The sequence below is a fragment of the Daktulosphaira vitifoliae genome, unplaced genomic scaffold (genome assembly GCF_025091365.1).
Source record: "Daktulosphaira vitifoliae isolate Bord-2020 unplaced genomic scaffold, ASM2509136v1 Scaffold_1, whole genome shotgun sequence".
Taxonomy (NCBI): domain Eukaryota; kingdom Metazoa; phylum Arthropoda; class Insecta; order Hemiptera; family Phylloxeridae; genus Daktulosphaira; species Daktulosphaira vitifoliae.
The window spans coordinates 67,867,971-67,983,273 of NW_026099572.1; the positions used below are offsets into that span (position 1 = coordinate 67,867,971).

Consider the following 115,303-nt stretch of genomic DNA (forward strand, 5'->3'; position numbering starts at 1 on the left):
AAAAAAAAAAAAAAAAAAAAAAAAAAAAAAAAAAAAAAAAAAAACACATCATAGTAAAATAATACCTTCTCAGCTTCGCATCGAAGCTAAAAGATGATGGTTGTGTCATATTTTTTTCAATTAACACATTTTTCTCCATCTCTCTAATATAAATTCACAAAAGTAACAATATGAACTTCATAATGAATTAAATGGAAATATTAATGAACTATGTTTGAGGGAACAGCGAACAAATACGCACGAATATCAACTATATTTGAACTCCTAATCAAGAAACCGATCGCATCACCGATACGACTGAATTAAGGTCAGAAATTAAACTACTACTAATTATACGCAACTCGTACATATACTATATAGCACATAAAAATGAATATTTTAATTTTTTTATATATGAATATTTGTAAAATAAAAACAAAAATCCAGCACAGGGGGTTGCGGCACAGTGGTGACGTGGCATAGTTGGGTCAAGTATAATGCAGATATCATTATAGTGATTAAAATCACCATCATAAAAAACGCTTGGATGCAAATCTTTAGATAGTGTTTGGTTTTAAAAAATTGGTGGATTATTCCAAAAGCTACATGATCTGCTATTTTCCTATTTATATCCTGATTGAGATAAAGTATATCGAATAAAAGAATTATATAAATATTTATTAATTCTAATAAAAAAATTGTATTGGTGTAAAATATAAAAAATAAAATCAAGTTTTTCACATAAAAATAACATTCGGTAGCCATTTACACCATGAAAACAAAATAAAGTACGACATTTTTTTTTTTCCATAATATAGTATATTATATTAGCTTTAATTTAAGATATATATTAAAGTGTCAGAACACTTTCAAATATAAATTTGAAAAAGTTAATTTTTTGTGAAAAAGTCGTCATTTTAAATCCCCCCCCTGTGGGCAGGTAAAGGGTCATATTTATAAGAAAAATATACCCAATTAAAGGCTGAGACATCATAGTAAAACCAATACCTTCTCAGCTTCGCATCAAAGCTAAAAAATTCCATTTTAGTATTTATAATTTATTCAATTAAAATTAACACATTTATATTATAATTATGGTTGATTTATTTATAACTTAATAATGTTACAATACTATTAACATAGCGGCTTACATTTTTTACTATATTTACTAGAATAATTCACATATTTTACAAAACTAAATAGGTTATAATGCTGCAAAGATGTTTGACATTCGTATTAGGTTTTTCTTAAGGCTTTAATATGACTTTTAGGATTATATACAGTTTATTTTCTTGTAAAAATATAGTTATATAGTATATAATTGATATTAGAACAAATTAAAAAAAAATTATACTTCTTTTACAAATGATCAGCGTTTAATTATTTTAATTATATAAGGATGTCAAAGTTATTTCAATGTCTTACCATAATTCATTTGTTCAAAACCATTTATGTTTAAATTAGCAATGCAATTATGGAATGCAAATTGTGCTTGTGATAAATTTTTGGATGACAAATAATTAATAAATTTATTAAGTTTAATACCTGCTGCTGTTGGTAATATTAGTCCCTAAAAAAATAACATATTCAATCTTCAGAGTGTTATAGTAATTTTGAATTGCTAAACGAATAAAAAAGTGCTGTTTTCAACAATTGTAATTACTTGATATATATTTTAAAATTATATTTCATTAAAAAAAAAAGGTGTATAATAATATATTTTATTGGTTAATTTTTACTTACAGAAAACATGGAATCATCTAAAACCAAATACGTGTAACAAGCAGCACAACAATACTCTGCAAAAGGGATTTCTTCAGATCCAAAAATGAAGAATTTTATACTACAAACAACTCCATCTAGAGGAATTTTACCAGAAATAATTTTAATTATATTTCTGACTATACATTTTCGTACTTCGTTTCGGTCGTCTTCGTTTAAATCTCCTTCGTGCACATCTAAAGCATTGCAAAACTATTAGCCCATTTATTTTTATTGTATAGACAGTGTATAAGGTTCAATTACTCATTTCTGACGTATCGTGTCCATCAAGAGAATACATTTTTATGCAAGCTCGCAGAATTTTATACGCTCGATAAAAACGCAAATTTAATCGTTTTTTATATGTTTTCAATTCGCCCGTTATCTTAAAATAAAGATGTTTTTATAATTAAAAAGAGATATTACGAAAACCTGTATAATGTAAATATTAACATCATAGTTTACTGAACGTTTAGTTATATGACGGGAAAGCCTGTTATTATTCAAATTCTACACGAGGGAGCAAGATTGTATAGTTGCTAACTAGATGTATGTCACATGGACACATTCGAGATGGGCTTGCTGCTCGCTCATAAGCGGCGCCTGCGATACCAAACCGGCAAGTCACCGCGTATATCGCTTTATATTGTAATTGATAATTATCAATAAAAATACTATGATCTGTACTTTATATTAATACTAATTAAATAAAATTAGTTGTCATAATAATCACACTGTTCAATACTATAATTTAACCATTGTCAACAATACTATCAAATTGTATTAATTATGTAACATTTAATCTGTAAAATAAATTGACATTCCTTAAAAACGCTGACAACAATATCCCTGGTTGGGGGGGTACCATATTACACTATATAAAGCACAAAAATCCTTTCAGAGCGACATTCGATTTTATCGTATTGACGCGACTTTCGTCGCAAAAATGTAGTCGACACTGGTTTTGAGGGTAGAGACCCGTGGGCCGTTTATTAATGAGCAACAACGGGTTAACTTTAAAGAAAGACAAATAAACCGAAGAGACGATTACAGTAATAATAATCTTCGCTTAATATCTCGACACTTTCGCTGGCGTCCACCAATCGGTGTCCGGCATTATCCTCGTGCGTCAAAACGTTAGCAGCGTTAATGGCGACGGTGCGCGGGTGCTGATCGGTTTGTCTTGTCCGGTCGTGCGGCACGTCCGAAGCCGGGGCGAACATCCTCGACGTTGTCACCATGACAAACTAGATAGGTATGTCAGCAACAAACGAGTTTTGGACCGTTTGACGCATCCCGCCCTTCTCACCCATAGTAGTGGTTCGCCTCATATCATTGGCCGTAGGTTTGCCCGCCAAAATACAATTCTTTAAATTAAATACTTGACAGCAACTTTAATATTTTATATTGCTTTTTTTTATGATACCTTTACCTTTTACTGTTATTGATTGATATCAATCTATTGTGATATCTATTTATACTACAATATAAACAAATATGATCAATTTGCAAATAATTTGATATGAAATGATTATGCCGGGTATTTTAAACAAAATGAACAGTGTTTATTTTAAGTGTCTTAAAATATTTTGAAAACTTGATATACTTACATACTTTTACTTAAATTTATATTTTTGATGACATAATGCCTGTTTGTGAGTTTTTTGGTTGTACTAGTGGTAGTAAAAAAAAATCATTAGTAAAAAATAAAAAAATAACCTTGCATCGATTTCCAAAAGATCCAGTCTTAAGAAAATTCTGGGAAAAACAAATAAGATTAGGCCAAATAACTAAAAAACCAATAAATTTTGATTCTGGTAAAAACAAGTAACTGTTAATTAACATTGTCATATTTTTTTCAGAATCCTAAATAAATTACACTATTATTTCATCGTTATATTTATATTTAGCTGTTGTTTGTTCATTGCATTTTACAAATGATAACTATACAATTCATTCTAAAAATAAGGATAGGAAAGTTTTAAAACGAAATGCTATTCCTTTACCTTTAAAGTAAGTTTAAAAAAATAGTATATTCATGAAATATTATTTTTAAATTACACAAATACAGCATGTATTTTACCTACTCAATTATAAATTAAATTATTCTAAATAATAAATTATAATAATAAGTTCACATAGCAAGAAAAAAAAAGTAACATTAATGTGAAGCAAATTATATTTCATTTAATGCAATGAAAGCACTTCTAAATATTAAGTATATTACATACAGAATTTTTCATTGTTCCTCTATACGCTACAAATTATTTTTGCACAATAATAAATATTAACGCATAAATTATAATAATATCACTACATTTAAGGAAAATGACCATACAAATATTCGGCCAATGAAATGAGGCGAACCAGCTATAGATGGGGTGAGGAGTGGGTTGCGTATCACAAAGTTGCTGACATTCCTATCTATTTTGTCATGGTTGTCACGCTGACAACGGGAAGAAGACTCTCGTATCATTTGCACCGTGGCGTATGGCACGCGGTGTTGGTCAGTCAAGTACTCATAAAATAGGGCGACGGCTGATAAAAGTGGCACGAGTCGCGGGGCATCGCGTATAACGAAGCGACGCGGAGCCGTGTCTGTATATACTAAATGAACAATTGTCAGCCACAAACCTGTGTTGTTGTCGGCTACCTTTTTTACGCGTGTGATTTATATACGAAAAGAATTTGTTTTAATTATTTATCTTGTGACGAAATGCAAATCCAATATCTCTAATTATATAAACATAATGAAATATTTATCAAATAATCTCACAGCAATTTGCAAAACAAAAAAAGAAGCAAGTAAATTCATGTTATCCCAATTATTTGGAGTTGATAATTTTTAGTTAAAGATGACAAAGCTATAGATAGTTTATTAAATCAATATCTTTAAGTGTTAACTTTGACTGGTTGGTTAAAATATTATACATAATCACGTTATATGGTATTCGTGAACTGGCTCCGCCGTCTCGTTGCCTCTTAGTTAGGACATTAGAAAGACAAAAGTTTATTACACCTCAATTTCTAATGTACTGCTTTTATTATTTTTATATCTACTTGTCTTTGTCGTTCTAAACCCTCGAACCATACGACTCCCATAGAACCACAACCTGATGTTCTCACCATATAAAGAACGTATATCTGTATAGGCTGTAGTTTATTTTTTTTGTCCTCCGTTTTTTTTTTTAAATAAAACGTTGAGATGCCAATGATGATGATGATGATGTGAGGCACAACTATGGCCGGTGGTGGGCCATCACTCCTCAAAACAACAACGACAAGTATCAACATGAAACCCCCTTTTTAATTTTGTGTAACTGGCACCTCTCTTGTTCTTTTTATTTATTTTTTTTCTTTATGAATAACGATATTTATAAATTTTTAATAATTAAATCATTAAAAAAATGTTATTATATTATACATGGCCTCTTTTTTTTTCTCTCTATACTTTTCCCTCGTTTTTATTAATATTTGTTTTGTTTTTTTTTAATCAAAACCTAGAAGCTCCGTCAACAAGTACTATCTGCTTGGCGCGGCTACTAGGTCACTGTCCAGTGTTCCCCTGGGCAGTGGGTAATTAGTAGGCCCTCTGTTTTGGCTGAAACCTTACAATGTTTAAAAACATTTTGTAGAATTGTTGTATTATTAACTTTGTATTAGACTAAAAAAAAAAACAAAACGTTTTAGTATATACGATGGAATGAATTGAATTGTCGGGGAGAGTACCCCGGGAGCACTGTGGATAATCTCATTTTGATGTAGTAAGATTTTGTTGAAATAATTCTGACAATAAGTCTTTATCGACGTGTATTACTTTATTGTACTTTTAGTGTGTTCAAGTTTTATATGATTTATCTCGTTTTGATTATTATTCTAAGTAAAGGTTTGCGGATCGTGTGTCGTGCGCCCGATTTCCAACAAGCGGTTGTACGTTTCTTAGTGCCTAAGTGTATTGTTCCTGTTGAGTAGTCCCAGGCGACTTTCTGATCAGTCAGAAAATCATGGCCGAGTAATACGTCGCAATACAGGTTGTTGCCGCCTGGACTGTTCTAAAAAAAAAATCCCAAATATAAATGGGAAATAGAACTTGGTCGTACGGATTAATATAGGGGCAACTATTAATCAACAAAAATTTCCTATACAATTTAGAATTTGTTAAATACAAAATATTTTTTGTTTATCTAAAATAGGATTGGTTAACTTAATAAATATAAAGAAATAATTTAAATAACAACCCTAATTTTTATTATTGATGAATTAAATAATTAATAAATATAAACACCCATATTACGTACATTCAGTTTTTAATTTTGTTTGAATAACTTGAATAAAATGAACTACCATTTATAAAGGTGATATGCCACCTATAGCTTTATTGTAATATTTTTCTAACCAATAAAAAAAATAAAACAGAATACAACTATATGAAATTACAATAATAATATGAACAATATATTTAAAACGAAAAGTTGAGCAAAGTTTTTACTGATTAATACCAAAACAACAATTACTTCAAAAGAAAAACCAATGTAACTTAAAAACTAAACTGTATAATAATAACAACCGGTACACGCTTACATTTTGAATAAAAAACCGACCGAACAACACGGTAATAAGCTGATAAGGCGTCTTAACAGGTGATAGCGCACAAGCACTGCCAGCTGACTACACCCAATCAGTGCAGTTCTCACACTTGGCGCGAACACAGGTCGTCTAAAATAACCGCTGAAAAACGCACTTCTAAATCCGCGATTTTGGCGGTACCATTCATCGTGGCGGTGTGTCCGTCCGCTAGTCTAACCACGTCGGTGTGTCCTTTTTAAACAGTTCCGTATTTATAAGCAATTATCGGTTTTACATACGATTTATGCGCTTGTGAGTCGAGTAAAGCTGTGACGAAGCCATTTTGGAATTCTAACTCGACTGCTGGAGTAGTAATTCTACGCGGGCATTTTCATTACTCGGGTGGTTTACGGTTCGAACGAGGGGCAGCCGGTTCTTAACCGCGACGCCGGTTTGCCCAATGACAGTGTTAACTGCCATTAGTGGACTAGCCGGGTCGACTGCCACCCCCTACCCCACTGTGCCCGAACACCTGACTCGCGCTATGTTCGGTCGTGTCGGCAGTGTCTTCGAATTCCGATACCCTGATTACATCCGAATTTACCGCGGCGTACCCTCCATCACGATAAGAGGGGTGCGGTGCCGAAAAAGTGCCAAGATCGTTGGCGGTATGTAACTCGTAAGGGCCGTTAGATTCGGTGTTTTGCGCGACGGTCGTGATGCGTGGTATGTTGTTACCGGATAAAAATTGCGTAGGGCGCGTTTTAACTGAAACGTCGTTTAAAACGCTGCGCCCTGTTTGGATCTGTTGTAGGCTGGGGGGGCGGACTAATTCCCTCCTAGCCGATTGCCGTTCCCCGATACCGACGGTCTAAATATAATAAATAAAATAAACTCGGTTAACGCTTGTCGGGGGCGGCCCTGTCGCGTCGTTTTTAAGTCCGTCTCGAGCGCAGTCCGGATATCGATATTGTCGAACTCCTCGAGTAATTCGGACCTAAATTCCGTCCATGGCATATTGTTTAATTTGATCGCTCGCCACCAATCACCTGCCCTGTCGTTCAGAAACGGGACGACGATGTTCACCCACGCGGTTGGATGTATACCGCCCTGACAGAGTAGATCCTCCGCTCTGTCTAGAAACTCCCGTGGGTCCTCTTCGTTTCTCCCGTAATACTCGGGTAAACAGGCGCGTACGGTGCGTAGGTCGTGGTAGGGTACCAATACCGACCGCGAGCTGCGGGTAGGCGACAAATCATTAAAGGACCGACGATCGTCGGTTGTGTTGAATTGCCCCTCCCGTGGTTGGCGCGTAAACGAAAAATCGGTCGGCTCGTTCTCATATGTATGAGTGCGCTGATAATGTTCGTCTTGCTAATTCGAGGTAGCGACGCTTGTACGTACGACCGTCTCATGTTGCGGGCTTGTTGTGCTTCGATGTCCGCGAGGCGCTCGTGTAGTGTTGCTCCCGATGGACCGAATGTAACGCGATGCGCTTCCGATCGTCGACTATCATTTCGGTCAACGTTAACTTGTCGAATATTCGGTTGTACAGCAACATGTGGGGACGGCGGCATACTTTGACTGATTCGCTCAAGCATGTTGGAATTCTGTCGCTGTTCCATTGACATACGCGACAGCGACCTTTCTAGTTCAGTCATCCGTGCCTCAATCCGCGCGTTATTCGAAATATCGCGAATATTCTGTCGGATCGCCCCAACTTGTTCTGCCGCGTGCGCTATCGAGCGAGCAGCGTATACGTCCTCAACGTACGGCGTGCCTAGTAGTCCGCTTGCGCGCGTCATATCCCCCGGTTGGTCGACATCAGATTCGTCGTGTGATGTGTGTAGCACGAGGTTCACCGGATGTTCCTCCGGTAAAGGCGCTACGACGGGCCGCTGATTGCTCGCGTCGATTTCTTCTTCGCTGACACCGTCCGTGGTGTTGTCGAAAACCCCCACTTCGGGTTCGCGGACCGGAATTTCGCTATCGAGCGGCGTACGGAGTAGTGAAAACTCGGTAGCTGGGTTCCCCTCTTCGCTACGTAGGTTTTCTTCTAGCATAATTAGCATGTTGGGTTTCGTCGCGTAGCGTGGTAGTTGTCGGAAAGCGCATAATAATCAAAAGTAGCTACGTTAATAGCGGAGATAAACAATATTTCCGTGAACGGTCAAATTTGCTACTGCTGTAGAAAACAAGTGTTATTATTATTGCTATTATTGATGTCGTAAAGTACCCGCGATAAGATGGTACGGGGCTGCCGTTTATGATATGGCACCGAGTGAACAATAATAATAACGGTTACCTGGGAATCGGCCGCTTTGACAAGGTCAGACTTAAATATACTATTTTTATCTACCAATAGACTGTAACAATCGACCGGAAATTAACTTTCTGTCGATATCAATAAGGTCTTCATAATAAACTGTAACCAAAACTTTTCAACGACAATAGTTACAGCGGACTGTATTAGATAAACTACTCTAACTTTATTTTTATAAAAAATTTTCCAGAGACCTAATCCCGTTAACACGTAACTGTGAATAACCCAGGTAAAAATTCACTGCTGCCATCAGTGAAATTCGTTCAAATAACTATATGAACAATAAAAAATTTGTAAGGGAGACTTCACCGTTCCAAGTTAAAACTAAAATCTAGTGTACAGTAGAACCTCATTAATCCGGACAGCTGTCTAGTATTACGAAAAATACGAGGTTTATGCCGTAGACTAAAATAAACATAAAAGCAAGTTCCTCGAATTTCCCATAAGTACATACATTTTTATCTACCGTCATTAAAGTTATCATAAACTAATATCATGTTGCGATACATATATATTGTATATCATGCATAGTAATTAGTATAATATAATATTCTTAAATCTATAATACGAACATGTTTTTTGGTTATTTTGTTTAATCCGGACTTTCATTAAATCAGACAACCTAGAGCCCTTATTAGTTCGGATTAATGAGGTTCTACTGTAATTAGAAATAAAACTGAATCGGCTCAAAGCCTCTTACCTTAACTTCTCTCGGCCGGTTTAGATTTCGTACTAGGTCTAGTTTTCTTNAAGCCTCTTACCTTAACTTCTCTCGGCCGGTTTAGATTCCGTTCGGGGAGCCAGTTATCACTTAATAAAATATAGTATAAGTAAAATATCAATAAGTTTCTTTTACCTCCATTGGATTCATTTTTAGGAGATCGTTTACCTAACTGATCTTCAGTATAATTTTTTAATAGTTGTTTAGTAAAAATGTTAACAGCTCCTCTAATATGACCACCTTCAAATTCATAAGAGTATCTAGAATTTTTAATTAAAAATATGAAAATCAGTTGTAAGTTTGAAATTGAAGGCAAAAAATATATGTTATTATATACCTGCAATCAATTATAAGATAAGAATCAATAAAGTCATCATAAGCTCCATTCAGTAACTCAGTTAATGTTTCTAGGGATATACTACAGAGATCAGCATGGCGACCAAATGGCATTAAAGGTAAAACAAATGATTTGCTAAAGTCACTAATTAGTTTCTCTCCAGTATCCTCTAAACATCATAACAATACAAAATGTTCTATTAAAATTATAAAAAATATCATAAAGATAATTTATAATGAAATAATAAAGTTATTAATTACAAACAATTTTAGAGGAAAACATTTTTTATAATAATTATATCGGTTAATAGATAAAGTAGTAAATTTCCTAAAATTAAATTTTAATTTTTGTTATGACTTTAGATAGGAATAAATATTTTGTGCCCAATGATTTAATTGATTTTTTTGTTAAATATTTATTCAACTGTTTATTATTAATTCTATCATAACTCTAATTTGAAAAAAGTGATGTTTACATTACTTGACCTTTTAACTAACAATATATTTTAGATATAGAAACAGTTAAAATATTATCACTTTTAAAGCATTATTTATAATAAACATGATCGCTTATTAACTATATTTATTTATAATGAGTATTAAAAATGAATAAATAATTTAAAAAAGTAATCTTCTTTATTTTCTACCTTTTTCAAAAGCAGCTTTAATAGAAGCTTCACTAGTAGAAAATGAACGTCGAAAAACTGGTTTTTCTTTTTTACAAAATCCATAATCAAATAAAGTACACTTTCCCTGAGATACAGGGGCAGTTAAAGGACTGTTTATATAATCATTTATATAAGTCATGGAGAATCAAATGACATAGAAAGACTTGTACTCGGTCTAGTTTTCTTTAATAATACAATAGTTTCAGGATTTGATTCTAAATCACGTGTCAACTTTCTTTTTCTCACAACTGCTTCATTATTTTTAATACCGCCAAATAATAAATCCTATAAGTTATACATGTATTAAATCTATGATTATTGAAATAATAAATTGTTTTATAATAATTACAGTCTTGCGAGGAGTATCTGAAGAATATTTTGTAATTTTTCTTTTAACAATAATTGATGACTGGCTAATAATATGTCCTTCTATTAATGTACTGAATCCAAGTAGAAGTGAATCTGGAGACTAGAAATAAAATAAAATTATGAAAAAAACTGTTAACCTTTTTAAAAGGTAAAATAATTACCGATCCTGTTGGGGATACAGCAATGTCTAAGAATTCATCATCTGAATCATCTGTATATGATGTATTGCTCTCAGATAATGTTGACACTGATCTAGAATCATCTGAATGAGCAGTAAGAGAACCACTGTCCTGTGAATTAGGATCATGATCTTCAAGTGGATATCGTCGTCTAATACGGCGTTTGTATTTTGCAAACTAAAAACCATAAATTACAATATTTATTTTCATTAATATTGAATTTCTAGAAAATTATTAAATTTAATAGTAAATTTGATATTTAACATTGATCGTTCTTTTTAACTACAGCTATTTAACAATACATAATTAACAGTTTAGAGATGAATAAAAAATTTAATTAAATTTACTGTATAAAATAAACAGACTAAGATTAATGATTTAATTTATGCTGGGATTAATTAATGTTAATATATTATTAATACAAACTTCACAGTTTAAGAATTCACAACAGTATGGAATCTTGCTTGACATAATTATTGTACAAATAATATAAAATATATAACTATTACAAATTTGTATAATTATATTATTTAAAATATCTTTTTAAGTTTTGTGTTTACATAAAATAATATATTTTTAAGGATTTAAAAAATTATTTTATGATTTAGTTTAAATAAATATTTGTTTATTTAAAGTATTAATAATAAAAATATCTATACAATTTAATTGTTATTGATATATTAGCCAAGATTAAATTAAAATAATTACATGCGTTTATTGTATATCTTACTGTAGGACTAGAACGAGATGCGGATAAAGCTTTAGACATCACTACAACCATACATTTTGATGAATTTTCTTTTTCGATTAGACTGTTCATAATTTTTATAACACATTTCAATGGGCTATCGTTTATAGTTTTTGAGTTTCCCTTGATTAATCTATAAATAAAAAATAATTTGTCTCTCTCTAACTCCCTCTATATCCTATTTTCGTAAACCCCTCAAAATATGAGTCACCTGGAAGAATTTTCCGTTTTCTGCGCTTTAAAATTCGCGTTCTTCGACTGCAGTCTCGAAACTGGTACTGTTCAACAGACATTATTGTTTCACATGTTTTGCGACCTCGATGAGGATTTTTCGGCACCCTAATTTTTTTTTAATTTTTAATATTGTAAATATTCATTAAATAATATATTGAAATAGAATATAAACACATATAATGATCAGTATTAAATTTTAATTTGAAAACAACAATAATTTATGAATAATTAACCCAACCCGTATTACTGTAGTATTAATGTTAGTACGATTTAGTNCAGTGGTGTAGTCCTAAAAATGTTTATGGGTATACGCCTATATTATGAATAGATAATAACGTGGGGGCTTCGCCCCCCACACACCCATTGCAGTTTATATTTTCTACATACAATATTTCACAATTATTTTGTTGAACTTTTAATTTTATACATTATCAACAGTGATATAGTCGTAATTTGATCAATAGATAAGTTAAAAACCGAAATGAGGAAACGTGGGGAATTTCACTTCACACTACTTTTCAAAGGCCTTAACTATAACATAGTTTTGGGTGACGGAATACAAATATTGTGATGTTTTAACTGTGTTAAAAATATGTATTTTCTAATTATTACATAATGCAACTAAAACTCCTAACCCTCCCAGTTGCTCCTTCCAACTTCCAAACTATTACTCGAATATTTTTACTGACACTTCTAAGTTCTTACATAAATTAAATTTCATAGTCATACAATCGATAAGTGTATTATTAGATACTGTTATATTTTTTATAAATAAACAATAAACTTTATGCAGTAATAAAATAATCTTACAATCATTGTTTTCAAATCGTTAAAACATAAATGAAATAAACGTGAATAGGTACATGTTAGTACTATCTTAATTCATTATAGGTAATATATTAAATACTAGATTGGTTGGTAAACGGTTTATTACGGAAAAATACAAATTACCAATTTCAACAGCTATAGGTTAACCCAATAACTTTCAGTTTCAACTTAGTATGTGCTATATCGTTAATTTCTGGTCGATGTTTTAAATTTTGTCAAATGTCAATAAAATTGTCGTGAAATGATAAACATTATCCTATTTATTTTATTGATATTTATTTATACACTTTGACAGTGTTTTGTTTTACATTTATATTCTATTTTTAAAATGATAATAGTCTCGAGCCATATTTGTGTGTTTATAACTTCAGATATATGTTTATATGTGGTATGACTGTAGAGATTAAACAAACTGATAAGAATTATTCAAAATTTGTGTTTTATGACAAACGTACCTATATTCGATACCCACGTATTACTTTTTATTTTATTCTTTAGTCTATACTCTTTAACTATTTTATAAATACGTATATGCACTAATAAGAAAACTAACAGTGGGTATACGCTGTATACCCGCGTATCACTCATGATTTTATAAGTATACGCAATAACAGAAAAACAAAGAAGTGGGTATACGCCGTATACGCTCCACGACACCTCTGCCCAACCCGTATTACTATAGTATTAATGTTGGTACGATTTAGTTAGTTAATTAGTAAGTGTACAACTAATAGTCTGGGTAAGCAATTTTCAATAATGTTCGATCTGATGTTGTATTAAGTGTCACATAAATATAAAATTGTGAATGATTACTATAACATCATTCATTTAATAATGACTGTAAATTCTAGAACTTAAATTATATTATTGTAGTTATTCGTAAAAGTTAAGTGTACATTCCACTCCAACACGTCACCGTGTCTCATCCTAAGTAGGAACCCAATACAAATACAGGTTATAAATGTTACAAAGATTTTAATATTTGTATTAAAAAAGCCATTGAAAATGGCTTTGAAATGAATATTAAGATTATTTTTTACTTCTTTTTCTTGTAAAAATTTATTAACTTTATTAATATTGTAGTAAATTACAAAAAAAATAAGCTTGTTTTACCATTTTAACAATCAACGTTTTTTTAATTATTTTAAATATATAAGGATTTAAAAGTTATTTAATTGTCTTACCTTTTTTAATTTCCATTGTTGGATTTAAGTTTGATTTAGCAATACAAATATGAATTAAATCGAGTGATCTTGGTAAATTCTTTAATGACAAAGTGTTAAACATATGACTTAATTTGATTATTCCTGATGTTGGATCTATTATTCCCTATTAATAAAAATGTACTATTTGGATTATGCATAATTTAAATCATTTTGTTTAAAATATATATTAAACAATTTTTTTTTCACACACCCCGGCCAGGACAGCAGTTTTTTTAAATAACGTTAATGGTGATCATTTACTCAACAGGTTATTCGTATCTAATCAAACCAAAAGTCAAATCAGAAGATTGTTTTAAATTTGTTTTTGTTAAATGTTTTAGCTTCGATGCGAAGCTGAGAAGGTATTTCAAATCTATTATTTTTAGGTATATTTGTTTTTTTAATATTTTGCCTCTTACTTAGAGGCGAATGTGCTTTAAGATTACTGGTAATTTTGTTTTAGAGTATATTTTTGAAGTTGAGCCCTAAATACGTCTGTTACCACTTATTAAAAAAATTGCAATTACACACTTTTAGATGGATGACTTACTTCGATTATTTCTATTTATGAAAATATAATTCCCTGTTAAAAAAAGGTACTGTTTAGATTATGCATAGTTTATTCATGAAAATCAAATAGTGATTTATCTCACTATCGTAAATTTTGGAGATAATAGAATTAGAGATAATGGAGTTGAAGGCCCTCTATACGTCTGTTGCTACTTAGAAAAAAAATTGTACCCAAACATTTTTTATTGTTTTAAAATACAATGAAAACGAAATGGTTGCTTTTGCACTTATTATTACCTACCTTATTATTACTAAGTGTCTAATTATTAATTAGTAATTGAAATCTTGTAAGCTTTTAATAAATAAGGCTTAAAGGAATTTTTAAGTAATGTTTTGTATATTTATTATTTAATGTGTTTAAATTATTTTATATCCTATTAATAATTATTTCTAATATTTAATATGACATATATAAAAAATATTTATAAGGTACGAATGTTTTCTTTATAATTATTGTTTTTTTTGTAAGTATTAAAATAATTTAAGAAATTTCTTATTCATGTTAATATTATTTTACTATGTGGTTTTTTTGTGGCATATTTATTTTGCCAACTCTCACTTGACCTACTTTTTTGAACGATACGTCAAATGATTACAATTCGTATTTAATTGAAGATATTACCCTTAAAAATTGAAAAAAATATTTCTTATGTAAATAAAAAGTAGCTTAACAAGCTTTTTCCATACAAACAATTGAAAACATTCATTTATAATATTTTTAAAGTATTTATTGTCGAATTAGATTTGATATGATAAAAGTGTTCAACAACAAAAGTAAATAATTTTACTATGTAATTTATTAATTTTTTAACTCTATTTGTGTGTGCTACTACCAGTCTATGATATTCCAAATTTTTTTGTAACATTTGGCTGTATAAATCATAAATTAAAAAAAAAAAAAATTATTTTTAGTTTTACCTGAATTTAACGATTTTTACAATTATAATCAAATTTCATAATACACTCAAATGAGTAAATCTTTTTAACAACTTTTTTTTTATTGGTTCATTTAGTTAATGTAAATCATTAAAATTAATTCAGTTCTGTATATTTCAATTGGAGAATCTTTTTAACACCAAAAGTTAATTATTACATTAGTGTATTAATCACAATAGTGATTTCTATGCTATATATTTAAGTGATCTATTACCATAAAAATGCAAAAAAAATAGAGCTTTTCTGATAAATTTACTGTAAATAGTAATTATAAAATTTCCTGATTGCATATTAATCTTAACAATACCATTTTTTCTACTTAATGATGTCAATTTCAAACTTGCAAATTGAGCTAAAAGTTATGGTAATCAATTTTTTTTTTACTTATTATAAACATTCACTTTAAAGGACAAAAAAAAGTAGGTTAAAAATTATTACTTTCAACATATTAAAAATCAATAATAATTTGAAAACTATTAATTATAAAAATTATATAATATATAAGTAAAAGAATTACTAATCTGGATATAATTAAGGAAATAGAAGTTGATGTAGCTTTTGTATTATTCACCAATTTCTTAAAATTAAACACTATCTATAGATTTGTATGGAAGCGTTTCTAATGATAGTGATTTTAATCACTGACAGATTAAATCTATACTAGACCCAACTATGCCACGTTCCCACTGTTCCGCGACTCCACTGTGCTGGGTTTTTTTTTATGTTAAAATACACATTATATTGATATGTCTGACTGCATTGTTTTTTTTATATTAATTTGAAATCTGAATTGAGAATTCAGTGTTATTAATAAGATATACTTAAGAAATATATTGATGATTAATTATTGAATAATAATAACTATTAAATTATAGATTTAATTTTTTTGTAAATTAATATGATTGAATAATTTAAGTAAAATTAAAACTATATTAAAAATATTATTAATTTAAAAAAAAACTAAAAAATATTAAAAATATTAAACTCAAAAGCCACAAAAAAATTAATGAAAAGTCGCGGATACGTATTTCGGAAACAATGTTACCATTATCAACGCTAAACACATACTGACACCCCGACTAGAAAAAACTCCCTTATATACCCCTAGTGACCTTATCACCTAGTGACGTTATCACTAAGTAATATTATCACATTTTGCCAGTTTACACAAGTTTAATAATGAATTTTTCAGTGGGCCAAGATCCCAATTAATTAAATTGTTTTTATTTTTAAACATTTCTATTGCTTCTCTGATATTAAGTTCTTTGTAATTATTTACGTTTTTAATTAGTTTTATGGTTTTAATAGAGTGATTATGTGTCAATAAATGTTCAGCCACTGGAGATTTCTCAATTTCTTGATTTTTAATATTTCTTAAGTGCTCTTTAAACCTGACCCCTATATTTCTTTTTGTTTGTCCTACGTAACATTTATTACAACTTTCACATTGTATTTTATAAATGCCTATTAATATTTTATAAAGGACAAACAAAAAGAAATATAGGGGTCAGGTTTAAAGAGCACTTAAGAAATATAAAAAATCAAGAAATTGAGAAATCTCCAGTGGCTGAACATTTATTGACACATAATCACTCTATTAAAACCATAAAACTAATTAAAAACGTAAATAATTACAAAGAACTTAATATCAGAGAANTATTTTTATTATATTGAATAATTTTTCGAAAAAAATGTAATTACATTTTTTAAAAAGTCAATTCATTGATATTTTGTTACATAGTAGATTAAAAAACTGTCATTATTGGGTGGAGGTAATGTAAGAAAAAAATTATAACGAATAATGACTAAAATATTCAGTGATAAAGTATTGCTGCATTACTCATATGTTGGTTGAGGTATAAAAGGGAAAACAGTTTTAGCCAGTTACCAATTTGTAAGGTTGTATTTGGTAAGCAATATCATGTCTGACTTTTTATTACAAATATTTAAACGGTTTTCTTTATTCTAGAATAATGATCAAAATTGTAATTAATGTTATTATTTATTAAGAAATTATTCTAAGTAAAATAAAAATTTGTTTTTGAACTAGTATGCTAATTTTATTCTAGTCTCTATTGTCAACATTTCAAACTATGAAAATTGTCCACAAGAGGTTGAAGACAAAATAAAATATATTTAACTCAAGCGCCTTTAATGTTGAAGAGGTCATATAAAAAATATTATCAAATCGAATACCGATAAAAACGGAAACATACGTCTTTTAAAAATAAGTACGCGTTTTATTTATACCCCACAACTTTAAGCAGCTAAAATACGTCAAACATAAATGTCCAAGTATTTTCAGTAAAATAAATTTGATCATATAAAAAAATTGAGGTTGCCATTTAAAAATCAAAAGTTGATACGAATTTAAGATATAGGGTTCATAGCAGAAATTTTAATTTTTCATGTAAAGTAGCTCCACAAAGAATGATTATTGTAAAAAAAATAAATAAATAATTTATAGTTCTAAAATTTTCGAAGATATTTCATGAGGCGTAGAAAAGGAATCTTGAAAATAATTCGTTGTTATAATTCTATTGTAGATAAGTAGGTGAAGATATTTTTACTACTAGTAATTTCTCAGCCATACTTTTCTTCCTGTCTGGGTATTAAAATGAGAATAACTTCCGAAATAATGGTACCAAAAATTATTATTGACCAGTCATTTTCTAAAATAAGGAAGTTATTTTATCTATAGAAATTTCATAAAAACTAGCTAAAAAAGCCGAATTTCCCTATTAATTTTTTATTCACAAATCCTTCCTACTACTCTCTTAAATGGAATAAGAAATAAAATTTAAAATACTTATTATTTTTGATAATTTTCTTTAGTTATTGCATTAAAAAAGTATTCGTAATATAATATATTAAGTAATAACTGCATTATTTGGAATTTAAATTTAATTTTTCAAAATGATTTATTATAAAAAAAGTATTGAATTTACACAAGTTTTGACATCAAAATTATAAATTCATTAATGTCATTAGCTTCGATGCGAAGTGAAAATGTATTAATTTTACTATGATGTGTATTTTATTTTAATTTTAAAATTGGTGAACAATATTCACCGAATGTACAAGAGTATACTAATTGTTTAAATTAATTTAAAAAGAATATTATAAGTTGATAGTAAAATATCTATGTTTAATAAGTGTTTCACTTAAGCACCAATTGTTTACTTTATTATTTCGCATTAAAAAAATCACCGCCTAACAAGAAATATATACTTTTAATTAATGTGATTTTTTTATGTATTCCGATAAAATATAGAGTTGGTTCAAATTTTAATAATAATACATCGCAAAGTATGTTATTAATAAGTAACATACATTTACTACAACATTTTTTTTTCTCGGTCAATTTTTAATTTAAAATTATCTTCACTTTAAATAGAAAATCAAAGGAATATAAAATATTCATTTTATAATTAATAAATTGAAACATGTTTTGGTAACCTTTGATAAAATTACAAAATATTACAATAACAGAAGTTAATTGTTCAAAAGAGTGAATATTATTTAAAATTTTAACTACATTGAATTTCATAATTAATAACATTAAATGGTAAAATATACTTATTTTTGTATGTTCTATAAGCTGTAATTTTCGAAACTTTTGTTCTTAGTTATAAATACATCAAACGGTCTCTTGTAATGATTATTATTGGTATTTTTTTTATTAAATTTATCCTTAGGTTGGTGCCATTCACCCACTCTCCACTACTTTAAGAACACAACTTATCAACAACGTAAAATCATACTTATGATTTTTTTTTTATTTTCATGAATCAGTTATAGATTACATTTATAGGTATACGACACGACAATATTATCATATCGAATACCGATAAAAACGGAAACATTCGTCTTTTAAAAATAAGTACGCGTTTTATTTATACCCCTCAACTTTATGCAGCTAAAACACGTCAAACATAAATGTCCAAGTATTTTCAATAGAATAAATTAAGGTTGCCATTTAAAAATCAAAAGTAGATACGAATTTAAGGTATAAGAAGATTAAATTTTTTGTGTAAAGTAGCTCAACAAAGAACGATTATTGTCAAAAAAAAAAATAAATAATGTTTAGTTCCAAATTTTTCAAAGATATTTCATGAGGCGTAGAAAAGGAATCTTGAAAATAATTACATATATATGTGTGTGTGTGTATTTTTAATTATTAAGTAAACTCTGAAAGTACACTCAAAATATTTTTATATAATAATAACAAAATTACTAACAATGAAAAGAAAAATATAAATTACATAATATTATGTTATATTTTTTCCTTAAATTGTTTATGAATCAATAGTTATTAGTTAATTACGGGTAAGAGAAAAATTGTATGTAACCCACATCCGGTTTTTCTTCAGGTCACAAAAATATGTGTAATCTGTGCTCCAATTTTTCTATGGGTAAAAATAGATGTACGAAATCTACGAATAAATAATTTTTTTTGCTAGTTCTGTGAATAGTGCAGAATGTTATTACCCGATATATAGAAAAACTGTAACGCACATTTTTTACCATACAGAAAAATCGGAAAGCAGTTGACAAATAAAAAAGTAAATTATTAAAATTATAATTTTCAATATTTAAGATTAATAGTACGATGAATATTAGAATAAATAATCAATTTCTGGATATTTTAGTTATAATATGTTTACATTCTATTTATATTTAAATCATATTCATTTAACATAAATAATTGTAGACCCGAAAAAACAATCCACAATTGAGTAATTGGATGATTTGCTTCAGGAGGATACATCAATGAATTTTTCATATGTTCTGAATTTCCCACAGTTTTGTATAATGGCCAATTATAAGCACTACTCAGATTAACAACCGTTATAGTAGTGTTATTATTAGTAGGATTATCTGCGAACCAATCTTTAACTATATTGGCCATAATATTAAAAAAATGTATGCAAAAGAGAAATGATCTATGATTTTGAGAATATAATTGTAATATTGGAATGTTCAAACAATCTATATCTGAATAGTTCTTGTTCATGAAGTTCATAACCTTATTTGTAACGATAACTAACACGTCACGTATTTTCTGATATCCCTCTAGATCTTCTGTTTTAAAACAAATCAACATTCCATAATAAGAAATTAAAAATAAATACTTTAAAGCTCTACTCATCACCAAAATATAATAATATCGAATGTCAAAACTTAAATAATGCGCTTCAACTAATTTGATCTTGCCATTATTTTGTCTAATAACACACAGATCATTTTTGACATATTCCCAGTATTCATCGAATGCAATGACTTCTTGTGACGTATACACTATAACTGTAAAAACAACGCACCATAAAATTCTCATTTTAAATTGTATTCTTGTACTTATTTGAATAATTTAAAAATTCTAAACTTATTGTAATAATGAAATAAATTAAAATTGACCTATTTTATAGTTTTATAGAACGCTTTCAATGATTTACAAAAAGATTCACTTATTAACCATTTAATCAAAAAATAAAAATTAATGTGTTTTTTTATTTGAACAACTCTCTTATGCAAATAATAATAAATAACTCGGTAAAAGTCAAGCAATATTAATTTTCGCATAAAATTATGAATATTACACTTAATATTAAGCCTCGATGCAAATCTTTGAAGGTATTAATTTTACTATAGTTTATTGATTTATTTTATTTTTTAACTTCGATGCGATGATGAGAAGGTATTAATTTTACTGTGAAGTGTATTTTTTGTGTCTGTTATCACTTTTTCTCAGCTCTCCTTGAATCAGATTTCTATAAATGGTCCAAGACATAACCGTCAAAAATTAAAAAAAATTTTCCTCGTTCCCCGTCGATGAGGAAATCTCCAAAAAAATTACAAATTTAAAAATATCGCTAATTTTCCACATTTTTTTCATTTTTTTTACTTAAAACTGTCATAACTTTTTCAAAAAAGTATGGATAAATGTAAATGTATTTGTATTGGTATTTTTGGTATTTACCCCTATCACTTGGTGTAAATTTTTTTTAATTTGACCACGGAAAGGGATTTAAAATGACAACTTTTTCAGCTTAATTTTTGAAAGAGTTCCAGAAATATAGACACTTTTGTTTTAAATTAAAGCTTAAAAAATATAAATTAATATAAAAAAAAATATGATTTTAATAAAAAAATTCTATTTTATATTTTTAACTTTATAATGCTATAACTTTTTGAAAAATTTATGGTACAATTCAATTTTTTTATGATAAATACTATGTATATACCGTTTTCATTCGATTTAATTTTTTTTTAAATAGGACCATTTTCCATTAGACAGGGAGGGATTCAAAACTTAAAATTTCATATAAAAAAAAGAACTTCTTCCACTTATTTTTTGAAAATGTTTCGGAAATATAACACTTTTATATATATCTTAAATTAAAGCTTTTGTAATATACTTTAATATGAAAAAAAATGTCGAATATTTCATGAAAAGTTTTAGTAAAATATTTCAATTTATTTTATTTTTCGAAATTTTAAATCACTAATTCACACCATAATATTAAAATTTTATTTTTTCTCGCCTGAAAAATTTGTAGAATTGCTTAACAATTTTCGAAAAACAGAAATATTTTATCCTACACAATCAAATAAAAAATTGAATAGCTTATTATAAATTATACAGTATATAATTATAAAATAAAGTAATAGTCAAATATAAAAATAAAATTGTATAAATAATTTGCTTATACGAGAAATACTCAAACTTTAATATGTCTTTTATCTGTAATTATTCATAATACAATAACGTCCTTAAAAAAATTACAAAATTTAACGTAATTATTTAATTGTAATATAGTAGTTAAATATGTAAAGATGATTTGAATACGATTCAATTGGAGTAAAAATGTAATAAATTCGATAATAAAATCTGTTATAGTTAAATTCAATCATAAAAAATAGTTTAGATGACATCTGAAATGCCAGTAAGTTGTAGTAATTTTTTGCTAATTGTAATGGCGTTGCGGTCTTTGAATCTTGACTGCATGTTACTTGTCATTTTCCATCTGTTCAACCTAGCATCGTACATTTCTGTTGTAAGCAATGCCTCTTTGACCTTAGTAAATCCTCCGAACACGTATAAGGTTTTGTTAATAACCACTACATCTGAAACAAAATATTTTGGCCATATCATACGTGCAAAACAAGGTAAGATCAATGACGCATGTTTCGTACGACATAGTTAGACCGTAGGGCGACTACTCGTGTACCGCAATTTATTGTCGTCTTGCATGTTTTATTATTGAAACGCAAGAGAAAGGGTCACCTGGGTAGATGCCGGTTAACCGCACATCCAATTAATAACCCAAAAATAATAATTAAATAATTAATATATTTAAGTTCTGTAATGAGGATCTTAAGTTTGGAACGGTATCGCAGGCCCTTAAATAGTAATGCCGGCATAAAACAAAACAGTTAAGATTAAAATGAATAAATTACATATATCGAAAAATCATTAATTAACTAAACCATTAGTCTTCGATGATGTGGCGATAGTGATGAGTAGTGGACTGTATGAGAATGTTAATGATGGCGTGACCACTGACTAGGTTTAAGTATTATACGACGTTGTGAATGGCCGCGTATAATCACAGTTCTTCATTGATGATTAGGACCCATCACCGGAAGTGTGGAAGGGCACAAGAGCTTTAAGAGCTTGAGCACAAGGGCGCAACAAAACTAATAAATGAGTGAGCGAGAGGGTAGGTAAGTCAAAAATGCCAAAGATCAGCTGTCAACCATATAAAATACTCGACGGCGTTACATTAGGTCCACTAGGTCTTTGTTAAAGGTGCTCTCTACCAAACAATGTATGAAGAATAATTTTGAAAACTACCTACTTGCTTGGCTTCGAGGACGATATAAATTAGGTAACAGTATCCACTCGTGTGTTGTTAAATTGAAAGCATGCACACTACTATAGTAAGTTCGGTTTCCATTGATAAGACTCACACCGCCAATCACATATAGAAGATCATCAATTTTAGCAACACATGTGTTGTACTTGGGAAGAGGCATAATGGACGTTAATAATACACAATCTTCAGTTTCTATTTCGTACCGCTCTACTGAAGAAAGCGTTTCGTCATTGTTGGTTATTCCTCCAATCTAATAATCATTCAATAATACAATCGTTAAATAAATAAAAATAAAATTATGATAACTCACAACATAAATAAATCCGTCATGATAAGCAGCACTACAAAATTCTCGTGGTATATTCATAGTTGATGAAATTAAATTCCATCTGTTCAGATTAATATCGTAGATCTCAATGGAATCCAACGAATACCCGTCGATACCAGCTCCACCAACCTTTAAAATATCGTACGCTTTATGACTACTACATTAATTAATCTAACGAATATTTAAACAAATAATTAACTAAATCTTTGCTTAACCGCCTCACTAAGGCTATTTAAATTCTGTTAGTTAACATTCATTAAGGTTTTGCGTTAAAAAGGACTACTCGTATTTTATCAAATTATTTATGATACTTAATGTGTTGAAGTCTCCATTTTTGTCTTGAGATTTTATTTATATTTATTGAGAAACTATAAATTTTAATTCATTTAATTAGGATAAAGTACACTTACAACAAATATGTTGTTTTTGTGTATACACACAGCAAAACATTTACGTGGTATATGCATTGGTGCTACAGGTGTCCATCTATGACACACACTTGTAAGATCTAATAAATCAACATGAGTGGTAGGAATATTATCTTTTGTTACACCACCAATCGCATATAATGTTCCTCGTTCAGTAGATACTATTTGTGACCAGTTCCGTTGAGGGCTTAATAAAGAAACTCCAATCTTCCACTTGGGACTGTTACTAGTAGTGTCTAAATATTCAATAAAATTACTATCATTCTCTGGTATATTACGAATGGCAAAAATCACCTAAATAGAATAAAAATTACAGTTTTAATTTTATATATGCCTTTTTAACATAGAATTAACGTTCTTCAAGGTAATACACATTTAATGTAATATTTATAACCTTCAAAAATATTAGTTATTTACTAACAACTCAAATTAAATTTTTTCCAATGATAAAATATTAATTCAAAAGTTATATATGCATAATCAACACTAAAAGAAATATTTTACTAAAACAAAGTTTTAACTTGTATATGAATTATAATGTAAATTAAACAATGAAAAGTTGTAAACGAATGTTTAATTGTTAAAATTGTATAATTTCATGATTGAAAACGTTTCTTTTATACTTCAGGTGTTCCTAGGTTAAGTGGTGTTCGTCTTCTTCCTTTGAAAGACGACCCTATGTAGTTCTCCAATTTTTTCGGTGAACTTGTATACGTCTTAGCGATTTCCATTAAAATATTATTTAGACCTGTTGTATGTATAATTTTATAAGTGAATGCCAAATCAAATAGTTAAATTATTTATTTTATCTAAAATGTATGACTAAAAAAAGGTAACTTACAGTCCTTTTGAGCAACCAATAATGGTTCGCTGTATATATCTTCCAAATCTTCCTTGGGCACTTGAGGCAATCGAATATAATTCATTAGTTCAGGCAATATTTGTTGTCGGTTATCCTCATCATATTTTATCCAATTTATTACTAAATTAAAAACCTATAATAAATAAATACTACTATTCAAGAAATTAATTATGCAAAAAATTCTATTCAAGTATTTGATAACAATTTTTTTAAAACGCTTTTGCAATCCATTAAAGTTTATAGTAAAAACCTTGAAGAAAATGTTTCTTAACAGGAAGGAAACTTCGGGACGAGTGGTTAGTTCGTCACTGGGGAGAGAGAGGGCAACACCAATTACTGAACCGATCTCTCGAGTCTCGAGTTCGAGACAGTGTGTATTTGGCACCGTCTCCCTATTTAACAATAATAGGATAAAAAACTCTGAATAAATTAAATAATCTGTTATAATAGAAGTATATTGAATTGTTAAACTAACCTGCATTTCCGATTTTACTTCTAAATGATTATTTGAAATAAACTTAATGATATCTTCACTCGATAACTCATACAAGCTCACCACATCTTGTTCCATTACTTCACTAATAAGTTACAAACATAATTACTATAAGCTTGTATACAAATTTGATCATACAAGAGCAAATCATTTTTAATCATTCGCTTTACAGACAGGGATGGACAAATTATTTAAAATGAGTTATTAATTACAAATTAAAAAGTACGCTTTAAATTTAATGAAACGCCCAAACTAACATTGATATTGCCAACTCTATATACAGGACCTAAATACAGAATAAATGTACAGGATAATTTTAATTCGAAAAAATACTTCCGAAAGAGATTTTCATCACTGAATACTTTTGACTATTTAGTATTTAATATTCCTTAGTCTTTATTCGAATGAAAACTACCGTATATTAAATATTGATTGTCAAAAGTATCCACTCATGAAAATTTTCATTTAAATAGGATATTTATTGTTTCATTTAGTTGTTTTCATCCGCATAATTTGCTGAATGGTTAGCAATCATATCAATCATAGTAACTGTTCGACAGTCGGCAGTTCAATATTATCGAAAAAACACTAGTTTTTATCTATAGTTAAGAAAACCGATTAAATTTTAGACTATCAAAGGTTTGATAATATTCATTGGAAATTTTGAGGCAGGCACAGGAGCACATGCCCCCGTATTCAAAAGTTGGTTGATTAAATTTATTAAATGTATCAAATGTTAGTTGATATAGTTATCACGTGGAGCAAAAAAATTGTCGTCTTGTAGGTTGTTACAGAAACGTTATCATTTACTACTTTACTAAGAATTTTATCTTTCTGAAGTGTTTAATACGATAAGAAATACATTAATAATTAATACGTTAATTATTATATGCCGGTTTTTATTTTAAAAAATGAACCCAAAAAGATAAAAACAAAAAATTATCGATATTTTTAACCACAAATTTCATGAATTAATTATGTTTTATTATATTGATTTTATTTATGCTACTTTATGACTATTTGTTACTTTTTTAAATTTTGTTCTATTGAATAAAAAGACTTTTCCTCATATTTTAAGAGAGACGAAAAAATACTTTTTCTATAATTGATGGTTTATGTATATTTTTAAACTATATTATAAACAGGAATACGATTAAAAAAAGCCATTTTTACCAAAAATAATATTTTTATATAATAAAGTTAATAATATAACATAAAACTTGTTAAGTAAAAAATATGTCATAGGTCGCTAATTTAACTAGTTTATAAAATAAAGTTCCACCTTTATAAGACATAAGAAAAGAATTCAAAAAATAATTAATAATGGAGAAATATATGACACTAAAAAATAACTGGCTTAACATAATTATTATTTTATGAGAAATCGAGTGATTAGTCTAAAATAATCATCTTATGTATATTTATACTATACAGATTGATTGATTAACTATGCCTCACAAATTATCTCTGAAAATATAAGTAACCTTTTTTTTTTAAATATTATATTTCTATCTTGGTCTGCTCAGTGAGTAAAATTACATTTTTATGATCCTTCATTTTTAAATCAGTATCAACATTCAATTTTAAAATGGTAACACTATTTTAGTTTCGATGCGAAGCAGAGAAGGTATTAATTTCACTATAAAATCACAAATCGTATCAACTCTAATGAAGGGAGCGAAGCGCGGTAAAAAATCAACATAACAATAAAACATACATATTCATAGAATGAAATACTATCATAATATTTGTTAAGCTAATGATATCTTAAATGTGAGCAAACGATTTTTCGCGATCTTACATGAACCATAATCTATTATGATGCACTATTTCATAACACATGATGTTAAGCGCGAAATCATAGTTAATGAAAACAGCAATCGTACAAGTTTTTCACATTGCGGTACAACATACCAATAGTTCTTATCGGTACACTAAATACTAATGTTACTGTATTTGTCTGACTACTGTTTTATTTGTTAAATCCCCTAAACTTAAAATAGTGATATCTCGTTTAAAATTTATTTATTTTTAAGATAGAATCTTTATTTTTCTTGACAAGTAGCTCAACAAAGATTTATAACAAATAAAATAATTACATATATTATATATATAACAACACTAATATTTTTAAAGAAAAATCGTTAGACATAGTTAGTCAATTACCTGTGTGGTATAGTCTGACCAAAAAAAATTTTTTTTTGCTTTTCTATAAATCAGTAATACACACCAAAAGAACGTACCCTTTCCAATTTGAGCTTTTCTGATTAACCTTAAAACGTCATTTAAATGCACTTTTCTCCTCATTTAAACAATATAAGAAAGTGTGATTTTTCAAAAAAAGATATATTTATTTATTTATTTGTGTACAATCTTACAGATTAATATTTTGCAATAAAATAGATACCTAAAACATTTAATATCTCATTTATTTAAATTTTTCAAACATTGAAGCATTTTACTGACAGTAAAAATATGAAAAAGCCGAAAAAATAGATAATAATTATTAAATAAATGTTTTAGGTGTGTATTTGTAGCAAAAAAGTCAGCTTTTATGATATGCAAAAAAAATGTAAAAAAATATATACATTAGTCAGTCTAATATGTTTACTTGAAAAAGAAGCTTAAAAATGGTTATATATATAGTATTTTTTGTGCTTTTTTTTACATTTTTATGTACCACTAATAACAAAACAGTTTGCCCAAAAAAGTCCTAAATTTTTTGATATGTACCTTATCCTTATCCTAATATACCTTAAATTTTTTATTGCCCACTCCCATTATAAATATTTAAATATACCTAAAATAGTGTCCATTTAGTATTGCTCATCACTGTTAATTACTCACCTAATATTTTTTATAGTGTACAAAAAACAATAATCATAAAGCTTAGTATTGGAAATCATTTCGGTCGTTTTCATAAAATTTATACAATTGGTTGGACTTATATTTTCTTCGATATATCGATAGCACACGTTTTTGGCATGATTTAAATCTAAGTAATCAACTGCTTTTAAAATTCTCTAAAAAAATACATTATTAGTTACAGCAAATGATTGCATTATAAAAGTACACACATATTAAGTTTGAAATTTACCTCAACATTACTTTGATTTACTTCTAAGTGATAAGTGTACAAATAAGACATTATAATTTTTAACACATCTGAATCAATTCCTCTTATTGGAATATAATCCTCTTTGCTTTCTTTGAAGTCATTATTGAACATAGATAAAAATACTGGACTTGCTGCTGCTAAAATCACTTTGTGTGCAGGAATTTTTAGATCGTCGTTGGTCACGAGAGTAACATCACATAGTGTTCTAGATCTAAAATATAATATTAAAGCAAAAAATGGTATTATTGATTTGGAAACGAAGTTTCTTAAATCTTTTATCTGTTTTCTCAATTCATCATGAAATATTTTTCATGTTCATCACTTATAACTTAATTTTTTCAAACAGCACATGCATATTTAACTAGCTTATAAGATAGAAAATGATCTAATTAAGGAAATGGCTAGTCGATAACAATTGTTGGATCGATACTTTAAAAGATGTTAATATTTTTATACCTTAACGGAACTAGAAATACGGTCGAAAAATGTCTTATGATAAAAAGTCATACCAGCACTTGACATCCAGTCTACAATAAAATGCTAAAACAACTTACTTCTAAACTTATTTATTTATAAAGAGTTTATAATTTATACTTAAATACAATTAATTATAATAAAATTATACTTACTGACGAAAAGATTCCAAAACATCCAGAAAACCATATATAGTTTTGAGTTTTTCTTCATTTTGATATGAATATATTTCAATTGTCTGTGATTGTTCATAATCTGTCATTTTGATATTTGAAATGATTAACTTGACCTAAAGTTCAAACAATTAATTATTTTTAATAATTTTGATTTTAAAATTATTCTTACTTTTGATCGTTGGCATAAAGACTAGAAATAATGTTGTTATATTTTGATCAAGAAACAGATTTTATTATCTAAAATTATAATTTTTATTTATTAAAAGTTTCAATGAAAATATTGATCTCCTAGTAATTTAGTCGATTAATTGTTCTTTATATTCATTACAGTCAAAGAAAATTGCGCCACTACGTATTTGTATTTTAAATAAATTTAAGTTATAATTTTACAGAAAACGAAACTAATGACTTATTTTGTAACATCAGTTAATTTGTTTTATAGTTTATCTATAAAATGTATCAAAACAGGAAAAAATGTCTCATTATTTTTAACTCCGTTGTTACAAATCAATTTTTACTACTAAGGTAAATTTGAGAATTAAATAAGTTGTAAAAATGATATAATGTTATACAAATTAAACATTTTTATTCTAGAGATTCCATGACTTAGATAAAGCTTCTAGGATAAATGAATCTATACACACGCATTTCCATGCAAATTATAATATAGAATATTAAACTAGATGAAATATATGATGAACATACATAACATTATCCTCAAAAATTAAAAAAATTTTCCTCGATACCCGTAACCTTTACTTGCCCACAGGAGGGGATTCAAAATAGCAACTTTTCAATTTAAGTTTTGAAAATGTTCCGAAAGTACTGCATTCTTTGAACATATTTCAAATTAAAATTTATGTTACGTACTATAAATTATAAAAAAAAAATTGCACCCACGACCTATTTTCTTTATACAAATGGATGCCGTATTTAAAATACCTGCTATTTTTGTGTTCAAATTTTATTTTTGTTTTGTTTATTTTAAAATACTTTATCCTAATTTGCTATAGTAATGAGTCCATCAAGTTTTATAAAATTTACATGAATCTGACTTATATTAATTATAAATTTATACTTATTTTGATTATTTCGCCTCCTCAAAGTTAATAAAGCGACTTTGAATTTTTGAACTATCATAAATTGTCATTTTCAGCTAAAACAGTGTAATTTACAGTGGCTGTGTATAATATAATAGAGTTTTATACGCATAGGGTACGAAGTTCGAATCCCCTCCGACAATCTAATATTGTTTGCATTTCATCTTAATTTTTTTTTTAAAGTACAAAAAAAATTTAATGTTTGTTTGATTTTTATCTCATTTAAATTGAATAACTACAATAAATGTCAAGAATCCCATCACTGTAATTTTTTTAAGAAAAAAATTTTTAAATAATCCGTCCAAAATTTCAATTCAAAATTGACATTTTTAACTTATTATTTGATCTTTTAATGTTAATTTTTATGAATTTTATAATTTAAAAATGTTAAACTTTTAATCACATTGTAGCTCAACTTGCAAGTTAAGAATTTATATAATTAAATAGAAAAATTTATGAGATATAAAAAATGTATTTTTTAGATTGATATGTGATCAGAAACTTATAAAATTACTATTAACAGTAAATTTAAAAAGAAAACTCAAATTTCGTTAAAATCACTATTTTTTTTTTGTATTTTTATTGTAATAAATCATTTAAATATAAGTCTTAGTAATCATTAGTCTTAGTCTAATAATTCTTGGTGTTTAAATAGATGCTACAATTGAAATATTAAAAATTATATTCCGTATAATTATATTCAGGAATCGGAATTTAAAGCATTCGCTCATATTTTTGCATTAACATAATAAGTAGCAGAGTTCTATACAAATTTATGGCATGTGACAACGAAATCGTATATCAAATTTAAATGTGCTTCTTTTTGCTTATTTTGATGCTTTTTTTAAAAATTATGTTTTTATAGTGTTTTTTGCATATATTGCTTATTTTATACATTTAAATACAATTTATAACAATGACACAATAAATTCTGATTTTTTTTATTATATTATTATTGGACATTTGCGAAAGAACAAAATAAAAATATTTTCATCACATACGTATTTTTTTAGCTTCGATGCGAAGCTGAGAAGGTATTATTTTACTATGATGTGTTGTTCTTTTTAAATTTTTTTTGTATCTGTGAACGCTCAATCTCAGCTCTCACCGAACGGATGTCTTTCAACGATACGTCAAAAGATCACAATTCGTATCTAATCGAAGACATTACCCTCAATAATTGAAAAAATTTCCCTCGTTCCCCGTAAATGTGGGAAACTCCAAAAAAATTACAAATTTAAAAATCGCTAATTTTCGTAATTTTTCAATTTTTTTTACTTAAAACTGCCATAAGTTTTTCAAAAATGAATAAATCAATATAATCATTTTTTTTTATAGATGCATGATATCATTACCTTTAATTTGGTATATTTTTTTATAAATTTAACCCTTTACCTGCCCACAGGGAAGATTCAAAACGACAACTTTTTCATAAAAAATTAACTTTTTCAACTTAACTTTTGAAAGTATTCCGTAAATACTGACACTTTTATATATATCTTTATAAATTAAAACTTATGTAATATACCTTAATATTAAAAAAAAAATTTCGGACTTTATTTTGTTTTCATGGTGAAAATAGCTACCGTATTCAAATATATGTTATTTTTGTGTTAAAATTCTTGGTTTTGTATTTTATTTTATTATAAAGGGATTAAACTGATTTTTTTTTGTTTCTTTGAAGTCGAGAAATTTTTATTAACTTTGATGATCAAAGTTAATAAAAAATGAAAACAAAATAAAGTCCGAATTTTTTTTTTAATATTTAAGTATACTACATAAGCTTTAATTTAAGATATATATAAAAGTGTCAGTAATTCCGGAAAACTTTCAAAAATTAAGTTGAAAATATTCTACTTTCTATATGCATTTTAAAGATTTTAACCCCCCTGTATTAAGGGAAATAGTCCGACTAAAAAAAAAAGTATGTCGAATGAAAGAAGTATATAAATATTATTTCTTATAAAAAAATTGTATTGATCCATACATTTTTCAAAAAGTTATAACATTATAAAGTTAAAAATGTAAAATATGAAATCGAGAATTTTCACACAAAAATAGCATTCGGTAGTCATTTTCACCGTAAAGACAAAATAAAGTCCGAAATTTTTTTTTTTGCATAATAAAGTACATTACATTAGCTTTAATTTAAGATATATATAAAAGTGCCAAATTTCCGGAACACTTTCAAAAGTTATGTTAAAAAGTTAATTTTTTGTGAAAAAGTTGTCATTTTGAATCCCCCCCTGTGGGCTGGTAAAGGATTAATTTTACAAAAAAAAATATACCAAATGATAGGTATGTTCATTTTTGAAAAAGTTATGGCAGTTTTAAGTAAAAAAAATTGAAAAAATTTCGAAAACTAACGATTTTTAAATTTGTAATTTTTTTGGAGGTTTCCCCCATTTACGGAGAACGAGGGAATTTTTTTCAATTTTAGAGGGTAATGTCTTCGACTAGATACGATTTGTGATATTTTGACGTATCGTTGAAAGAAATCCGTTCGGTGAGAGCTGAGAAAAAATGGTAACAGACACACACAAAAAAAAAACACATCATAGTAAAATTAATACCTTCTCAGCTTCGCATCGAAGCTAAAAATACGTTTTAGAATTCGGGTCTGATATTTTGTCCACAGACGAGCATGTTTTATATTGTAAAATGTGTAAAATAAGTTTAAGTGTGGAAAGAAGTATAATATATCTCAACACTTAAGAACTGATAAACACATTAAAAATGTTGAGCGTTACGAAAAATATACGCAGAATAAAGCTCAATCACTTTTAATCAATCAAAATTCAACGAAATCAAATTTCAATATGGATTTATGCCAAGCTGTGGTTTCTGCCAATATTCCGTTAAATAAACTTTCAATTATATATTTAGAAAATTTTTAGTGAAGTATACCGGTAATAGTATTTCAACGGAATCGACATTACGAAAAGGTTATATTGACGACATTTTTAATACTACTATGGATAAAATGAAAATGGAAATCGAACAAAACAAAATTTGGGGGGTGTCAATTGATGACACATGTGATGTTGAAGGACAATTTATAGCCAATGTTATTGTTGGAATTTTTAGACCAGATTGTCCAGGCCGTATATTTTTATTACACTCAGAAGAATCAGAAAAGGCCAATCATTCAACTATTTGTAAACTATTTGAAAAAGCAATGGGGCTTATTATATAGCCTGGTGATATAAAGTACAATCACGTCTTATTATTTTTATCAGATGCTGCTCCCTGTATGGTAAAATCAGGTAGTGTTCTTAAAGATTTTATACAAAAATAATTTACGTTACTTGTTGTGCCTACGAACTACACAGGTTTGCCGGAGAAATTCGCGAACAATTTGATACATTTGATGAATATTAATATCAAATATGAAAAATAAATTCGTAAAGCTCCATCTCGTATTGAATTATTTAAATTGAAGGCTCCAGGTATGAATTTATCCACTGAACCAATTATTACTCGTTGGGGGTCTTGGATAGAGGCTTTAATTTATTATTGCGAAAATTTTAAAGAAATTCTTCACGTTGTAAGCTGTCTAAATGACAAAAACGAAGACAGTATCAAAAAAGTTAACATATGTATAGTGAAATCAGGTTTAGAAGCCAATTTAGCTTATATAAAATATAAGTTTGAAATTCTTACTAAAACCATTATAGAACTACAAAAAAAAGATGTTTTACTATGTGATTCACTAGCAGTGGTTCAAAATTTACAACAGAAATTTTCTACATTAAAAGATAATCACGGGAAACCAATTATTACTAAACTAAATAAAGTTTTTGAAAAAAATGATGGCTTGAAAATTATTGAAAAAATATCAAAAATACTCCTTAGTAAAGATGGCAGTGAACGATTTTACGATGACAATTCCAGTGAAAATGTAGTTTAAAATATGCCCATACTACATTGGTTATTGTTGAACGCACTATCTCAGCTTATAAAACGATACTGTTAAATAATAGGAGATCTTTTACATTTGAAAACATCAGAAAACACTGAATTATTAATTGCAATAATGAAGATAAGAAAAATTTTTAATTAAATATAATTTTTTGATTAAATAAATTAATTGGTTTTCAGTTATTATTTAAACTATTTTTTATTCATTTTTCAAAAAACCCATTAACTCAAAAAAATCGAGAAACATAAGTTTAGGTCCTTTTTTTTTATAAAAGATGTAATCTGATTTCAATTAACATAATTTTTTTTTATAATTTTATTGTAGTTTTGGAAAATAGGTACAAATATCTAGTATTTATAATTATAAGGGGAAATTTTTAAGATTTTTTTTTTGTCTTTTTCAAAGTTTTTAAGTCCTATTTGAGTCCTTATAATGAAGTTTATTAGATGATTTTAAGTGCTTAATGTCCATTTCTCTGGTTATATTCTACACCCAGAGAAAAACCTCGATCTATATAATAAATTCATTGTTCAATTTGATAAATATATCATTACTATTGAACCTATGATATATTTATCAATATGATAATTTTTTTCTTGTCTTGAACAATAATTATTCATAAGATTAGTTATTTTGTTCGTATTGATAAAACATTATCATAAACCCTTGATAAACCATAAAACCATTAAACTGAAAAAGAAATAGGAAGATTTAAATTTTGAAAGTTGTGTAAATAGTCAAATTTGATTTATTAAACTTAACATTTCTACAAGTAAATTGAGTCAATATTGACTCACAATATGAAAAATGTTACTTTTGTGATATAAAATTAGGAATAATATTATAGACTGAAATAATAAGTTTTATATATAAAATTCATTTTGCATTAGTTTTAATGATTATAACTATTTAAAAATATCATTTAATTTGATGCATAATATAAGATTTTCTAATATAGAGTAATTCTTTCATCATAACTTACTAAATTACTTACAATATATTAAAACACAATCTTAAAGCTTGTTTAAGTTACTTATTGATTAACATTTTTAATTATTTTAAACTGGATTTTTCATTTTAGTTAAGATAACTCAAAATCAATTATATATTGATGGTGACCCTATGTCGAACTAAAAAATAATTTTAAGAGAAATTTATTTGTTAATTTTAAACTTTTTTTTACGTAGAAAAAAAATTATTTCATCATTGTTATTTGCATCATTAAGAAACAATATTACAGTGGTGTTACGGTACAGTGGGGACGTGACATAGTTTGTATAAATATAGATGGTATCTATTAGTGAGGTAATCATTTTACTATGATGTGTTTTCAATGCGAAGCTGAGAAGATATTAATTTTATTATGATGCTTTTTTTTGTGTCTGTTACCACTTTTTCTCAGTTCTCACTGGATCGATTTCTTTCAATGATACGTCAAAAGATCACAATTTGTATCTAGTCAAAAACATTACCCTTAAAAATTGAAAAAAAATCCCTCGTTCCCCGTAAATAGGGGAAATTTCCAAAAAAATTACAATTTTTCAAATCGGTAAATTTCGTCATTCTTTTCACTTTTTTTTCTTAAAACTTCCACTACTTTATCAAAATTTAATGAATCAACATAATTTTTTTTTATATTAAAATCTTAGATATTTCCCTTTCATTTGATGTCATTTTTTTGAAAATCTAACACTTAACCTGCTTACAGGGGGGATTTAAAATAACACCTTTTTTCAAAAACTAACTTCTTCAACTTAAACATATATTAAATTAAAGCTTACTTTATTAGATTATTTTACTTCCTCAAAGTCAAGAACAGAGACTTTGAATTTTTGAACGAGCTTAAATAATTCTTTTTATCTGCATATTCATGTAGATCACATTAGTTGCGTTGTTAATTCTACAGTCTTATAAATTCGGGCTACAAAGTTCGAACACCGCTAGCAAAAATAATTTTTTTTTGAAGTGGAAAAATAAATAAAAAATTAATAATAATAAATAATATTCAAAGAATATCAAAAACCCTATCAATTTAGTCTCCCTTTGTGAGAAGGAATTACTTATTCATATTAAAATATTTCACTATAAGGTTTTTGTGTCTGTCATTCATTTTTTTCAACTTTCAATGATCAACTTTAATGACGAATATGTTATAAGAACACAATTTTAATCATGTTGAACTTATAATCACCAAATATTGAAAAAAAAAATTTAATTCTAACAATTTAGACAAATATCTCAAAATTATGCTTATGTTTTTTAAGTTGCCAACTTTAAAACATTTTAGCTTCGATGCGAAGCTGAAAAGGTATTGGTTTTACTATGATGTGTTTTTTTTTATTTTGTGTCTGTTACCACTTTTTCTCAGCTCTCACCGAACCGATTTCTTTCAACGAAATGTCAAAAGATCACAAATCGTATCTAGTCGAAGACATTACCCTTAAAAATTAAAAAAAATTCCCTCGTTCCCCGTAAATGGGGGAAACCTCCATAAATATTACAAATTTAAAAATCGCTAATTTTTTCAATTTTTTCAATTTTTTTTACAAAAAACTGCCATAACTTTTTCAAAACTGAACATATCAATAAAATTTTTTTTTTATATAGATGCTTGATGTCATTACTTATTATTTGGTATATTTTTTTTTGTAAATTTGACACTTAACCTGCCCACAGGGGGGGATTTAATATGACAACTTTTTCACAAAAAATTAACTTTTTCAACTTAACTTTTGAAAATGTTCCGGAAGGTCTGACACTTTTATATATATCTTAAATTAAAGCTAATGTAGTGTACTATAATTTGAAAAAAAAAATGTTGACCTCTGGACTTGTCTTCGTGGTGAAAATGACTACCATATGCTATTTTTGTGTGCAAATTTTCAATTTTGTATTTTACATTTTTAACTTTATTATGCTATAACTTTTTGAAAAATGTATGGATCAATAAAATGTTTTTATGAGAATATCAAAAATTAGCGGTGGTAGAAAAAATCTAATTGCTGATTTGAGCACGAAAAATTGAATAAAAGTATATTTTTGATGAAAATTATTTGTAGATCATTTATTCATAATTAACCAAAAATTATCTTCTGAAAATTTTTGTATCAAACCCTTTTTTATTTATACACGTTTGTTATAAAACTTACAAACACTTTATAATTTTTTATAATTTCTCCGTAAAAATTACAATACCTATATATTAAACATCAATCTCATACTAGGTTTAATTGCAATAATAAATATTTATTTATATATTATACCTCTAAATCATAACACTACTAATCAGAAATAACAAAAGAAACAGAAATTCATTTTGCTTTGTATAATTCACCAACTTCTTAAATTTAACACCATCTACAGATTTGCATCAAAGCATTTTTTATGATACTGATTTTATCACTGTCAGATATCATCTATACATGTTCCAACTATTTTTTCTTCTTATATAGCATAAAATTTAATTTAACAAATATTTTAATAATGTTTTTGAAATTAAATTATATAAATATCCGAGTTCTATATAATAATTGATCAAATTTTAACTTTCTGAATTTTTTTTTTAATTTCTCTTTGAGTATTATATACAAAATAAAATAATAATTTTATGAATTATTCATACTAATTTCATACCTTAACAAGTTTGTAATATATGTGGTCCTTTTAATTGTAATTGCTACAGTATTATTGACATTACTTTATTTTTAAACTTGAAGAAAGATGACTAACAAAAATGATTTACAATTTATTCGTATTATAAAAACGACGTTCGAGTAACTATATCATATGCTTCTATAATTCAGTTTTCATTGTTAGTTGTTATCTATAGCAGGCTGAAAACGTGTTTATTACAAAAGGACGTAATGTCCAGTTTTTATTATAACTCATTTTTGTAGTATTGGTGGATTATCAAAACAGCGATTTTTACTTAAAAATTATTATTTATAAATATATATTAATAACACTATGAAGACCTTCGACTAATTAAATCGTTTTATTGTGCCAATTCATTAATGGTATTAATATTTGTGCATTAAATTACGATTTTATTATTTAAAATATTATGTTAATAAAAAAAATCTATTAAAAGTTGATTGTCTATCAAAGCTATTATATTGATACAAATTCATAATTCTATATCTTAAAAATCTGTCTTTAAAATACTAATAATTATCCGTGTATTGAATTTTATAAAATAAATTTTAATAATTATTACAATAAATTATGATTGAAGTGATATTGTTACAATGATTAGATTAGGGGTTGTATAAATTTATAATGTTTAATTGAACTAAAAGATTAACAATAATATATTTTGTAAAGTAAAAATAAATATTATTTTTTACTAACACGTAAATTATTAAATAAGTATTTTAACTTTAGCTTATCAAAACTTTTCGAGGTTATAGAATATAAAAAAATATATTGAACAGGCAAAATTGTCGTGTAAAAATGATATCCTTTTTATTTTTTGAGATATTGAGTTTTTTTTAAAGGTTTTAAAATTGAATAAGTAGGAGATTTTTTACTTTTATTTAAGTCGAGTAATGATACTTTGACAGCTTCAGCTCTGAAATAACAAACGTTATTTAGAAAATTACTCTCAAATAAAATTAGTCTATTATTTTGTTATGCAATTGAATATAATATTAATAATTTGATAATAGTACTATCTATACTCGTTAGTTATACTTACGAATTAAACTCTTGTATTTCGACTCTTCTTAATTTAGTCTCAACAAATAATTTGTATACATTTTTTAGAAAATTGTAATAAGATGAGTCTTTTTGACTTTGTTGGTTTATAAAATCGCTATTATCGCGTAACTAAAAGTGTACATGTATAAATATTGTTGTGTATTTTTTTAAACATATTTTAATATATTTACTCGATCAAGTTCCAATTTGCGTTCCATGGAATTAGTGATAGTAACAAACAAAGAGTCCATTTTATAAATATGCGAACTTAATGTTACAACTTCCCTCTTCATTGCTTTCAAATTCTTCATTAATCCCTTTATTCGTCGATTCTTATTTTTTAATTTTTTTTGCATGCTACTTATAGCTGCAATGTATCGAATGCATTTAGACTTAATAACAAAATTTTGATTTTGATTATTCAATGTACAGGTATTTTTGAATTTCCAATTCAAGTAAACTCCTTGTGAGTTTAGTGTGTCGATAGCCTGCAAAAAAAAAAAAATACCTAAGAACTATTCAACCAAAAAAGTTAACTTTGATTTAACACCATTTGTCTTTTAATACATTATTAATGTATTATTAATAGTAATAATTTTAGTTTTTATACACCATTTGAGCAACAAATTTAAAAATTTGTATAATAAAAATTGATCTCTTGTAGGTAATATTGTTTAAAACTAAAACTATATTAAAAATATTATTAATTTATAAGTAACAAATATTAAAAATATTTAACTAATATGTGTTTAGCGTTGATAATGGTAATATTGTTCGCGAAATACATATCGGCGATTTTACAGTAATTTTTTTATGGCTTTTTGAGTTAAATATTTTTAATATAGTTTTAATTTTAAATTTAAAATATCTTTTTAGCAGATGGAAAAAAAATATTTTAAAAACAATGATAAATTCAAAATTGAATTATGTCACCGAGTAGAATATTCCACTTAATTAAATAATAAAAAGTATTTAATAAAATAGATTAATTTGCAGAATTAAACTTGATCCTTTTTTGGGAATAGTGTGGTCCTAATTTATTAGCTTCGATTATTTAAATCAAAAATTTTATTCTAAAATACCTTCAGGGCGTACACTCATTTTAATAAAAGATGACTTCTGAGTCTACATTCAATGAATGTCAAGAACCCCATCACTATAGCCTCCCTTCATGAGAAGAAATTTTTTATTCGTATTACAATAATTTTAGTATCTATCATTAATTTTTCAATGATTACAATTCGTATCTAATTGAAGATATAATACTTTGTTATTTATTCATTTTTTATCTACTACCACTATAATATTCCAAATTTTTTGTAATATGTTACTGTATAAATCATTTCTAAAAATATAATTTTTGATTTCTACATTTAAGAATTTAACAAAGAATTTTAATAATTATAATCAAATTTTATAATATGCTTAATTGAGAAAAAAATTTTTAAGTAAATCATTAAAACTAATTAAGTTCTGAATATGATTCAATTGTAGATTCTTTTTAAACGCCCAAAGTTTCTTAGAAATGATCACTATGATTTCTATTTAAGTGATCTATTACAATAAAAATGAAAAAAAATATTAAGCTTTTCTGATAAAATTATAGTAAATAGTAATTATACAACCTCCCAATTGCATATTTATCTTAAAAATATTATTTCTTAACTTAAATACGAAGCTGAGAAGGTATTGGTTTTACTATGTGTTTTTTTTGTGTCTGTTACCACTTTTTCTCAGCTTTCACTGGACCGATTTATTTCAACAATACGTCAATAAATCATTACTCTCAAAAATTAAAAAAAATTCTCTTGTTCCCCGTAAGTGAGGGAAGTCTCCAAAATTATTACAAATTTAAAAATCGCTAATTTTCGATATTTTTTAATTTTTTTTTTTATTTAAAACTGCCATAACTTTTTAAAAAATGACCTAATCAATTTTTTTTTTTATAGATGCTTGATGTCTTAACCTATCATTTAGTATATTTTTTTTATAATTCTGACCCTTTACCTGCCCACAGAGAGGGATTTAAAATGACAACTTTTTCACAAAAAATTATCTTTTTCAACTTAACTTTTGAAAGTGTTTTGGAAATACTGACACTTACATATATATCTTAAATTAAAGCTAATGTAATATACTTTATTATGAATTTTAAAAAAAATCTTGTTTTCATGGTGAAAACGGACATCAAAGTTATAAAAAAAATACAATTTTTCTATAAAAATTACTTTTTATATTTTGAACCTTATAATGCTATAACTTTTTTTAATGCTAAATACTATATATATATATACTTCTTTCATTCGGCATATTTTTTTTTAATCGGACCATTTCCCTTTATACAAGGTTAGTTTAAAACTTACAAATGCGTTTAAAAAGTAGAACTTTTTCAACTTATTTTTAATTAAAATATATTTATTGATTATTCATACGTAACCTAATATTAATACCTAATATATAGTATGAAATATTAATTTCATACTATATTTAATTGTTATAATAAATATTTATACATATATTACACTTATAAATTATAAAACTTGTAATCAATATATAAATAAGGAAATAGGAGATCATGTTGCTTTTGGTATAATCCACAACTTTTTTTAAATTAAACACTATCACATAACTGCATCGAAGCATTTTTTATGATAGTGATTTTAATCACTGACAGGTGTAATATATACTGTACCCAACAATGCCACGTCCCCTATGTGCTGGGTTTTTCATTGTTAAATCAATCAAATTTTTATAAAATTCGATAAAAGATAAGAAATATTCGAATATCAGTTTAAGAATAGAAATTATGTCACTTTTGTAAAAATTTTACTATACTCGACAAATATATCATATGCGACTTTTTTTCAATTTCGATATCTCAATTACAGAAGACAATAATAAACCACGTAAAGTATCTTGCCCATGCGTGCACAAGACTAAGCTTTCATTTAAATGTGACTAGTATCAAATTAACCTTAAAGTTTTTTTAATTTATTTATAATGTGTATAAATTACCACTTTTTGAGCTGTTATGATCCTATTTAGACGACTATTTTCTCTAATAAACATTTTATTTTCAACTTTCATGTCAAAATTTTCTGATTTGAGCTGTTCATATTTTTTGTTTACAAGTAACCATTTTTTGACACATTCATTTAGCTAAAAAAAATTATCACTTTAATTTAATTAGTTATAATTGTATTGTTTTCTAAACTAGTGCAACTAGGAGGATTAGAGACTTATTAGGCCACAAAAAATTGAAAAAATTATGTATACTGTTTATAAAGTTGAGGAAAAAATACAATTACAATCATCAAAAATTGCACTCTAGTTACATCCAAGGTTCTAATTAAGGACTTAAATCATAATTATATTATATTTTGGGTTTTATAAATAATGATTGTAAGGTCTTGGTTAGGAATCTGTTTTTTCGTTCTAATTGATAAAAAAAAAATTTATTTTTGGAGGATATATAAAAGCCACTTTTTTAATGAGTTTATATTAATATTATGCAATAGAACAACCAGAAAATAATTTATGATGCAGGGGAGCTTATTACATTTTTATAATGTTCACCAAAATTTTTTTATTCTTTAATGCTATTTAAGAAAACTTGAATAAAAAAAAGATTATTAAGACAATCCCTAAACCTCTCTGGTTTATATTTATATTGTTGTTTTATATTATTATTAATATTATTATTATATTATATTATATTATATTAGTTAATATGTTATAATTTTTAAGTTAATTTGAGATAAACATTCTGATGGTACGATACAAGTTATTTTACAAATAAAAATCCAATAATCGTCAAAAAATATTTTTTTTGAAGGTTTGATTTATTTTGAGATAATAAAAATTCTTATTCCGTTTCACATTCTAAATATTTTAAAGGGTACATATTAGAAATGAGTTTTTTTTATTCTGTTAGAGCTCTTAGTTCTAAATAGCCTACTTCTTTTTTCACAACAGAATTTTCTTTTAAAGTCCTCTCAAATGTTGTCATCATTAGTTTTTGTAAGTTGCTTTGCATTGTGGTTGATAGCTGAGATAGTTTCTCTTCATTTTGTCGTTTCATTCTATTCATATAATTATATAAATTATTTCAGTTAATTAATTTTTTGTTTTTAGTCTAAAATCTAAGCTGTGGAATTTTCTCTTTTTTTTTTTTGACTCATGCTATGCTGGAATAAAAATGTTTTTTATTTTTCTATGATTACAACTATAAAAAAAAGAATATTAATGTGACCAATTTTTTCATGGTAGCTTGTCCATTAAAAAAAAGGTTTATATCCCATGCATTTTACATTTCTAAATACACATCTATTTATAACAATGCGGTTAACAAATTCTAATCAATTTGACCCCTAATATAAATTTGTGATCAATTTGATAAAATTATCCCGTACCTCGGTATTTGAAGTTGAGAAAAATTACTATTTTCAAAAGAATAATCTAATTATTGAATCATATCAATAAATATGAAATGTTATTTCAAAAAATTTACTTTCGTGTAAATTAAAGAAATAAAAACTGTAGTAAATGTTGTATAATAAACAAATATGTGCAAATAACTAAGTTTCGGAAAAACAATATTTTTTCTTTTAAAAAAAATAAATATCCTTAAATAACATACTCCCACGATCAAATTAAAGACTTATCTTAACTACTTAAAAAGCTAGAAAAAATTTAAGGATGGATGTAAATTAACACAAAAAATTAGCTTAGATTAGTATATCATTTTCAATTCCTAAAAAATTTACTTTTATTACAAATTAGTGTAAACAATAATTAAATATAATAATTTATTTTATACAGTTAAAAAATTTATTATTTTCTTAAATATAATTTTTTTTTTTGTATTTTCAGAGTCATATTATCTGTAAAATTTTACTATTTAGTTTTGTATAACAATTTTTTTTTTTAGTAATTAAGATAAGTCCGTACCATATCGGTTTGAAATTTTGTACAATAATTTAACTAATCGTTAAAATTAATTTAAGATGTGCCGTAAAATAAAACATTTTTAAGAGCAATTCAATCAATTAATTTACTCACGATATACTTGTAAAAATAGACAAAAAGATAAAGATCATATTTTATTATTAAAAACAAACAATGGCCCAAAAACAAGTTTCTGCATTAGGTCCCGCTTTGTATCTAGCTGATATATATGAATCTTACTGTTCTTTGACAATTATAATTTTTTTATCCGTTTCATAGGTCAAGTTATCTTTCTCCGTTTTTATTTTCGATAATTCTTCTTCTTGTTTCAAAAACTTCTCTATTAGTTCGGATCGTTGTTTTTTGAATTCATTTAATGAGTTAACTTTACTTTCTAACATAAAAATAAAATAAAATTATTGGAAATTGTATATGATTTCAATTTTAATTTTTCTCTATCGGTAATAATTTAGTAATAATTTGATTCAGGGACATACTCAATATTACTTTTAAAGTTAATAAACAAATAACAAATTTTTTTTACTAAATTTTTATTTTTAATGTAATTATTTTCGTCGTAGTCTGTAACTTTCGTATACTTTCAAGAACGCTTACGTTTTATTTAAATAGCAGTGTCTGTGTTTAAGGTATTAAGGTACTTTATGGTAGTCTTAAGATTAAATGTCAGATTTACTGAAAACATATATATGGATTCCTAAGGAAAAATTAATTTTTCTCACCCTAAAATAATAAAAATTTAAATTTCGTTTTAATAATATTTTTAAATATCTTGAAATAAAATTTTAATTTTTTTTTGTTTTTGCAGGTTTAAAATCTTACATAAAAATTATTTTTCACGCAAATGTATTTAATAATACATAATTAATGTTATCATTCTATTACCGTTTATTAGAAGAATCATAAAAAAGAAATCAAAATTTAACGAACTTCAAAATGCTGTATAAAGTTAACTACTGAATTAAAATAAGAATTTGTGGTATCAAAATTTTTTTTTTAATTTATCTATAAAATGGCTATCTCTAATTCTTAAAAAAAAATTTAACAAAAAAATTAATTTTTAAAATATTTTTTATAATTGCTAAAACTAACATAAAATATTTTAAACATATTCCTATATTGTAAAAACGTATTTAATAAAAAAGTATAAAATGTAGATTATAAATTATATGAGTTGTAAGTTAGATCTGTTCCACTCTGTATATGATATATCTATAGATTTTAAGTAGTACTTTCAAAATTTTCAATAGAGATAAGCTTGAAAAATTTTCTAGAGAATGTTAATATTTAAAGTTTTGATGTATCGAAAATTACATTAAATATGAATTTCTTATCACTTACTAAAATAAACGTACACACACGCGTAAATTAATATTAATGAGTAATAATGTATACACAGTCTTCTATGTTAAGAAGAATTTGTTACTGTGGGTGATTGATTTTGAGAAATACTGATTTCGTCATCTTTCCTCATTTGTTAACTTACTTTTTATATACATCAATACGAACTATAACTACCCGCACTTTATATTCATTCTATTAAAATGCTTATAACTCAATAAATATTTTTTTTAATTTTTTATTGACACATCAAAATTTTTTATGAGAAAATAATTAATGAAATTGATATTTTGAAAATTTTAAAAAACGTATAAATAAAACAATTTTATTTTTTTTTTTTTATTAGAGCCAAATAATAAAAAATATACTTTCAACATAGTCAAAGAATAAAGAAATTATTTTTAAAAAATTACAGTGATATGAAAATTTAATTAAAAATTAACTGACAATATTCGTGTCAGTTATAACTGAGACACTCTACATATATATATAAGTATATTTTACATAGTAAACTAATTTCATACTTAATAAACCAATTTCAGCCGTTAATTGACCAAAAACAGTTTCAAATCTACTATCTTTCTTTGCAATAACATTTTCGTAAGTCAGTTTTTGATGTTCAATGGTCTACCGGTATAAATTAAAGATAAGATCATTATAATTATTAGGAATATTATTAATACAACCGATTTCATAGTAGTTATAGTATTGTCCATATCGACGATTTCATTATTTTTCATTTCAACTTGACGTGACAAATAAGCAATTATATCACGATGGCTTTCTATTAAAGTATTTGTTTTCTCTTTATCTGCATCTGCATTTTGTTCCAATTCAGTGCATCTTCTATTTATTCTATAAATCATAGAAACTCGAAATAAATATAAATTTTATAAGTGATCAAGCGTTGTACATGAGGATGATTGAGTTACTATTTTGACGTCTAAGGCCATTGGTCACACTGACCAATCTCAACTGTAAAGGCTTATGCCTAATAGTGTGGCCCTCAAAAATCGTCTTTTTTTACGCTACCCCTTAATTTTTTTAATGCTCATAAAAATGAGCTGTGCAAAATTTAAGAGCGATCCGACGATGATCATAATGTTCTCACTCGGTCAGTCGCGCCCAGATTCGGTCCGTTATTCTAAGAGGTACGCGCAAAGAGTGATCCGTCGCGTCCATATTGCAATTTCATAAAAAAAAAGGAACGTTTATTTATTTCAGAGTATTTATTGGAAATATCAAGGTAGGAAAATAACAAATTTCACCAAAAATGTATAAGGCTTAAAATTAAATTTTATGAGTTCATAGTTCAAGTAGGGACAAAGAAAAATCAAGTGATTATCAACAATAAAAAAATATACTAAGTAAATTTAATAAATCAATAATGTTTGTATGGACTTAATTGACAGAGTTAGATCATTAATATGTGTCTATTTCAGGAGTTAAGTAGGAGGTTCATATATTGCCCCCATACTATTCTGGGTAGACACATAAGGTGACTGAATCCCTCCTATTATTGATAACCATCAATACTCGAGGCATTATTGATATAAAAAATTGTGCCAATTGATTATAGTAAATTTAATATTAATAAATAAAGATCACTTTATTTTTCTAATAATTTTTATCTTTTCTATAAATTCTTGTACTTATACACCTAGAAATAATATTATTAAAACAACAAGATAGTAACTCACAACGCCCCACCACATTTACTTTTATTTTCTTTCTTTTTGAATTACTAAAGTAAAAACTATGAAAAAGCCTTAAATATACGTCATAACTGATTTTGTTAATATTTACTTATTAGCTTCGATGCGAAGCTAAGAAGGTATTGGTTTTATTATGATTCGTTTTTTTTTTTTTGTGTCTGTTACCATTTTTTCTCAGCTCTCACCGAACGGATTTCTTTCAACGATACGTCAAAAGATCACAAATCGTATCTAGTCGAAGACATTACCCTCTAAAATTGAAAAAATTTCCCTCGTTCCCCGTAAATGAGGGAAACCTCCAAAAAAATTACAAATTTAAAAATCGTTAGTTTTCGAAATTTTTTCAATTTTTTTTACTTAAAACTGCCATAACTTTTTCAAAAATGAACATACCTATCATTTGGTATATTTTTTTTTGTAAAATTAATCCTTTACCAGCCCACAGGGGGGGATTCAAAATGAAGGTATTAATTCTACTATGACGTTTTTTTTTTATTTGTAATATATGCTAGGCGACTTCTTGCACTAGTTGAAAGATCATAAAGCGAAAAAGGAGTGAGCAGAAATGACAGTTTTGTGCTTTTTTATGTTAAATTTAACTCATCTATACAAAAATTGCCATGACTTTGTAGAGTAAATAAGGAAACCGGTTTATTGTTATAAACAACGAGAACAATAGAAACATTTTTCCTTAATTACTGAACACGTATTTAAAACTATGTCTAGAGTGCTCTAGAAGAGAACATCAAAGAAACTGTCTCGAAATTACTACTATCTTTACAATAGACAATATATATGGAAAATGGACGTTGCTAATTATTTCAGGAATAAACCCATTGCATTTTTGGGTAAAATCGTCAAGAGGGGTAACCTTTGGTCGTTTCGCGTTCCTTTTTTCCTTTTTTTATTCCTCACTGCTCAGCATAACAATTGATTAATTCTTCTATAATTCGGTAGATGCTTGCTGCTAATGCTGACATCACCTTATCAATATAACTCAAAAAATTTGAATTATTTTCTTTTCCTTGTAAACATATTTGTATTATTAAAATAATTTGTAAATACTATTTTTGTATTTTTGTATTATACAGTTACATATGTTCAAGTTTATAATATATAATAGTAATAATAAAAACCCAGCACAGGGGGGTCGAAGCATAGTTGGATCAAGTATAATAATATCTGACAGTGATTAAAATCACATTGCAATTTGCAAATTTGAAATTGTCATCATTAAATAAAAAAAATGGTATTGTTAAGATTAATATGCAATCAGGAAATTTTATAATTACTATTTACAGTAAATTTATCAGATAAGCTCTATTTTTTTTTTTTTTGCATTTTTATGGTAATAGATCACTTAAATATATATCATAGAAATCACTTATTATTTACTTTTGGTGTTAAAAAGATTCTCCAATTGAAATATACAGAACTGAATTAATTTTAATGATTTACATTAACTAAATGAACCAATAAAAAAAAAGTTGTTAAAATGATTTACTCATTTGAGCGTATTATAAAATTTGATTATAATTGTAAAAATCGTTAAATTCAGGTAAAACTAAAAATAATTTTTTTTTTAAATTTATGATTTATATTATCACATGTTACAAAAAAATTTGGAATATCATAGACTGGTAGTAGCAGACACAAATAGAGTTAAAAATTTAATAAATTACAAAGTAAAATTATTTACTTTTGTTATTGAATACTTTTATCATATCAAATCTAATTCAACAATAAATACTTTAAAAATATTAGAAATGAATGATTTTAATTGTTTGTATGGAAAAAGCTGGTTAAGCTACTTTTTATTTATATAAGAAATAATATTTCAATTTTTAAGGGTAATATCTTCAACTAAATACGAATTGTAATCATTTGACGTATTGTTCAAAAAAGTAAGTCTAGTGAGGGTTAATTATGAATAAATGGTCTACAAATAATTTTCATCAAAAATATACTTTTATTCAATTTTTCGTGCTCAAATCATCAATTAGATTTTTTCTACCACCGCTAATTTTTGATATTATTAAAAATTAGTCCATAACAAGTATTAACATATAGAAAAAAACCCAGCACAGGGGGGTCGCGGCACAGTGGTGACGTGGCATAGTTGGATCAAGTATAATGATATCTGACAGTGATTAAAATCACTATCAAAAAAAAACGCTTCGATGCAAATCTTTAGATAGTGTTTAATTTTAAAAAATTGGTGGATTATTCCAAAAGCTTCATAAANTAAAAATCACTATCAAAATAAAACGCTTCGATGCAAATCTTTAGATTGTGTTTAATTTTAAAAAATGGGTGGATTATTCCAAAAGCTACATGATCTGCTAGTTCCTTATTAATATCCTGATTAAGATAAAGTATGTCGAATTAAAAAGGGATTATTAAAAAATATTATTTCTCATAAAAAAATNTGTCGAATTAAAAAGGGATTATTAAAAAATATTATTTCTCAAAAAAAAATTATGTTGATCCATACACTTTTCAATTGGTTATAGCATTATAATGTTAAAAATGTAAAAAATAAAATCGAGAATCTTCACACAATAATAACATTCGGTAGCCATTTTCACCGTGAAGATAAAATAAAGTCCGAAATTTTTTTTTGCATAATAAAGTATATTACATTAGCTTTAATTTAAGATATATATAAAAGTGTCAGACCTTCCGGAACATTTTCAAAAGTTAAGTTGAAAAAGTTAATTTTTTGTGAAAAAGTTGTCATTTTAAATCCCCCCTTGTGGGCAGGTAAAGGGTTAAATTTATAAAAAAATATTCCAAATTAAAGGTAATGATATCATGCATCTATAAAAAAAAATTATTATATTGATTTGTTTATTTTTGAAAAAGTTATGGCACTTTTAAGTAAAAAAAATTGAAAAAATTTCGAAAATTAGCGATTTTTAAATTCGTAATTTTTTTGGAGGTTTCCCCCATTTACGGGGAACGAGGGAATTTTTTTCAATTTTTGAGGGTAATGTCTTCGACTAGATACNGAATTTTTTTCAATTTTTGAGGGTAATATCTTCGACTAGATACAATTTGTGATCGTTTGACGTATCATTGAAAGAAATTGGTTCGGTGAGAGCTGAGAAAAAGTGGTAACAGACACAAAAAAAAAAAACACATCTTAGTAAAACCAATACCTTCTCAGCTTCGCATCGAAGCTAAAAACAGAATAGACGAACACAATTAATTAAAATCTTTGCATAATATTGCAGGACATTCGCCGCTGGCTTCGGTGACGCGGTGTCCGTAATGATCTTTGGACGTCAATGAGTTAGCATCATTGATAGTGACGGTGCGCGGATCTGTTCATCGCGTCCGGTCGTGGACACGCCAAGAGCTGGTGGCTATATCCTCGACGTCGTCACTTTGACGACGGAATGAAGACTCGACGTGTCATTTGCGGCGGGTCGTCGTTGGCCGCGCGGCACTTGCTGGACTTTGAACCTTGACGTATGACAAGCGAAATTGGACAGACAAACAACCAAACACCCACGTAGGGCAATGACAGATAAAGTTGGGGCGGGTCGCGGGGCACCGTGTATCACGAAGCGATGCGGGACCGTGTCAGGTTCTTATTATTAGTTATGAAATTAAGTATTATCAATTTTATCTGATTACTAAGTTCCTTCTTAATCAACTGGTGATATAGTATAAATTCCAATTTAATTTAAAATTGTTTAATTATTTGTAAGTCCAAATCAAATAATTATAAGCTGAAAAACACTCAAATACATTTAAATATGCTCTCCTGAAAAATTACAATTTTACACATAGAATATTTTAAATCTAAGCGCACGATTTGTTTTATTTTTATAACAAATTATTATGTTGTTCAACAATTATAAACATAGTATAAATTATGTGATGTGAAACATAAAAAATTCACCTTGTTAATTTTTCAGTTAGATCTGCAATTTGTACATTGTACATAGCTTTGTCAACCTCTTGCAACACTGCTTCTTTATCTTCATTTTTTTTCTTTTTTCTTTGTTTTCGTTTAGTTTTATACATAGCAAACAATTAAAATTTATAATCGTTGTGTGTTTAAACTAAAATACTTTACAAAAAAAATGTATATGATGAAAATCAATGAAAATTCAAAAACTCAATTTTATTACATCATTTCTTTTATCGACCAAACGTACCAAGAAAACTTAGCGCAATTAAACAGGGTTGCCAACTTGACCAACTTATATGATACAACCTATTTTGCTTTCAACTATTAATCGTACACTATCATTTGTTAATACTTAATAAACAATTATATTTTACTTAATTACTTCAAAAGTTAGAATTCTCATATCATAGTAAATATCTATTTGTTTTTTTACTTTTTCAAACTCAATTTTTTATTTTTAACGTTGTATGCAATACTAATAATTGAATGTTACAAATGGAAAAAAAAATTCCACTCCTTTACTTTATCTATTGTACTTGTTTACGTTCAGTGTTAAGATTCAAATATTCTATACTCGATTGAAAAATTAATATCAATTTTAGGTTACATAGAAGTCACAAAGAGTAATTGAGTGTATATTTATATATACTTATGAATACACGGTTAATTGTATAAATATATTTACAAAATTACAGTTAATTAATTATTCCCATACAATTGCTTCTCAGTAAAATAATACATTTTATAAAATGTATGATGATGGGAAGTATGAATAATATAAGTAGATAATTAATTTATGGAGTGTATCAATAATTTTAGTAAAATTATAAATGTATAAATGACGTAATAAACAGTGGTTAATGTGAGGGGGCGAAGTCTCCCTTCTTATTTGGATTACAATCTAGTGTTCTCTTAAAGTCGAATCCCAAAGGTGCTCAGGTGACTCTTTAATTTTGAGCACTGAAGAGTGGAAAGCGTTAATACAAAAAAAATTATTCAAATGGTCAACATTTTAAAATTGGCAAAAAAAAAATATAATTATAGAAAAGCTTAAATTAAAAAATTGATAAGAATTTTATGATACGACCATGGTAATATGAGTACTTGTTTGGTTTTGGATTATTAAAAAGTTTAATTAATTAATTCTTTAATGTAAGCTTAAAAAACATGTAATTAATTTATGACTACAATTGGAACTAAAAGACTTATTATATTAAGAACTATAAAGTGATAGAAATAAAAATTTAATATTAATAATACCTATCAAGGTTAAGAAAAAGATTTGTTCAGTTCAGTCTTAAAGATATATTTAACTTTCAAAAAAACAATTTTTTTTCTCTTTTCTCCCTCCTGTTAATCCTTTAATTATGGAAATTTACTTATTTAAAATATGAGGACATATTTTTTATTTCAACATAGGGGAGTGTAATATAGGTCATTATTTTGTAAAACTGAAAGTAAAACATTTTTGTAATATTTGGTTTAATTGTAATCTCTTGATCTATTGTTCTAAATAAAATATAGTCTATTATTTGAAAAGCTAGAAGTAAAATATTTTTGTAATGTTTGAATTAATTGTAATTCCCTATATCTTATAAATAAAGATATTTTAAAGTATTTTGCGAGTCATAATTACGCAATCCATCGCTGTATCTAGCTACACTATGGTAAAATAATATTGTAAATTGTTGTTTATTATCCTGTTTTACATTAAAAGTATTATTAAGAAATGAACTTATATACATTTATAAATTTTGTTAAACGTCTGAAAACTTTTCACTCGTATTAAAATAATAATTTTAAAACAAATTAGATTTAATAATGCATTGTTGTGATGATTCTCAACAATGTATTTTCAAAGAATTAGAAAAAATGTTTTCTAATTATTTCTTATTACTTGGGTCATATATTTTTTTTAAATCAACAGTCCAAAATTAATCTATTCGCATTGGAACGTTTTATAACAGTGATTTAAATCACTATCATAAAACTGTACTGTTCTTTTTACCAGTAATTTTATTTTAGGTCCCGAGTTAGTGTAACGTTATCGTAGGATTATATAGTAACACAAAAATATGTTTCGTTTTAATGGGCTATTAATCGCCCTAAACACCACAAAACTATAATGTCTATACTAACTGATGGTGTATTCAGATTAACATAGCACAATTTATAAATCCATATAATTCACAGCTTATAAGATATGTATTTTCTATCCTTATTAGTATCTGGTTTTATTTTTTTTTTATAATAAAAGCTTATTTAATAATGTGTCTTTGATTCTTTGTGTAATTCTAGCACATTAGCAGATAAGTCGAGTACTTAATGCTTATTCATGTTAGTATATTATAGTTTTACTGGTCTAGTATCTATTACCTGCAGGTAATAAGAAATCTCCAACTGAAATTTCTTCTTCAACGTATCGTATTGCATAAGGTAAAACTGGGCAGATTCGAAGAGTTTCGTTGATAACTTGTTCAAGATAATTCATTTTAAGCAAATCCTCGTAAGTTGGTTTACGATTGGTATTTCCATTTGAAAAAATCATGTTTTGTTCATCAAATACGTTATCATTAAAGTTTCACAAATAAGATATTCAATTTTCAGAAGAATAGTAATAATACCTTATTTTGAATATCTTGATGATAAGACAATAAGAATATTAAACTAGAAATTGTCACAGATGTTGAATCAGATCCAACTAAAAATATTAAAAACAGAACTTTGTTAAAAAAAAATAGTACGTGTTGCAAGTACGCGCGGATAAAGTGAAACTTCTTTCAGAGTACTATTAGAATATTAGGTTTGTATTGGAATAATATTAAAAAATACACCGAAACATTTTATTTTCAATTGAAATTAATTAAATTTATTATTATTATAATTATTGTTATAATTTTCTTATTTTATTATCCTGAAATATATAATGGACTTATGATAACTGAAAATAGCTTATGTAAGTTTTTAATTTGGCGTTATGATGATATCGAGTGAAAATTGCATCTATTGTGGTTCTTTAAATTATTTTTGATGCACAATCAAAATTATTTAATGCATTTTAAATAACATTACTTAAATGTTTAAATATTTAAGAAAATTATTGGTCGATAACAACTTTTGGATTACACAAGTTATTAATAATTTAGAACAATAACTGGAAGCGAGAAGTAGGAGTTGTTTTTTTTATCGCCAGTCATTTCCCGGCCGTACTCTTTGTCCCACCATAAAATAAGAATAACATCCAATGAACTGGTCCAAAAATGTTATTATCGACCTGTCATTTTCTTAATCATATAATTTTCTATTTTATAAGTTAATTAAATATTTATTTCAACATTGAAAAAAAATAATGTTGACATCCCTATACATTTTAAGGTATAATAGTAAAAAGTAAATATGATCAGATAAATCAAGAATTAAATGTAGCTAAAAGAAAATAAATTTCATTTTTCCAACATTGTATTTATTATGCGAGTATTCGAGTGGTTTATAATTATCATAACACAAAACGAAAAGTAAAAAGTGTAAAATAGAGTAGTAATGTACGTACGACGATGATATTGAGTCTGCCGACTGGGTATTCACGTGCGTGTAATCATACAACAGTTACCGTGCTCGGCTTACACTCCAGATTAGTTGTGGGTGTCAAAAGGCCTTTGTTATAGAAAGGGAATAAGAGTAACACCCAGGTAAGAGGTGCAGACGAAGTGCAAGACACAAGCACTCTGAAATTTCGAGGATGAGAGTAAGTTGGGCGAAAAAGGAAAAACAAAGATTTGACTTTATGCAGTAAGCCGGACAGTGACAACCGAGTTCTGAGACTGATGAATGATATAGGGCACTGGAGTCGACTGACCAAGACTTTTGGGTTTTTATAATAATTTGGACGATTGCCAATTTTGCAATAAATATTAATTGTTAATTCATCAGTCTCTAGCAGCGGATGTGCTGTCTGTATTTTATTATACTAAATTCTTAGGATAATGGTAACGTGATCATAATAAACTGATCACTCTGGTTTTATCCCTAACGAGATTTTTTTTGTGTTTTTTTCATTGGTGGTGCCTGGTATCTGGTACAAACCACCCATAATATCCATCCTATCCATACTTTCCTAGCCAAGAACTATATCATAAATTATTTAACACGTAAAAGATGGCCACCGCCACTATAGCATGTTAAGTTCGGGAAATAAAAGTATGTAAAATTGATCTTTTCTTTTCATTTATATAAATAAATGTAATACCTATAAATTTCAATATTTAAATATAACATAATATGATAATTACATTTAATCATTATTTTTATTAATTATTCATTGTTGACAGTGTACTTATTTCATTATTAATAAAAATAAATAATTCTCACTAATTGTATTTATCTATTTTAATATTTATATAATTTAAGTATACTTATTTATTTTAATTATGAAAATAAATAGATTTAATTAAATCATAATATAAAATATATATAGCACTTTTTTTTAAAAATTGAAATATTGTTGTTTAAAGTTCTTTAATTAATTTAATTTAACGTGATGCAATTGTGAATTTTTTGTTTTAGAATTTGTGTTATTAAATTATTTAAAATAAAAAATGCAGTACATTTTTTAAAATTCACATTAAGTGAGTTAAATTAACTAATTTATAAATTTACAAGTATTAGTAATAAATTATTTTTATTAAATAGTAATACGTTAATTAAAGTTAATATTTTAACATTAAAGATCTAGTTGTATGAATATAAAATTCAAAATTTGTATTTATATTATTATAAATTGCAAACAATCGTGGAACGTAAATGTTTATCGAACACTCATGTTTATCAAATGTACACGTTTATTGAACTTATACGTTTATCGAACAATAAAATTTTGACCGTATACTTAATAAAACTATAGAATTAATTTCAGTTTGGTTGTCACGGAACAAACGTGACGACCGACCGTGATAAGCGATAATATATTCTTTTTTTGGACCCCAGTAAAGAAGTTTCACTTCAAAATCATATTTATTTGAAATCAAGATGGATAATCATCTAAATATACACAATATAACTCCAAGAAAGACGAAAGCTAAATTTCGAGTATCCTCAAAAGTCATTTGGTCAACATTTTTCATTATTTCAATTAACATATTTTTGTGATTTCCTTTAGTTTTATCAACACTTTGCTTAATTTTTCCTACTTTATTATCTTGAATATATTATTCATATAGTTTTGTAATATATTGATACTTTTTATGTGTTTCTCATAAAACGTCGACATTTTAAGAAAACACTTATTAAAATACCACGGTTTGAATATCCTATAAGTTATTATCTAACATAAAACAAATCAGCATTATTAAATACTGTACAGTGTTCAGTAAGTGAGGAAACAGGTTAATTGTTACACATAATGAGAAGAATAGAAAACTGTTTCTTTACTTATATAGTCTATATAGAAAAATTAGTCAAATTATACAAAATTATTACAACTGTTTTTTTTTTCATTTTTCTTCATCTCGTTTTAATTTTTATGATAGTATTAACTTTAAATTAGTAGTCTGTTTTTATATGTTTTAATTAAATTTTAATGCAAGATAACTAAAATTATAAAATTATTATTTAAATAAAATTAAATATGTTATTTCTTAAAGGCATTCGTAATTTGCCGTAAAATAACTTATTATTCTTAATTTAATAAAAATGTACAAAAAATTAATATAATTTGAGAGTTTAATTAATGTTTTAATAAATAATTTTACAAACAAATTACTTTTAATTATTCTTTTATATTGTGAATAATAATATCATAATCCACATCAATTTCAGAAGCAATATTTTTACCAAAAATTGCTGCCTTATAAGTTTTTAACTGCATTTTAAAAATTGGAATGAATATTTCATTATCATTTGTTTTATCTGGACGTGTTGGTTGGAAATTATCATCAAGAGCCACCGCTCCATTACTAATTAATGATATAAATTACCAACACGTTATTGAATGATAAACATTTAGAGGAGGCATACCTGAATGGTATAAAAATTAAATAAGAAAATAAATTAAAAATTTTACATTATAGGACTGGAGCAAGTTTACACAAATCAATTATTTACCAAGGAATTTAATTTGTATAAATTATAATGATGCTATTTCATTTATTATGTTTGAAGGAAACTTTGTCATATACAACAAAGTATTTTTCTTTCCTATTAATACTGAATACTTTAATTGAAAACTAATTATCTATGAAAGTTCTTATTTAATTTGATCTAATCTTACAATACTAGAGAATTTTATTTAAAATATTTCCTAATCCCCCTTTTCTTACAGCAGAATTTTTTTGAAAACAATTTAAACACTCCCTTCTTGCTAAATCTTGGTTATTAAATTCAACACTTTTAACCCTCTTTTCAATGCCTACTAGTCGATCTTCTATCGGAAATTTTTTTGTTAAAAAACTTGTTTTAGAACCCAACTTAAGTATTTCAGTTTCTTCATTGGAAAACACAGCGTTCGTATAATTTTTTATATAAATCGTCCTCTCATTTTTTAGAAAACAATAACAATATCTAGAACAGTGTGAAAAAAATATAACACAATATTGATATATCTGTAACAACTTATACTATTATTTATGTGAATTTAATCATTTATATAAAAGTTTAGATATATAATGTAGTTCATCGCTTTGCAAATAATAGTCATGGTGTTATACATATGTAATAGTATAACATAATTTTTACTTGACAAATAATAATTATAATTATATCATTTTTTATTGCGTAACATATAGGAATCGTAATGAGAGGTTAATATATCATAGTCAGCTTAACACCTCAGTGTCATAAATTGCTTTTACGTGTGTTTGCATCCAAATTTTTTCGTTATTAAATTGACTAATCAAACTTTTCTATGCCGCATCATAGTTGTTTGCTGATGTTTCTAAAGCTTTAATACAATTTAAAGTATTTCCACTTGGAAAATCTTGTAAATATCAAAACTTTTTGATTGACTATACTCCTTACTTCGGCTGTATCTGATTGGTTGGGTTTATAAAAGCACTCCTCAAACTCATCTTCCTGCTTACTCCTCTATAAACCCAACAGATCGCTTGTTACAAACAATTAGAAACTCGTTTCCTTACTTACTGAAAGGCCTATATACCGGTCCTAGATTACAAAAGTAATTTGTAATACATAATAGTAGTTATGTGAGAGTCATGGCTATAAATAGATCTCAATTAGTAGCATGCTGATAAAAAACGTTAATATAATCAGAGACAATATACTTAATTTCATCGAGTGGTTCTCAATCAATAAAAATTTATTCTGAAGTGAAACTTCTATAGGGACTTTTTAGAAAAGAGAAAATTATCGCGAATCACTGTCGGCCGTAACGTTCGACGCATGTTGGTCGTCACGAACCGATGTCTGTGAGTAGCGGCCCAATTCTTAAATTAAGTGTGAGTTGCGTCCCGAGTTTTTTTATAGTACGTATGAGTTGCGGCCAGACATTTTTTGAGGTACGTATCAGCCTATAAGCATTACCAAAGGAAACACAATGAAAAGTTTGGCTGTCTCTCCATTCCCAAAAATATTTTTTTTATTAAAATTGTTTTTAATGTGTTTTAATAAATCATTATTTTTTTTATGTTTTTGGTGTAGCAAATGTTACCAACTCAATGATCTTACGAAATCAACACAACCCTATTTCTTTATTTTCAAACTTCACCATTTGTTCTCTAGTAAACGTTTCTTTTTCACTCATTCTTTTCGTTTTTATAATTTTATGCGACTTTCAGAAGAACTTGAAGTAACACATTAACGAAATTGTACATGTTAGGATGGCTAATATAAAACGAACTAATTAATTATAAGAACAACTTTCACAGCTGATAGTGGTACAGTTGCAGCTAGCATTAAAATGTTTCCAAATGTTATGAAGGATATAGTCTGGAGAAATATAGTTTTCGAAAACTTAATCGGTGAATTTCACAATTGGATCATCTTCAGCTGTCTATGTTGCCATGAAGTCATCAGTGAAACAATCAATTACGTTGTCAGGAACCAAAAATGGTAATCCATAAAAATATTTTTAATAATTACTATTACACGTATTAGTATTATACATAGTAGTTAATGCTAAACTCTGGATTTTCCTCTACCAAATTTGTCTTAAATAAAAACACTTATGTTAGTTTTAATTCCCATGGACTCTAACGCAACGTATAATTCTTCAATGAAACTTGTAAGTAGGGGGTGCACAGAAAACGGGCAAAATGTATATTGTGCCAATTAGTGATAAATTATTGGCATTAAAGTTAGTATATCCCTTTTTATAATTCTAATGAATAAATTTTATTGATTTGCACAAAACGTCTTCTAATGCATTTTTTTCAAAATATTCCTATTTAGTCTTTAACCCGGCATTTCAATGTAAGCTATTTATCATTACTATGATTACACGAACTCTAAAAAATAAATTCACAATTGTATAGATTATAAATTAAATTAATTAATGTACTTTAAAAAAAGATACTTTGAATTTCGAAAATAAAGTGTTACATATATCTAATATTATAATTTTATTTTATTTATTTATAGAAATAAATAATTACATTTATATTATAAATTTATGTAATAGCTATAAATTTAATTAATAATATATTTATTAATGTATATTACACCCAGAGAAAAACCTCGATCTATATAATAAATTCATTGTTCAATTTGATAAATATATCATTACTGTTGAATCAATGATATATTTATCAATATGATATTTTTTTTTCTTGTCTTGAACAATAATTATTTATAAGAATAGTTATTTTGTTCGTAATAATAAAACATTATCATAAACCCTTGATAAAATTTCTCTTTCAATTTTGATTGAGGTTTTTCTTTGGGTGTGATATAAGATAAGATGAGAGAAAATAGATGTTATGAGGAGAAAGGAATTGGAAGTTGTAAAAACAGTTATAGAAATGAATGTAGAAGGAAGAAGAAGTAGAGGAAGACCAAAAAAGTGATGGAGGGATGTTATTAAATGCGATATGAGGACGGCTGATGTGAGCATAGGTGATGTAGGAGATCGTGTCAAGAGGAAGTTTAGGATAAGGGTGGCCGACCACAAGTAGTTGGGATTAAGGCAAGGAAAAAGTAGAAGAGAATATTTTTTAAACAAGGATATGAAAAAAAGTAGCTTAAAATCAAAATAAAATAAACTATTTAATGAAGTTATTTAATTCATTTAAAGGTAATAAATAAGAAAGAATAATTTTAGTTAATTTTTAATATTAATTATTATACAAATTAATTTTAATAATTTATTTTTTAATGAAAATATCAAAAGTAATATTTTCATTTTTAATGGTTATTCCCGATTTTATTGAGTAATAAATTATTAAAAAAAAATAATTAGTTAAATTGTGTTATTAAGAAAAAACTCGATTTATTTAAATCAGCGCTTAAAATCGATTACTGTTTTTTTTCCGAAAAACGTCTAAATCATCATTTTTTTAATCATGAAAAAAATGTAATCAAAATAAATTAACGATTTGTTACCGGTAATGAAATATATTATTTTAATTATTAACCGGTATCCAACGACGAACACATTAGAGGGTCGGTTCTTCTTCATATGAAATGAAGTAATTAAAATTTCATTTTATCATTAATCGATTTTTACTGGCATCAAAAAACTTATAACCGATTTAAAGCGGTTAGCGTTTATAATCTTTATTAAAAAATTTTAACCCGGAATTGACTATCCCTTTTTACAAAATCTGTCATCTTATAACAATACTATCGCTATCTAACAAATACTTCCGATAGAGGTCCAATAAGACCGCCGAAATTTCTTATTGCGTGTCTATAATTTTTTGTATTTAATCAATGATAATATGGGTAAACATTTATTGAATTAGCATATACCTTAAAATACACAGTCGCATAAATCACAAAGCCTCGCCCAAAATAATATTGCGGGGCTCTTAAAATTTTTTAATAAAAAAAAGTTTTTAGCCATTAACTAGGTTTTCGGGGCACATTTCGTTCACTCCTTGCACCGACCATGCGCTTACTTATAAAATTTTGATTGCTCACCCTTAGCATATACTCAACAGTTATTTTATAAAAGCAACATTGATTATTATGTTTAACATTCAAATGTATTGAGAAAAACAATATTGGAACGTAACACATAACAGTATAACGGTAATGAGAATGATGAAGAAATGGTTTGTATAACAATAGTTTTAAAACAAACTGCATCAAATAAAATTACACATGATTCAATGCTTATTACCCTCCATTATACTTAAAATAAATGGATGTTATCAGCGTTCAAAAAGAATATTTATTAGCCTTCCTAAATTAAGACATTCTTTAATTTAATGCACAAAGTTACACTCATTGGCGTAACTAGTTGGGAGGATCAATTAATAAAATTAGCACCTCTTAGTGTCATGGTTTCTAGAAATTGGTAAATTTTATAAATGGACACTTAGTACTTCATTATGGTTGTAAAATATATCTAAAAAATCTTCAGAACAAAAAGAAAATTTTAAATTTCTATCCTTATAATAATAAACAATTTTTCTTTCCTGTACCCTTCAAAAAATTTAAACATTTAATGAATGTACATAATTTATGTTTCCCTCATTTTACTTTTGATAAATTTTCAATAATTAACATCCTTTGTGGAATTACATTTTATACAGAAAATTATCTAACATAGAAATGATATAAAACAACCAATTCGTAGTTTTCAGGAATAATAGATATTCCCATTTTGTTTATTACAAATTGAATAATTTTTCATTAACAAAAACAAACATTTTCAACGTTTAACTATCAAATTATATTTGTTTAAGTGAGAAGAAAAACTAATGATTTTTAAATTTATATTTTTCTTTTTTTAACGTAATTTATTATTATCATAATCAAATTTATTTACATTATTCATTTTGTAAAATATATATATTTTATATATATTTTTTTTTTAATGTAACAAGGCAACAAACACATTGTGTTATTTAAATAAATTACATACAAGAGCAGCAGATAAGATGAAGTGCTTAAAATGTTTGAGTTATCTCTGCTTTAGATTTATGTATATATAAATATATAAAATAAACAATAGAATTTCCGTCAGTAGTTATCTTTTTTTTTATATATTATTAATTATTGAGGGGGCTATATACAGGAAATATCTAGTTTTCTCCATAGTTGTAGCTTGAAAATATTATTAATTTATACACAAAGACCTAAACATTAAATAATAACCTTTTTTTAATAGAAATAATACAAGTAAAAAATAAAAATAAACAAAAATGTTTTTAAGTGTGATATTCCTGAGAAAAAGGTGTTGTTTTAATTTTTTTATTAATAAAACTTTGTCCAGAAGCAAAAAAACAGCATGTTTCGTCGAGGAACTCTCACTGAAGTACACCAACAGCATTTGGCGATGTTATGCCATTTCCTCCAGCTGAAATAAATAATAATTAAGTGATATAAATTAAACTATTAAGACTATGTTGGCTTAAAATTAATCAAATTTTAAAAGAATTTAAACAATATTAAAGAATTTATAACCTTAACATTCATTTTTACAATGCCTTTTGTATAGATAATATTTATTTAAAATAATAAATATATACATATAATAATATATGCTATATTATATATAATTTAATTATAACATAATTATACAATAATATTTTAAGAAAATTGTTGACATTTTTTAGTTTCACATATTTCTTAATTTATCAGTTATTGTATTGATAATTTTGTTATCCCATAAACCTTATAAGATTATTAATTTAATTTTTTTTAATAACAACATACATGTTTAACTATTTTATAAATTAAAAATTGATATAAGTAAGAAAATGACTATTTAATTACAACTTTTGGACCAATATTTCAGAAGTTATTCAGATTTTAATATTTAGATGGCAAGAAAGGTATGGTCAAAAATGTCTAAAATATTTTCATAGCTATACCTCCCCCCTCCAGACTATATTCCAAAGTAATGGGTCCAATTGTCATCAATCAGTCATTTCCTAAATTTATCATTTTTTATTTTATAAAACTGTTAAATATGTATAACATCATTTACAAAAATAAAGCTGATACCCTTATAAGGTATAAGGGATGAATTAATTAAAAATAAGTAATAACTGATAAATAAAAGAAATAAAATATTATATTTGAAACTAAAAATTTTAAAAAAATAGGGCTAAATATTTCAAGACTTAAAATCATATTTCTATAGTACCAAAAATATTTCAGTATCGATATTTGCAAATCATGCTCAATACAATCAATAATTTCCACAATTATTTGTTTCTCTTAAAATAAATCCTTAGATTATTTATGATTTTGATACTAAACCTCAAATGTAATAGAGACACTTATAAGAACAAGGGTCTTATTAAATTTTTAATTTTTTTCAGGAAATAATAAAACTTATTTAATAATAAAGTATTATTATTTTCATCTGTTTAGCATTGTTTTTTCTATAAAACCATCAAATTAATTGCTTTTAAATAGAATTTTTAAATTAAACCCTTGTTCTTATAAGTGTTTCAATTTATAAAATAGTTTTTTAAAAAATGCTCAAGTAAATAATTAAATTTTTTTAGACATGAAAAATAAACATTTTCATAAAAATATTAAAACTCTATAGACAACCTACTAGATACTTATATATATAGTAATAACACTATTACTATTAAGAGCTAATTTTTCAATATTTCATATACTTAAATTTTATAATTTTAGTTTTTAAAAAATTAGTTATTTTTTTTAAGAATTAATTAAACAATCTAATAGATAAGTAATTTACAAAATATAGATAAATAAATGAACTACGGCATATATAATAATTTTAATCAACTGTATTTCAATCATAATTATTCAAATATAAATTTGTGAGACATGTGATTTTGGAACACTACCAATTAACTTAATTTAAGTTAATGATAAATTATATTAACTTGAAACTACAACTGTATTTTGAATAGTTATACAGAATCAGTTTGTTATAGATACAAATAAATTGGACACAAATTTGAACAAAATAAGAATGTACATTTTAACATTCTTAATATTTTCAAAAAATTTTTAGACTATAGTAAAAGTTGGAAATAAATTAATATTTTACCAACAATTTTTTTTTAATAATATAAAAATGTATAAGAAAATATCTTACAGTCTCGTTTAAAGTTAACACTTAAAACAAAATAAACATAATTTTAACAAAAATTATCATATTTCATAATCGAAGTTTTTCACAGAAATAGTGATATTGGAAATATTATAGATGGAATATAATAGTAAAAAGTAATTAATTTGAATTTTTGTTTTTAAAAAATTATCACTATTATCTCTCAAAAATTATACATTTTTTAAATGTTATTGTACTATATACTGAATTGTGTAACTGTCCAATAGTAATAATTGTATTTATATGTAATTAAATAACATAATTGAGTCGTAAATTAACGACTTAAACTTTTAGTTAAATGGAAATTTAAAAATTAAAAAAAAAAAAAAAAATTTAGTAAAAACAAAATGTAAAAATGAAATAATATTTTCTTTTAAATTTAGGCCAATGTTAAAACAGCTGAAGTACCTGTTATTGGTGTTGGAGATACTGAGGATGCACCCAAGTTAATTCTTGACTGTTCTTTTACTACTGGATCTACATAAGAAACAAACAAATTAATCAAATCTTAATTTATAATTATGTTGCCACACATTTTCCAAAAATTTATACATTCAAGATTTAACTAAGACTTAATTTCATATTTGGGTCAGTTTGAAAACTTTATAAAAATATCACGATTTTATTATAATTCTTAAAACAATAAAACTCATAACTTAAGTTAGAATTCACATGTTAAAAGAAATAATAGAGATCAATATACATCTGTCTTCATTCCCAATATAATAACATTACATGAAAGATAAAAAATGAGTTAAAATTTATTTTGAAAAACAACTTAAATTTTTCAAACCCAATATATATTTAATTCAAATGCAAAGAAATATAAAAATAATTACAATCATACTAACAGAAATATGGATGATCCATTGCTTCTCTAGCAGTTAACCTTTCAAAATGATCGTAACGTAAAAGCTTGTCTAAGAAATCCAAAGCTTCTGGTGTAACAAGATGTTGATTTTCACTATGCACAAAACGTTCCCATCGTTTTCTTGAATGTCTAAAAAAATCATTATACATAAAAATTATAAAAACAATTTGTAATATACAAAAAATTATTACCTTCCTAGTATATCTGAAAACCTTGGATCCAATTCAACATGATATTTATCTAAGTATTCAAATAGTTCTTCTGTTCCAAGAACCTTAGCAATACGTACAAGTTGATCATAATTGTCATGACCATGGAAAAATGGTTCTTTCCGAAAAATCATACTTGCTAACATGCAACCCAAAGACCACATATCCAATGAGTAATCATACATCTAGAAAATATAATGGAACATTATAAAACAATATGAAGTGGTTAATAATACCTAGATTTAAAATAATTTTTGATATTTTATGAATAAATATAATATGAATAAAAAATTTTTTTAATGCAATCCAGTAAATAATAATTATATAGTATCTTTTTATAAATAAAAATAACCATCAATTTTTAAATATCTTAATTAAGCTAAATGCATAATGTTAACATACAACATTACTCGAAACAAATAACTCAAACATTTACTAATTATTGATATCAATCTAAATTTTAATATATGTTTAATTATGAAAAATAATATAATTTAATATAATTATACAAAATAATATTATGTATAATACCTGATAATCAGCGAGTAATTCGGGACCCTTAAAATATCTGGAAGCTACCCGGACATTATATTCTTGACCTGGATGGTAAAACTCAGCTAAACCCCAATCAATTAAACGCAATTTTCTATTTTCATGATCAATCATCACATTATGTGGCTTTACATCACGATGCATAATACCCATACTATGACAATAATCTAATGCCTATTACAAAATTTAAAATAAGTGACTTGAGATTTTGGATTTCTTTATTAAAGTTAACTCTTAATTTAACTCTAAAGAAAACTATGGGTTTTACTAGAGTAAACACTTAATCATATTACTCAATTTTGATAAAAAATTTGTTAAATTTACAATTTTTAAAAATTTAAAGACAATTACTATACATTTAATTTTTTTTTTTTAAATCAAATGAATTACAAATCATAGTACCGTACCTTGAGCAACTCATAGAGGTAAAATCTAATATCATAGTCATTCAAAGTTTGGTAGAGTTGTTTGAAATCCATATTGTTTACATGCTCAAAAATAAGAGCTGGTGTTCGAGATACAGGATCTTTTACGACTGCTTGAAGCGATATTATATTAGTTCCTCCTCGTAAGTTTTCAAGAATTTTAATTTCTCTTTTGATTTTCTTTTTCTTTACAGGCTAAAATTGAATCATACAATTAAAAAAAAATACACTTAAGATTGATACGTAATCTAATTACTGTATAATTGGCTTAGTTGCCTGTCAAGTATAAAGTTAGCTACTTCTAAATTAATCTTTTAAGTGATTATTAACTAGGAATCATAAAATAGGATAATTGAATAACTTTTATTCAAAGTAGGCTAGATCTCTAATTTTATTTATTCGAGTTATCAAAAACTTAAAAGATAAATTTCAAAGAGGCTAACTTAAGGCTAACTGAAGCTCATTTCATAGTATAATACCTTCAGTATTTTAACAACACATTTTTCACTATTTGTAACATCAATTGCCTCAAAAACTTCACTGTATTTACCTCTACCAAGTTTCCTTACTAATTGATAGTCATCTTGTTGCCTAAATTATAAATTAATAGATATTAAACAATTTTTTTAATGTTTTATTATTTGAATACAAACATTAACTCTATATAAAACTTCTATTTTAAATTAGTTTTAGTATAAATTTCACTTAATAAAAGTATGATAAATTTCAATTGAAAATTAATATTATTTATCTAAATATTTACATATTAAAATAAAAATTATCAATTTACATTTAATATTCCTGAAAAATATTTTTGAACTACATAAATTATAATACACATTATAACTTACCCCCATTCAACAGTATATGATTCATAATCCCAATACTCTCTTGGTTTATGAGAATTGACATCAGCGTAAACCCGCGCTCGACTTGGCAATGCCATTTGACTAAAATATCTATCTGTTACTGTTTGATCGTATTGAACTGTCCAAAATTCTTTCCCGATTACTCTTAATAAGCTATCGGTACCTATAAAATAATAATTTTAATTTGTTACTGAAGATAATAGAGTACAATATAATTATAATTATGAATAACCAAATTGGAACCTCATTAGGTTTACTCACTATTCAACTATTCAAATAATAGCATAACAGTCTGATAATTTATAGGTTGTTAATGATAATAATTAATGAAAATATCCTTTTTTACCTTTACCTTTAATATTGAAAATACAGCTGTAAATTGATTGCGAGAAATATAGGCGGCGGCTGTGGTGGAAGTGGTCGGGGGGATTTCTAATAAAAAAACACGAGGGATTTAAGCTTTGAATTAAAAACCAACGGCGAGTAGAAAAATGTCGATAATGCATAGATAAATAAACAAAACATCACTCAAAATAAAGTCGAACTTGGTCAAGTCGAAAATAACATAATTTCATTTTAAGTAGTAACCGTGTGGTATAGAGATATGACATGCGGCGGTGGCGGAAGACCAAAACCTATGTTTTGATGATCTGTACAGTTTGGCCGCCGGGAGAAATTCGTAAAGACGGTACATGCTGATAATAATAATTATGACATAACTACTGTGTAAAGAGGGAAAGAAAATGACGGCAAAATTTAGTTTAACAACGGTGTAATTTAGTTTCCATTAAAAATTGAACCCACATACCTGCTATAACATTTTCCAACAGTGGCGGCAGATCGTGTGCTCAGCTGTACGACAAAGATATTGGCATGATTCGTATACTGTCCGAGCAATACACAAAACTGTTGTTGTTTTTGAGAAACGGCAGTTCAGATTTGGTTTCTTTTTGATAATATGACAACAACACGAACAATTGATGGGTTGAACGGCGACAACAGCGGCAGACGTGTAGATGATGGTATGCGATTATTCCGCGTACGTACGTAAATTTACGTTGTACGATTAACCGGTAGGAGGGGCACTAAACAAATATCGAACGGATAAAATCCCCAACGGAAGCTTTACAAGAAAATAGAATTCGCAAACTTTATATTTTTGGTAATCAACGAATATTTACCGGACACACTATTTTCTAAAGAGTATGTCGTCGGCTAAGAATGTGTGCGTGCGTGTGTGTGTTAGTGTGTATACACTGTATAATACGTATGTTGTAATATTCATGTATTACTGTGTGTTTATATGACCGGGCGACGACGTTGATTGTCGGAAACACAAAATGACCAGGCTGACCTTTTCGTGGGATACCAACAGCAATAATATGGTGGCGGCAGCGCCTGCCAACAACGACTGGTACCAGAGCGCTGTCACCACTGGTTTCAACAAAGAGGTTACAAATATTGGCGGACTCATGATAAAATTAAACTTAATGTACTTACAGGTTATTACTCAATCGATTAACAAATAAATTCCATTAATTTATTATAAAAGACAACCAAATCTACTGTGAATTTTTATGCAAATAAATATTAAATATTAGTATAGAGTGATAGTTTAACTATGACTCACACAATATCCTTAAAGATGAAAAACATATAATAATTTTTTATTTTCAAAATTTAATTGTAATACCTCTTTTCCTCTTCAAATTTTTCAAACTTCAGTTTTTTAATGGAAATATATGTTTAACCAATTACAAACTAGAAAACGATTTATATAAAGAATGAATGATCGATAGCAACTTATAAACTAGTATTTCGGAAATTATTAACTCTTAAATATAAAAACTGAAGGTGAAGTGCGAATCTGTTTATTTTCATCTCTAGATATTACTAAACGCACTTCTGCCACGCATTGTTACATAGGGGAAATGTATAAACACCCCTCTACCGTTGGCTATACATTTATCATATAATATATACACATTATTATATATTATATAATAATGTGTATATATACATACATATTTTTAAAGTGCCCTTTCTGTTAATGCAAGTTAAATCCGTGCCTGTTTACCACCTTTTTATAAAAATGTTATAGCGGAATCTTTCAATTAAATAAATATAAGGTTATATCGTTGTTAAAATCACTTGTGTCTAATTATCAAAAAATACTAAAAAAAGTTTTCTTAATATAAATATTAATTTAAGAATAATCGAGTGGCTAATATTAAAATAATCACCCTCTCTACAACAACTTTGTTACTTTTTATAATTTCCCCATAAAAATTACAATATTAAATTATTGAATATAAATTTCATTCTAATTTTAACTGTTATAATAATTATTCATGTATTATACTTATAGATCATAAAATTTGAAATCAAGATATAAATAAGGAAACAGGACTTGATATTGCTTTTGAAATATTTCAATAATTCCTTCTAAAATTTAAACACTATCTATAGATTTGCATCGATACCTTTTTTTATGATAGTGATTTTAATCACTGTCAGGTATTATCTATATTTGTTCCAATTATACCGTAACCCTGTGTTTTTTATTAATATTGTAGTACGTTTCAAGAGCTTTAATTTTGTCTAGATAAAAAACATACAATCCGAAACATTTTCAAAAATTGAGTTGAAAAAATGTGTTACCTTCGTCAGTGGTCTCTTTCATATACTTAGGTTTTAACTTGAATTTTTGTGCAAAATATTCTAAAAAAAATTCTGTTGTCTCCAGTATATATTATTAAAATTTCATTAGGATCAATGTATTTTAAAAAAAAGTTATAGCAGTTTTAAAATGCAAAAATTTTTTTTGAAAAATGTCATTTTTACTGTAGGAAAATGTTGAAATATTTTTTATAATTTTTAAAATTAAGGATGTTTTTCCTATTTTCGGAGACTATATGATTCAACTAGATTAAAATGGGTTCTTTTGACATATTAATCATTAAAATCGGTCCATTGAAATCTGAGAAATTTTATGGACACATATAAAAAACCATGGTAAAACCAATACTTTCTCAGCTTCGGATCAAAGATAAAATTTTATCAAAATTTTTCAAGCATTACAAATAAATGACAATCATATTATTCTTTGGTCTTGTAGTTTTTCGACTTTTATAGTTCAAAAAGTAATTCAATCGAATTGTATATTAATATCTCTTCCAGATAGTAAAAATGTGTTAAAAATATATGAAAATTTCGAAAAATTGATTAATTTTTATATAGACAAAAAATATATGTAAGCAGGGTGACTTTTTTGTCATAATAAATTTAAAATATGACATAATCATATACCCCCTCAATTACTTACAAAATAAAAGTGATTTTGAAGATTATTTTTGAAAATTTTCGGTTATTTTTAGTTACAAATTGTTCTTGAATTATTTGCTATGTAATCATTTTTAAGTTTATCTCTTATGCCTTTTAATGGTGTCAACTTTGTTTTTTCAATGAAAACATATTTTGTATTTAATGAAATATTTGAGGTTTTTCTTAAATAGGGTTGGATTATTTAATAAAACATCATCTGTTTATTAGATATCACACTTAAAAGTTGCGAATTTTTTAATTGAAATACTAATCGATATTCTAATCGGTAGCTACTTGTTTTTTTGTAACGTCACAAATACGCTTCACAGATATGCTGCAGGTCCGTCAATTATGATTTTATCGACAGATATGCTTTCTGTTTTACCAGTTGGTGTATTTACAAATTTAACTCGCTACATTATGCCTTATGAACTACTATATTTTATGTATATTAATTATAACTCGAAATTATGAGGTGTTATATCTAATAAACGGATGAAGTTTTATAAAAACCAGTGACGGATTGGTCCACTTGTGTTTCTGTGCTACAGCACAGTGGACCAGTGACCATTGTACCAATGACCGAAAAGTATTTTTTTGACCGACCAGTACTGTGAAAATGCATTTTATTTATTTATTATTACGGTCAAAATAAGCAAACGATTCTGACATAAATACTTAATACTAACTGAATGTGACTTAGAAATGTCTAATGATAAAAGTAGGCTACCTAATCACTAATATACATAAATAAATTAATAAATTGAAAACTACAAAATAAATTGGTAACAAATTCATTGACAATTTTAAATTCGATAGATAGATATATGAGAAAATTAATACTGAAATTAATCGGGAGTGAGCCGGATAATCAAATTTTATATGTCTTAGTGAAAATACTGCATGAGAAAACACAACTGAGTGAATTTTGGGCAAGATAGAAGCCTTCAATCTTACTCAATAGTCACTAAGTAGCATTTTTTCGTAGTCCGCGATATAGCAATAAGTTTATAAATGAGAAACTGGCATCATTGCATTGATAAGTCTGTATAATCAAAAGAGACAAAGTGTTTTATTACCCCCTTCAAACGAAAAAAAATGTTATAATTTTGTTGGGAGGATCTATCTCATTTCAACCCTCTCCCTCTTTGTACAAAATTAAACAAAACCTAGCGTCGACATTGGATATGTCCATAAAACTTGATTATCTAAAAATTAAGTTACTAATGTTATATATGTATATACTTCTCATAAATATTTTACATTTTTATGATCAGTCAATTAAAAGCTTACTTATGATAAAAAATAAAAATATTCGAATAATTTTTATCTTTAGATTGTATCTAGTAAACAAAATACCAAATGATTTTCATTCGTTAAATTTATACCAATTGTTGAGATCTGGAGGAGTAGTGCAGTGGAAGTATTATTTTGGTTTTAACTAATTAGTCGTTTTTTTTTGTATGTTACATAAATATATTATTTTTTATATTACATTCTCGGTACGGCACGTACGATCACCTGTTGAACGCGAATTTAATACAAACAAGCACTGGTACCTATTTCTCCCACCGCGTATTAAATATGACTATCGTAGTGTGTACAGTATGTACCTAACTTCAAATTTTAAGAATACCTCATAATAGATATCTTGCAATAAATTTATCTATAGAAGGAGAAATAATTTATCAGTTTCAAAAATTAGCCCCAAGATATATTAAAAATTTATGCTCAAATTACATCACTACCCAAAAAATAATATTTTAGAAAATATTACATAAGATATTATAAAAACAATTTTAAATTTTTATTTTATCTATGGGTTTTAATTTTATACTTTTTATAGTATACTTTAAAAATACTTTACAATTTTAAATAGCAACAAATCAGGATATTTTACTGGCTTCCTTATAAATAATTGTTATTTTCATGTATTTAAAAAAGTAAAGTAGGGTAATCACTATTCATGTTTAAAACGAATAAATAACCATTAAAACTTGTGTACTATTCTCGGATAGTCTTAAAAACACTTGTTGTATATGTTGTATACAAAATATATTAATACTATCCGTATACGTTAAATATCTCTAATTTTGCTTATGTATAACAGGTTTCGAGATAAAATGTTTCTAGAAAATAAAAAAAATATTATGACTCTTTATACTTGCTGGGTTTTTGCTAAATTTTTAATAACATACTTAAAATTTGTTTTCCATTTATTCCATGTATCATTCTTACAAAATGAAATAATTTCATTCGAAAATTATTTTGCTTTGTAATTATATATTCTATCGAAAACATGCTCATAGAGGACTTTTGCTACGCTTGGCAGTATATCAAAGTTTATTAAAATGTGCTGATTACACGGAGCCTATGGAAGTGCAATATAACGAATGCACTTATTTCCTTACCCTTCCCCTCAAGAGATATATTAAATTTAATATCTACATTTAATTTTAGTGAAAGAGAGTTTACCTACCCTAATATCCTCACCTCTCCGAGATGAAATCTCAAATGCGCCTCTGTCTAAACTCTCTGCAAAATAACCCAAATTTTAAACAGTTTAGTTGTAGTGACAGTGATACTATTTATCTATTTAGATTTTCAATTATTTTTATTTTAATATTAAAACATTTTTTTATAATCAGAAATAACTTTATTTTTTGGTTGGCAAATCCGTTTTATTACACAGTCATATATATTTTATTATATGGGTATGAAAATCTTAAAATCAAACGAGATAAATATTTAAAAACTCAATAAGTACTAGAGCGTACAAAAATACACTTTTGTGTTGTGAATGAAATTTGTGTCACGAACATGAATTCTATTGAATTGATGATACCTATTTCAAGGACAAGTATGAATACAATCCGTACCAAGTACCATAATTATTGAAAATCGAGTAGTTTTTTAAATCAATTATGTTATAAAATATATATGTTTTTAAGTTAGGAAAATATACATATATAGTAGAAAAAAGTAGGGTAAGTCTTCAATAGCAATCATTTCAGAAAACTATTTGATTTAATAAATCAAATATATAATACACAACAGAGTAGTAGAAATATATAACTCACGAATTGATTGAATCCAAAGAAAACTTACATATGAAGCAGATCTTTATTTAGCTTGAAAAAAAATAATAGTACAACGAGAAACAATAATTTATGTGTAATAATTTTTTTATAATGTTACAATAAATTATTTGACTGGTTAGTACAGAAAAGATTAGAAAAAAAGAAAAAAAAAGTTATATATATTTTAAAAATAATATGTGCCCCGAAGTAGTACTTTGAGATGGACCACTATTAGTAGCTCAACTAAAAAAATCAAAAATATTTCCTATTATTAAGAAAAAATAAAATTTAAAAAGTTATCTTTGTTATTATTTCCAAATTACAACGAGACGCAATTGTATTATCCACATGTTTCTAATTGTCTTCAAATGCGATGTTCAACCTGTGTATTTCTAGAAAAAACAAAAATAAATATTAAAAAATAGCTTGCATATAACTATGGCAGCCATTTATACATAGACGATAAGTTGTTGAAACGATTTTTTTATTCTGAAAATTTAATATCATTTGGAAAAATTTAAATCGAGGCGCACAGCAATTTAATATTTTGACCTCGAATTTTCAAAGAATATTCCATAAAACGATATAAAACCTATATTAGAGGTTTTCGAGTGATTTTTTCTATAAAAGTCTAAATACAAAAAAAATAAACCTTATGTAAAAACAAATATTTTGATATATTATTTTTAATAATTTATTGAATTTTTTACACGTGATAACAATACATTGATAACACAAAAATAATTAAACTGCTTATTTTTTATACTTTGTTATTTTAAAAGTTTCAACACTTCATTACAACATTTCAAATGTTTATACTGACTTGAATATAAATTACTTAAGTTGAATTTTATAGCATTGAACTAGTATTAGTTGAAATAAATCATAAAAAAATTATTACACATAAATTATTGTTTTTCGTTGTACTATTATTTTTTTTCAAGCTAAATAAAGATCTGCTTCATATGTAAGTTTTCTTTGGATTCAATCAATTCGTGAGTTATATATTTCTACTACTCTGTTGTGTATTATATATTTGATTTAATAAATCAAATAGTTTTCTGAAATCACTCGAAAACCTCTAATATAGGTTTTATATCGTTTTATGGAATATTCTTTGAAAATTCGAGGTCAAAATATTAAATTGCTGTGCGCCTCGATTTAAATTTTTCCAAATGATATTAAATTTTCAGAATATTATTTTTTTATACTAAAGAAAAAAATGGAGGGGTTTCCCGAAGAGATTTCGAAATTCGTAAAATAAGGACCACCCTAGTGTCTATGTAAAAAATTATGATTTTGATTTGTTTATTTTTTAAAAAGTTATGGTATTTTTAAGAAAAAAAAGTTGACTTACTTAGAATATGTGATGATTAGGAAAATGAAAAAATTGTAGTTATACCATTTTTCATTTTAAATTTTATAAATAAAATGTTATAAATAAAAATTTATAAACATTTTATCCTAATTAATAAAAAGAATAATAAATCGTACTATATATTTTTTATTCAAAATTTTATGACCTTTATATAAAGTTCCATATCTGATTAAACTGTCATGGAAAGTTAATTAATTTACTTTCTTGTTTAGAATACAAAATTTAATTTTCAATTATATAAAAAATCACTTCACATGTATGAAGTGTATTATGATCTCTAGTGAATAATAATTATACTATTAATTTGTTCAATTTTTCAACGCCAGATGTCATAATATGTTAAGAACTTAAGAAAACTCATATTCTTAAAAATTAATATTTTTTTTAAACAACTATTTTAACCAATTTTATAGGTTATTATAGGGCGTAACTAGAAATTTGAGTGTAAGGTAGCTGAAGTCTTACAATTTTTTAGGCCTATTTAGTGTCGTACAAAAGTCTAGGTATGCAATGATAAGCAAAGTAAAAGGACGTCACTTAGTTTTTTTCGCAAATGGAAAACCACCTCTATTTTTAGGAGGAAAACTTCAAGAATTTTCATGTTTTTTTTTTGCGTTTACATAAAAATAAGCCACTTAGACAATTGTTATATACTAAAACAAATTAAAATCATAAATTTTTATTTAACATTGTTCCATGTTAGTTTCTTTTTACTTTTTAAGCCATGTTTGGCATATTTTATAGTTTATAAATATTTCTTACATTATTTTTATACGGAATAATATTTTATTAAAACATTTATTATTTAATGTGTGTACATAAGTTGTGCATATTTAGTTTGGGTCAATTCCTAAACTTCCATTTAGTTGCGCCAATTATTATAAAATTGTCAATAGCTTTGAAAAACTAGTCTGAAATTTCCCACTGACCATTTTTATGAGGAATTAAAAAATTTAGAGATGTCTGAAGTGAAATTAAAATAAAAAATTTTTTTAAATTCTTCATTTTATTTATAAATGTTCCATAGTTGTAGTTTTTTATTTACATACAGGAAAATTAACTAACTTGTGTAGAAACTAAATCAAATTTCGAAGATATGATTAATAAATTAGATATTTTATTTTTGTATTATTTTAAGCACTAAATAGTGATAAATTAATTATAAACATTAAAATAAACATTTTGCCTTATTTTAATATAAATAAAAAACAATAAAAATTCATAATATAAAAGTAGTTAGTCACGTACTGGTAGACTAACACTCTAAGGGGCACAAAAATTATAGTTTAACTGCTCTTTCCCTTCCACTCAAAGTAAATTCAATTGCTTTTAAAAAATGTTGAGAAAAAAAAGGTCAAAAATCAATTTTACAAACCGGATTACTTTATGAAAGCGACCATGATAGTCACATTAATAGCCGCTCGGATTATATACACTTATTAAATTAAGTATATAATACTAATTATGTAATAAAATAATAATAACGTATTAATTGAATCCAGTATGTTTATGAAGCTTACATGTAAACTTAAGTATTAAATTTGTCGCAAAACCATATTTAACTTGACGATAATTATTAATGTTTAACAAATCTTTCTAATACAGTAATAATTTATTTAATAACACTGTAAAATATCATTTAAATTATTAATCTCATAAATAATAGACTACTATTACATATAATAGGGTAACGACCCAAAATTACATTGATTTTTTAATGAATTATTACGCAATTGTATAATAACATAATTAATTTTTATTTATTGACAGGATGTTCTCTCTATTTATATTATTTTAGTTATTTTGATGTATGAAAGGAACACAAGTAGTTCTTAGGTGACTGACCAACTACCGTAGGCTATGAGAAAGTAACGATGGAGGGTTCGGTGATTTGAAAAAATGCTTTAATTTTCTGTTGACTAGACAATTACAGACTACGATTTTAATGTACAACTAAAAATAAAAACGACTATAATACAAAACATATCCAAACATTGTACAGAAAATACTCAAAATACTAGCATTGTGTAACTAATAGTTATTAATACTGTTATAAGGTGGAATTTAAGAAATAAATTGATGTCTTCAAAGAAAGAGAAAGTAAAAACTATAAGATGAAAATATTTACTCCATGTGTAATTAAAATAAATGAGTTTGAGTAATGAATTTCAGTACAAGTTGTGTTTTAATAGTTACAACGACTTAAAAATATTGATGTTTTAACTTATTGAACTGAAAACTTATTATTGGAGAAAAAGTCAATTTTTTAAACGAATTTCAAAATATTAGATGGATTACACGTGTAGATTCTAGTACATTTTAAACATGTACCAAAGATAAAACTGACATAAATTTAAATGAAATTTCAATAATAACAATGTTATACAACTATTATTTCACTCAATAATAATTGCTCTAGTCATTGTTACGAACTCATTTTGTGTTTAGTGCACCTGACTTTAAAAAGCTATTACTAGTTTTAAAGTCTCGAAAATAAATTGTATCTATTATTGACCTTCATACCTTGAAATGAATACTATAAAATTAACGAAATTTCATAAAAAAATCATTTATTATACCGTAGACTTCTTTTGTAAATGTACAGAAAATATTTATGGACAATACAATAATATAAATTTAATTATAAACGAAAGAAAATTTTAAATTTTGTTATTTAAGTTACAATATTGTATTAGCTATGAAATTTATCTCAATTCAGCCGAGTAACATACCTAAATATAAAGTATATCATTGAGCAATATTTGGATCAAATTTCCATGAAGATTATTTGAATATCTTCTTTTTAAGTTAAATAATTTAATTTAAATAAACATATTGAACATGAAAGTAAATCATGTAGATTTTGCCATTCAATTATTGTTGATTGAAAATTAATGTTGTTGATATTTTCCGAACACCGATTGGAAAATTTCGCTTTAAGACTTAATCTGTTAAAATTTTAATTAATTAGCAATGAGTAACGACTCCAAACAACTTTTATCGATTTATCATACTTATTTTTAAAATTTTCTAGTAGCGATAGCAGCCTTTTTTTTTTTTTTTACTCAGCTTATTTTATGTCTTTTTAATTACACTGCAACACATTCACATAAGCAACGACAAAGTTTTAAAAACATCATTCAATTGATGCAGTAACATATTTTGATTGATCGACGCATATGACGTGCATAATTGAGGATCTAACGAAATACAAATACACTCTGGTACAATAACGAAATAGTTATTACTACGAGTATAAGTATATTACACTCGTGTAGTGTAATCGCATTCTCTGGGTAACCACTGAATCGAAATGTTGTCGCTGGATGACTAGAAAACGTATTGTTATCACATGTTGTTTAAGTACAACTTTTACATAAATACATTTTTTTAACTCAGTGTTATTTATGTTTTGTTTAATTATTTTTGGTTTTTGATTATTTTAGTGTATTGTTTATTTATTCCATTTTAATTTACGCAATAAAAAGTTGCATCCGTTTAATTTTTAATTGTTTAAAACAAATTTTTAACAAAAATGTTTAAAGAAAAAAGATGGATTATATTTCTTGATATTATGTTATTACTATTAGGTGAGTGTTATTTAATTTATTTATAATTCTAGTTGTTTTAATTTTAATTGGTAAATCACCCGTTGGAAATGTATTTTTGTGGTGTTTTATTGTTACAAATTATCATTTGAAATATAATTCTTACTATAAGTATGTAGTTCACTTGGTGGTTATTTAGTATTTTATTGAACAATATTCATTTTATTAGTTAAGATAATTGTAACAAGGTTACACATAACAATTTATCTGAAAAGAAAAAACGAGAACATATGTTATCGTTTATTAATTAAACTATTAGTATTACTAATTCCAATGTTTTTAATTTGCAATACTTATTAAACACATTTAAAGATATTTCAGAAGTAATTACAATAAACTTTTTTGTTCTAATAAGCTCAAGTATCTGCTTTTCTTTGTTAAGGCTCAATTGACCATGAAAATAGTTTCAAAATAGTATTGAATTTCGTTAATAATAAAATTTATCAAATTTTTTTACTTAATATATATATATATATATATAATATAAACCATAAAAATCTTATCTTCTAATAATACAATAACCTACTAGCACCAAATGATAAGGTAGAATTACGAATAATTATAATTAAGTACATCGATTTTATAGTTGAACTTGACACAGTTATTTATAAATAAAAGTTTTTGAAACATTTCTTACCTACGATTAACAAACATCAATGTATGTTAACATATTGACCTTTAATAACTTTAAAATAGATTTTTTAATATCACTAGATATAAAAATAAAAAAAAAATTACGAATGAATATAATTAGTATAATAATATGTTGTACATAAATAAGTAAAATATTTTGTTAAGGTAAGCGTGACATTATAATTATTCTCGAATAAAGCGTGTTTGATAACTATTAAAAGTTTTACTACAATATAAAAATGTAGAAGTATTTTATACATATTATAAAAAAATACCATATACAGAAATTGGTTTTATTAAATATCAACTATTATTCATATCTATGAAACAAATTGGAATATGTTGTGACAATAATTTTAATATTAAAGTATTAATAATCAAAAAATAATTGATAACCTTTTATATTACTTAGTTGTAAAAAATATCTCCAATACAAAAATTATTTCATTTTAGTGCTCTTAAGTCTCAGTAATAACTTGTATCAATTATCTAGATAATTCGCGATTAACCAACGTTTTAAATTGGAAGCAATTCTCTGGATGCAAAACAGATATAAAGTTAATTAGAGCCAAATACCAGACGTTAATTTTTTTCAGGTCCAATTGCAATCAAAGCAATTACTACAACAGTCATTCTTAGAATAATTAGTGATTATTAAAACTTTAATGGAACCAACACAAAATAAAAGTCATCAACCGTATGTGACAACAGTCATTTATATTATGCATGATCAGTAATTTAGATTCGTGTTTGCATTATCAATCATAACTATTATAGGTATCATATTTCATTGACTGAATCATTCGATCAAATATCATACTTTTATTGCCAAAATGTTATAAATTTTTTTTTTTTTTAAACTCAATGTTGAAAGTATTGAGAGTTTGTAGGCCAGACCCGAAAGGGCAACAACCTTTTATGTAAGTGTAAATAGACAACGAATGTTGTATTGATTCGGTAGTAAAAAAATATAAGAGTAAAAAAAACTTTAATTTATTAAGTTATGGGCCAATTGCCAACAATAAAACAATACGAGGGTAAATTTTAACACCATTGATCATAGTAGTGGTAATTTTTGCTAGCCGTCTCAATAATACTGAGTATTATAAAACTTTCGGATCAAAATTATAAATTTATTTTATTATTCTAGCATTTTTATTTAATAATATTTTGAAACCAACATCATTTATTTAACTTCAATTTTTAATTAAAAAATAAATAACAGGATAAAATACAATTACATGTTAATAATATAATTGAAGTATAAAACGAGATTGACTATAAAAAAATTATGACGTACCAAGTGACGAGCACAGTGATGACGACATGAATGATGTATTTCCTTTTAAATAATAATCATTTTTATCCTGTGCAACTTCAAAGGTCATAATCAGTGACGTTTACTAAACTAACAGGAGTGACGTAATTAACAGAGGATGTAAGTTACCGCATGGAGTTTGAATAAGTGTCCCAACCGGAAAGTACGTACATTTAATTCATACGGTAAATGTTGTTCATCGTATTTATTTGATTAATAATGACAATTGATTCAATTAAATTTTGTTAAATACATTTATTTTGTGCCAAACGTTAACAAATCTAATTTAAATTTTATTTTGATTATTATAATTACTTATCAGTAAAACTAAGGAGTTTAGACTTTGGTCTTTAAAAATTTGAGTCTCCGACAAATTTTATATTGTATAAAGATTTATAATGATTAACACAATCATACCAATTATATGAGAGAAATTAAGTTTTAACCATCTTTTTCGAAACGCTCGAGGTTTATAGAAATGTAACTAACAAATGCAGTTTTCACCCGAATTGGTCCAATATATAATAAAAACATTAGTAAATTTCTTTTGATATATATTTTTAGGTAGGATTCATAGTTTCTATAGGCCATGTATATGATTGTTTGTAGAAGTCATTTTCGGATTTAGCATTATAAAAATTACATATTTTTATAAAAAGTTACAGAAATAATATGTCGCTTAAGTAAACGTAATGAATACTAAAATAATATATTATGTTTATAAACATATTATGAGCTAATTAATTATTTATAATAATGACTCAAGTAAATTTAAACATCATTATTCAAGTGCAGCATATGATCATAGAACTTTTTAATGTTTAGCATGAGACTATACGTGACTATACAGATTAAAACTTATTTTAAAATAAAGTAGCATATTTAAAAACTTACTAATATGTTTATTTACTTATTTATATTTCAAAAACAGCATATAACAATAGAACCGTTTGAACATTTGTACTGCAAATATTTTACACATATGTTTTTTAACGTGCTTTTGATCATATTTTAATACGTGTAAATGTTTTATTAATAATAGTTAATGTCGTAGCATAAATTTTCCTAGGTTAGAAACAACTGTATTTACAGAAAATGATATTGGGGACTTGCATGTAGGCTAGAATGTTTTTAGATACCCAAAATTTGTGGTAAATGTCTTTAAGTTAATATTTATTATACTAAAAAAATAGAAGCGATCAGCATTAAAATACTTAATATGCATCATGCAGTCTTTTAAAATAATCGCGTTACTAATGTCAAGCTGTGGCCATTAACTAACCTTCCGTACAAATTTACACTGTCTGTCGGCTGAAAATAACAACATACACTTCAAAAAAGAAGCATCTGTCCATTAGACGTTAATTTAAAATAATTTATGATGTAAACACATCATGAATTTTTTTCATTAGGCTTAGCATATCATATTTACTTTAAAAATGCAGTTAAAATAATTCAGTTTCCTTAACTAATTTTTAAAAGTTATGCAGCAATACATTTCTTAAAAACATTTTTACAGTACATTTTCAAATCAATTTTGAATGGAATAAATTAAATAAAATATTAATATTCCTTATAAATACATAAACAATACATATTTTTTAAACTCAAAGAACTTTTTTCTATGTGTCATTTTTTGTAAAACATCTAAAGAATAATTTTACTAATTTCAATTTTCAAGATGACAAAATTGAAAAGATGAAATTTTTATTTTCTCTAACTTATATCAACAAATTTCGTTATAAAAATGAAATATTTATTTAACAACATACTACTAATACTTTATAGTTGACGCATCATTTTTTTTGATATTATTTGTAATTTTTCAAATTTTTAGTAGTTATGTCAATAGTATGATTGAAAAATGTATTTTATTATTGTTATAATAATTCACCGACTGAAGTTCTAGTACAAGTTCTCATTAATTTAACATTATAAATGTCGAAACCATCTTTGTTGGTTATATTATTCTTATTAACCCTGTAATAATGAACATTTTATTTTTGAAGTATGTTCATGATCAAACTACTGCCATACAGTCACAATAATACTCATACCACAATAACAACAATAGTTCTCAAAAATAACTGGTGTGCAGTCACAATTATTTAATATAAAACATAATATAACATCATTGTTCATATGTAAATTTGAAACAACATGCGATCAAAACTGATTGTATGTGAAAGTACCTGTGCGTATTTTTTTATTTAATTTAAAGTGATTCAATTATATAGGATATTGTAATTCCTATTTGAAAAATGAAGAAAAAAATGGAAATATTCTAAAAAATATTTAATAAGTAGTTTAATTTTATGATTTAAATTTAAAATAAAAAAATCATATTACTTATACGTAATATGTTTTCGTAATTTATAAATTAAAAAAAAAATTAAACAAGCATAACTACCATTTTATTTTAAAATAGAAAAAAATGTTAGTCATACCACAATATATATCTAGAAATAACATTTTTAAACTATAGAAATCAACTATAGAAGATTCGTGATTAATAAGCGAGGTAAAATGAATTAAATATAATATGCAATTAATTCTGCAATTCTGTCAATGGACTGCGCCTCACCTCAGTCTATGTATTAAACTGGTAATAACTTTCAAACAATAGGTCAAATATTGTTATTGACCAGTCATTTTTTTTACTAGATCATTTTTTATTTTATAAATTAGTTAAATATTAATGTTGTCATAAAAAAAAAAAATTGACACTATTAAGGTACAAGAAATGAATTTTAAGAATAACTAATAACTGATAAATCAAGAAATAAAACAAACTAAAAGATACCAAAAATAATTTACATGACATAATTATTTTTTCAAAAGAAATCGAGTGGCTAGCCTTAAATTATTGCCTTGTATATAAAGGATGCCCCACCATGTTCTCACATATCTAATAACTTTAGATCCAGCAAATATCTAACGTTACTTTTTTTAAAATAATTTTTACAGTCTTGAATTACGTTTAAAATTGAATTTTTACTACGTTTACCTAATAAAAAATTTAATTAATTTTTTATACAATTTTAAAATAGCCATTTTTTAGGTGTTTTCTTTCGAATTTTTTGTTGAATCTATAACAACTTTAGGATAGGTACATATGAATTAACTATGTGTATTCGTTGCGCTACATACTGACTATGTGTATTAAAATGTTTGCAATTCAATACGTACCTTATTTTAAAGTTGTTATTGAAGCATAAAAATTTTTGTAAGAAGACATTTTTATATCCGACGAACATAGATATAAATTGGTCTACAATAATTTTTTTTCAAATAAATTTAAAATATAGTATAATAACTTTGCATTATTTGTAGAGCAAAGTAAATTAAATTACTTTCAAAAAAAAATTATTTTAAAATATTAATTTTTACTACCCCTAATCATTTAAAAATGATAAAAAAAGTATTCTACCGCGGTCGTCGATTATTTCATACTCGTTTTGTTACTGGATTTTATAACTTGTTCGTCATACCACGATCCGTATTATGAACTTGTTCAGAGGGTGACAAGATTAATTGTATAGATAAAATGACATTGACATTGACCTATGACTTAGGTCAAAAATGTCAATATTAATCTTATTCATACGCACGTTTTAATAATTTACCGAGTGCTTGTTTTACTCTCATTCTACTTTCACTGCCGAATTCACTATGAATGATACTGATTTTCTATCATTTAAAAATAAATACAACTTTTTGCGTTTTATGTATATAATACATTTTTATGGACTTATTTCAGTATGTGTTTAAAAAATACTAAACCAAATAAATATCAAAAATCGCCATATGCTAAATTTATTATATTACATCAGTGATGGGATAGAAAGCGTTCATATGAATATGCTCATCGTGAGCGCGTCATTGACAAACGCCTAAAATTCAACTCGTGTCGAATTTGAGATGAACAAGGGAAATGCGACGCAGTCTACTAGTCAACATGATGCGAGCGGTTCACTCATACTGATCCTCGGCCTGGGCGGATATCTTTGAGTATTCGCTCAAGAACAAGGAAATCCTCCTCAGGATTGACAGGCGGGCGGCGATTCGGACAGTTTCGGATTGCCAAACGGTGACGGAGTGGAGACCGGCATTTCGTCGTCACAGCCGCCCGCCGATTTGCTGGTCTCGGCCAGCCACCGGGAGCTCGTCACGAAAACTAGCTAACGCTTCGGTGAGACTGTGTTCTGTCGGTGGGTGCGTCTCCAGGGAGTTCGGACCGAAGCACAATACGGTAGTGTACGTTTTAGAAACGGTGTGAAGTAATGCCCAACAGCAATTCTAGGCTTACAGAATAGCTGATTAGTGTAAAAAAATATATATTTTTAAATAATTTCAGTGAGGGTTCAGACCTCTCACAGATACGGCCTTGCCCCATAGCAACAATAAATACATGGTAAAGTTATAATTTTATTCAGAGGAAATACAGCAGTCCAACAAGTAGTGAATTTTTATTATATATGCCCCACTCCATATTTACGCTACAAATCACACGTTTTCGTAATTCAACGTTATTATCATTATTTGTTATATGATAATAAGATATCGATTTAAATTTATGTTTTTTCTCATTACTCAGATAAATCTAGAATGGTTTAGCAATAAGAATTGTATTCATTTAATTAAGTCAACATAATGCGTTTTCTTTATAATTTTTACTCACATATATGATTTTTAACAATGTTGTTGTATATTTTTATTTTTAATCAGCTTTCGCCAATACAAAATAAGAGAATAAACCATTGTTATTTGTATTAGATAATCTGTCTACTTGCTATTATAACTAATTTAAATCATTCAGCTTTTAATCCTTTATCTTTTACTCAGTAATACGCATTTAACCTTGAAACTGAATGCTTTTCTTCTCCGCAGAAAAAAATCTTCGACATAAAAGTGTTAATACAGTAACATGTAGTTGTCATTTAACCTCGTACGTTTATGCTTTATTTGTATTTTGTATAGTTTTAACCAAGAATTGTGTTTCGCGACGAATCCAGTTTTATAACAACAGCTATCGCAATACATCAACATATTCTTTGTGGTCTATGAGTAGTCATGCGAACATTTCGTTAATGTGTTAGTTTATAGTTAAAACCACTATTGTTCGACGTTTGATATTTGAATTTTTTTTTGTTTTGTAACATACGTCTTTGCCCTAACGTCACATCTGAACTATAATTTCAATAAATATATTATATGGGTCGTATTTGTATATTGTGGACATGTGTCGAGTTCGCGAAGGCTATCAAAATCAAAACATACCTTTGTAAGTTAACAGTATCTTTTAAATGCTAGAAATATGGCGAAATATGAACTAATTATTTTCATTATTTATCTTGATACATAATTATTTTTTATCATTGTTGGTGTGCTGTCGATTTAACTATTGACAAATACCATTAGTAGTGCTACCAACGCAATATAATACGTGGATACATACTGTTATTTGATAATGTTTATTGTGAACAAGTTTTAACAAATAGTTAATTTAGAATACATTTCGGCAATTTCATTTTAATTTATTATTGTTTAAATTTTTTCTATTCAGTTAAATTTTTTTGACTCTGTTGAACCTATAGAGCAACAAAAATAAATATATTTATTTGGGATAGGTATAATATAACTATGTGTAATTGTATTATTATTGTACAATAAGCTTTCCATAAGATTCTCATAACCCCTCCAAAAAATATATAGACATAGAAATTGTATTATTGAGAAATACAATTAAAAATTTGTATGAATCCCATCAAATCATGCTATGAAATTTATAATATATAGGAAATATTCTATGAAAATTGTACTTTTCGTATACAGCACATTAATTTAAACTAGTAAACTAGACGACACAAAAATCAACTCATGATACATTTTTGTAATCCAGTTGATTTTATTTTTTACCTTTTCCTCGCCAACTGGACAAGAAACATCATCGAAAAAATTTTTTATCGTACTGAACTGGCTATTTTTGTCACTTACTGGGGATTTGTTAAAAATACATTGTTTATATACGAAAATAACGTATCCTTTACGTATTAATAATTTCTTACTGACGTATGCATGAATTATTATGTATTATTTCTTATAGGAAAAATTAAGAAATTTATCTTTTACATATGTTATCAGTTAATTTGAATTCAAACAATTTTCATTAAAAAAAAGACTAGTAAACGTTATGAAAACGTAATCAAAAACAATAAATGAAATATTAATAAGCGTAAAATATTGTTAAACGTAAAACTATTTATAACGTAAAACAATTCCTACTAAAAAAAAATATTGAATTACTGAGCACACTGAGGTCGCGGCATATTTGGAATAAGTGACTTTGGATTAAATTATATAATTATTATATATTGTTATATTATTATATTATCGTGTAACAAGTTAACAACCCTTTCACTTAGTATGATTGAATTTGGAGAGCCTATTCGCTATTAGCAAGTAGGTATGTCCACGTCGACCGGTTCCAACTAACCAAAGTCATATAAGAGCAAGGGTATATGTTACTACCCCTGCTGAGCATAACTAGAATCTGCGACATTATAAAGCCCGTGATTCTTGCATATCCTCCTGTAAAAAACAGTAATGCTTAAGAACAATTAATTATATCAACCATAATAATGTTTTCTTCGTCAGCGAGCAAAATTCATTGTAATATATTTTTCATATTATTAACCACTGTATTGATTACATCACTAGATAAATTGTAGGAATTTTATTTTTGACTAAAGGATTGTACTTTCCCATAATTATTAAATATGCTTCTTTTCCATTAGCCACCTCTTTTCAATTACATTTATATCATTCCAGCATACACATTTAGAATTTTATTTTAAAAACACAATAAGATAAAGATACAAATAAGAACGCATTTGTCTTGAACAATTTTCAAAAATTAAAATTAAGTAATCATTTTTGTTTTGGCGGCCAATTTCTCATAGAACATTTGTGAGATAGATTTTTTTTAATATTGTAGTACATTTATAAATAAATTTGATATAGGTTTAAAGAACGCAGTTATTCCAGTCTTTTATTTAATACTTCCTGTACTTTAATTAGATTTTCAATTATAGCACATTAAAAGAAGAATTATTGTGTTTTTATTTATTTCATTATAAAGAAGTCATAGAAGGCTTTAATTTCATATAGGTTTGAAGAACGCAGACGTTCCGAAACATTTTCGAAAATTGAAAATAAAATAGTTTTTTTTAAAATTGCTAATTTTTTATTTTGATAACCGATTTTCTGTAGTAGAACAATCATCCAGACCATTTTTTTTTAGTAGTATACTTATGATCTCTAATTTGATATTAGTTAAAAGTTATTAGACCTTGCGGAATATTTTCAAAAATTGAATTGAAAAAAAATGTTATTATGATAAATTAAAAAAAAAAAAAAATTATAGTAATTTTAAAATGCAAAAAAAAAGTTTTGAAAATTTCGTTTTTTATGGTAATACAATTTTGAGATATTTTTAAAATTTTTGAAATTGAGAGGTTAAAATTATGTTTCTTTAAGGTGTTATTTATTTAAATCAGTCCAATGAAAGCTGACAATTTTCATAGATAGACAGAAAAGCATACAGACCACCACAAAATCAATACTTACTCAGCTTTACATCGAAGCTAATGAGTTTTATGTAAGAAAAAAGTAGTTACTTGCTCCATATATTAACTGCTGATTATGGTAGTGAATTATTCTTCAAACAATTTTGACTTTGAATGTAAAAATATAGTAACGTGTTTTAACGTTAAACATAAAAATTGTACAACGCTTAAATATTGAATAACGTTAAACTCAATCATAAGATAACATTATAATATATTTAAACATTGACCAAAGCAAATATGTAATCCAACTTCTAATTATAAATAAATATTTTTATTATTGTCTTTAAAAATTTACTGTATAAACTTAAACGATTATCAAATCTTAAAATTGAGTTTATGAATATTATATTTATATTTGTAGTTGTCATTTAAATGTCAATACTTTGATAAAGGTTTAAGGTTAATAGAGAAGACTAACATTATATGTTAAAGTTCATGTATTGACTAATAAGGAATATACTTACTTTTTATGAATAATTGCTTATAATAGCAATTATGTTGACCATGCTTTCCTAGTCTATTTACAAAATAAAATTTTACTAAATATATTGAATTCAAAATAAAACGTATTAATATGTGGCTTCTCAAATATAAATGTAGATATTAATTTCTCTTCAATATTGTTATTATACCAACTACTATCTAAAAGTTTAATTCACACAATTAAAAGTTGTTCATTTAATTAAAAAAAAGTAATATAAAACAATGATTATGTATTATTATTTATTATACATAACATTGATTCTTAAAAACTTATTATTTTATTTATTTTGTTTGTTCTAGTTTTGGTAGTTATGTGCTTAGTAGAGTCAGGAAAAATACCTCATTTACAAAGCATTGGTTTTTATTGTGGTGATCCAAAAATCAATTTTGCGTACAAGGGAGATACTGTGAAACCACATGTTCTAATATTAGTAACACTTGTTATTCCCTTTATAGTGGTATGTCTTCTTTACAGTTTTTCAATAAATATGCATTTACCAAAGAAATAAAATTTTACATGTAATTATTACAGACAACTTCTGCAGAATTTTTAGAAAAAGAAAAAAATAAGTTTGATTCGGGCCATTACGAATGGCTTAAGGAATCTTTACGATGGTATCGCCAATATATTTTAGGTCTTATATTCGTATTTTTTATTACTGATGTCGGAAAAATTTTGATTGGTGAACCTAGGCCTCATTTTTTGGACACGTGTAACCCCATAGAAGCTGTTAACTGTACTAAAAACAGGTAACCAACTGTTTATATATTACTTTTTTTAACTTTTTACACAAAACCTACTAACCATAAAAATCCTTTATCATTTCTGGGCGTTAGTTTTAACCTTCCTTTAACTGCTTTACTATATATCAATCAGGTATTCCAAAATCCTTTCATGGTACTGTCTGTGCTACTAGTGAATAAATCTTATATTAAAGATGATTAATAGTCCTAACATCTCCACAATATTCGAACTTATTAGATTTACAAAGTGATTATTATCTAAATAAAATTTATAGTTTTAACAAGATGTTAATATATTTTTTTAGTTATATGTATCAATATCACTGTAACAATGAAAAAATAAGTGAATACATTTTACAAGATGCTAGCAAATCTTTCCCATCGGGCCATGCTTCGATATCTGTTTATGGATCAATATCCTTAGCGGTAAGTGTACTTCATTATAAGTAATTGATACATTCCGTCACTAAAGATGCAACAACATCTATCTCAGTTTTATTAACTTTATAGGAGAGTAAAAAAATAATTTATAAACTACTAAAATTGCGAGGAAAAATTCAAAAAAAGGCTTCCCAAAAATGATCAGTTTCTCATCCTTTTATTTCTCTAACTTAACCTACTACAGAAGGTGGCAGTCCTTTTTCACATGCTAGGGAGTCAAAGGTGGTTCTTGGCTAAGCCAATGATGTACGGGTCAAGTATTATGGTCGGCTCTATCAGAGACCAGACACCACTAATAAGAAAGTCACAAGAAAAATTTCATTGATACCTTAGAGAGATCAAACCCGGGACCCCGTACACCGAAACATACGTTTCTACGCATTACGCTAGGCCAATCCCCCAAAAGAAATTGTTTGTGACATATAAATATTATTTATAGGACAACAAAATCTTAAATACACCCCCTTATGAGATAAATGGTGCAATATTTCTAATTTTGTTTCTTTTGTAATAATTTATTATGTCATTATAATAATTAAAGTAAAAAAAATGGCTTATTTAAACTTGGAGTATTTTAATAGATGCAATAAAAATAGTTTATTTGAATCTAAATTTAATATCCTATCTATCAAAAATAGTTTTACATTATATAATACATACAGGTGCACACTGGGTTTATTTTTTCTACCGAGAAACTATATATCGCTAGGGTCCACTTTCCAAGACGTATTTATGATTTTGATACTCCAGGTAAAGTTTTATTATCGCTCTTACATACCGCCCCCCCAAAAAAATATTTTTATCATACCCCGTATTATTATCTATGATTTTACGTTATTAACTTTTGATAATATTATCATGAAAAATAAAAATCGCTGTGTAGCCGCTATCCAAAATATTAGATTATTTACGCAACGGAAATATTACAAATATCTTATTCATACATCTCCCTAACGAGTATAATGAAAAAAATAAAGTTAAATTTTAGCTGGTTAAACTTAAACAGGAGTTGAATCTAACAAAAAAAAAAAAAGTTGTCAAAAGACGGTATACCGGAACACGTAAGACGTCAAAAACTCCAGGGAACGTTCACCGTTGGCGAGATCGGTGGTCGGCCCCGTAGATAGACTTAGCACCTTAGCTATGTAGTGGGATACTTTAATCAAGTTGGACTCGCGATGTAAAAAGGCGGCTGATGAGAGAAAGAAGGTATTCGTGTAAAATATACGGTGCTCTGTCAATACATGTAAAAGGAAATTTATCAATTTCCGTCACTCTGCTACTGGGTAAATTGCATTTTAAGATTCAACATCAAGAACAATTAATAGATATTAAAAACATAACTAAATAATTATAATCATAATTACTGATCAAAGAATTTTGAACTCAAAATTTGTAAAAAAAAATCACATTAGCCAAATGATACTCTGATGGTTAATTATCATCCAACTCTTCGATCTGACGGTGTCAACTCTCCCGTTAAAATATTAAACTATAAGTTTATAATTAAATTGTTTTATTTGAATTAATTTTTAGTGGTATTTGCAAAATAAATGTAAGATTGGTTCATTACTGTTGGTACCAGTACTGCAATCCATATGCATACTTTGGGCTATTTTTTGTTCACTTACACGCATTTCAGATCACAGGCATCATTGGTGGGATGTTCTTGCAGGTTCAATTATAGGGATTTCAATCACCATGTATATAGTAAGATTTTTCAATTTTTTTAAAAATATATCTTTCACTATTAACGCTATAAAACACTACATTTTTCTAGAATGGTTTATTTAATAGACGAAGAAATAAAGTTAAATCTACTACAGAAACGTGGTCTAACGAAACAGCGGACAACGGTTACCTAACAGGAAGACTTATTAATGTGGTAACTGAAGACAAAAATCAATCACCTAATTTATAGTTGTTCGATTAACTTATTTCAATATTATACTTAATATTGATAATAAAATCTTTACTCAACGCAATAACAATCGACAAGTAAAAAAAATCTTGTGAATGCCTCCTATGCATTTAATGTATCTATTTATTAAGTTAGTAAATTTGTATTATTGTGTATTTAACATCATAGAAATATGAGTATATATACTTTATTGTTACTATTGTTAATCTTTTAAGATAGTATTCCAAGTTAGTGACTAAATTACGCACATCTGTTTTTATATTATGTAAAAATTTGTTATACATTTTTCTTTGTATATTTCTTTTGATTAAACTAAATTAAGTTGTAGTAGTGGTTACATGTATGTACAATTTTTGATGAATTCAACTGCCTAAATTTTAATATAATTATTTTTTTAAATAAACATTAATTTAAATAAATTAGACATAATTGCTTCGAATTTCGTTTTGCAGAAGGTATAAAGATTTATTTTAATTTAATCGGAGCCATAATCCAGAAATGACAAAGAATAACTTTAAAACACAAACGTTATTTTGAAGAGTGAACCCTAGAAATGTTTAATAGTAAAAATAAATATTGAAATACCAAGATACTGGATCAAATTGATATTGTATGTAATACATCGCCATTAGAAATATTGAATCCTTAATAAGGAAAATGGATGAATAAAAAAAACACGCCAAGATTGAATAATTGAGAAAACATTTAAATAAAAAAAAAACCAATATTTTTTTATAGTTTTTAATACATAGTATTATTGTACTTTGACAATTATATTTTATCAGCAACTATTTTTAAAGAGCAGTTTTTAGAAATGGTTTTGAGGGTATATGAAATCAATATCGAGATGATAAGGTATGAAGACTATAAACATTTTTCGATTAATCAAGTGGTTTATGATAAAAATCGCCTGTATAGCGCTTAGTACTTCAGTCAAAATTTTCTAAGCCTTCTCTCAACTATCATTTCAAATATGCAGAAGTTAATTATAAGCTGTATTGCATAAAAATAATGTAACATTACTGGATAATATACATTAAAACTATTTTTACTTGTAATAAATGTAGTTCTATTTCTGATGAAGAATTTCGAAAGTGTTTCCCTAAGAATTCAATATTACAATATAGAAAAATGACCACATATGAAATACAAAGTATTTACTAGTAAAAATAAAAAAAATAAAAATCGTATATTGTTTTTACAATATAATTGTCAGTATATTACAATAATATCAAATACAAATCACATTATTTTTTTGATGCAGCATTTTTCTTCTTAATTTCAGCAAATTTAGTTTTCAATGCCAACTTTTTTTCTCTTCTTTCATTAGCTCTAGCAATCTGCTCTTCAGTGGACAAATTACCTTTTAATGCGTATTTTTGATTCCTTAAGAATTTTTGGCATACCTATAATCAATTATAATTGATCTTAACATTAATACCTATTAATTTCATTAAATAATTGTAAATTTTATATAAGGAATACAACTTAGAACTAAGTTAGCATAAACTGTATACTTTTCATAAAGAAACAAATTAATTTGTTTACTTGACAACAGGTAAAATAACAATATTAGTTTAATCATTAAATTTTGATTTATTTAAAAAAAATATTGTTAATGAGATATTATTAGTTAATTAAATAAAAAATATAGGTATTAGTTTAAAAACCATGAAAATATCATTCAGAAAAATTAAAATGTGGTTTCCAATACTTTCAAAAACAATATTTACTAAAAAAATTTAAGGAAAGTTTTAGCATACAAAAATTTTAATTTAATTAAGATTAAATGTTTCCTCTGTAAGAATACTTGTAAGGAAAATAAATTGTTTTATTACATGTAATTTTCTTTAAAAAATTTTCTCTCGTATAAAAATAGTTTAAAATGTTGAGCTACAATTATTCAGAGCTAAATCCAATTATTTCGCTTAAAAAAATTACTTCTTATTCTACTAAAATAATATGAGAGAATACAAATATTTATTGTTTGAACAGCTTAGTTTAATCATAACTTACACCACGACGAGATTCATGCCTAAATTTCTTTGGCCTTTTAATACCATTACGATGATCCTTGCGGTCTATAGAAATATAGTTTAACATCATTACATTAGTAAAAGAATAAAGCCTGTTTTGAAAAACAAAAGTAATGCTTACTTTGATTATGATTTGTATGATTCTTTGACTTAGCCATAGCTGTAAATCCTACAAAAATACATAGTAAATAATAATAATTTAGTTAAATAAAATTCATATTTCACATTAATACATTTGAACTAGAAATAGAATACTAAACTACGATTAGAAATACGACTTTTAGTAAATACAGTCCCATTAAACACAATAATAGAAAAAGAAAATTTCTGGTTAAATAAAGAATTGCAACTATGTAACCACGTAAAAAAAAATTAGTCCAATTATTCTTATATAGATACACAATATCTATAAAATAATTTTTTAATACATCTTATGTTAAAATAATTTTTGAACATTAATAAGGTTGTAATAGTCCAACAACCATGTGACAATATAAATTATCGAGTATATGTATTAGATATTATACTGAATTAAAGAATTTAGACAATCTAAATACATAATAAATTCGATATATATTTTAAAAGTAATTAGAAGTTTAATATAAATAAGATATTACCTCTAACACAAAATTGGAATTAAAAGCACACAAAAATACTAGTTTTAAAAGACACGATGTTAAATATCAACTACTTATGACGCCATTTCTAAAATAATTCATGATAGTGAATAGTGATAATAAGTATTTTACAAGGAGTTTAAAAAATGTATTTTTAAAAATTAATTTAAAAATTTTTTATTTTAATTATAAACTTAAATTAATTAATTTAAGATCATATAAAGTTAATATTATAGTAAGTTAATACAAATACATAGAAAAATAGCTATAAAAGTTTTACATGTTATATTTGTTATGTACTATCATATGATAGGTATCTTACAATTTTATATATTGTAACTTTTTCAACACTGGTATCGACCGTCATAATAATAATAGTCTTTCTATAATCTATAAAAGTGTTCATGTTTGTCTTTTCTGATAAAAATTCTGTGTAAAAATCAATTTTATAGTGTTATGTAGTAAAATTTTGATATTGTAATTTATTTTACGTCCAGACTGATTTATATTTATTCTTGTTCAGAAAAAGATTTATACTGAATTGTTGTTTTCTATTTAGTAGTTATTACTAATTAACAGTTTTAATAGGTTTTGTGACACCAGTGTAAATATTTTTTAGCTTGTTATCAAATTATTTAAGTGAAACATTATAAGCATTCGAGGCGCCAAAAACTAAGCAGGATGGCGTCTTTGCCTTCCCCTAATGATGTAAGACTAATTATTTAAATTATTATATAAAAACAAAATATTTATTTACTTTATATTTGAAAAACATAAAATATTCCTTTTTGTTCCAAGCTCCACCCTAAAAATAAACGTATTTATTACAGTTGGAAGTTGATTTTTTTTTTATTAATTACGTTATTATAATTTAATTTGATAAAAATAATTTACTTTTATTTATATTCTTTAAATATTTATTGTAAGATGATATTTTTTAATTACTCAAAACAAGCACTATTCTCATTAAATGAAAAAAGATTTTTATTGGTATAATTTTAAAGTAAACATGCTATGTCAATAAGTTCATACTAATTTTCATTATTGTCTTGAAGTGATTTATTATATAAATAATGGTAACAATAATTATTGATATTACAATTAATTACCTATTTTTTTTTTAATTAAAGGAAGCAAAATGCTTCAAAACTCATAAGTATAAGGATAATTTTTTCTAACACTAAGTAATATAGCTTATGATTCTTTAATCAAATACCAAATAGTATTAGCGTGTGTGGTACTCTTACCTTTTGTTTTGTAAATGTATTAATATATACAGTGAAACCTCCTTTCAACAGTCCCTCTTATGGAGTAAATCCTTTTTTAAGCGGAAAAAAGTAAGATCTGCAGCGTTTTCATTGAAAGAAAGTTCCTTTGTACCTGTAAAAATATTAATAACTGTATTTTATTTTTGATATAATGAGTATGAGTAGACTGACTGAACTGTTTTTATTATGCTTCAATATTATATAAAAAAAGAGTTTCTCAACTTTTTTGCATGACTATTTTTTTATTAGAATCGAAATTTTTTTAGTAACCACACCATGTGTATTATCATATATAAATCATATTTTAGTAATAATAAGTTCAAGAACCCCCACCTGAAAAACATTGATGTCCAAATCTAATTAAATTTTTAAGTCCTTCAAAAAATAGTTATATTTTGATAAAATATTCTTTGTAAATAAATATTTTGTATATGGCTTTGTGCTTATTACAATTTAACTTGCTACCATCTCTAAATATTTTTATTTGTAATTATAGGTAGCTGGTAATCATTATCCTATATACGACGCTTTCTATAATATGGTAAGTAATGACTCATCAGCATTAACTTATTTTTTATTTATTCTATAGTCGAAGACAAAAATAAATGTTGTTGACCAACACTCACTCTGTAAAATCCCACTATAGGTTGGTAAAAAGACTGAAAGCAATGAAATTTTGGTATTTTCGTTAGAGTTTGTTACTTAAAATTTCTTCTAGGGGCAGAATCTTTATAGAAAAGATGTCTATAACTATAATTTAAATAATTAATATATTATGAATGTAAATGATTTATAACTAAGGAATCATTTATTGTATTATATTATTATCACTTTTTTCATTTTAAATATTTAGGTTGATCCTACAAACAAAGGTAATGTTGGTGCAATAGACGCAGCAAATTTTCTAAAGAAATCTGGTCTATCTCAAGTTATACTTAGTCAGGTATCATTAAATATATTTTTCTACAATTTTTTATTAAACTGATTTAGTTAAGAATACTTAAAATTTTGTCTGTGACTTATGTCTAAAAAAGCCAATTTCCAAAAAAAAATTAAAATCTCTTTTTTCAATAAATACTATAGACAAACAAAATATGTATTCTATATAATTTAAGTTTTTCCTTTTAGAAAATAATTTTCCAAGAAAATTTAAATCCCATTGTCAATATATTTAATTTTTCTTTAGTGTTAATTTGAAAAATAAAAAATAAATTTTCTATTTTTGTTGATTGGCTTTTTTAAATACCAGTTCTAGATTTGATTGTAATGCACTGTGCATTAAGAGAGGATGAGGGAGATAAATCTTCCAAAACTAAAATAATTACACCTCTAATAATGGTTAATATCAGTTTTCTTAATTGATAAAGATATCCTTTGTGAGTCATATGATGGTTATTTTGATATGATTAAAATCTTAATAATATTATTACAAAAAAAATTATTTTAATACATTTTTAAAAATTTGTTATATATTCAAAGATATGGGACTTATCTGATCCAACAGCCAATGGTTTTCTGACAAAGCCTGGATTCTTTGTAGCCCTTAAATTGATAGCATTAGCTCAAGCTGGACAAAACCTATCAATAAGCAATATTACTCAACAATTACAACCACCCAATATGGTATTAAAAAAAAAACTAAGAATTTGTTCATTATTCACAATTTGTAATTATTTAATTTAGGGAGAAGCATCAAAATTAGTTGCAAACAAAGTTTCAGGTTTAGTAACCCCTTCTTCTAATATAAATGACTGGTCAATGAAACCTGCTGAAAGATTGAATTATGATAAAATGTTTGAATCTTTAAGGCCTTTAAATGGAACAGTATCTGGAGATAAAGTAAGGATTTATTTTATTACAAATCTAATTTATTTTTAGTGACATTAGTCTTTGAATTTATTAATATTCATGTATAAATTTGATTTGAGCCTCCTATTAAAATAATTCCTGTAATCATCTTCTAATATTCCTTCTTGGGGTATTAGTAGTGTAGTATATAAAGTATTAGTATATGCACTACTTATTAACTATTTAAATTAGATTACTCTAGATTAATAATTTTCATAATGTAATACTTCATTCTTCATTGTATAAAACCGTAGTACTAAACAGATATGGATATTTTAAATGTTGAATTTCACTATTTATTATTTCTTAGGTCAAAGGATTACTGATTGATTCAAAGTTATCAGTTGATACATTAGGTAAAATTTGGGATTTAGCTGACATGGATAAAGATGGTAAATTGAATCAACATGAATTTGCAGTGGTATGTAAATTTGTTTTATTGTTATCAAACTGTAATTTATTAAATAATTACTAGTTAAATAATATTTTCTTACAGGCAATGCATTTAGTTTACAAGGCTTTAGAAAAATATGCAATACCCGCTGTTTTACCTGCAGAGCTTTTACCATCTACTAAAAGAAAAACATCTATTGTAACAGCCTCACCTATTCCAATATTACCAGTGCTTCCGTCATGCACTTCTAATAATCTAGTCAAACAACTTCCAGTAGTAATAACACTTAATGTTTCATAGTTCAAAGTTTCCTAATTTAATTATTGAAAAATAGTTTGTTAAGAGATTGCTACACTTTAGCCCTAGAACATTACTATGCTAAATGTTATATTTGTGGGAACTTAGAAAAAACATACTAGATACAAATTTCTAAGAAAACAAAATCAATCACAATGCAATTTTTAATTTTATTTGTGATTATATTAGTTTTAATAATTTTTAAAAATAATTTTTTTTACTAGTTCCTTGTCATCCTTTAATTAATTTTCAAAGTAAATTAAGTTTTTAATGATCTTTTTCTTACTTTTTTTTTTGTCACTATTAAAAAAGACTTTTCTGTTATGGTGTAAATCCATAAATAATATTCTCATTTTCCTTATCTTACCTTAATTAGATTAAGAATGATTATAAAAGTTTATTAAAATAAATTTTAAAGAATTTTATGAAAGTGAATGTAAAACAGTAATAATATAATTGTTTTACAAATTTAAACATTTTTGAACATATGGATAATTAACAAATTTATAATAATTGTAGATAATGTATTTATAGTAATGCTTATTACAAAATTTAATTGTGTAAAATGATAATTAACAGTTTTGTTCTTTTTTTGAAATGAATCAGGAATATAACAGTAAAGTCTTAAAAAGATCAATTTTTAACTACTAAGCTAATTTTTCAATGGGTACATGTCTCATCTTGCCTCTAATGTTTATCATGCACTTTTTAAAATACTAAAATTTTTTAACAAATAATTATTTTAAAATAATAACTATAATTAACAAGTGGTTGATTAAATATTGATGTCCTATCTAATTTTTTAATGTGCAATAAAGTTAGGTTGAATTTTGAATGAAAATATTTTAGGTTTTGAGTTAAAGTAATTGGGTGTGGCAAAGTTTATCCCAAGTTACATACATGTATTACCATTCTAAGTATTTTTATTATATTTTTAGCTATAGTAATTTATTTATTTATTATATTAGAGACCAATTAGTCCATCTACTGAAACACTAACATCAACATGGGTTGTTACTGCCGATGATAAATCTCGTTATGAATCTATGTTTATAGAATCTGACAAAGATTTAGATGGTTTCGTTTCTGGATCTGAAATCAAAGATAGATTTTTAAAAACTGGTATACCCTCATCAGTATTAGCTCATATATGGTAATAAATTATTAGTTATTTATTCATTGTTACTACTATTTATCATGGATTTATATTATAGGAGTTTATGTGACATTAAGCAACAAGGAAAATTAGATATAGATCAGTTCTGTTTAGCCATGTGGTTTGTTGAACGAAAATTAAAAGGAATTAATCCTCCTCATGAACTTTCTGCTGATATGATGCCACCAAGCTGTAGAAATAATAGTCAAAATAATACTACTATTGCAGTAAGATAATATAATTTTTTATCTTTATATTATCTAATCATACCTTTGTTATAAATGTTATTGAGTCCTTATAATTATAATTTCATTTATACATTTTAAAACTCAAAATAACAATCATACCAAATGCTAAATTATATATGTATATATTTATAGCTGCAAATATTTGGAATTATTTATTCATGAAAAAAATTGACTAATAATATGCTGCATCTTTATCAAAAAATACTTTAAATCCAACCCATAGAAATAATCCAATAATTGGAATAGCTCCATACAATAAGTACATATCTTCTTGAATACTTAATTTAAATTCTTTTATGATTTTCACTCTGACAATCCCAGCTAAGTAATTAAGTTGCCAACATCTAAATGTTATTAACACAAATTATATGTATTTTTATGTATTATATATAATTTACGTGAAAATAGTCTCATCTTTCTTAGTTATATTTTGAATAATTAATCTGTGTAATATGTCTGTATATATATGATCTTCAGCACTTTTAGAAATCAATGGTAAAATTGTTTTATTGTTTAATTTCCATACATAAGGTGCATCTGTATTCAAATTTCTTAAAATGAAAAATCATAACTTTTTAAATAAAAAATTTCTAAAACTTTTATATATTTACAGTGTTAATAATAAAAAAAACTGTGATACTTAATGAACTCTATATATTTGGTCATTAAAATTTTTATAACCAGCAATTTATAAAAAGTGAACAAGTAATGTAATCTTTTTATACAGATATTTAAAAGTTTTTTTTATTGTAAAATAATACAATAACTAATAACTTTTAAATTAATATGATTTTTTCTATCATTGACTTGTTACTTATATTGGTTAACCTTAACCTTAACCTTAAAACCTTAGTATAATGAGATTACGGAACAGTTGGGACGTGGCATAGTTGAGAAAAGTATGAGAGTTATCTAACACAAAATCACTCATAAAAAAAATTTGGATAGTATTTTACAGCGAAACTGTACATAATGCTTAATTTTTATAATGATTTATTGAATTATTTTAAAATCAACATGAATTCCTATTTCCTTAATTATATTAAGTATAATTATATAGTATTTAACTATGTTTAAAGGACGTAGTATATTTGGAATATTTTCAAAAGTTAACTTTTTATGAAAAAGTTGCTATTTTGAATCTTTTATGTAGACAGGTAAAGGATCAAGTTTTCAAAAAAAGTATATCAAATAAAAGAAAAATACCAAGGTTCTTATATATAAAAAAAAAAATAATTTTGATTTGTTAATTTTTCAATAAATTATGACCGTTTTAAGAAAAAAATTTTCAATTTTTAAGGGCAATGTTTACAACTAGATACAATTTGTGATTTTTTAACATATTGCTGAAAGAAATTGGTCCGTTTAGAGCTGAGAGATATAAAAAATAAATTAACACATATTAAATTTAGTATCCTCTCAGTGAAGCTGAGAAGCTTAACATTTACAGTTTGACATTTCATTTTATAAAAATCTTTTGACATATATATTCAAATATTACTAAGAAAATTATTATAATTTATACTTTTAAAAATTTAAAAAAAAAAATCTGTATTTTTCATTAACTTGCTTCTGTGATCAGGTGAATATTCATTTTTTTAGTTAAATATGTAGTAAACAAAAAATTAAAAAACTCATTTTGCTTTAATAGTAGCTGAGATAATTTAGACTTACTTTCAAAAAACTTTATAATATATTATATTTTAATTAACAAACTTACCCTGGACATGTAATGTTAAAATTTTGATTTAAATGAGTGATTATTAAAATTTTCTCAGTTTTTGGTGGTAATTCAGGTATTATTTGTTGTGAAGAATAAATACCTGCAGAATTATTCACTTTATCAATAATATTTCCTTGGGGATCCAATATTTCAAATACTTCATCATTATGACATTGAATCTACAGTAATAAATTTTACAATAATTAAGTAATTATTTAATGTTTACTGAAATATATTACAGCTATTATATTTTTAATTTAATTTTTAGAAAATAATTTTTTCATTAATAGTTATTATTCTTTTTTTTACCCTACAATATTCTGTTACAACTTTTATTGGATTATTTTTAATTCCATTAAAAATATTTGGATTCAAAAGATTGCTATGACATGGCAACCCAGTATCAAATGCATTCAATAAATTCTCCAAATGTTCATCATTTGTTTTATTAAACATATTTTCATTTGTATTAATTTCTAAAATTAAAATATTATATTATTTGAAAAAGATTTATTCATTTTTGGTTTAGTTTTAAAATATTCTTAGTATGGTTATTAACAAATTCTATTAAAATAATGAATATTTATTTTTAACTACATTAAAATTTGATTTAATTTACGTAAACTGATGTAATTATTATTTTTAATTCCTCGAAAACAGATAATATAAAAAACAAGTTATATTTTTAACTTTTTTTAGATATCATATTATTACGAATCATTTACTTGGTGTAATTGAATCAATTAAACAAAACCCAAACTTAGTTCTAATCCCTATTTCATCACATGTGCTACATGTTGTCCATTCTGTCCATTCTGTCCACATTTTTAATCTCAAATCAATTAATATTTTTGTATCACTTATCTTTGTATTGATCTTAGTGATATTTGTCTTAATATTTAATCAAAATATTATTACAAATACTTATTTATTTAAACCTTGAAGCACATACCTCAAGAAATGGTTCAATATCCTCGTTGAATAATTCAATAATAAATGGTCTAGATTCAGAACTGGAAATTATGCATTGATAAAAACCACTTTTAGATTCATCAATATTAATTATAGTTAATGATAAGTCAATTGGTGAAATTCTATAGTAATCATTTTCTTTTAGTAATCTTAAACTTCTATTTTTTTCAAGTATTGAATAAAACCATACATTTTTGTTAGTAAGTCCTTTAGGAGAAATACAAAGTTCACATTCTAATCTAATACCACAATAAATTCACAATATATATATATTCAAAATTTTGATAAGAATAACTATACTTCAGTGAAAAACTTTTAAATGTTTTAATAACCTTGGCTGCAAATACATGTTTACTATTTGTATGGAAACTTTGGTCATTCAGACATTTATAATACAAATCCCAAAGTATTCTGTTCTGTTCTAATTTAGCCTGATCAAATCCAGGATAATCCAAATAAGATCCTGGTTTTGGCCCTACTTGAGTTATACCGCGTGGTTGTTTCCAATTTTTTTCTAATATATTTTTAGTTTCTTTTTTAATGTCATTCCATCTAGATTTTGTTATGGAAAATGTTTTGTTTATTAAACATCCAAGAATAATTAGTTTAACAATTAATTTTAAAACAAAAATGTCAGATAAATACATTTGTTTTAAATATTTCAAATAGTTTATTGAAATAAGTATTAAGTTGTCAACAAACAATCTATGATCACTAACATATAAATTATTTTTGTTTGATATCTAAAATTAAATATTAATATGTTAGTATTTATAAATTAGTAAATTAAAAAAATTTAATACAAAATTTGAAACCATTATTGTGAAAAAAATGATTTTACTAAGCTAAAATCATCTATATTAAATAAATTACTAATTTTTTTCTAAATATTTTTATGACATCTAAAATTAATACTTTATAAAAAAAAAAAAATTATTTTCATTATTTTTGTAATTGATAGTGACTATTTGTATTTAATATATAAATTAAATACCTATATAATAATTTATGTATTTATTGAATGATTATAATTTAAGAAACAAAATTTAATAGCAGCTTTAGTCAGTATTAAATAAACATTATTTGTTGGTCAACATTTATAACTGTATAATAACTTAATTTTTTTATATTTAAAAATTAAGGGTAATGAAATGTCTCAAATATATTCGAACCCCGAATTAAATATGATTCAAAAAGATATTGATGAATTAGTTAAAGAAAGATTAACTTTAGAAACTGAAATTACTCAAAAGGATGCTGACTTAAAAATTCGTCTTGGTGAAGTCAAAAGTTTACAGGTAATATAATTTGTGTTATGTTAATAAATTAAATTGAGTTTTTTTTGGAAATGAAATTTTTATTTCACCTAATAATACAAGTAGAATTATACTTGTAGAAAATTTTTATTTTTTTTTTTATTATATGAAATTATTTCCCTGCAAAAATATATATATTAGTATTACACTTTTATAACATAATATACTATTTATTTTTTATTATCTTAAACAAGTTTAAAATAGTTAGATATCAGATATGATTGCATGCCTTGTACTATTCTGAGTCACTAAAAATTAATTATCTTTTAATTTAAAATTTATATATATTTATACTGAACTATTTTTAAAGTAATGGAGTGGTTTTTAAAGAATTGAAGAGCTTTATTCAAAATAAAGTAAACTAAATTTTTTTCAAAATCTGATTCATTGTACTCATATTTTTAATCTTAATTAGTAAGATTAAAATAATGAACATATCTATCCAATAAAAAATAGTTACATTAATTAATTTGAAAATTATTGCTTTTTTATCTCATAGGAAAGATAATGTAAAAATATCTATTTTTCAGCCTCCTAAAAAGTATTTGAATAATAAAGTTGAGTTATTTTGTTTTTTACACGGAGCCCTTTGATTACTTTGAATACTTTTCTTAGTTAAATGTAACATTATTAATTGAGTTGATATATTTTTTAATTATAGAGTGAACTTGATACCTTATCTGCCACCTTGAAACAACTTGAAAATCAAAAAGGTGAAGCTCAAAAACGGCTAAATGATCTTAGAAATCAGGTAATTATATATTTATATTATCTAGTTATATAATTTTAATTTAAATCATTTTTTTAAATTTGGATGTATGTATTTTTGCATGAACTTGATTTGTTGTCTGAAATTTATTAACTTTTGTAATTTATGAAATAGTTTATTAATTTATTAATATTTCTATAATTTTGTAGTAATATGATATTGTAGTTGTTTATAATTTATTAATATTACACTTTTTGCTTTAAAGTTTTATTTAATTTTTTTAACCCGCATGTGCATATTTTCACCATTTTAGACTGAGTTGGTAGAAAGTCAGATTAAAGACATCAATCGAAAAGTAAAAGATGAACAAGTACAGGTATTTTAACCATTCCTTTGTAGTTTTTTCTTTGAAATATCTAGTTAATTATATATTTTTTTATTACATTTATTCTATATATAGAGTGAGTCAGCAAGTTCTGACAAGTAAAATAAATTGATCTATACATATATTTTTCTTTTATATATACAGGTGATTTTTTTTATCATAATCCACTAAATAACTTACAGAATAAAAATAATTTAAACAATTGTTTTTTTTTTTGGTTATCTTTAGTTACACATTATTCTTAAATTATTAACCATGTGATTATTTTTAAGTTCATCCCTTGTGCCTTGTAAGGGTGTCAACTTTGTTTTTTAAATGGGAACACATATTTTGAATTAAATAAAATGTTTGAGTTTTTAATTTAATAGTAAATAGCATTTGAATTTTTAGTATAACTATATTCGTTCATTAGAAATAAACATTTAAAGTTTCAAATTTTTGAGTTAATATACATCTATAATACAAAAGGGATTACAAATACAGGTAGTTAATTGGTTTTTTATGATGTTGATATTCGTATGTACACTGCATTTATTATCAATGGTAGTAAGACACATTGTTATGAGTTAATAAATACACTAACTGGAAATACAGAATGTATATTTATTGATAGCCATATTTGACAATAAATACTATGTGACTGTGACCCTGTATTTACTTTTCCAAACTATGGTTTTGACATTACTAATTCGTCAGGCAATTTTTCATAATATTGGAAAACTATGCAAGGTTCCAAAAATGATTGGACCACTTAATAATAATTTTCTAACAAAGATGAACAAATATTGTTTAGCAACTGACATTTAGTCATAGAGGGCTATAATAATTTATCGTAAAATATGTTTTATAATGTAAAGTAGCATGCCCTCTTTTTTTAACAATACTATAACCATTGATAATATATATTTGGTTAATAAAGTGTTTCTGTATAAGGACATTTATCTTAATTATTATCTTCTGATAAAAATTAAAAATTATTTAGTACACCAATAGAAATTTTTTTGTTTTATTTTATTTATTTTTAAAGTATTATTTCCTCCTTTTGTATAATATCTATAATGAATTGTTTGCAATAGCAATAAGTTGAATTTTTAATTAAAATTAGGGTTTAACACAAAATTTTATATAAATTTTTTTTAATAAGAAAAAAAACATATTTAATTACTCCTTTATTTATTACAATTCAATAAATTGAATTAATTTATGAAATACTTTATTTTATTTTAAACTTGGACCCTTATTTTAATATAAATTTTCAGAATGAAATTTTTTTATAAAATGTTTATACTTTATAAAATATTTACTTTTGTATGCATTCTAAGTCAACAATTTAACATAATATCAACTAAAAAAAATTAATATTAATGATAAAAACTGATGCATTTTGAAGAAAAAACAATTGGACTCTTGTTTCAATAAGTACTTTAATGTTATAAAAAGTTAAAAAAATTAGAAAAATTTAATCGTTTTAATTGCATGAGTTGTTAACTAATTGCTATTAAATCTTTTAGGTTTAGTTAGAATTTATATTAACTTCCATATTTTTTCATTAATGTGATTATTATATTTTATATTAATATCCAATAAAAAGTAGTTCTCTGTTTTAATCCTTTTATGTTTAATGATTTTTTTATAGGTAGACAGTCTTCGTAAACAATCTGAAGACCAAGAAAATTTATTAAAAAGTCAGGAATCAGAACTTGCTTCTAAAAAACAAGAACTCGATGAATTAAAATCACAAGAACATAAACTTGAAAACGAACAAACTGAAATGAGCTTAAAATTAGAAAAAATGAATAAATTATTACAAAACTCACAATTACAAATTAGTCAAGTAATTTGTATTTGATACTTAATTTTTAATTTGATAATTATACATATTAATTAGTAATAAATATTAATTAATAGATAAAAAATAAAGTAAACCAAATAGAAGAAAATAAATATCAAATGGAAAATATTATTGAATCTACTGAAAAAGCATTAGCTGAAGGAAATCTATATGCCATACCAGACTCTTTATTATCATTGAACTTAGAATTTCGTGATATAGAATGTAGTAAATTGCTTGGAAAAATTGTATGTTCATGTATATTTATTATTAATTAACTTTACATTACTAAATTATATTATGTTCAAGGATGATGATAAAAATATGTTCGAAAATGTGAATGGTTTTACTTCTGCAGATCAATCTAATAACTCTTTTAAAACTGGTAAAATATACATTTGTTATTAATTTTCTAAGGTTTTAAAAATCATGTGATAGAAAATAAAACTATGCACTGAAATATTTTTTAGTTTAATTTTAAAGACAAATAATTAATAATTTTGTCAATTTTTCAGATTTGTTTGCAAATAATGATGCTTTCTCTGCAAACAATAAATCGGTAATTAAGATAAAACAGTTATTTTTTTTTTTTTTTTATTTTTTTTTAATATTATACATAAATATTTTTAGGATGATTTTTCGCATGATCCATTTACTTCATTTGATGACTCCCGAGCTAGAAGTAAGTTTTTATAAATGAACATGAATATTTTAAAAAATGTATTCAGTACACTGAATTTATTTTTTGTTTACAAATTAATGAAAAATTATTATATAATAAATAATCTATTTTAATGATAATTTATGATATTTCAACTATTATTTATTCAACTTATATATTTTTTTAATTTTAAATTTTAGGTCAAAGTACTGATCCATTTGGAGGCGATTCAAATACATCAAAATTGTCTAATGTAAGTTGTTTTTATTTTAAAAACAAATTTTTTTTTAACACAATCATATTGAAATATTTTATAATAGTGATTTTAATCACTGTTACAGTTTTTACCAAAATTTAAACTAAACGTTACAAATTAAATTAATTTATTATTTCTCATTTGAAAAATAGATTTAAACTTAAGATTAGATAAATAAAAAACCCATTGATTATTACTAACACGATACCAATTTTTGCTGCTAATAATTAAAAATATATATAATTCATGAGGATGATATAATTTAATGATAACATAAATTTTTTTTTGTAAATGTGGTGGTCTATAGAAAATATGTTGGTACTCAATTAAATATTAATAAGGGATCCTCAACTTTGTTTATATCGAAACACAAATCTAATCTGTTTATTTATATAACCAATATATTAATGTATTTAATGATTAACCTATTTTATAGAGACAAGAAGATAAAGATGCTTTTGGTTGTGATCCATTTGCTATTTTACATGCTCCTACTCGACCCAGTTCTGCTCCCCCTCAACAAAGACCTGAGAGTCCAACCCCAGCATTACCTCCAAAAAAAGGTAAACAACCACCACCAAGGCCAGCACCACCAAGGCCAGCTCCATACACCCCTTCATCACAAACAAATTCGTCAACTATTTCTGAGTTTGCTGATTTTTCAAACTTCAACAGCAAGGTAATTTATAAAATATGACTTTTAATTTTTCAATATATCTTACTAAAATAAACAGGTGTAAAATAATTTAGATTGGGTGAAATTCTTAGTTAGGATTTCATTTGTCATTCAAGTAAACAATAAAAAATAAATAAAGAAATATTAACTGAATTAGTGAAATTATTTTTAAAATACAATTTTTACCTTTAATCCTAAAAATTATTATTTTAAGAAATTTTTTTTATTTGACCAATAATTAATCTATTGTTATTTATTTCTATGTCTTAATTATATTCTTAATTTGTGTGAAATTATATGAAGAGTGAATGTGTCAAACGTTCTATGTGCCAAAAAAGTGAAAAATTGTTTTATTTCTGATTTATGTTCTATGTGCCAAAGGCCACAATCTTGTATGTGTTTCAAATGTCAATTAAATTTTTTACTTGTACAAAATTGCATTCATAGATGGTGTTCGATATGTGAGACATGCCCATGTTACCATTGTTTTTTGTGTTTTCTGAACAAATATGTTTTTGGCACATAGAACGTTTGACACATTCACTCTTCATATAATGTCCATTTTAAGTGTTATTTATTGTTCCTCCATTATAGCAACATAAATTTAAGATTATAATAATTATTATTATAAAAAAAGAATTTTTAAGATGCATACAAATTAAAAATTCCTTGTTCTTATTTATGAAAATGGGCATTGTTTCATTAACTTCAACCACATTAAATTTTATTAAATAAACTAATAACTTATTTTTCCTTTTCCTTTTCCTTTTTTTTTTTTTTTTAGAAATAATTATTCTTTATTTTATCATTTATTTATTTTTATTTTGTTCATTTTATTTTATTTTATTTCAAAACAAATTTATTTTAATTTTAATTTTTTATTTTTATATTTTATTTTTTTCCCATCCCTTAGTTTTTACAGAGCACAAAAACAGAAGCAAAAATTCAATTACAATCAAATAGTTTTGAATTTACTGAAGACCCATTTAAGGACTATAGATATGAGGATCCTTTTAAGATTGATCCATTTTCGGATACTGGATTTGAAACTGATCCATTTGGAGATGGAGCATTTTCTTCAGATGACTGTCAAAAAATTAGAATAAGTGATGAACAATTTGCATGGGAAGCACAAAAAAAGTTTAGAATAGAAGAAGAAAAAGCAAGGTTAGAACAAGAGAAAGCAGACTTTGAACTGGCATTAAGATTAAGTAAAGCCACAACAACTAACAATAGATCAAAAATATTATTATAGCTGAATTATATATATATATATGAACATCTACCAAAAATATATTCTGTATTATTATATGTTTATTATACAATACTCCTATGGATTTTTTATAACCATTTTATCTTTATTATTATTTTTATATAAACAGTATATCAGTTGATTATTTTTTTATAATTATTTTTTTGTTCTATTTAGCTGTAAATGGTTTTTCTTATGTATCACTATAGAAGTATTGAAAATGTTTAATCTTCATTAGTCATAATTATTAATATATGTTGATTTATTTTTGTGCCTACAATAACAACAGGACACAAGCAATAAGTATATAATAACTATGGTAAATAGTAATTTTAACTTTGTACAGAATCAAGCTTTAAGTTTTCATTTAATGGCCAAAGTGAACTTTTAACCTATGGTATACTAAAAAAAAATGTTAGTGGTTAAATGTTATCCTACTTTAAAATTAGTTTTAAAAAAGCACAATGTTATTATAGTAGTATTCAAAAAAGCTTTTACATAACATAGTTCTGAGTTTATGGCCTATCAATTTTATAGGTCAAGCACATTTTTATTTATTTTTATTAATATTACTAAATTTTGTTAATTGTTAACTACTGTTAAAAATTATTTGTTCACTAATGATATTTAAATTAAATTATGATAAATAAAATGAATAAATTGTACAAATTTTCAATTAAATTGTAAATTTTAAGTATGAATTGAATATCACATTGTTTATTATACTTATTTTCCTCTTTAAGTTGAAATATTGTGTCATAATTTTTTTGCCATCTGTTAATCATAACTAAAATATCTATTCTAAATGTTTCCTTATTGGTATTAAATTACTCAGTTATTAATTTATAATATTAATATTCTTAATGTATAATGATAAAATATTTAAAATGTTTCCTTAATATATCTGAATTATATTTTAAATCTAAGTTTTTATTGTTATCAAAAAATGCACTAACCTTTAAATCTACTACTACAAATTCTTCATCTATTCCTACAGTAAGTTAGGTTAAGAATTTAATTTAAAATATCTTTATAAAATAATGAAATGGACTAGTTAATGTAATGGATATATATTATTGAATAATCGTCAGAGCTGTATTTAAGATATTATTGTTAGATGGCTAAACTATTTTTTTAGGGTCGCTCTTTATATAATATCCATGTGCAATTAGTCTTCAACATTTTTTAATTAACTTATAGTGTAAAATGTTTTTATTTCTTATCAATGTCCGTATTCAAATCAAAGTTATCAATTACTTCAACCTTTCAGTAAATTAAGTAAAACTCAAATTAGAAAAATCTTCTATGATAAGACCTTTTGTTGTTATTATTTAAGCTAATAGTGAATTATTTTCAAAGGAAAACTACCTAGATTAAAATTAAATATTTTAATCAACTGAATGTAAACAATATTTGTAGGTTTTTTTCCATGACATTGAGATTTGCCCCGAAGGAATTTTAGGGGAGCTATTGTAAATTCAAGCCACTCCATAAATACGGCCCTGATTATAGTATTAAATTCAAGTTTTATTTTTGACTGTACTTAAATAATATTTTGTCTTGTCATGGTTTTATAAACCGCTATTAATAATTTTTTTTTTATGTATAAATATAATGTAAAAACACTTATATTTGTAACTAAATTTCAAAACAATATTATCATGTTGAACATGAGAAAATGATCTATTTAGAGTGTTAACAAGATGACACTTAACTTATATGTTCTAATGACATTGTATTACTATAAATATGTGTAACAGTTATAAACCTTCTCAAACAGAAATTTTTGTTAAGTATTAGCAATGGACGAAGTATTGCACCAGTACTGGCAACTGACCATTTATTATCACGTAATACAGTAGTATACTCTTTAGTATGGGATAGCAAACCAGTATACTGGCTTGCGTCTCTTCTAAGTACTGAGCCAGTATTGACTGACAATTACTGGCAGAATACTGATCATACAAAACCTCCAGTACAGATCTGTTAGTATTGGTCCAGTACTGGTAGCAACCACCAAACCCAACCCAACCAGAACTGCCAGCACTGTTGTAGCACTGCGCCTCTTGTTAATTTCTGATAGGACCTTTGTTCGTTGTTTAATTGAGTCCGACTTTCAAAATAATTATTTTAGCTAATATATTGTGAAAAATTTAGTATGTACTTACTTCTATGCCATGTTATTTTTCATCTAATATAATAGTATGTATGATACTAAAATAATAAAGTACCATCATCATACACAGTTTACTCAATATTGAGAAATAAATAAAATTTTAATTATAAAACATTTATTATTTGTTTTTAGTTCTTAAATATTTTGGTAATTATTCTTTGTTTCATTATTTAACATTTAACTGAAATTTAAGCTTTGAAGTTAATTCTGAATTTCACAATAATACTAATCTTAGTGAATTTAAAAGACTGAGAGATTTCTTTTTAAAGTTGTTATTGAAACATCAAAATTTATTCTAAAAAAAGAAATAAAATATAGCTATTTTAAAATTTCAAAACAATAAATATTATTATTTTTTTTTATCAGTAAACATAAATACATTTTTAACGTAATTGAAAACTGTACAAATTATAAAAAAGTAATGGAAAATATACATTGGATCAGAAGTTATTAAAACTTGATGGTACACCTTTATAGTTTTGGAAATTCAATTTTTAAATTAAATAATTATAAAACTTTATCTTAATATGCATTTGCGTAAATAGGCAGACACGAATCTAGAAAAAACATTTTAGGGGGTGACACTGCACCTACAGAATAGGAAACCGAAAAAATTGTGTTTTTACCAGTACAATAAGTTAAGCTTCGATGCAAAACTGAGAAGGTATTAATTTTACTATAATGTGTTTTTTTATGTCTGTTACCACATTTTCTCATTTTCTTTTTAAATTGGAACATTTTCCAATATAAATGGGGGTTAAAACTTTAAACACTTATAGAAAGCAGAAATTTTTTAATTTAACTTTTAAAAAAGTTTCAGAAATATTGATATTTATATATATTGTGTTCAGTAGTAAGGAAACAGGTCAGTTGCTATAAACAGTAGAATTTCCTTATTTACTGAACACTGTTTACCTTAAATTAAAGCTTATGTCATATAATTTAATTGGAAAAAAATTGACCTCTGGACTTGTCTTTGTGGTGAAAACGGACATTAATATTAAAGAAAAAAGTACGATTTTTGTGTAAAAATTGAAAAATTAAAAAAAAAATGAATAAATTGTCGTACTTAAACTTATTTGAAAGTGTTTATTGGAAATTTGTGTCAACTGTATTGGGGTATTAAGAAAAAGTACCAATCCCCTTAATTTATTATTCCAACATTTTTATTTTGACTTTAAATTTATATAACTTTCAAAAATATATTTAAAAAGAAATTTTCACGAAAAAAAATATGGGTAAATATTTATTATGCTACATATTTTCTTCCATCAATCTTACAAAAATTCAATATAAAATTCTTTTTGTACGTATTTTTTTTAATTTCAATTATACACCGTTATTACTTTTAAAAAAATATACAACTAAGTAAATTTTTTATTTTAAAATACCATACAAGAAGTGTATTCTGAATTTCACAAAAGTTATATAAATTTAAATGACAGAAAATAATGTTAGATTTATTTAAAATTTTTTGCTTCTTGTAAATCGATAAAAACGACTGAAATTTTGAACTGGCTTAGATTGCACTTTTTTTCTACTGACAAATGCGATGTACGATTACTGCGTCAGTAACATTTATTTCTTCTTCCCAATGGAGTACGAGGGTCAAACCCCGTCCGTCAACATATTTTCTTAATTCTTTTTAAGTTTGATAAAAATTTAAATATTTTTTGATTTTTATCTCATTTAGATTGAATAACTTCATTGAATATCAAGGACGATACCATAGGTTTCAACTACAAAATTAAATAATTACACTTTGTTCATTTTTAATTTATTTATATGACAAATAAATTAAAATTATATGTATATTATATGTATGCGCTGGAACTATTTTTTACTCGAGGGAGAAAAATTTAATTACTAAAGCTCGGTCCCCTTGATTGTTACTAAGCTAAAAAGCAGGTTATGCTATTTTTTGGTGGATTTTAGTAATCATATAAAAAAATTCGGTAATTTATAAATTTTACTCTTAATAATATATATTATTAGCTAGATTCGATGCGAAGCTGAGAAGATATTAATTTTATTATAATTTGTTTATTTATTTATGTCAAAAGATCACAAATCTTATCTAGTTGATGACATTACCCTCAAAAATTGAAAATTTGTCTCTCGTTCCCCGTAAATGTTAAGAATCTTGCAAAAAATTACGATTTTTAAAATCTGTAAATTTCAACATTTTTTTCTAAAAATTGTCATAACTTATTGAAAAATAAACAAATCAAAATAATTTTTTTATATTGATAGCTTAAGTAATTTTCTGTTATTTAATAAAATTTTTTTGAAATTCTAACCCTTTAACTGACCACAGGGTGATTTAAAATAGCAACTTTTTTTTAAAACTCAACTTTTTCATCTTAAGTTTTAAAAATGTTTCGGAAACATTGCATTTTTAAAACATATGTAAAATTTAAGCTTACGTTACGATTATAAATTAAAAAAAAAATTGTCTCGACGACCTCCATCTTCTTTATACAAATGGCTACCTCAGTTAAAAAACATGCTAATTTTGTGTTCAATTAAAAATTTTTTTTTTTATGTTTATTTTAAAATACGTTATAAGGGTATGCTATAGTAATGAGTCCACCAATAAATATAACATTTACATGAATTTAAATTACATTAATTAAAAATTTATACATATTTTGATAATTTTGCATCTTCAAAGTTAAGAAAAAAATTTTAAAAACTTGAAAATTTGTATAAAATGTATAACATTTTCAACTTAGTTTTTGAAAATCTGTAACTTTTAAATAAATATTAAAAAACAGTAGCACAGTGAGGTCGCGGCACAATATGGATGTGGCATATTTGGGAAAAGTATAGATGGTATCTGACAGTGATTAAAATCACTATCATAAGAAACTCTTCCATGCAAATCTGTATATAGTGTTTAATTCTAAGAAATTGGTGGATAATTATAAAAACAATATCAACTCCTATTTCCTTAATCATATCCTGATTAGTAATTCTTAGATTCAAAAATATTATAATTTTATAATTATAATCAATATTGATTTTGATTTTTAATATGTTAAAAGTAATCATTTTTAATCTTTTTTTTGTCCTTTAAAGTGAAAGTTTATAATAAAAAAAGAAATGAATTTATTACCATAATTTTTAGCTCAACTTGCAAGTTTGAAATTGATATCATTAAATAGAAAATAATGAAAAATAGATTAATAAGCAGTCAGGAAATTTTAAAATTACTATTTACAGTAAATTTATCAGAGAAGCTCGATTTTTTTTGCATTTATATATAATAGATCACTTAAATAAAAATCAAAATTATCATTTCTTATTAACTTTTGCCGTTTAAAAAGATTCAACAACTGAAATATTCAGAAATTAATTAATCTTAGTGATTTACTTTAACTAAAAGAAGCTATAAAAAAGTTGTCAACAAAATTTACTCAAGTGAGTGTATTATTATAAAATTTGATTACAATAGTAAAAATCTATTGTTAAATTCAAGTGAAACTAATAATCATTTTTTTTTAGAATTGATTTATATAGCCACATGTTACCAAAAAAAATTGGAATATTATAGACTGGTAGTACACACAAATAGAGTTAAAAAATTAATAAATTACAAAGTAAAATTATTTACTTTTGTAGTTGAATACTTTTATCATAACAAATCTAATTCGAAATAAATACTTCTAACGAGGGGACACTACAGCCAGGCACGTAGACAAGGGTGGGCCTGGCCCCCCTTAAATTTAATGTGGCCCAGAGCCGGCCCCCCAAATTTAAAATTCAATTATTTTTACGAATTATTAAAAACGTGCTAGGCCTTATATACATTGAAATTATTATTAATTTGTGATTACTATTGAGTAATACAGTTATTATTATGGCTGTATTTTAGCTTCGATGCGAAGCTGAGAAGGTATTGGTTTTACTAAGATGTGTTTTTTTTTTTTTT

General features: G+C 25.5%; 8 protein-coding genes across 16 annotated transcripts; 2 read left to right on the forward strand and 6 right to left on the reverse strand.

The window, feature by feature from the left end:
- Positions 1–1,359: 1,359 nt before the first annotated feature.
- Positions 1,360–11,976, reverse strand: LOC126895158 (M-phase inducer phosphatase cdc-25.1-like). The gene is given in 11 exon segments (XM_050666707.1): positions 1,360–1,549; positions 1,723–1,937; positions 2,005–2,125; positions 9,391–9,610; positions 9,688–9,856; positions 10,334–10,478; positions 10,481–10,639; positions 10,704–10,823; positions 10,885–11,079; positions 11,633–11,783; positions 11,862–11,976. Coding segments are annotated over 10 exon segments (1,596 nt in total). The 5' UTR covers positions 11,723–11,783; positions 11,862–11,976; the 3' UTR covers positions 1,360–1,387.
- A 9,956-nt stretch (positions 11,977–21,932) lies between these two features.
- Positions 21,933–38,019, reverse strand: LOC126895831 (kelch-like protein 12). 4 transcript variants are annotated; one of them, XM_050668092.1, is made up of 13 exons: positions 37,838–38,019; positions 35,986–36,144; positions 29,352–29,419; positions 29,162–29,295; positions 28,512–28,743; positions 28,262–28,437; positions 25,397–25,499; positions 24,901–25,054; positions 24,683–24,807; positions 24,042–24,353; positions 23,614–23,760; positions 23,286–23,553; positions 21,933–22,551 (listed from the first exon to the last, which is right to left on the reverse strand). In XM_050668092.1, exons 4-13 carry the CDS (start codon positions 29,266–29,268, stop codon positions 22,349–22,351), a joined length of 1,827 nt encoding a protein of 608 aa, XP_050524049.1. In that variant the 5' UTR covers positions 29,269–29,295; positions 29,352–29,419; positions 35,986–36,144; positions 37,838–38,019; the 3' UTR covers positions 21,933–22,348. The 4 variants fall into 4 exon arrangements, with proteins under 4 accessions (XP_050524049.1, XP_050524050.1, XP_050524051.1 ...); XM_050668093.1 differs by lacking the exon at positions 35,986–36,144; XM_050668094.1 differs by lacking the exon at positions 29,352–29,419.
- Positions 38,020–38,432: 413 nt separating this feature from the next.
- On the reverse strand, positions 38,433–51,055 carry LOC126895839 (cilia- and flagella-associated protein 157-like). The gene is made up of 9 exons (XM_050668108.1): positions 50,834–51,055; positions 45,895–46,063; positions 45,733–45,835; positions 44,090–44,243; positions 42,861–42,984; positions 41,918–42,061; positions 39,094–39,390; positions 38,901–39,031; positions 38,433–38,774 (listed from the first exon to the last, which is right to left on the reverse strand). The coding sequence occupies exons 1-9, from the start codon at positions 50,956–50,958 to the stop codon at positions 38,669–38,671; spliced, it is 1,353 nt and encodes a 450-aa protein (XP_050524065.1). The 5' UTR covers positions 50,959–51,055; the 3' UTR covers positions 38,433–38,668.
- An 11,049-nt stretch (positions 51,056–62,104) lies between these two features.
- On the reverse strand, positions 62,105–68,273 carry LOC126910227 (casein kinase II subunit alpha). Of its 3 annotated transcripts, none has more exons than XM_050692583.1 (9): positions 67,796–68,273; positions 66,970–67,150; positions 66,598–66,709; positions 66,101–66,313; positions 65,673–65,867; positions 65,124–65,326; positions 64,913–65,061; positions 64,470–64,538; positions 62,105–62,318 (listed from the first exon to the last, which is right to left on the reverse strand). In XM_050692583.1, exons 2-9 carry the CDS (start codon positions 67,062–67,064, stop codon positions 62,269–62,271), a joined length of 1,086 nt encoding a protein of 361 aa, XP_050548540.1. In that variant the 5' UTR covers positions 67,065–67,150; positions 67,796–68,273; the 3' UTR covers positions 62,105–62,268. The 3 variants fall into 3 exon arrangements, with proteins under 3 accessions (XP_050548540.1, XP_050548539.1, XP_050548538.1); XM_050692582.1 differs by lacking the exon at positions 67,796–68,273 and adding an exon at positions 67,340–67,601; XM_050692581.1 differs by lacking the exon at positions 67,796–68,273 and adding an exon at positions 67,334–67,601.
- A 9,769-nt stretch (positions 68,274–78,042) lies between these two features.
- LOC126906862 (phospholipid phosphatase 3-like) lies at positions 78,043–91,709 on the forward strand. 3 transcript variants are annotated; one of them, XM_050687778.1, is made up of 6 exons: positions 78,043–78,359; positions 88,743–88,900; positions 88,975–89,192; positions 89,492–89,612; positions 91,164–91,337; positions 91,408–91,709. In XM_050687778.1, exons 1-6 carry the CDS (start codon positions 78,305–78,307, stop codon positions 91,546–91,548), a joined length of 867 nt encoding a protein of 288 aa, XP_050543735.1. In that variant the 5' UTR covers positions 78,043–78,304; the 3' UTR covers positions 91,549–91,709. The 3 variants fall into 3 exon arrangements, with proteins under 3 accessions (XP_050543735.1, XP_050543744.1, XP_050543727.1); XM_050687787.1 differs by lacking the exon at positions 78,043–78,359 and adding an exon at positions 84,499–84,520; XM_050687770.1 differs by lacking the exon at positions 78,043–78,359 and adding an exon at positions 85,238–85,612.
- Positions 91,710–92,738: 1,029 nt separating this feature from the next.
- LOC126906877 (60S ribosomal protein L29) lies at positions 92,739–94,319 on the reverse strand. Its single transcript, XM_050687799.1, has 4 exons — positions 94,202–94,319; positions 93,706–93,753; positions 93,565–93,629; positions 92,739–92,954 (listed from the first exon to the last, which is right to left on the reverse strand). The coding sequence occupies exons 2-4, from the start codon at positions 93,740–93,742 to the stop codon at positions 92,796–92,798; spliced, it is 261 nt and encodes an 86-aa protein (XP_050543756.1). The 5' UTR covers positions 93,743–93,753; positions 94,202–94,319; the 3' UTR covers positions 92,739–92,795.
- Positions 94,320–94,621: 302 nt separating this feature from the next.
- LOC126896291 (epidermal growth factor receptor substrate 15-like 1) lies at positions 94,622–111,434 on the forward strand. The gene is made up of 20 exons (XM_050668941.1): positions 94,622–94,909; positions 95,966–96,010; positions 96,323–96,412; positions 96,949–97,092; positions 97,153–97,308; positions 97,628–97,738; positions 97,814–97,987; positions 98,977–99,161; positions 99,223–99,391; positions 103,250–103,405; positions 104,085–104,174; positions 104,446–104,508; positions 106,154–106,351; positions 106,426–106,596; positions 106,658–106,733; positions 106,864–106,907; positions 106,979–107,030; positions 107,210–107,262; positions 107,702–107,944; positions 108,855–111,434. Exons 1-20 carry the CDS (start codon positions 94,883–94,885, stop codon positions 109,194–109,196), a joined length of 2,589 nt encoding a protein of 862 aa, XP_050524898.1. The 5' UTR covers positions 94,622–94,882; the 3' UTR covers positions 109,197–111,434.
- Positions 99,387–102,820, reverse strand: LOC126896293 (uncharacterized). Of its 2 annotated transcripts, XM_050668945.1 has the most exons (7): positions 102,408–102,819; positions 102,088–102,346; positions 101,861–102,026; positions 101,445–101,611; positions 101,133–101,314; positions 99,811–99,963; positions 99,387–99,756 (listed from the first exon to the last, which is right to left on the reverse strand). In XM_050668945.1, the coding sequence occupies exons 1-7, from the start codon at positions 102,752–102,754 to the stop codon at positions 99,585–99,587; spliced, it is 1,446 nt and encodes a 481-aa protein (XP_050524902.1). In that variant the 5' UTR covers positions 102,755–102,819; the 3' UTR covers positions 99,387–99,584. The 2 variants fall into 2 exon arrangements, with proteins under 2 accessions (XP_050524902.1, XP_050524903.1); XM_050668946.1 differs by lacking the exons at positions 101,445–101,611; positions 101,861–102,026 and having other exon boundaries at positions 102,408–102,820.
- Positions 111,435–115,303: the final 3,869 nt, after the last annotated feature.

Coding starts and splice junctions, on each gene's coding strand:
- LOC126910227 (XM_050692581.1), bottom strand. CDS start 67,493: ATGCATTATCGACATTTTTCTACTCGCCGTTGGTTTTTAATTCAAAGC. Junction 65,327..65,672: donor AATTACTCGCTGATTATCAG/GTATTATACATA, acceptor TATATTTTCTAG/ATGTATGATTACTCATTGGA. Junction 65,062..65,123: donor TTTTCAGATATACTAGGAAG/GTAATAATTTTT, acceptor TGATTTTTTTAG/ACATTCAAGAAAACGATGGG.
- LOC126896293 (XM_050668945.1), bottom strand. CDS start 102,754: ATGTATTTATCTGACATTTTTGTTTTAAAATTAATTGTTAAACTAATT. Junction 102,347..102,407: donor TTTAAAAGTTTTTCACTGAA/GTATAGTTATTC, acceptor TTGTGGTATTAG/ATTAGAATGTGAACTTTGTA. Junction 102,027..102,087: donor ATATTGAACCATTTCTTGAG/GTATGTGCTTCA, acceptor TTAAATATTAAG/ACAAATATCACTAAGATCAA.
- LOC126896291 (XM_050668941.1), top strand. CDS start 94,883: ATGGCGTCTTTGCCTTCCCCTAATGAT. Junction 104,509..106,153: donor TAAAAGATGAACAAGTACAG/GTATTTTAACCA, acceptor ATTTTTTTATAG/GTAGACAGTCTTCGTAAACA. Junction 107,945..108,854: donor TTTCAAACTTCAACAGCAAG/GTAATTTATAAA, acceptor CCCATCCCTTAG/TTTTTACAGAGCACAAAAAC.
- LOC126906877 (XM_050687799.1), bottom strand. CDS start 93,742: ATGGCTAAGTCAAAGAATCATACAAATCATAATCAAA. Junction 93,630..93,705: donor TCATACAAATCATAATCAAA/GTAAGCATTACT, acceptor ATATTTCTATAG/ACCGCAAGGATCATCGTAAT. Junction 92,955..93,564: donor GGCATGAATCTCGTCGTGGT/GTAAGTTATGAT, acceptor AATTGATTATAG/GTATGCCAAAAATTCTTAAG.
- LOC126906862 (XM_050687770.1), top strand. CDS start 85,543: ATGGGTCGTATTTGTATATTGTGGACATGTGTCGAGTTCGCGAAGGCT. Junction 85,613..88,742: donor CAAAATCAAAACATACCTTT/GTAAGTTAACAG, acceptor TGTTTGTTCTAG/TTTTGGTAGTTATGTGCTTA. Junction 89,193..89,491: donor GTTAACTGTACTAAAAACAG/GTAACCAACTGT, acceptor ATATTTTTTTAG/TTATATGTATCAATATCACT.
- LOC126895839 (XM_050668108.1), bottom strand. CDS start 50,958: ATGTATAAAACTAAACGAAAACAAAGAAAAAAGAAAAAAAATGAAGAT. Junction 45,836..45,894: donor CTATAACTACTATGAAATCG/GTTGTATTAATA, acceptor TTATACCGGTAG/ACCATTGAACATCAAAAACT. Junction 42,985..44,089: donor ATTATAATTGTCAAAGAACA/GTAAGATTCATA, acceptor TTATATGAATAG/AATGAAACGACAAAATGAAG.
- LOC126895831 (XM_050668095.1), bottom strand. CDS start 29,268: ATGACAGATTATGAACAATCACAGACAATTGAAATATATTCATATCAA. Junction 28,744..29,161: donor GTTTTGGAATCTTTTCGTCA/GTAAGTATAATT, acceptor ATTATATTTTAG/ATCTAGAACACTATGTGATG. Junction 22,552..23,285: donor TCGTCCTCGAAGCCAAGCAA/GTAGGTAGTTTT, acceptor ATTTTGTTTCAG/ATGTAGTGGTTATTAACAAA.